Source organism: Canis lupus, chromosome 13 (assembly GCF_003254725.2).
Source record: "Canis lupus dingo isolate Sandy chromosome 13, ASM325472v2, whole genome shotgun sequence".
Taxonomy (NCBI): Eukaryota; Metazoa; Chordata; class Mammalia; order Carnivora; family Canidae; genus Canis; species Canis lupus.
Genome location: NC_064255.1, coordinates 20,911,654 through 21,055,832, shown reverse-complemented (window position 1 = coordinate 21,055,832; position 144,179 = coordinate 20,911,654). Strand labels below are relative to the sequence as shown.

Sequence of the window (144,179 nt, the reverse complement as noted above, 5' to 3'; positions counted from 1 at the left end):
TCTACATTTCTCTTTCTTTATCTATGGTTTAGTTATGTTCTATTGATGCGTCTTCTATGTCTAGTCTGCATATTAACGCATCAAATCAGCTTCCAATATTAGATATTGGAATTTCACTCTGACATTTCCATTTGATTATATGTAAAAAAAAAAAAAAGAATTTCAACAGAAAAATGGGAATCCTTGTGAAATAAAGTCCAACTTTTCCTCTATTTTCTTGCTATATTAATCAGTCATTTTATATAAGTTCCAATTATCTGTTAATATTCTCCCTAATTTTATATAGGCCATCATCTTTTCTTCTACTTTTGAACATAATAATCATAGTTATTTTAAGTTCAATAACTGGGGTGCCTGGGTGCTTAGCTGGTTAAGCATCTGCCTTCAGCTCAGGTCAGGATGCCAGGATGCCCCAGGGATGGAGTTCTGCAATGGGCTCCCATGCCCTGCAGCTTTGATGAGAACCTCTCCCTCTCCCCTGTCCCTCTCCCTCTCCTTTCCCCTCTCCTCCTACCCCTGCTTGTGTTCTCTCTCTCACATTCTTTCTCTCAAATTAATAAAGTTCAATAACTGGATATAATGCAGATTTGTTTCTATTGTCTTGTTTTAATGTGGGGTTTTTTTGTTATTACTGTTGATTTTTATTAGGTATCTTGTCCTAGCTTTTTGGCTTGTCTAGTAATTTTTTAATTAATACAAATTATTTATAAAAAGATGGAGGAGCTCTTTGTATTACTTTGTTCCAATCTTCTAAGCTAGTTGAACAGTGGTTGCCCACTTTAACACTTCAAGGACTGTGTGATTCAAGATTCAGTTGAATCGGTGGTAAGGCATAGAATTGTTTTTAGTCCTTTGGTTCTTCAGGGTTTTCATTTGGAAGCCTCTGTATTCTTTATGATTGTTCACTTCTGGAAGATTGAAAACTCAAGTATTTTTCTTTCTAGTTGAAAGCTCCCACAGCAACTTCTTGCAAGATACATCTATGAAAGCAGGGGAAACAAAAACAAAAATGAACTATTGGGACTTCATCAAGATAAGAAGCTTCTGCACAGCAAAAGAAACAGTCAACAAAACTAAAAGACAACCCACAGAATGGGAGAAGATATTTGCAAATGACATATCAGATAAAGGGCTAGCATCCAAGATCTGTAAAGAACTTATCAAATTCAACACCCAAGAAACAAACAGTCCTGTCATGATGTGGGCAGAAGACATGAACATACATTTCTCCAAAAAAGACCCATACACATGGCCAACAAGCACAGAAAAAAATGCTCCACATTACTTGCCATCAGGGAAATACAAATCAAAACCACAATGAGATGCCACCTCACACCAGTGAGAATGGCTAAAATTAATAAGACAAGAAACAACAAGTGTTGGAGAGGATGTGGAGAAAGGGGAACTCTCTTGCACTGTGGGAATGTGCTTTGGTTTTTAATTAGCCATCTTGGGCACTCAAAAATTCAGCAAATGCTGATGAAAAGGGCTATATGATTGAGTCACCCTCTACCAAATCTTCCTGAAAAGTTCTGCTAATTTCCTTGTCCTCTTTGAGTATAAAATCTTCACTCTATTCAGCTTGTGTCCAGATTTATTAAATGCCTACAGAAAACAGCTAGAGAAATTAGCTCAGCAATTAACATTTCTCTCTTTTGAAATCATATTCCTTCCCCTGTATCAACAGCTCTTTTTGCTGGCAATGAGGTGTATTATTTTATCTGTCTTTTCTAGTTGTTGGCAAGATATTGACCTGCTTCTAGTTATTTCATCCAAAACAGAAATAGAAAAACAGATTCCTTTTAACGTTGCATTTTCTGATAATTTGTTCCTGGCATATTGCTATCAGGTTGAGTTTTGTTGTTATTTGATATTATATTAACAGAGATTTTTCTGTGAAAAGATCTTGAGTTTTTTTTTCTATAGTCATCATTATCATATGGTTTTTCTTTTTAGTGTGATTTGTATTGACTGATTTTCTAAATAAAACAATCTTATAACCTTGGAAAAATCTTCATTGTTCAAAACACATAACACTTTTTTAAAAAAAGATTTTATCTACTTATTTAATTTATTTATTCATAAGAGTCACAGAGAGAGGCTGAGACATAGGCAGAGGGAGAAGCAGGCTCCCTGCAGGGAGCCTGATGCAGGACTGGATCCCAGGACCCCAGGATGGCTACTTGAGCCAAAGGCAGATGCTCAACCACTGAGCCACCGAGGTGTCCCAACACATAACACTCTTTAACACTAGGTTTGTTTCTTAACATTTGATTTTTTATATATTCTAATTCTTTAGTGATTTCCCACTTTTTCATTTTTGGTCTTCCTTTTAACTATTTATTATGTATCACATTTATTATAATAGTTTCCAAGTTCTGGTGAGCTAACTTCAAAGTCTGAATCAAACCTAATTTAGTTTATGATATTTGGATTTCTCTTCATTTTCAGTGATGTGGGCCTATGTTTTTCAACATGCTTAGTAGATTTTAAAAAGTAAGGGCATTGTGCATAAGAATTGAACAGGCTCTCTGGACTTTGTGCATAACAATTGAATAGGCTTTATATACTGCCATCTTGAGAGGGTTTACACTTCCCTCTGCTGGACAGGTAGAGTGGTGACTGTTTACTATTAATGCAGGCAGGACCTGAGATGAATACAGTCTGCACTGCAGTTTTTTTATTTTTTTAAGCTTTCATTTATTTATTCATGAGAGACAGAGACAGAGACAGAGACAGAGACAGGGACAGAGACACAGGCAGAGGAGAGGGAGCCCATGCAGGGAGCCCGACATGGGACTTGATCCCAGGTCTCCAGGATCACACCCTGGGCTGAAGGTAGCGCTAAACTGCTGAGCCACTGGGGCTGCCCATGCCCTGCAGCTTTGATGATTCTCAGTGTACCTCTGATACATGCTGATGATTTACTGTTTTTATCGAGAGCAGCATGTATTCTGCATCACATCTCTTCCTGTGTGTCCTAATTTCTAATTTGGTTTCCAGAGACAGGTATACTCTACAAGTGCTTTTTTGATTTGCTTTTAGCTTCCCCTGTCATGTGTCAGATGTCCTGGGGCTGAGGGGTGGGGTGGGGAATATGTATGATTAACATATTCCTGGTAAATATTAGGGCACTTTTCCTCTGGGTTCTTCCATATACCCAGAATTGGCAACTATCTGTAGATTTCCATCCAGAAGATGCAGAAGTTGACTCCCTTTCTGAAATCTTTTGTACTCTCAGGTCAAGGCTCTCTTTTCTCATCTTGTCAGTAGTTCTCTGCTTTCCCTAAGTACATTATGATCATATTTTTATACAACTTTTCTATTTCTTAGGTGTATTTGTTATTAGCTATGCCATACTTCTAGGAATTTACTTTGAGAAATGAATATACATCTTCACATTTTGAAACAGATTAATAAACACATCCATCCAATTTTAGTAGAAGAATTTATTTAAAATAGGGAGATAATGTCTTCAACTCTCGATTTTATGAAAAAAGTTTGATTTCACCTTGATTTCCTTCAGGAATGGTCACTGGGTTTAGAAAGGTTAGGATGACAGTGTTAAAAGGAACAACAACAAAAACAGCAATTAGGATGTTGGTTCATTGTCTTCCAACTTGCACAGTTCAGATGAGAAGTCTGTTTTCATACTGACCTTTGTCCTTATGTCAGTAATGAAGCTTTTTCTCTTGCTTCTTTTAAGATTTATTACTTAATAGTAGTATTCAACACTTGTTTTTGATGCATCTTTCTAGTTTTCTTGGAAGCCAAATGGAATAAATGCCATGAACTTCCTGGATATGGGGGTTTATAGATTTAGAAAACTTTTGTCATTGTTTTTTTCAATTCCCACCCCCACCCCCATCTTCCACTCTGTCTTTGGGCTCTAAATATCTATAGGTTAGAACCCTTGATTTTCCCACATGTCAGACTCTCTATTACAGGAAGAGTCTTATATTAGGTCATCTCAACACAAGGTTTTCCATATTCAAAAGTTACATTTGTACAATATACCTTTGTACATATACCTTTCAGTATACAGTGGTAAGTCCACGCATGCCTTATTATTGCTCTCTTAAGGCAGAGTTAGTCATATCTAACTACCCTTCCACAACACTCTGACATACAGATCTAGTACGTGTGTGGATATGAAGTTTGGTCTAATTCAGGACATTATCAGGTCATTGGGATAATCCTAATTGAAAAAGTTACCTCATGATATATAAAATAACTCTGGGCCAATTGTGGAAAGATAAATGAAAAAAATATTTCTTTTTATCAATTTCCGTTCAATCTCTTGAGTTTGTAAAATAATACCAAACTTCTTTCTGTTATTAAAGAGCAAATAGAGTACTTATCTAAATAAAATGGTTTTATTCAGGTCATGGTGTACCTTTTGTAGAATCTTATAAATACTAGTTGTGTGCTATGGGATGTATTAAAATATAGGTTTGTAGATGTCAGTTATCAATCCGTGGTTTACAACTACCATCATGTCCATTTCAATGGTAGTCAGTTGTCATTTAGTATTATGGCATGTTCAAATCAGAGCAAAATTTTCCAATAAGCATAAATGTGAGAAAATATATGGTGGAAAATCTGAGAGAAACTTCAACTAAATGTTACTAGGGAGACATAGTTAGGACATTGATATTCTTTTCTCAGAAGGGCAAGCTATTCTGATATATAAAACGTAGAGGAGATGTACTACCTATGAATGTCTATGTGTATGTATGCCCTGTGCTCTGAGTTATTCTTGTCACTTATTATGGTATACAAAGTAAAAGAGGTTTCAAATCCTTTCCTAGTAAGATAAATTAATGAGAACGGCAACTGTCATTGGCAATATTTGTTTTGTTTAATGATGATGTGACACCATTGTAATTTTTGCTTTTGTAATGTTTTCCAGGGAGGGAAACAAGTCTCATGATAGAGCTACTATTTTTTTTTTCTCCCACACTTCAATATGTAGGTTCTCTGCAGCATCTTTTCTGCCATTAAGTTGAGCAAACTTCTTGCTTTTTTTTTCAATTCTTTCTCTATTTTGCCAGCTATAATCAGCCAGTGTGCAGATTCTGAAAAACACTTATATGAAGAGTGACAGACATGTCATCAGAGGCCAGTCCCATTCCCATATTTGAACAACTATCCTGTTTATGGCATTATTTAACTCTTATAAATTTATCCATACTACTTTATTATTTGAAAGTGTTTTTTCACAAAGCAACCTCTGATAGTAAAGTACATAGAATAGAATAAGAAACAGGAAATAAAAACCCTGAAAATCTATAGGTTTTCAAAAAGGACATTTAAACATGATAAATGATAGTTGGAAGTGCAAAGTTGCCTCTTTCCAATTTTGTTCTCTTCCTTACTGCAAATTATCTTTCTAGCCTTTAGCATGGAGAATAATGTTCATTCACAAGCCAATGTAGACTTTAAAAGGGATTGCTTATTCGTCACTTTTTAATCACTTGTTTAGAATGGGAGATGTGCCTGTTAGCAAAGTAACCACTTTGGTAAAAAATATGAAAACATAAGCTTGATGCCAGTTTAATAAATTAAACTGGTGAGGGGGGCAGCCCCGGTGGCTCAGCGGTTTAGCGCCACCTTCAGCCAAGGGCGTGATCCTGGAGACCTGGGATCGAGTCCCACGTCGGCTCCCTGCATGGAGCCTGCTTCTCCCTCTGCCTGTGTCTCTGCCCCGCCCCGTGTCTCTTATGAGTAAATAAAAATAAAATATTAAAAAATAAATTAAACTGATGAGCATAATTACTTAAAATAGTAGATATAAGGATACATCTTCAAATTTCTCTGAATCCAAATCCTAGTACTTAAGTATTAGTTAAGTCTTTTCACTTCATCTATTCATTAAGAATAGAATTCAGTGGAGTAAGCTTATAAGTTTGACAGATCAAAAATGGCTGCAGATTTCTGGGCACACCTGTTGAGAAATGAAGACTGTATCTCCTTCCCCTGAATCTGCATAGAATCTGATGGATTTGTCTAACATAATATGGAGGATGTTAGCTGTGTCAGTTTCTGAACCCAGACCTTATTAGACTGTCATGTTTTGCTTCCTGTCTCAGAATGCTCACCTTGGGGGAAGCCAACTGCCACGTAAGAAGTCTGAATAACTTGAGACTGTAACGCTGTGAGGAAGCCCAAGCCAGCTATCTGGAGAAGCCTTGAGATACTCAATCAGCCCCCACCCATTCCAGCTATCCCACCCCAGGGAGATATATAAATGAAAGGGCCTACACATAATGGTAGGAAAAAAATTATTATACTCTCCCACTTCTGTAGTTTGACTCAGCTGGGGCAATTCTTGCTTGGGGCCTCTAACATGATGCGGTTAGATGATGGCTGGGCTGCTATTAGGTTTTGGAGAGTTTGTTGGAAAGTAATAGCCAGAACATATGGCAAATCTTTAGCTATTATGTCCCATAAATTAACAAAACCATAAAAATAAAATTTAATATGCCACAGAAATAAGAAGGCAATATAAGGCACAGAGATGACTAATAGTAGAATGTGTCATTCTTGAAAGATACAAGCCAATGTAGACTTTAAAATCTGCCACTGCTCATAGACAAGAAAAGAACTGTCATGATTGTGGGCTGGGCTTTTGCTGGAATCCATTCTACACCTGAGAGGAGGAAAAAGAGTTTTAATAGGCAATAAAATGAAGAACATTTAAAATATTTCCTAAACTAGAGGTAGAGAACTAAAATTAATGAAGTATAATGTTATTGCCAAGTATTGTGCCCAGTGATATTGCCATAATGAATCTTAATATACAGTAAACTTGGCAAGTTGGAGCAAGTAATGAGCAAGTTCCCAGCAATCCAATAATCAGGGAAGAACATAGCTATATTGGTTTATGGCCAAATCTAGAGAATAACAAATTGATTTAATAAACATTAAGAAATATCATACACCAGTAGACAAATACAGAAATCTTATCTAGACCTCTTATATATGACCCTACAGTATCTGGCTCTTGCCTCAATTGTTGCATTAATTGTTGGAATTTGATGGGATTGATGGACTTGTTCTAAGAATAGCTCATATTTCTCATGAAAACTTAAAATACTTGCCATCAGAAATTATATTGGAAAAACAACATTCAGTACAATTCCTGGAAAATTTTAAGCACTGAATAATCATCTTTTGGCCTGAAATACTTAGAAAACAGACTTCAACTTAGATTTTCAAAATGGGATTATGGTTTTACTATAATTTTTCATGTTTCTTGACTTTTCTTATAAAGGGGGTTTAGTTAACTCAATTCTCTGTATTTGAATATTTTGTCAACTATTACAATTTTGCAATGCTGGAGGCATCTGGGTGAGACTTTCCTCTTTTATTTCTGTCCTGTTTGAAAGTATTCCAAGATGATGGAAATCAAGGCACATGAAATATATGCCATGATATATGAGTATCAGTAAATCATAAGGAAATAAGGAATACTTTGTTTTATATTACTATTCATACTAGAGTTCATGTGTATTTCCTATTTTTCTGTTAGACATCATGTTTGTGCATTTATAGGTGAGCATAAGCTCTCAAGTAAGGACAGAGCAAGTTTGTGCCAAATCAAGGACTTTCATCTGTTTGAAAATATATGATCCCATAGGCTATAGGCTAAATCACTGTTTTCTATGTTAGAAAAAGGAACATACTTTATGGGTGATAGATGCTCAGAGTTCCATTTTCTTATGTTACTTATTATTTGGGAATGATGTCTTATTATTGAGTGCATTGAGCAGATTTACTATAGAACTATGCCCTTAGAAAAGTTTTGTTATTACTTGTTTCCATGGTATTTGTATCACACCTTAGTCACAGTGGTGGAGGTGAAAATTCTTTGAACCTAAATCCAACCATTGAGGCACGATTGTCTCCAGCTCACTAGTATTTGTGGCTAATACATTGCAGTCTAAGAGTTGCCACTATGTCTGGTGGAATGGATGGCATTACTCTGGTTTGTAGTTTGGCCCATGGAAATGGAGAACCCTCAGGAGACCTTCAGTTGTTAAATTCATAGAATTGTTGGTGACAAACGTGGCATTGTGAAGGAGATGAGTGTAGCAATGGTGGCAGGGATGGCTGCTGAAAAATTCTCCACAAAGTTGTGGGTATTCATCAGAGTATTTATCAACAAGATCAAAATGCCTAAAAGAATCTTAAGTCTTTCAGTATCTCCCATGTGTTTTAAAAGTTCAGCAAAGATCATGATGCTTGAATCATGAGAACAGATGAAAGATAACTTTACCTGAAAGAGATCTCTGCTTTATAAACACATAGCTCTAATGTCAGTTTTTTCTTTCAATTAACCAGAGTTTGAAATATTTACTTCTCACATTAGAAGAAGAAACTTACAAAAGTTAAATATATCAACTTTGTCTAAAATGATACTAAAAAACACTATTGGAACAATGGATGTAGATTATTCCATTTCACATAGAAACTTTGAAACTCAAGACATCTAGGAATGGAAAAAATGAATTCTAACAAGTGGCAATTGTAATGTCAATACCCAAATTCTTTTTGAAGATTATATGTATCATTAAGTCACTTTTTTCATGTATTTATTCAATAATTCTGGTAAATAATCACTAAAGATGACTGCCATTTATTTCTTCCATCTCTGTACTTCCATCAGAAGATAGAGTTAAATTTTCCTTCCCTTGAATGAGGCTCAACTTTAATGACTTGCCTGGCTAATAGAATGTGACACAAATTATTTTATGGTACTTTCAAAGCTAGATAACTAAAAGTCTTGCAGTTTTCACCTGAGTCTCCTGGAAAACTTGTCTGTGGGTAGCTGGAAAACCACATACAAAACAAAGTTCTACTACCCTGTAACCTCCGAACTCTAAGTATATGTAAGCAGGTCATTGTAGAGAGATGCCTGGCCAACTCAAAGCTGTTTTAGTCATATGTATGTAAAGAAGTTATTCCTATGATTCCTACCCCACTTCCATATAAATGCAACCACATGAAAAATCTCAAATGAAAATTATCTTCTAGGGATGCCTGAGTGGCTCAGTGGTTGAGTGTCTGCCTTTAGTTCAGGGCATGATACACATAAACTTCTCTTTCTAAGCCAGAGATAATTTAAGAGATTCTTCTTGACTGTTATCTATGTTTTTGGATCAGTAGATTCAGTGTCATGTGCCCACACTAATACCTCATTTGCCATCAGGTGGGTTCTTTTGGCCTAAGCAGGATCCCATGTATAAACCAGACACTCTTACCTTCAGATCTATAACTAGAGCACTTGGACAGAAGAGATATATCTGTACTCTTGTGTTGCTTTTTGTGGAAGGGGTTCAATGTAATCCATCTATCGGAACTATTGGACAGAAGGCTTCAGTCTCTCACTGGCTGTTGGTTGGAAGCTATACCCAGATTTTGCCATGTGACCTTCCCAACATGGCACCTTGCTTTATCAAAGCCAGTCAAGTGTAAAAAAACAAAAACACAAAATAGTCTGTTAGCAAGTCAGAAGTCAATCCTTTAAGGAAGTGGCATTTCATCACTACGGCAGTAAACTATTGGTTAAAAGTATGTTTCTCATGACAGTTGATAGGATATCTGGCCTTATAAATTTATTTTAAAAAAGAAAATAAATTTATTCTACTGTGACTTCATTTTTTTTCTTTTAAAGATTTTATGTATTTGAGAGAGGGAGAGGGAGATAGAGAATATGCACACATGCACTTGAGCAGGGAGAGGGGCAGAGGGAGAAGGAGAGGCAGAGAATCTCAAGCAGACTTTGCGCTGAGCATGGAACCCATCATGGGGCTCCATCTCATGACACCGAGATTACGACTTGAGCCAAAACCAAGAGTCTGACACTCAACGGACTGAGCCACCCAGGTGTTCCAGTGACTAATTCTTTGATGCTTTTGATCCTTATTTCACATTCCAACTAAGCATATTTGGAAACTGTTTCATTACTTAATGTGAGCTTTTTTTTTTCCCTGAACTTCCAAAAATAATCTTAGTAATTATTCCTGAATCATGGAAGAGTAGTAGCTGCATGTTAACCAATTTTTCCTTAACTAGATTGATATTTTTGTATTGCGATATTATTGACATATAACATTATATTAGTTATATACATACACATATTGCAAAATGGTCACCACAATAAGTCTAATCAACATCCATCACCACACACAGTTAAAAAATTTCCTTCTTGTGATGTGAACCTTCCAGATCCACTTTTTTTTTAGCAATTTCAAATATACCATAGTATCATTAACTATAGTCATCATGCTGTACATTACATCCCCAGGACTGACTGACTGACTGATTTATTTATTTATTTATTTATTTATTTATTTATTTATTTATTTATTAAAAAGAGAGAGAGAGAGAAAGGCACAGACACAGGCAGAGGGAGAAGCAGGCTCCCTACAGGGAGCCCGACATGGGACTCGATCCCGGGTCTCCAGGATCACGCACTGGGCTAAAGGCGGTGCTAAACTGCTGAGCCACCCGGGCTGCCCGACTTATTTATTTTATAACTGGAAGTTTCATCTTTTGACCACCTTCACCCATTTCATCCAGCCCTGCATCTAGAAACTGCCAATTCGAGTTTTAAAATTTATTTTTAAATTTTAGATTTTAAGTTTTTAGGTTCCATATATAAATGAGATCATATAGTAGTTTTATTTCTCTTCTTGGCTTATTTCATTTAGCACAGTGGGTTCAAGGTCTACCATGGTATTGCAACCATATTAGTGTTCTAGTCCTCTTGATTCATGATCTCAAAACTTTTTGTCCAGGCAGGCCCACCTGTTCCTTCAGATCTGTTTCATCCAAGGTTTGCAATTCTTTTAGTGAAAGTTGTGCTTTCCTTTTTCAGTAGGTTCAACACTTTGGCATTTCAGTATGATAAGGCTGAGTGCTATTGGTTTGATGGAATGGAGTTGAACAGATATTAAGCATTGTTTTTCTTGACAACTTCTTTTGCATAGTATTCAAGTAATGGTGGGGATGGTGTTGCTATAATCTAATAAAGGTGAATGGGTATATAGTGTGACTCTAGTTTTTTATGTTTGCTGACAGGTTTGAATTCCACACTCTTTCTTTCTGGTACATATCTTGGCCAGCTGATAAGAATGGCCAAGTTCTCCTCGATGGTGCTGGTGGAAAGTTCAAACCATTCTCAGGAAGCTTCATCCTAGCCCCACACTATAACTGTTGTGAATCCCCAAACCAGTCTCTTTTCTCTTCTTTCCAAAGCCATTTTTGGACTTCCTTTGGAACTGCCCTGCTTTTGCCAGAAAAATCTCAGTAGATGAATAGTCAACCTTCTGATATCTTCTTGATATGTAAGTGATGTCATGAGTCTTTCTATCCAAACTAAATTTTGGTTGAAGGTCCATATAACTCTGCATTATGGTTGTCACAGTGGGCTATATTTGCAGACTCAGAAGCTGTCATTCTGGGTATTCAAGCAAATTCACACATCTAATCACGTTCCAAGTCTCGTGATCCCACTTCTCCATTAGGACACTAATTTTGTTATAAGAGACTTGACCAAGTTTGCAAATCAGCTTTCTTTAAATGTTTGCAAATTTCATCACTCTTAAGTTAAATTCTGTACCTAGTCTTAGCTGTGTATGCCCTCAGGGTATGAAATGATAAAAGTCCCTTATTTACTTTTTTTGATAAAGTTCTTTTAAATACTAGATGGCAATTGTCTGATGTTTCACACTTTACCCTTAAGTATCTGACCAACATTCATTAATCATTTTCTCTACTCAAAACATCAAAATCTTTTGATAATCATATATTCCATAGACTTTATAGTCAAATCAGCATATTTTCCATTGGTATCACCACAGTTGAGAATTTTAACAATTTTAAGGCTAGAGTATGCTAAGGGCTGTTGATATTCCCCCTCCTACCAGTGATTGGCTCCTCATTTCCATCTCACCAGTGAGTGATCCAAACACACAGAATCTCATCATTAGGGTCTGCTGCTTGGGATCATTCTTGGTCTCAATCATTTTAGATGGCCTCTCCTAAAAGCATATTCTGAGCCATGAACTCAGATAGAAATGATTATTTAGAAAACTTCTCTCAGAAAAAAATAGCAAGGCATTGAGAAGCATGATGGCGAAAGAAGCCAAGCAAGGGTTTAATTTCAGGTGAAATCTCAGATTCTATTCCAAATGGAGCTACAGATTGTAAAGACTTTATTTTTTTCAATTTTACAAAGGATTTGAGAGACAGTGCTCAAAAGGGCAGGGGCAAGTTGAGGAGGGGCAGAGGAAAAGGGAGAAGCACTTTGGGATCACAACCTGTGCCATAGGCAGACACTTAACCCACTGAGCCAACCAGCTGCCACCCCCTTTATATTTTTTTTAAAGATTTTATTTATTTGTTCATAAGAGACACAGAGAGACAGGCAGAGACATAGGCAGAAGGAGAAGCAGGCTCCCCACAGGGAGCCCAACGCAGAACTCAGTCCCCAGACCAGGGATCACGCCCTGAGCTGAAGGCACTAAGCCACTCCGGCATCCCATCATCTATCATAATGTAGGCATACAGTAAATGTTATTTATATTTTCTAGAAAAGAATTATAATAAAAATAAAATGTAGTTTTGAAAACTAACAAAATCCAGCCAAGTAAAACTACCAAAAGTCTTTTGGAATAAAAATGTAGCTATCAAAGAAGTTCAGCAAAGTGAAAGTTTGTTGCTCCACAACCTCAAGTACAGGTTGTACAGCCACTCTGGAAATCAGTGTGGAGATTCCTCCAAAAGTTAAGAATAGAGCTACCCGTGCAGCCTGGGTGGCTCAGCTGTTTAGTGCCGTCTTCAGCCCAGGGCCTGATCCTGGAGTCCAGGGATCGAGTCCCACATGGAGCTTGCTTCTCCCTCTGCCTGTGTCTCTGCCTCTCTCTCTCCCTCTCTTTCTTTCTCTCTCTCTCTCTCTCTCAATCTGTGTGTCCCTCATGAATAGATAAATAAAATCTTAAGAAAAATAATAGAGCTACCCTGTGACCCAGCAATTGCCCTACTAGGTATTTACCCAAAGGACACAAATGTTGTGATCCAAAGGGGCACCTGTACTACAATGTTTATAGTAGCAATGTCTACAATAGTCAGACTATGGAAAGAGCCCAGATGTTCATTAACCAATGATTGGATAAAGAAAATGTGGTATATATACACAATGGAATATTATTCAGCCATCAAAAAGAATGAAGTCTTACTGTTTACAATGATGTGGATGGCACTAGAGGGTATTATGCTAAGCAAAATAAGTCAGTCAGAGGAAGAAAATTATATGGTTTCACTCACATGTGGAATATAAGAAATGGCGCAGAGAATCATAGTGGATGGGAGGGAAAAATAAAATAAGACAAAGTCAGAGGGAGACAAACCATAAGAGACTCTTAACTATAGGAAACAAACTGAGGATTCCTGGGGGGAAGATGGGTGGGGGGATGGGGTAACTTGGTGATAGACATTAAGAAGGACATGTGATGTAATGAGTACTGGGTGTTCTATGCAACTGATGAATAACTGAACTCTACATCTGAAACTAATGATATATGTTAATTAATTGAATTTAAATAAAGTAAGAAAAAAAATCCAGACCAAATTTTTATGGTTTTTCGCATGCAAGATAAGAAAGTCTCAATTCTTTTTAGATGCTCTATCACCTTGCATGAAAGCTTTAGAGAAAAATGTCAAGTAAAAGATGTAGGAGTTAGCAATCATTAGCAGATCAAATCCAGAATTTATAGATGGCTGCCAATGAAAGCCTCTCCATTTTAATATAAGTTATCCATGCAAGGATGAGGAGTGTCACTACTGGAGTCAGTTTTCTACTAATATCTATCAATTGAAATCATTCAACAGAACACTATTTCACAAACATTTCTTCTTACAAGGTGATTGCTAATTAGTAAAGTGAAGATTATTGATAGAGATATTACAACTAAAATACCTGTGGTAGTCTTACTTGTATGTGACCCTTTTAACGGCTTTCTCTTTGAATACCCTTCAAATGGTATTTATTATTTATTTATTAGAAAATTACATCTTCACTGTGCTTTTTTAGCACATTTATAGGTATGGCCTTAAACTGACTAGCATAGTCATAAGTAACACATTAATTATACTAAATAATATAGTTATATTTTAAGTAGGCTACATTTATATCTATTCTCTCTATATGTATTTTTGAATATATTTTTTTCACATTTAAAATCACATGCACATAGAAAAATCTGAGTCATATAAAATGTTATAAAGTAAAACAGTCTCCCTCTTATGCTGTCTCTAAATTGTCTTCTGCATTTTGGTTATATGTTGGTAGTTTGCATAAATTATCAGAGAAATTTGAATGTATACTTAATACATAATATATATATTATTTTGTATGTAGTGAAAAAACAAATATTAGCACAATTTAATGCTTCTGCACTGTGCCTATCATATTTGATATGAAATAGAAATTTAAAATTTAGTGTTTTTTAATGTGTATGTATCTTTTATAATTTTGTAAGTAAACTGTTGGAAATGTAGTCTGAATTTGTAGCTTCCTATGCTCTATTTTTCTTTTCAGTTAATACCTATTCACTTCCTACTTTGAGTGATACAAGCATGAAAACACTTCCAACTCCTCCTTGTACTTGAACTTCATCAAAGATTTCTGATTCCTTACATAGTATTGTTTTCTATGGATTATAATGGGCGTATCACAGAAGGGAAATGGGCATACTGAAAATTCTGTCTACTCAGAATTGTTTCTGACTAAAGCCTAAATCCCATCTCTATGTATAGAAGTAAATAAAAGCTCAGCTCAGTTAACATTAAATATAATATTTGGCATTATGAGTTAATGCCCTAAACTTCATGCTTTAGCGGGTGTGTATTATTATCATAGATATGGAAGATAGTACTTTCCAAAGTTATCTAACTAGTAAATGGCAGAGCCCGGATTCAAAGGCTGGCAGGCTCTGGGAAAAAGCATTAACCAGATATAGATGTTGGTATCTGTCCCCATTCACTCAAGTCTCTGCTCAAATATTATTTTGTATAAGAGACATTCTAGATCTGATTCCCATTGTCCCTTAATGCTCTCTAACTTCTTAAGACTTATATTTATCACAAACTGTATTACTATCAAACACACCAAATTTATGTATTTATCCACTACATCTTTTAGAATTTGAGTTGTTCAAAAGCTAGGACCTCAACTGTGTTATTGTCAACCATTTCCAGAAAGCCTAGAATAGGATCTGGCTAATTGTATGACTTATTTATAAGCATTGAATTAACTTCATAGAATGGCATACATACTGCTTGGCTGTTACCAAAATTAATGAGTGTTGACATGATTGTGGGCCGGAATTTATTTGGTTGTTGAACCTCTTTCTTTTTATTTAAGTACTAGAATGGACTATACTTCAATAGAAGGATGGAAACATTTATTGCATCTAGTTGTACAATTAGGTTGTACATAAGTAAGACTAAATTTACAGATTATAACAATTCTTGAAAACTGGTTTCGGAGATATTGGTGTAAGAAATCTTAAACTGGGAAGGTTGGGGCATCATAGATGCTCAACATTTCAAGGAGCAAATATAGAGCATCTGAGGCTCTAGCCAAATCTAGGGGAAAACAAGTGAGTACTAGTATATTCCAAAGAGACGACTGTAATAATTTCTATCATTGTTCAGTTTGGGAGTCTTCTCAGAGCTTCTGGGTTGCTGAGGTCTCTTTGCCACGTGCTTCTGAGTAACTTGTCTTTGTCTGTTGGAGTAGCTATAACAAAACACCATAGACTATTATAATACCATGAACTAATGTATTTATTTTATGCACTTCTGGAGGGTGAAAGCCCAAGAACAAGGTGCCAGCATGGTGAGTTGAGGACCCTTTTCTGGATTGAGACTATTTGTTGCAGGCTCATAAGGCAGAAGAGACTAGGCTTTCTGGAACTTCTTTTATAAGGACACTAATTCCATATGTAAGCTTTCTGCCCTCATGACTTAATCACCTCTCAAAGACTTTGCCTCCTAATATTACCTTGGGTGTTAGGTTTCAACATATGAATTTTGGAGGACACAATCATTCAGACCATAGCATTTGTCCACAGAGAAATGTAATGAAATGCATTATTTTATATAGAAATATTCTAATAAATGTGTATTTATTTCACATTTGTGAATCTATATATAGCCATGAACTTTATTATTCATCTTCCTATTTTCAGCATCTAATATCCCAATATCATGTATATCAAGAATATTGAAAAATATTTGCTGTACTAATTTACTGAAGAAAAATTCTTTAGTCTTACGTTGTTGGAGATACAATTCTCAGCTTCATTCTATTCTGTTTTGATTCATCTTATATGTACCTGCACAATGCCTTCCCACTTTACATACATTTTTTTGTATAATCCTGTATACATTACACTCCGAATGCACTTACAACCTTCTCCTCCCCTAGGCTCAAAACTTCTCCCTCCTCTGTTCATTGTTATTTCCTGTATCCTCCCTCTAGTAATCCCAAAGCTCAGTGTAGTATATGGAGATTTCTAAGTCTCTCCTTTGTACAATTTGCACGTTCAATCTGAGCTCTGTTATTTCATACACTGCCTATCTTTGTGCTTGCCTGAGCACATCACCATTCAAACACAGCTTACTTCATGCCGCACAGAAATGAGTAATTTTCTATTGTACATTTTCACCACTGAATTAAATTCAATCCCCTTAGCCTAACATTCAAAATTTGTCAATACCTTGGCTTTTCAAAGTGAGCTTCTATCAAAAACTCATGCACTTCTGGTTCTAATTAAATCATTCTTTTTTTTTCTACCTTGAGTGTACCAGCTTCTTTACTTTTATCAAAATTTGTCCTGCTGCTTAAGATTAAGTATACCCTTGACTTCTCTTATCTCTCATGTCCTTTGGAAAACTTTCCACATGAGTCTACTGCTTCTTCCTATGAAAAATATATTTGTCTCCGCTTCCACTACTGACTTGATACAATCTACATTCTCACCTATTGGCAGATATGGAAACATTCTATTTTATTAATGTTTTTGTGCTTCCTTATTTTCCAATGGCACCTAACACAGTTAGGTATTTAGAAAATACCTCTTTTGTGTATTTTCTTTTCTGAACGTGAGTCTCACCTGCCAGAAAAGTAGCCCAATATGAGTAACCAAACATCACCATTGATGTGAAAATGACTTTAGAACATAATTTGAGCAACTGAGAATCACATACTAAGTCATGCTATAAAGAAATAATAGTAAACAACGGTTACAGAACAGTTAACATATTAAAAATAGATCTTAAAAACTCAGCAATTAGGGAAGGGAGGGAAATATATTTGAATAAGAGTGGTTTTATTTAAATATTTTATTTATTTATTCACAAGAGACACACACAGAGAGGCAGAGACATAGGCAAAGGGAGAAGAAGCCTTCCCTCAGGGAACCTGATCCGGGGTTCGGTCCTAGGACCCAGGGATCACTACCTGAGCCAAAAGCAGATGCCCAACCACTGAGCCACCCAGGTACCCCTGGTTTTATTGTTTTAAAAATTATTCATAACATTTCCAAATTTTTATTATCTTCGATATTGCCAAATTTTGCATTCCTCAGAAAGAATCTGGCATAGAAGGTAGATACCATTTCTGCCCTCAGGTTGCTTAGCATTTGGCAGGGATGATGTGATACACAAGCACTGGGAAGCAGGTCCCAGGAGTGATTATGCTGTATTCTTGGCACATAGTACCAGGGAAAATAAACAGGATTTAAATTTTTTCCCTTTTTGGTAGACCCTGTTGTTTAGTCTGAGAAGAGAGAGATGATTGGTGAGGAAATTGGGAAAAGTATTGATTATTGGCTGGGGGAAAGGATTATTGCCAGAGAGAGCAGCTTTTACATAGATGGAGAGGCAGGGAGGATAATGAAATTTTCAAGCAACGGGGAAAGAAAAAAGAATGTTGCAGCATGTAAAGAATAAGCTTGGAATATAAAAGCCAGATCATTCTGGGAATTTTAGAACTAGTTCCAGACTTTGGACTTTATTCAAATTGGTGTGAAAAACTCTGAAGAGTTCAAGTTCACATTTCCTATATGGAATTATCAGATACAACACAGTGAAATAAACTGGACTGCTAACAATGGATGATGGAGAACAGTTAGAAGACATTATTTAAGGTGAGGGAGTTGGAATATTTGACTATATGTAATACAATGGAGAACAAACATTTGTGGTTATCCATTTATTACAGTGCTAAATTACAGAATAATTTGAACCATATTGAGTTTTTAAAAAAGGAAAGCAACATTTATTATATTTTAAAAATACAAACTGCCTGCCAAGTTTTTGATGAATAGAGAATATAAAGTACCCAGCACTGAGCAGGAGATAACTTGAGAACCAAGATAAAAGAAAAAGATCGCATAAAAAAAACATTTTGAAGACATTCAAGTCCTAAATTGTGATGTGGAATAGGTATTTTAATATGCTTTTCTCCTTTATTTTTTTATTTTGGTTCTCTAATATTTAATATTATTGTCATGTATAACGTGTATGGGTGTAAATATGTGGCTATATGAATAGATGAATGCATGAACAGATAAATGAATTAATAATAAATGGACTGAAAATTAAATACAGTGTTATAGGTGCTCAATTCAAACAAGATGTTCTAAAAGGATATTTAAATAAGAGCTTCCTGGTTCTGGTTTAGTTAAACCTGTTTGTATGAAATGCAAACCTATTGTATTAAACTTAAAATAACACATTTTAACTGGAATATTAAATAGCTAGTATGTATCCAGATGAAGGAAATAATGGTGATCCAAAAAACTTCTAATTTGGATGACTAGAAGTGTTTTACTTTTTTTTTTAAAGCATTACTCGTATTTATTCTTTCACTTTTCTTCAAATATAACATTTTATGGGAAGGTTTCTCCACTTCCCCTTAAAATATAAAAAGCATTACTTCTGACTTAACAATACACACTGGATAATCTGCTAAGTCACAACTTTTCTTGAATTCATCAGAGAGTGGAGGTCAGAGTGAAAACAATGGACCTCAAATCAAAGCAAAGATAGGCACTGTTAAAGAGGATTGGACAGGAGGATTTGCTTATCTGGAGTGGTCATTGGTTTCTGGGGAGGGGGGGAATTCTAAAAAGTAGGAAGAATTGAGCTGCATTTTTAAACAAAACACTATAGTGGCTGATTGTGGACCACTGTGGCAGTTTAGACACCCTGAGCCTTAAAGGATTTTTCATAGACCTCACTAACTTCCCACAAGAAAAATTGAGGAAAGTTCAGAGAAAAGAAAGCCTCCCTTTGAGGTAGGCCTGGTGGAAGGTCTGGAACCCTTGTGTCTCCTATATCATCCTGAAGCAGCTCATCCTCTCACTCTCTGGAAAGGATGAAGAACCATTGCAACTGACAGAAGGGAAGCTGATAGAAGGAAAACCTTCTATGCCTAGATCAAGGGAAGGAATATATCCAGGGCCCAGATCATTTATGGAGAGGATCCCTGGGAAGACCTTGCATGGAGATCCAGTGTTTGAACCACTGATTCATTGCTTCTAAACTCCAAATCTGTCCTACCTTGTCCTAAGTGATACTCAAACATTTTGTTTCCTTGAAAGAACACTGGAGGAAGATGAGTCCTCTCTTCCTGATTCTGAATTTTTTGCTGCTTTTTGTACCAGTCAGGGGCTGGTATATTGGTATGATAGTGCCTTCTAGAGCTCACCGGGTGAGTTTCAGTGGCATTTTGAAATGTCTTCACTAAGAGGTTCCCCCATGGCCATCTTTTTCGATCCTTCTTGGGAGCCCCAGACAGCTCCCCAGAGAGTTTCATAGTACCCTCCCCTTAGCTGGCATCTTCCCAGTGACTTCCTGGTGAGTCCAGCTGGTACCCAGGCAGGTTCCCTGTAAGTTCAACAACATACCTGACAGCTTGACAGCTTCCTGGTGAATTTTCCGCCTGCCCACCTCAGTCTGTTGATAAGCTTTTTGGGAAAAAAAAATCACTGCCTTCCAGTTCTGGTCCACGGTTCTCTGTTCACCATCCTCCTATCACCAGTGTTCCAGAGGGAGGTTTCTGTCCTGCCAGCTGGTAGTCTTTAACCCACCTACTCAGTTCACAGGCTGTGGACCATAAGCAATTCAGCAGATATAGTGCTGGAGCCCTGTATCCTCCAACGAAATCTGAATCCCAGGCTTAAGGATTATCTCCTTCAAAATCTGTCTTCCTGGGGTACTTTCTCTCAGCTGTAGATGGTTCTTTAGGATTTTCTTTTATTCCCTTTTAGTAGTCATTGCCTTGGAAATAGTTCATTATTCTTCAATATTTTTGTGTGGTTTCCATCTCTGATGAAACTTACAGAATTTGTACCATAAGTGGTCTCAAGAGCTAGATTCACAAAGATGATGTTTGGGTTGATTTTATCCTCCTTTTAGGATTAGGCTCAAGGGATAGACTGGACCATTTATTAATTTCTTACCTCTCAGCTCCAAATTCAGCCAATTATGATAATGGAACTTTAAAAAAAAAGTTTAAACAGCAGAGGGCATTGGAGGGACACTCGGGGAAAGCAGAGCTTTTCATCTTGGTTCTAAAGTGCTTTGTTTCTTTCTGCTGCTGGGAAGCTGGACTAGTGTTCTGACACCCAGGAGAGTGAATTCTCAGTGAATTTCAGTGGCAGCTCTCATAGTTGATTGTCCAAGGTGTTCAGCAGCATCACTTACAGAGATACCCAGTAAGATCTGAAGCCCCAACTGGCGAGTTCAGAATTTCCTACTCCACACAATGGAGAGTGCTACATGTCTCACCTGACTTCCCTGAGGCAAATCCAATGGTTCTCCCCAAGAACAATATCTGGGCAAGTTCCAGGGGTTATCCATCTAATTTCTTCACAAGTTTAGAAGCCACCCATATGGGCAGATTCTCATTGAATTCCATGGGTGGCCCAGCTGGCTTCCCCATGTTCAGTGGTGTCTCACATGGTCAGTTACTCAGTTCTTCAGGTTCCATAGCCAGCTTTCCAGACAGTTGCATATACTTCCCTTTCTTCTCAGCTGTTTCTCAGTGGCTTTCTTTTGAATCTGGTTTGTACCCTGGCTAGCTTTCCAGCAAGTTCAAAAGCATCCCCATGACAGATTCACAGCATATTTTTTCAACACCTTAGAAAGTGATTTCCTGCCCACAATGTGGCCTTCTGGAACTCCAAGGGGGAATTTCTTACATGCTATTCTAAACTCATACTGCTTTGCACATCAATCTAATCCCACAAGCACCTATGCCAACTGTGGAAAATCTCTTGACCAGGAGGAATTCAGGAGCCTTCTCCACTATCCAATGGGCTGCAATTATAGCCTTTTCAACAATGACTGAAGTCCAGCCTCGGGAAGAGCCCAGGCTTCCATATTTGTTTCACACTTGGTTACTCCCCAACAACTCAATGATATTCTTTGAGGTCTCTTTCATTTCCTAGCAATATGTAACTCCTTGCTCATAGTTAATCACTCCTTATATTAAAAATCCCCATTTCAAATACTCTAAGCTCTCTTTCTACTGACTGGACTTGACTAACACATTTAAAAGGAGAGTGCCTACGGACACCTGGATAGCTCAGTTAGTTGAGCTTCTATCTCTTGACCCAAACTCAGGTCTTGATCTCGGGGTCATGAGTTCAAGTCCCATGTTGGGTTCCATGCTGGGTGTGGAGTCTACCTAAAAGAAAAATACCTGGCTAAGATTGATGTTGAATCAAGAAACCTAGCATGCTCCTTCCCATCCCACTACTTCAGTTAGCATGTATCCAATAACAAAAAACAGCAGATGTACACAAATTAATAATGTTGGAATAAGGAATACAAAATAATCTTTTCTCCATTTAATTGCTCTTAATTATGACTCAAAAAATTGGAAAATCCGTCTGTTTATAGTATATGTCAAAGTAAAATGTAATACAAAATTCATATGATGGATAGGAGGAATGCATTTGGAATATGTTTAAAGTCCTTAGATTACAGCTACAGTGCCCTATATTATTTGAATATAGACCACAGCTAATTAAATACATATATTGTAGATTCAACATCTATTGAAGGGGACATGTTATTATAAAACAGTTCTAACTAGCAAGCTGATTATAGACATAAAATGAGACAATGGAAGGATATTCAATCCAAAATAAGAAAAAAGTAAATGAAACAAAGAACAGATTAAATGAATAGAAAACAGCTGAGAAGATTTTAACTCAATCATATCAATAATTATATTAAATCTCAATGATCTAAATCAGGGGTCAGCAAACTGCAGACTGAGGCCAAATCCAACCATGCCCATTTGTTCACATATTAATTATAGCTGATTTTATACAGAACTGACAGAAGTGATTTGTTATAACAGAGACCTAATGGCCTGAGAACATGAAAATAGGTATGATCTGGCATTTTCTTTGAGAGAGAGTTCATGAGGGAGAGGGGCGAGGGGGAGAGAGAGAGAGAATCTTAAGCAGGCTCCACATCTAGAGCCTGATGTGGCCTTGATCTCATGACCCTGAGATCATGACCTGAACCAAGATTAAGAGTCCAGTGCTTAAGCAACTGAGCCACGCAGCTACCCTTATGATCTGGCCTTTTACAAAAAAGTTTATCAACCTCTGATCTAAGCATATCAATAAAAAAAAGATAGTAAATTTGATAAAAAACAAATCCCAAGAACCAACTGCATGCTACATACAGAAAAAACACTTTAAATTTGAAAATATATATGTTAAAAGTAAAAGAATTGAAAAGATTCTAGAAAAACACAATAAAAATTTTAAAAAGAAGTATTAGTGGTGGTGTTTCCATCAGAAAAAGTATTCCAGAATAAGGATATTATCAGGGATAAAGAAGGCTAAATAACGTCATAATATAATAATAAAACAGTTGACAGCTATGTAGCTAATAAAATAACTTCAAAATGTATGAATACTATTAGAACTTAAATAAAGAAAAGAATTAAATAAATCCATAGTTACAGGTGAATATTTCAATGTTTCAAGGTTAGCAGATATAGAAAATAAGTAAATATATAGAAAGCACAAACATCACTATCAGCCAGTTTGACTAAATATATGTATAATATATGCATACATATACACATATGTTATTTTTGACTGTTCATGGCAGAACAAAGAATATCTGAGGCCATAAAAATTGTCTCAATGAGTTAAAAGAACTGAAACAATACAAAGTATATTCTCTGACCAGAGTGAAAGTAAACTAGAAATCATGAGCTCAGAGATATGTGGAAAATGGCCAAATACCTGGGATTTTTTACTCTACACTTAAAAATAAACTGTGGATCAAATAGCTAATCACAGAAAGATACAAAGATCTTTTAAATTGAAGCAAAAGTGAAATGCAACATATCGAATTTATGGAATAATGCTAAAGTGGTGTTTTGAAAATTTTATAGCTTCAAAGTTATCAAATTAGTGATTTAAGCTTGCATTTTAAGAAACTAAGAGAAGAACAAAAATACATCCAAAAGAAGCAGAAAAAAATAGAATTAAGATCAATGCCCCCAAATAAATTGATTTTCAATATACTATCAATGAATAGTTGAAAATTACAGTATTAAGAACATAAGAATCATTTGTTTTAGAGAGAGTGCATGTGTGCAAGTGAGGGGAAGCGTAAAGGGAGAGAATCTCAAGTACTCACTCTCCCCACTGAATGTGGATCCTGACTGGGGCCTGATCTCATGACCCATGGGACCATGCCCTGAGCCAAAACCAAGAGTCAGATGTTTAATTGACTGAGCCACCTATGGACCCCATGAATGTTTAAATTTCATTAAATGAGTGCATTACCTGAACTGTGAAAAACTGAAATATTAGATAAATATAAGAAGCCCCCACTAAATGGAGAAATGTACCACACTCATGGATCAGAGGAGTCAATTTATGTTTACTGTCCAAAATTCTTGCAGGTATTGAAAACTTCATGGATATGACAATCTAAATGAAGGGAAACAGGCCAAAAGATAAATAACTGATAGATGATAGATAATATACACATATATACTTTCAGATAATAAGTGTTTTGGGGAAAATACATAATGTTTTTCTGAAGAAATACCATATATATATCATTAAATACTTTTAAGAAATATTTTTATTTCTTTATTCAAGAGAGGGAGGGAGCAGAGGAAGAGAGACAAGCAGACTCCATGTTGAACTCAGAGCCCTACACAGGGTCCATCTCACCACCCTGAGATCAGGACTGAAGCCAATACTGAGAGTCAGATGCTTAAAAGCCTGAGCTACCCAGGTGCCTCTCGTTTTGCAATTTTTGTGACTTATGTAAGAATTGTGACCAGCTTGAAATGCCACTAAGGTAGGATGCTCTATAATCCTTTGTGAAACCCCTTATTCATGGGTGTACTAATTCTTATCAAAGGAGTTACAGAATAAATATATTTCCTGGAATAGAATTGGTCAATGTACTCTTCAATTTGATGTATACTTCCACAAATTTCTAAAGGAGTAAACAGAAATTCCTTATAGTTGTAAGGATGTGTCAACTTGTCAAAACCTATCTTAATATTTCACCTTTATTTTGCAATGACTTAAGGGAAAAAAGTTAAATATCTTTTAATCTGTGCTTATGGGAGTTTCTTAGAGATTCTTTTATAAGGAATGGAGCAAAACACAAATATATAAGATTTAATCATTTCTATGAAATGATATACATGAAAGATAGTTTATCTAGAGGTATACAGTGTGTGTGTGTGTGTGTGTGTGTGTGTGTGTGTGTGTTTACAGGGTCTTGGTACACAGATCAGAGAGATGGAAAAAGGAAGTGTGATGTGCCATTTATCCTGTCCTTGTCTTCTGGACAGGTTTTGAGTTTTTCATGAAAGAAAAGTTTGAGATTCAAAGCACAAGCAAAAGTGAATCATGGGCTTGGTGCAAGGCCACTCTTCTCCATTCTACCACAATCTCCCATGCAATTATTGGGGCCCAGAAGATGAGGGTGGGGCCAGGGTGGGTAACAGCTAAGAACTTTTGGTTCCAATTAGCAAGCAGCATAAATACCTATGGCTCCCAGGTGAACTGTGCTTTAATGAATGACAGTGACAGGCTACCAGCCTAGAGTGAGCTTTAATCAACAGATATAAACTGCTCTAACCAGGATTACTTAAGGATTGAGTAATTGTGTGATTAGTCATTTAATATTATTCTTCTTTCAGTGTTCCATAAAGTAGACACCATGCTTGTCTTTTCATTTATTCTCAGAAATCAGCATAGAGCCTAGCCCATTGGTTAAGTGAGTGAACAGATGCTCTTCCTGAGTTTAGAGTTGGAGTTCCCAAGAAAGTAGTAGATATGTTCTCTATATAAAGATATTGACCCAGTGGTGGTGGAAAGATTGAGTTTGTAGAGATAATCTCAGAGTTACATGTAAAAAGGGAGAAAATCTGAGTATAAGCACAGATGAGCTTCAAACTTCTCATGTCAAATTTGCAAGTTTGGAGATGACATTGTTTGGCTGCAACTTCCAAGCATGGGGTCTGCCTTCCAGAGACTGCTGTTCAGTTCATCTGCCAAAGGGGATTCCTAAAGTGGTTTCTTCCACTTCTGTTATTACACAGGATTTCCCCTTCTTCTTTATGTACCTCCTTTGACTACTTCAGTTCCGGAAGCTTTATAGGAGCACTGTGGCTGTCTTTCAGCAACTCCAGTGATAACATTAGATTTTACCCTTCATTTCTAAGTTTCTTGACATTTATCTTCCCTCTGTTGGTCCTTTCAACCCCTGCTATCTTCCTTAGATGCCTGCTAATCTCTTCTGATAGTTACCATCCTGACAGACACCACAGCTCTACACACAGACTCTTATCTGCCCCAGTTCCTCCACCCCCATCTTTCACTACTGCATGTCTTAAAAAACCGTATGTTCCAGAATGTCAGAAGTTCTGTCAAATGTTATGAAATCTCATGAATAACATAATTGAATCCTTGTTGCCCATGTCCCTTTCCTCTTTAGATTTCCTTACATCCTTATCCCAGGTGTTCCTGTGGTTCATGGCCTCTTTTTATAGGAATAATTTACAGAATTTAAGCAATACTTTATACAAATGATCATGACTTGTTAATATCTATTATAAGAGACATTAACCTGGGCACTTTGAGTGCATTTCTGTAATTGTGAACAGTAGTCTGGCAAGGTAGGAATTACTATCCCATTTTCTAGATAAGGAACAACCAGACACTCTGAATTCCTTTTGACAGAGTTCACATCCTACACATCTCAGAAGACGAAATGTCCTTTCTGAGAGCACTTGGAAAGAAATGGTGATATTTCCTCATTCTCTGTGCCTCTCAGAAATATGGGAGTAACTAAACTCTCTACCCTTTTCACAAGGAGAGAATCAATAATTCCACAACACTACATTTAGGTAACCTGGAAGATACAGAAAGGGACTTATCAAACTAACTAGTAGATAAGGCAAAAATATACAATGGGAAAAAGACAATCTCTTCAGGAAATGGTGTTGGGAAAACTAGATAGCTACATGCAAAAGGATGAAACTGGGACACTTTTTTACATCATACACAAAAATAGACTCAAAATGGGTTAACAACCTAAACATTTGTGACACACGAAATCACAAAATTCCTAGAAGAAAAGATAGAAAGTAATTTCTTTGACATCAGTCACAGAAACACTTTTCTGGATCTGTTTTCTTTGGCAAGGGAAACAAAGCAAAATTAAACTATTGGGACTATGCCAAAAAAAAAAAAATCTGCACATCAAAGGAAACCAAATCAGCAAAATAAAAAGGCAAACTTTAAATAGAGAAAATATTTGCAATTGATATATATGACAAAGGGTTAATATACAAAATATATAAATAAATTCTACAACACAACACCAGAAAAAAAAATCCAGTTTTAAAAAATGAGCAGAGGACCTGAATTTTTTTTTAAGATTTTATTTATTTATTCATGAGAGACACACAGAGAGAGGCAGAGAAACAGGCAGAGGGAGAAGCAGGCTTCATGCAGGGAGCCTGATGTGGGGCTCGATCCCAGGTCTCCAGGATCACACCGTGGGTCGAAGGTGGTGCTAAACCGCTGAGCCACCTAGGCTGCCTTTTTCCAAAGAAATCATATAGATGGGCAAAAAACACATGAAAAGATACTCAACATCACTAAATATCCCAGGGAAACAAACCAAAACAACAATGAGATATTACCTTATGCCTGTCAGAATAGCTAAAATCAAAACCACATGAAATAACAATTGTTGGTGAGAACATGGAGAAAAGGAACTCTTGAGCACTGTTAGTGGGAATGCAAATTAGTGAAGCCATAATGGGAAACAGTATGGAGTTTCCTAAAAAATTAAAAATAAGAATTAGCATATGATCCAGTAATACCACTACTGGGTATTTACAAAAACACTAAGTTGAAAGGATATATACACTCCTATGTTTTTTGCAGCATTATTTATAGTAGCCAAGATATGGAAGCAACTTAATAGATGAATGGATAAAGATTTGTGTGTGTGTGTGTGTGTGTTTGTGTGTATGTGTGTGTATATATATTTGGAATATTACTCGGTCATAAAAAGAATGGAATCTTGCCATTTACAATAATATGGTTGGATCTAGAGGATATAATGCTAAGTTAAATAAGTCAGAGAACAGTAAGTATTATATGGTTTTACTGATATGTGGTATTTAAGAAACAGAACAAATGAACAAAGAAAAAAAGGGACACATGGGTGACTCAGCAATTGGGCGTCTGTCTTTGGGTTGGGGCATGGTCCCAGAGTCCTGGTATCGAGTCCTGCATTGGGCTCCCGGCATGGAGCCTGCCTCTCCCTCTGTCTAGGTCTCTGCCTCTCTCTCTGTGTCTCTCATGAATAAATAAGTAAAATCTTAAAAAAGAGAGAGAGAGAGAGAGAGAAGAGAGACCAAAAACACTGGCTTGTAAGTACAGAGAACAGACTGATGGTCACCAGAGGGGAGGTGGCTGGCAGCTGGGGGAGATAGGTGATGGGGATTAACGGTACACTTATCCTGATGAACACTGAAGAATGAATACAATTGTTGAATCATATTGCATACCTGAAAACTAATATAACACTGTATGTTAATTATACTTGAAGAGAAAACACCTGGTAGATAAGTCCCTAAATTTCCCTAGTTAACTGCAAAGTTGACTTTGGTCATGACTGAGAATACAATTGAGCTTGATGTCAGTGCTGTTGTCATCAGGAAGTAAAAGCAGCATTGAGTTTATATTAGTGCCATGCCTTTGAAACTATCCTGCAGCTTTGTCCATGTTCTAGCTGTAGCTGCCCTTCTTAAAAATGTTCTTTCTAATGCCACCTGATAGAAATTTCTAAATGGAAATGTATTATCTTTATGTAAAACTTTTTCTGTGGCTCTTACTTATCTTGGTTAAGCTCAAACTTTTTACCGTGACATATAAAATGCTTCAGAATTTGTATCCCACTAGGTCTCCACACAATTAATACTCCTTTCTTCATATCCTACCTTCTGCATTCCAACCATACGAGTCAGATTTAGTTGTCTCTATACCTTGTATGTTTGTGTGCAATGTTCTTTTTATGGCTTCTCTCCTATTTTTGAGTGCAGGAGCAACTGTAACTAATGGAATTGTATCTTATCCTTCATGTGTTGGGGGGAGATAGGAGTTGAGAACCTCTGCATGTGATTTTCTACATAATTATGGTGCTACGAAATTCTACAGCAATTAAGTGTTTACCTGACTATCTCTCTTTGCTAGGTTAAAGCTTTCTTTATTATACATGCTTGTATCTCAGTGCCTGGCACATGGTTGATTATAAGTTAGTAATTGAAAGTGTGAGTGTTGGAATGCTTTCCAGAAAGATGCCTTGCACAATATACTTCTTTCTTTTTTAAGATATTCATCTTCAAGATTAATGAAAGCCCCAGTGTTTGAGTTTTTGTTTCCTTAAAGAAAGAACACTGTAGAAATACAAAATGGTCTTTATTAATACAGTGCTGCCAACTCAGTCTTGCTTCTATTAACTTGATTAATTTAACACTATTTTAAATGTCCCAACACAAACAGAGATATGAAAGAATAGAAGAACCAACCTGGTATGATTATATTCAGAAATAGCAAACCCAGGACATTTTTGAGAAATTAATGAATTTAATGGCATTTAGAACTTGATTTGTGAACAGTTGGGAAGAAAAATCTCTTGGGATCACTACAAGTATTACTTAGGGTTCTGTTTTTAGCAATTCATAAAATGCAGCTCCAAAAGAAAATCTCAAAGGGCACATTCTCAACCAAAGTTTGCAAATTGCACTGTCGTCTTTAAGGACTCCTCTTACTTGAGTAGGGAAGACTTTACCATGGGGATTTCTAGTTTCCAGTCATGCGCTCACCACCTCAGCCCTTCCATCTATATTAATGCCAAATCTGCTTGATGGTGACTGACATATTCTCTCTTTGAAATAGGTCATAGAAAAAAAGGCATTTCTTTTTTTTTTTTAAAGATTTAATGTATTTATTCATGAGAGACACACAGAGAGAGAGAGAGAGGCAGAGACACAGGCAGAGGGAGAAGCAGGCTCTATGCAGGGAGCCTGACATGGGACTCGATCCCGGGTCTCCAGGATCACACCCTGGGCTGAAGGTGGCATTAAACTGCCCAAAAAAGGCATTTCTTAAAACAAGAGTTGTTCTAAAGCCACAGATGGGTCTATGGCACCCACAATCCTACCTCTGTTTTACAAACAGTACTTGGCAGCCTGTGTTAGTTGAGGATTGGGTAGTGTCAAGAAATCTTGAAGGGTCTCTATGGGCCTTCATGAAGACAGCCAGCATTGTCATCTGGTTGTTTCTATGAGGGGGAGGATAAACCAAAAATTTTGAATTCAATATTTGAATGAATTAAGAAATGAATAGCAAATGTTACAGTGAGACCAATTCCATCCCCAATTAGCCCATCAGGACTTTGTGTTTCCTAGTAGCAGAATTTATTGTGTCCTTAAATTTGAGCTTTACTTAAAATAGTTATTACAGCTTAATGGAGTAGAGTGTGGATTCTTTTTATTTTTTTAAGGTTTAATCTATTTATTCATGAGACACAGAGAGAGAGAGAGAGAGAGAGGCAGAGACACAGGCAGAGGGAGAAGCCGGTTCCATGCAGGGAGCCTGACATGGGACTAGATCCCGGGTCTCCAGGATCAGGCCCTGGGCTGAAGGCGGCGCTAAACCACTGAGCCACCTGGGCTGTCCTGGATTCTTTTTATTTTTTATTTTTTATTTTTATTTTTTTCCTGGATTCTTTTTAAAAAGGTAATAGGCTATTCAGTTATTTATAAGATTTTGAAAGATAATACCTTTTAGGGCCTCAATAATATAGGCAATATTTACTAAAAACCTACATATCAGGTAAAGTAAGAAAAACAGTAAATAGAAGTACGAATATCTTTTTTGACTGTACTTAAGGACCTCAAAGTTAAGCAAAGAGTGACATGGAGAGGCCCATTTGTAAACCAACAATTATATTTGAAAAGTACATAGTGTGTATGTAAGAAATACCAACCCCTATGTATACTAGACTATGTGTAAAGGCTATCACATAGTATGTACCTCTTTTTGTCTGGCATCTTTCATTCAGGATAATTTTTTTGTGACTTATCCATTAGTACTATGTGCCATTAGTTCTATTTGTTATTGCAAGTATATTCCATTTTATTTTATTTTATTTTATTTTTTTTTTATGTTTAATTTTTTTTTTTATTGGTGTTCAATTTACTAACATACAGAATAACACCCAGTGCCCGTCACCCATTCACTCCCACCCCCCGCCCTCCTCCCCTTCTACCACCCCTATATATTCCATTTTATAATTTTTTTCACAGTTCACTTATTCATTCACCTATTGAAGGTTGTTTCTAGTTTTGAGATAATACAAATAAAGCTATAATAAATGTTCACATGTAGGTCTTTGGACATTCTTTTTCTCTCTTTTTAAAAATACTTTATTGGGCAGCCCAGGTGGCTCAGTGGTTTAGTGCTGCCTTCAGCCCAGGGCCTGATCCTGGAGACCCGGGATCAAGTACCACGTCGGGTTCTCTGCATGGAGCCTGCTTCTCTCTCTGCCTCTCTTTCTCTCTCTCTCTCTCCCCTTCTCTCTCTCTCTGTGTGTGTCTTATGAATAAATGAAATCTTAAAAAAACTTTATTTATATGAGAGAGATTGATGGAGCCTGAATGAGGTAGAGGGATAGAGGGAGAGGGAGAAGCAGACTCTCCGCTGAACAGGGAGCCTAATGCAGGACTCCATCCCAAGACCCCAACACCATGACCTGATCTGAAGGCAGACACTTAACTGATTGAGCCACCCAGGTGCCCCTCTCCTTTGTCTTCAGTAAATATCAGGAGCGGAATAGCTGGATTATATGGTAGGTGTATATTTGACATTTAAGAAACTACCAAGTTGTAAAACAAACAAACAAACAAAAAGTGAAAAAGAAACTACCAAATTGTTTTACAACAATGTTTGTACTCATATATATATGTTATACATATGAGTGTGTGTGTGTGTCTCTCTCTCTCTCTCTCTATATATATATACATATACATATACATAATGTATATACCTCTATCTATATATAAGTTTATGTACTCATGAGTATGTATACTTTTGTATACAGGCAATAAAAGAGAGCTTTTAAGAAATTGGCTCATGCTGTTATGGGCCCTGGCAAATCTGAAATCTGTAGGGTAGGTCAGCAGGCTGAAAACACACACACTACTGTTACCCTTCATTAAGGAGACAGTCTATAATCATATTCAGTATTTGCTTCCAGTTTAAAGTAAAGGATTTTGAAGTGATCTTCATGCCTTTGTTAGATCAAATGTGGCTCTGTTATTCTGTACCCTACAATTAAACATACAGCCACTGAAAAACCTTTCAAATTATAGAGGTCCAGGTAGAACCCCATTAAATCTCCAAGAACAGGAGCACCTGGGTGGCTCAGTGGTTGAGCATCTGCCTTTGGCTCAGGTTGTGATCTGGGGTCTTGCAGTGAGTCCCACATCAGGCTCCCCACAAGGAGCCTGCTTCTCCCTCTGCCTATGTCTCTGCCTCTCCCTGTGTGTCTCTCATGAATAAATAAATAAAATCTTAAAAAATAAATCTCCAAGAACAGATGTGTACACATGTACAATATGCACACACCTACAAACAATAAATAATAGGTAGTAAGTAAATAAGTAAACTGGTGTGTAGAAGATTTCACTTGCTTCTTGCTTAGGGTAAGGAATAATCTCTCTGATAATAGAATGAGTTCCTTGATTTGACAATCTGGCAGCATAGGGAAATGCTTCCTAGGATAACAGTATTTTTTCTCTGGCCACCAATGGCAAAACTCAGGGTATTTAAAAATTTTTTTTTAATTTTTATTTATGATAGGCACACAGTGAGAGAGAGAGGCAGAGACACAGGCAGAGGGAGAAGCAGGCTCCATGCACCGGGAGCCCGACGTGGGATTCGATCCCGGATCTCCAGGACCGCGCCCTGGGCCAAAGGCAGGCGCCAAACTGCTGCGCCACCCAGGGATCCCAACTCAGGGTATTTTAAGTGAACATAATAAGGGACAGGATGCCATTCATTTTAATTGGCTAGATTATGCAGTAAAAAAAAAAAAACCTCAGGTTTTTGTATAACATTGTTTGGAGTTTCTCAGGTAGAAATGTAGCACTGTATCAGGCAGCTAGTCAATTTTGTTATAATAAACAGCATGGAATAGAAATGAATGATAGAAATGTTGTAAATCCATAATTGTTGAATCTGGATCATGCACTTGTTTCTTTTTCTATGTGATAGTCTTCTATCATTATCCTTTCTTGAAGCCCTCAGAGAAATGACATCCTTGCATCCTTGTCTTTTCTATCTAGAGACTATGTAAAGTAATAGGCATGTGTGATGAAGCTTGGCTCCGTGTACCCCATCATATGGTGCTTCCATAAAATGGAAGCAATTATTACCTCTGCCATTGGAGTCAAGATCAGGAGATTATGGAGGAGTGGAGTAAGAAGAAACAACATCATACATTTTTATAAACACTCCTGGGTCCAAAAATCAGTCCATGCTCTACTTGTTGACTAATTGCTCATTGCAAAATGTTTTGTTTTCTTTGTTTTACTCTGCTAATAGAGGTATAAAATCTTACCTCTTTCTGTCTTAGTGGTGCCTTATAAAAACATTTAGAAGATAATGGACCTTTATCTGATTAACATGAGGGATGCTTCATCAATAAACAAGGACTGAAGTTTTGAGGTGGGCTTCTTCCCTTACCCAGTGAAAACTCCTTATTCTGGGTAAGTGGTGGAAATTAAATTGCCAGCAAAACTTGGAGGAAAGAACTCAATCATAATTTCTGTGAATTTGGGCCTATAGAGCAGTAGACACCTGTAGGGAAAAGGCTGAAGAAGCAAAAGTTGTAATGTAACCCATTGGATGGATGTTTTAAAAATCATTCACTTCCTTATTTTTAATTATTTGACTGCTTTGCATTGTTCACCACCATAATGAATGCTTTCATGCATATGTTTAAATACATATTTCAGACCACAGCTTTAAGTACTCCTTTGGAATAGATTCCTAAGCATGGATTTATAGTGCCGAAGTATATAAACATTTTTATGTTGAAATAGTAAAATTGATAAAGACCATAAATAGCATACACATACACAATTATATATGCATATATATTTGATACAGTATCATATATGTTATGTATTATATATATATATAGTATTGGTTTTATTTGCATTTTATTGATAGATGATGATTGGATATCCATACCATCTTATGAATTTTGTGTGTTTGTGCATGTGTGTGCATGTGATCTATTTATATTCTTTACCAGTTTTACTTTTTTGGCGTTAAAATGTTCTCAATACTTTCTCAATATTCTCAAGCACTTTGCCAGTGTGGATCAAGAGCTCAAAATGTTATTTTTCATTCCAATTTGTAAGCTTTATTAAAAGGTAAAAGATATCTGCCTTTCATTGAACTTTTAATTATGTCGTAGGGAAATAAAAGATTGTTAAGTATGTGATTCCTACCCATATTTCCAAACTCCCGTCACGCTAACCTGAACTGCATGTACTTCTTGTAATGTATCACATATTTTCTCTCATTTCAAGTAGAAGAGAGAGGAAAAAGAAAAATACACTAAAATTTTTATAACAGTTATTTTTGGGTAGTGGATTTTAGATACATTAATTTTCCTCTTTATACTTTTTTCTCCTTTTCACAATGTTAATTTAATAATCAATAAAAGTCAAACTGACAAAAAAGTACTAAGGGTTCATAGAGGTGAAACTGGTGACTGGGCCTAGTCCAGCTGGGGAAGAAAGGCACAACAGGCTCCTCTGTATTGATGGGCTTCCAGGGGGTTGAGAAATGGTAGAAAAGATTGTGTATTTCTCTGCACCATTTGTTGAAGTCCTTGTAAGGGCCTCTTTCAGGAAAAAATCACATGTTGCAAAGGACCTACCTAGAATCCCAAGAATAACAGTCCAGCTGACTGCACATGAAGCCAACCGCACCTCATGGCTGAGAGGTGGAAGCCAAACATTATAAAGATGCTAGATGCTTACTGAAGCAGTTGCAAATCTAAAATGATAACATTTTAGTGGCTTTGGACAGTATAACAATTCTGACTAGAAGAGTCTATTTTGTGGTCAATATCCTTCCCTTTTAGGTTGGCTTTATCTTTATCCATTAAGAAAAACATAACAGAGCTCTGCTTTCTCCATGACACTCAAGTTTTTATAGGCAGTGATCTGGAAAAGCAGAGTCTGGGTTGGGTCCCAATAGCTCCCATGTGCTACTGCCTGATATTTACCAAGAAGTCCCTTGGGGTAGAGTAAATGGCGTGTTGTACCTCAGTCACTAATGTCTGAAACAGAGGACTGGTGAGCAAGCCTATAAAAAACTGAGTCACTGGGATGGGGTTCAATAAAGCAGGGCTAGGATTTCTGCTCTGGAAAAAGGAGAAAATAATCTTTCACTGTATTTAAAAGTAAAGATTTAATTTGACCATGCAGAGAACATTTTCTTTTTTTTTTTTTTTTCACTATTTTGATGAGAGTGATAATACTGTGTGTGTTTAACTTGGATGCTGCAGTGGGCATCATGCAGAGCTTCTCAGCCTGAGCACTGTCTAGATATTATCTGATAACAAGGAGAGATTTAGAGACTTAGAGATAGGTCATGTCTGATTAAAATGTGTAATAAATTATGAGAGAGAAAAATTAATAAGGAAAAAAAGTGACCAAGAGATATGCTAAATGGAGCATAGTCTCCTAGCATTTTATTCAATTAGTTCCCTTAGAAACTCATGGCTGACTCAGGACACAAAAATTTAAATAGGGTAAGGAGGACTTGAAAAGAACTCAAAGAAAAATGACAAAATTATTAAAAATATGTCAAGCACCAAAAAAAAAAAAAGGGCTAAAGACTCTATTTCAGATTTCAGATTGCCTGCTAGTTGCTGTGCCTCTCTGGGTGTCCACTTTCTCACCTGTGAAGGAAAGAGTTAAGATGAATGATAAGATTTCCTTGTGTGTGGAAATCCACCTCATTCCAGAGAAAGACCTTTCCCTTCTCTTTTTTCAACTGTCAAAACTTTCATCTATCCTTTTTAGCTCAACACTAAGAATTTCCATTAAATATTGATTCTTTTTTGATTCTCTCTCTCCTCTCCCCTCCTTCCTCTCACATTTTATGTCTCTCAGATTTTCAATCTCTACTAGCTTTCTTCCTAGGGAATAAACATGCTCTCAATCTAAAAATATAATAATTAAGGAAAAGAAACTCCATTGAAACTTATGTCTCTCTCCTCCTATTATATTATCTTTTTTTTTTTTTTTGACTTTCAAGCTAGACACCATGAAAGTTTGACTTGCATTAGCTATGTTAACTCACTTATCACAGGATAGCCATGATCTGGGAAGGCAGAATGGAGCACTTTCGAGGCAAAATTATTTCTAGCTCAATTTGGTATAAGGAGAGAACTAAGTTAATCAGAAGAGGCAGCCCGGGTGGCCCAGCAGTTTAGCGCTGCCTTCAGCCCAGGGTGTGGTTCCGAAGACCTGGGATTGAGTCCCATGTTGGGCTCCCTGCATGGAGCCTGCTTCTCCCTCTCCCTGTGTCTCTGCCTCTCTCTCTGTCTCTGTGTGTGTCTCTCATGCATAAATAAATTAAATCTTTAAAAAAAAAAAAGAAAATTTCTCCAAATCTTCTCTCCAATATAAAATTTGGATATTATAGTAGTATTAGCCAAATATTATTATGTAATAGTATTAGTATTATTACTATTAGTATAGTAGTATTATCCAAATATTATTATGTAAGTCTGTGTCAGAGTATAGTGTGTATCATATATGTATGCATTATATACATAATTTATTGTTAGATATCAAATACATTATAATTATGCATATATGTATTACATATACATATATGTATGATGTTATATGATATATGTATTATGTGTATATATGTGTATATATATGATATATGTATTACATACTTATATGATATGTGTATTATATAAGTCTGCCAGAATGCAGTACAAACTAGCAAGATAAATCTGTCACAGTTCTCTAAGCTACAAATCAAATGCCACCACATCTTTGTATATTTAACTCAGTTTTTTCACTTAAACTTCATTCAGTCTGCAGCTCTCCTTATATATGCTTGGTCTATGTAATAATCATCTTATCTTCATTCTTCAAAAAAAATAGCTTTTTGTTTTTATGGTTCCATGCCCTACTTGATATTGACCAAGATACCTAATAATCACTTAATTGGCTAAACTAGTAGGTCCCTTTCAGTTCTCATTTTGTTTGGTTTCCCCATAGCATCCAGAATTTCTCAAAATTTCTTTTCTTTCAATTTACATGACCACAATTTTTTCCTACTTTGAATCTTCTTACTCTTGCCTTAGTTTGCTCTTTAGAGAATTTAGTTCTTTTATTTAATGTGTTCTTGATAATCTTCTCTTTTCACTCAATAGATGAGCTCATTAGCTCTACAGTTTTACTTCCAGTTATAAACATATACAAACACACGTACATATCTGTATATACTTATGTATATACATATATATTATATACAAGGCATATTTCCATACATATGACATATTACACATTCCTAAAGTGTTGTGTATAACTTCTTGGTCTTCTTAAATAACTGTCCATGAGCTTCCTGTTAGCTGGCAGCTTCAATTTTTCAGACAAGGTCCAAACCCTAAGGAGTCATGGAGCAACACAGATAGAATTAATTTGGAACTCTGGATGACTAAGCAGTGTTGCTTGACCACCATGGGTCCATCGCAATTTTGGACAGTTAACATGAGTGATAAATAGAACCTCCATCTTTCCTGAGGAATTATTTAATATCTTTTTGTTGATAGCATCATATGCACATTGTATACTCTGCTCTCACTAGTTTAATGTCTCCCTGTAGAATATCACTAGACTACTAACTAAATTAGTACAACTCTAAAACAGTGAAATGGCTGGTTTTGGTAATGTAGGAGTGTGTGTGTGGAATTAAAGGTTTTTGGAATGGGATAAACCAAGACCCATCTAGACATACCTGGTAGTCACTGAAAAAACCACAACTACAGTTTGCTTGAGAGAAAGATCAACCCTGCTCAATTCACTGGATTTATCTGTTGAGAGCCTTTGGAATATCTTGGGATCTGCTGCAGAAGGAAAGAGTCTTTTTCAATTAGACATAATACATCCTGTTAACTTAGAGGGTTCACAGACCACTGACTTGCACTCCTAATCTTCTTCCCCTCTATTGGCATAACATAAGAAACCTTTTTGCAATTTCCAATATTGGAAGGATCTACTGGCTAGGATCTGCCTTTTCCTTATCAAGAGTAGGTGAGAAGCAAGAATAAAAATAAGTAATACAAGTAAGTGTGTGATATACACACTTACCTAAAAATCTATCTCTTCAAAGAGTATGATCACGTTTAGTACTCAGAGCTAACGTGCTAATAGTCTGAGACTATTCTTGTGGCCAGACTACTAACCAATACACCAAAGTATATCCGAGAACTTTGTAATCAACATAGCCAAGTTGGAATTCCTTTCCTTGTGATATCAAACCATATTATAAGCCATCTTTGACCTCCTGAATTTCTTATCAGTCGGCATATGGCAGCATGAAAGCTATTGCATTAGCTCATCCCCGATGACTATTGCAATAGTGCATTAGGATCTGCCTAAAATCTTGCCTCAGCCCACTCCAGTCATCTACCATTGTTCCAAAAAGATTTCTTTTCCATCATTAAAGTGGTCTATTAGTTATCTCCCCCCCCCAACCCCTTGCACATTTACTTATGATTCTTCCTAATTGGGTTACTGCCTTCCCTGTAGTCTGTGGTCTCACAGCATCATCCCTCGCACTCAGCCTTTCATCATACCGACTGTGTCTTATGTACTTCCTTTAACCTTGATGCACTTTCCTCTTGAGTTCACTTTTCCAACTTCATTGCAAAAATCATGTCAAAAGCTGCCTCTTTTTTAACACCATCCCACCCCTTTTAATTCTCATGTCACCAGCAAGAGTGGAATTAACCAATACCATTCTTTTTGTTCTTTCTGTATTCTATATACATATAACCTACAATATTGAATTTGCGCAGTCTTAACAAAATGCATCTCATCACCCAAAATAATACTTGGCACATGATAGTTAGCAAATATTTGCTGAATGCGTAAGTGAGTTAATGAGGAAAGCGATGAAATTACTACTTTAGCAAATATGTCCTTAGAGGGATACTGATTTGAGTTGTAAAATTTTAAAGTCATGGCCTTTTATTTTATGATTAAAATGAATATTCTGACACTGATTTATTGAGATGTACATTGCCCATAGGATTATTTAGCCAAACAACTAGTTCACTTAATTCACCGAGTTTATCCAAACTTATATTTTAATCTACTTTTAAAGTCTACAGCAATTCAGCTGGGGTAAATTGGCAAGGCTAAAGTAAAAGTTCTGGAGCTTTGATTTGGGGATATAGGCATCTTTATACCCCCTCCTGCTGCTAGCCTCCCTTCCTTTTGCCCTGCTCTGCCCCAAAGCTTCTCTGGGGTTGGTGGGGTGGTGTTTTGCATTGAATCTCCTGCCTGTCTTTCTGCCAGCAGAGGGGCCTCTTGCTCTGCACCAGTTTTTAAGATTCAGTATCAGGGAGCTGGCAAAGATCAGTGAATGTTTCCTGATTAGCTGTCATGATATTAAAATAAAAACTAAGGCTTAATGACTCTTTGGGAAAATCTTCAAATGCAGTTAAAAACAACTAGATTAATATTAAGCATTACAAACTGTCTAAATAAAGTGAACAAGTTTTTATTTGTACATAAATATGAAAATATGGAAAATTTTCAATCAAAAAAATTTGTAAAGAATCCCTAAAAAGAACTGAAGTGTTAGAAAAATTGGAAACAACTTTGAAAAGATTGAAGGAATCCATAAAGAATGGAATCACATATCAAATGAGGTTTAAGTTATCATTACAAAAAATGGAATTTAAGAGAAAAACTAAGTCATCCAATAATCTTCAGGTTTGAAAAGTTGAATCAAACATCCCTTTAAAAATGTTTCTTACAAGTTGATACTGACTGAATAGATTCAAGAACACTCTTTTCAGAATAAGATTTTATATCTATGAGGATGTTAATCATCATCAAAGAAGATTTTGGTAGATTGATTAATTTGTCAAGTTAAATTTTCAAAAAAAATGATGCTTTGATGAATTAATTTGTGGAGGGTTGACCTTTTCCCAGTATGAGACAACTAGAGCCCACCTGCGACAGGATGAGCATACTGATGGCCAAGCTGGTGAATAATGTCTCCCTTACAAATCTTCCTCTTTTTCTACTACAATGCATTTTCTGTGTTGCTCCTCATAGCCACAAAATATAAAAAAAGATAACTTTTATTTATTTATTTAGATTTTATTTATTTGAGAGAGAGAGAGATATCACAAGCAGGGGGAAGGAGTAGAGGGAGAAGCAGACTCCGTGCTCTGCAGGGAGCCCAACACAGGGGCTGGATCCCAGGATCCCAAGATCAGGTCCTAAGCTGAAGGCAGACTCTTAACCAACTAAGCCACCTACATGCCCCAAAAGAAAATAATTTTCAGGTAAAAGGAATAATTTCTAAGTCATTGACACAGAAGAGACCTAAAATAAGGTGAAGTTGAGCAAAACAACAAAACAAACAACTCACAGATCATCTGTCAAATTTACTTTATAGACTAAAAATAAATTGATAAATTTTAATTCGTATTTCAAAAGGGTGACTTTCCCAAGGCTAGGCAAACACTAAATTTCTATTATTAATTTTCTCTCACTTCATCTCTTTCATTTTCTGCCTCTACTTTATCTAGGATATCAGTGTTTTCTTAGACTTGATTTGAGTGGTAGACCTTCAGTACTTAGCCTAAAGTCCATAGCGATTCTACTAATGACAAATTGGTTCTGGGTTCTTCATTTACTCTATTCCAATGAAGTTTTGGATCTTACCACACAAAACTGCTCCTCTCCCATCCTATTCTGTATTCACATTAAGTTTTCCTCACCTTGATATCAGGCCTAGGTATGCAGCAATGATACTTACATTCATTTGATCATTATGTACCAACTATTTGGTGAGGGCATGAAGTGTCCTACCAGGCAATGAGTCATATAGACTTCCCAAAAGAATCAGCAGGCAAAGGGCATCCTGAAGCCACATGAAAGCCTTGGTTTTCAAACCACAGGAATTTTCACCATATCTTAGAGCTGAATGATCTCTCTAGTTTCCAGTATTGGGCAACTATTCTTTGTGGAATCTCTAAAGGGCAGACTGATCTCTGAATCATGGCTGACAAAGGTTGATGCTTAAAATTAATTTTCAGCATAAGAAAAATTAGTCCAGGAAACACTCCAATCAAAGGGAGCTGAGTTCTGATAGCAAGTAATTCTGTGTGTTTTCGAATGTTGTTGAAATAATGATGGAGAAATGGAAATCCATGAAAAGTGCTGTATGCTGATTCTGCCCTGACTTCTTCCTTACCTAGATATTTAAAGAAACCAAAGCTTTGTCTAGTTTTTAGTATCAGTTTCTGCAGTACTTCCTGCCACTTACAGACACTGATAAAGTGCATGGGAACTTGATTTGTTCTGTGTCTCTCGTGATATTGGTGTGCTAAAGGAAGTAGCACATATGCCAGCAGTGTAGGCCAGGTACAAGAGCCCAAATTAGCTGTGGAGTTGACTAGCTGAAGGATTCTGAACTTCTTTGGATAGAGGAGTTAGTATAACATCTTCCTTTACATTTTCTGAAATTTAAACTGAGAAAATAGAAGTGACTGTTTCAAAGAGGAAAGGAAATGTTTTGTTTTTGCCTCACTATTGTGTATTAAACACTGAGCTGATCCCTTTTGACATTTGTCTAATATTAACATCATACTAGAAAGATAGGGTTTTCTTCATTTAAAAGAAAAAATAGAAAATTAGGAAGTTTAAATGACTTGTCAGAGGTCACATGGCTTACAAGAGGCAGAGCTGGGATTCAGATTTGGAATTTCCATCTATCCGAGCTTTCATATCACACAAAAGGCTAAACAAAATGAACATGCCTTTTTATCAGTCTATCATGTGCTTTAGAGAATTTGCTAACCTTTTATTCAAAGGGTATCACTTTTAACAGTTAATAAAACTATAACATTTTCCATAATTCTTTATTTCAAATATTTATATTAATGAAGTCAATGTTGTAAGATGATGGTTTTTAGTACATGCAAAATAGGGTTATACTAATAAAATGCCACTTTTACCTTGATTTTGGGCTTTTGTATATTATATTTAAAGGCTACTACCATAGGCTGAAAAAAAGAAGAAAAAAATGAAGGAAGGGGAGAAAAGGAAAGAAGAAAGAAAAAGTAATAAAGTCTTCCAAACTTTTTAGAATTTCTAGACAGACTTTGCTACTGTGTGACTGTATAATTAAGAATTAGGATTTGATTTCCTGATTCTCTGTCCTCTGATCATTCCTTTGTGATATATTGCTTCCTTCAATTATCAAATTCCACAATTCTGAATTGATAATCTTTTAAAAATTTGTTCTTTCTGTAATTTAATATGGTTGACAATTTTTTCTTTAAAATTAATGTATTAAAAATTATGAAATATAGCAGTTATTACTGTGCCATTGTTGTCATATCAAAAAAATGGGGGCACCTGGCGGGATGAGCACTGGATGTTATTCTGTATGTTGGCAAATTGAACACCAATAAAAAATAAATTTATTATTTAAAAAATGTAAAGGTTAAAAAACGTTAGCAACAATATCAAGAGAAAACTAGGTTTTCAACAGGTGGAGAAAATCAAGTTCTATTTCTAAGGGGCAATTTTATATTTTGATAATGTAAGATTCAAATTGCAGAAACAAAGGACAACAATTTGAGGCTATTCAGGCATAAAATAGTAGTGGAAGACTTTGAGAAGATGTAAAATCCTTAAAATTAGAGTTATTCTCTTGGAATCTGAGAATCCAAGGAGTTTGTAGAAGGGTTTCAGGAAATTTGTCAGTGAAGTAGTTGTATCAAATGGGTATGTGTGTGTACATGTGTGTATGCATATGAGCGGTATGTGTGGTGTATGATGTGTGGTGTGTGTATGTGTGGTATGTGTGTAAAGTGTGTATGTGTGTGTAGTGTGTGTGTGATATATGTATGTGTATATATGTGTGTGATGTGTGTATGGAGTGTGTGTGTTCGTGTGTATCTACACACATCCACACCCAGACACGTGTGATTATTCAGAAAAGGGGGAGTCCATAGTTTTCTTCAGACTTTCAAAGCAATTCATGTTGACTTTTTTTTATGCACTTCAGATGCAGTACAAATGGCACTTAGGTCTATTCCTTATTGTAGATTCTGTGATTCTCAGATGACCACTTTCTATCAGAGAAAAACATGAACATTGATATTACTGAGGGTGAAGTGTATGTTATTGAAGAGCATAAGGGTTAGATATGCGTGCTAGAAACTTACAAAGAACATGAAAGCGGTGGATTAGATGGAAAAAACATATATCCTGAATATATTCTGAGTTAAACAGGTCTAAAATTCTTGAGGATGGAGTCTGACTAGGCTTAATCTCGTATTTGCCTGAAAGCAGCTCATTTAGCTCATAATTATATATCATCTTTTGCTCATCATTCATTCTTTCAAATATAAATCTGATCCTCATTTCAATGGATCTTATTAAATTCATGAATATATTCTTCAGACCCTAAAATTATCAGTATAATACATCTTTGCAAATCCCTTCTTTAAATATGTAAGTGATAAAAAAGAATTCTTCCTCTAAAATAGAAGCACTTTCACTCTACAAGTCTGACAGAAGGCTTATCTTCCTATTCTAAATGATTATACTGAAAGCAGATTTTTCAGTAGACATCTCTTCCTAGGCTTCTAGATTCTCAGGCTGAAATAAAATCCCGAGACCCCATTCTTCCCCACTGTTATTGTTAATACTCAATTTCCCAAAGTATATACAGAGAAAGATTTTATTTTAGGAAAGGAATATCATTATATCCCAATTTTAGATTTTTTCCCTTAGTGGATGCCCGAGCAAAGACCTTCTATTTCCAATATAAGAAATATAGCTATAGGTATGTTTTCAACTGATTTTCTTAATTTATTCGGTGGGATTAAGAATTCTTAGAATATCTCTAATTTTTTCCATTCCACCAATTAGATTTGTTTCTTCTTCTTTTTTTTTTTTAATCTTTTTTTTTTTCATTTATTTATGATAGTCACACACAGAGAGAGAGAGAGAGGCAGAGACACAGGCAAAGGGAGAAGCAGGCTCCATGCACCGGGAGCCCGACGTGGGATTCGATCCCGGGTGTCCAGGATCGCGCCCTGGGCCAAAGGCAGGCGCTAAACCGCTGCGCCACCCAGGGATCCCAGATTTGTTTCTTCTATCAATAAGAGATTGTATGTTATTTCTGGTGAAGGTTAAAAATAACAAACCCATATTTATTTGAATTTGAACAGTTGAGTATGCATTGTAAAAGCCATGGAATATGTATCAATAGTGGTGACATTTCAGTCACAGTGACAAAATGGGAAAGTACAAAGGGAATTTTAGGCAAGGGTTCCATTTTAGAGGTGTCCTTCATATCAAATCACAAAATCCATTACCTACATTATCTAAAGGTCAATTAGCCACTCCTGAAAAAAAATAAAATTGTAAAGAATCTCTAATGATTCCTATCTCTAAACTTTCCTAATATATATTTTTTTGTCCCTTGAATGATAAACCAGATAAAGATTAAAATTCTCATACTATTGGAAAAAGAATCAGAACAGACATTAAAGTAGGTAAGTAACAATGTCTCCCGTCAAATAGGGGCCAAAACTGGATGTCAGATACTGAAGAATGAATGAGAAGTGGGGGAGTGGAGAGAGTCCATATTGAGCAACCAATAGACTAAATATCCCATGAGGTTAGAGACTATCTCTCACACTGGTTCTGACTATTTGTATTACCCTCCTTTCTATAGATTCCTCTCAGTGCTTTGCTCAAAAATGTTCAAAATATATTGTCTTTGCATTTTTTTTCTTAGAGTAGCAATTTACTTAATGATGGATGAATGTATACCCATCAGTGATTTCAAAGTATAGATATTTTTCTGATGACTTTTCTGTTGACTCTGCATAAACTCCAGTGGGAAAGTATGTTTCAAATGTATTGTCAGTCTTTGTCTATTTTTTCCAGAGGGACATTCAATACTTGGAGTTCATGCTGTGTATGGCTATATTGGGGTCCATGGAAGGCTGTACTGTGCCAAACTTCCTAGGGCAGGTGCTATTAATTATGTTATATAAACGTCAAATTGTATGCGGTCATTTTGTAATGAAGAATAAATAGTAGGAACTTAACTAAAACCATAAATTATTCAATACATTTTATTTCTGAATCTTATCAGAGATTTTATTTTCTCAGCAATCTTTGGCTTCCAACTAAAAGGATCAGGGCAAATGCACAATTTTGGCAAAAAGCAAAATTGCCATTAGCATCATAGCAAGTCATATTGGACACAGATATTGGTAAGCAGATCCAAGTTGTCCCTTGATGACATTTTCATAATCACTAAGTGTGTATTCTAGCCATAAAATTAAACAGTTACTTCCCTAACATCTAGAAGAAATGAATGTTCTAAATTGAAAACATTTAAATACATCTTTCTAATACTTGCTTGAATAATTTTTTTCACAGGCTGTATATATTTTTTTAAGTTTATTTATTTTTTATTTATTTTTTTGACAGAGTGAGCAAAAGAGAGAGAGTACAAGCAGGGGCAGAGGAAGAGGGAGAAGCAGACTCCCTGCTGAGCTGGGAGCCTGATGCAGTGTTCAATCCCAGGACCCTGGGATCGTGACCTGAGCTAAAGTCAGATGCTTAATTGACTGAGCCACCCAGGTGCCACACATAGGCTGTATATATATCTTTTGAAGATTTATTTATTTATTTATTTATTTTTTGAATTTTTTTTAATTTATTTATTTATGATAGTCACAAAGAGAGAGAGAGGCAGAGACACAGGCAGAGGGAGAAGCAGGCTCCATGCACCGGGAGCCCGATGTGGGATTCGATCCCGGGTCTCCAGGATCGCGCCCTGGGCCAAAGGCAGGCGCTAAACCGCTGCGCCACCCAGGGATCCCGATTTATTTATTTATTTGAGAGAGAGTGTGTGTGTGTCAGGGGAGGGACAGAAGGAGAGAGAGAATCTCAAGCAGAATCTCTACTGAGTGCAGAGCTTGATGCCATGGAATTCAGTTTCACCACCCTGAGATTATGATCTGAGCTGAAATCAAGAGTTGGACCCAACCTACTGGGCCATCCAATTGGCTCCCCCCACCTCTACATGTTATTTGTTTGAGTCTGAAAATTCCTGAGTAAAAAACAGCCATGTAGCCCAAATACTGAATGGGTCAGGAAGTGATAATGCGTTAATATTTGGAATTATAAAAGACATAATCCTGCTCTAGTGGACTCTACAGTAAAGAAAGACATATAAATAAACATATGATAAATGTATAAGATGATGAGATCCATAAGCATAAATTCAGTGGTATCTTAGATGAAGGGTAAAAGAGACAAATCATAACATCCTTGAGATTAGATATGGAAAGGAAATGGGGGTAGAGAAGGCTTGGAAGATTATAGCATAACTGGGTAGGGATTATGATAACATGTTAAGAAATTGTGGCACTACCCTACAATCTAAGGATTCTTTTATTTGGACTGTAGAGTGGTTTAGAGGTAGGGGCTGAACACAGAGTTCATAGATTCACCAAGCATTATCCATGAACTATATTGTATATACATGTCTATTTTACTATTTCTCAAATGTATATAAGTGCTTCCAAGATTAATGCAAATTCATTACAGGATTTCATTTTTATTTTCTCAATACTCATTTTCTTGATGAATAGAAATGACCATAATCAGTGTAATATAGAGGGGGTCTGGAAATTATTTGACGTAAGAAAAGGGTTGATATTTGTTGATATTTGTGCTAGTCATTGCACTAAGCTAGCACTTGTCATTTATCAACCTAAAATTTAAAAGTTTGCAAAAAACAATTCTAGGTAATGGTAACCTATCAAATTGTATGAAGAAACAGAATGAAGTAATGAGATGTGCACTTTAGAAAGATGGTTCATGAAAAACTTAGCAGTAGGGAATGTATAAGGATAACATCTAAACCCAAACAGAAGAATCTTAACCCATGAGATCAACAGCAGAATAGGATAAGGAAGGGCTGTCATGAGAATGTTATAGTGACTTGGTAAGTTGTTAGTTATGGTAAATACGTAAGAGGAAGCCATGGGTAGATGTAAACAAGTTTCAGTTTACATACTACAAGATGACAGTGACATGAAAGGGAGGTAGAAGTGGCTGAGAATTAGTGGTGTAAGACTAACCCTTGTGTCACGGGGAATACAAAATTGGCGCATCTGTGTGCAGGCTAAAGTCTCTTCCTACAGAGTTTATACTCTTTCAGCCTCTTCAGTTAATTAGCACCACTGAGTCTCAGAAAGAGATTAGAATTTACAGGGCTTCAGTTTTATTTTTAATGTTAATTTCTTGGCTTCATGAAGCAAATGGTGTAAGATCACACCTCCTTTATTTTCAAATTTAATTTATTTAAATGCGATTAATTCACATATAGTATATCATTAGTTTCAGAGGTAGAGTTCAGTTACTCATCAGTTACATATAATACCCAGTGCTCATTATATCATATTTCCTCCTTAATGTCCATCACCTAATTACCCTATCCCCCACCCACCTCACCTCCAGCAACCTTCAGTTGGCTTCCTATGGTTAACACACCTTTAAAGGAGAGGCTTCAAGAGTTTGGAGACCCATCCTGTTCAATCTTCTCTTCTTTATCTTAAGACTTCTCCTAACCCATCTCTCCTTTGAACTCATTTGATATCTAAAACACTACCTTAAAAGAAGTGGCTGATTATGTCTGGATATTGAGTTGTGCATTACTAAAGTTGATTATTGGAATGTGTTTGGTCTGAGGATAGGAATACTGAAGGCATCTTTCCCCCACTATACTATAAAGTCAATTTGCTTTTTCACTTTTAATTATTTTGGGGGATCCCTGGGTGGTGCAGCGTTTTAGCGCCTGCCTTTGGCCCAGGGCGCGATCCTGGAGACTCAGGATCGAATCCCACGTCGGGCTCCCGGTGCATGGAGCCTGCTTCTCCCTCTGCCTATGTCTCTGCCTCTCTCTCTCTCTCTCTCTCTCTCTCTCTCTCTCTCTCTCTCCTCTCTGTGTGTGTGACTATCATAAATAAAAAAAAATTAATTATTTTGGGACCTAAAATAAAATGCTCAGAAATCAAGCTCAGAAATCTTGTACATAAAAAATATAAATTATCTGTAATTACTCGCATTAAGAGATACTTTGTTATGTTTCCCTTAGAATCTTTTAACTGCATTTATGCCTATGTATAATTTCTTTCACAGTGGCTTCTGTGTACCTGAAATTCAGACACTGGATTTCTTTTTTATTTTAGCTTTACTGAGATGTTATTGACAAATAACATATGTAAGCTTGAGACTTACCATGAGATAATATGATACATATATATATATTGCAAAATGATCACCACAATAAGAATAGTTAACTTTACATTTCCTCACATAACTACCATTTGTTTGCGTGTGTGTGATAACATTTAAGATCTATTTTCTTAATGACTTTTTTATATTCTTTATTTGTAGTTTTATTTGGTGATTGCATGGTTCCCAATCTTTCACCTTTCCATCTTAGTAGAATATAAATGACCTGAATAGAGTTGTCCATTTGGGTTTTTGCTATATTCCCAGAGCCCAGAAGAGAGTGGAGCATATACACACTCTTTCCAAGATTAGGATAAATTATAATTTTCTATGTCATATTTATTTATATTAAGTGGAGAGAAATAATCAGTTGGTTAAGTATTATTAAAAACATATTTTTTACAAGTTAACTATCTTTAAAATAAATGAACCATAATTTATATAGGTGTTTTTGATGATGAATATTTAGATGTTTTCAATAGCTTTCTAATAAAGTACCAATTAGAATGAACATCTTTCCAATTACAATGTTGATAGCCTCTGACTATTTCTTTAATGCCAACTTTTAAAAATGATCTTACTAGTATAAAAGGTATAGATGGTTATAAGTCTTGTAACATATATTACTAAGTTCATTTCTAGAAGTAAAATACCAGTTTATAGTCAATTCTGTTAGCCTATTGTAGAATCTCCTACAACCACCACATAACTACTTCTTGAATCTCTTAAGAGAGATATGTAAGATGTCTATATATTGGAGGTCTTCCTGTAGATTCCTCCTTCCAGGAGACAGAAACACCAGTCTCTCAATTTTAATGGAAAAACACAGTGGAAGCTGCATCCAGGTAAGAATAAGCTGGACTCTTAAGCAATTCGAATTTAGGAAGGCAGAGAAAATATGGAAAATATGGATAAAAATTATATATTTGGAAACCTAGTAGATATTCACTTGATTAGAGTAAACATTGGGGAATTAATATTAGACACTGTTGCCTTGATTGTGAAAAAAGGGAAATTAATTTCTTCTGAACACTTGTATGATTTATTTTCTACCTGTCAAAAATGATTATAGATATAAAGGTATTCCACAAATTCTAAGCAAATTGCAATCAAATTGGATTTGATCTTTCCATTGTAATGATTGTATGCCTTCCTGGAGTAGTATTTTCCCATTTTCAATATAGCTATTTCTGCAATAGTCTTGCAATGTTAGAAATTCCTTACTATCCACATAGATGTACAGGAGCTACGGATAAGAGAACAGGTACTCAAAGACCAAGTCCTAATATGAATTTTAAAAGCCACAGGAAAATGAGAATTGTGTATCAGTAAAGCTTGTTAATCTCTATTTTGGCAGGATAGGAGGAGTTCTGGGTGGCAGGAGTCTGAAAGTCTAGAAAAGATTAGAGGATGGTGTTTTCTTCCCCTAATCTCCCTACTCAGCACCAGCTACTTTATGTAAGGGAACTGGGAGGCATCACTTCTCAGTATGAATCACACTACAGTGGTTTACTTAAAACCCTGCTCAGAAGTGTTGCCCTGTACTCAATAGTTCTTCTAACTCCCATGTGAACACAATAGGCAAATAAAAGAAAGATGTATCATAAACAGAACTGTGGCTTTTAAAGTCTGTTCTGGGATCACCTGATTCAGACCTTGAATAATGGTCTCCAAATTTTGGTTTGAATAAGAAACAAGAGGCGGTTGTAACATAGACATCTTTCTAGACCTTGTTTCCAGACAATGAATCTGCATTTTTTACTATTCTACAACACTAATAGAGGTGTAATTTATAGTATCACATCTTAAGAAATACCCCCTAAAATTTTTTCGTATGTTTTGAGGAAAGAGAACAGTTCTCAACTACACTTTGGTTTTATAGGTTATATTTGTCTCCAAATTCTAACCACTCAGGAAATACACCCCTGACCTATCTTAACACACCTCTTGCATGAAGAATAAGTACTACTTTTTGATAAGGAACCCGTGTATTTTCACCTTAAACTTAGTATATGAGATACTGCATCAATTTCCATAAATTATAATCATGTTTATAATTACATTTATATTTAATTATATAATTAAAATTACCTTTATAATCATAATATTTAGAAGAAATACCATCTTCAAAGGCAGGGTAAAAGTTTATGTATAGACTTGACATTGATATCAATGTTTTATTTTATTTTATTTATTTATTTATTTATTTTTTTTGATATCAATGTTTTAATGTAGCTCTGTGACTCTTAGTAATTTAAATGATCTGATCCCTGGTTTACTAGGACAAAATGAGATGTTTGGATATGATTTGTGAAAAACTCGTGTTTTTATTGTTTTCTGTTTATTTTTTGTTTTTCAAGCATATTTCTCAAAGTGAATGCTTACAATTCACTCTATTAATTTATTGTTTTTCATTATGCATATTAAAATAATTTGACCAGTGACTCAAGACTAGCTGGTCATTAGAATCACACAAAGAATTTTTAAATACCTAAGCTTGGCCCCACATCTGACCAAGAGAATCAGAATCTCTAGAGATGGGATTAATGTATCACATTTCTTTTAAAGCTATCTAGGTAATTCCAGTCGACAGCATGAGTTGGGAATTAGTGGCATGGATTATTGGCAAGGCAAGTTTTGATTCTGAGGTTAAAATTCATCTTCTCATTCACATGTTGCCTATGTTTCTATCTCAGTGGATGTGTGAATTTCAGCTTACATTTCTTCAGCTGCACAAATGCTTCTCTAGTTGTTGGATATTGACACAAATAAGAAGGAGATATCTAAATCATTATTTCATAAATGACAAGATCTATGACCACATTTCCTATGGGAATAGAAAAAACTAGAATAAAATCCTCTATTTTTTCTGAAAGTCATTTTTTTCAGGTTAAAGATTTTTTTGTTTTTTCCTAGATAGGTATTGTTTTACTATTTTGGTGTTGAAATATTTTCTTGAAGAAACTGATGGTGAAATTACATTATTGATGTCTTAATGGCTTAATTCAGTGAAATAAATTTTGGTAAGTCTATGTCGGTATTTAGTTTTATGAAATTTTCTGATCAGTGGAAGTTTGGGAAGCATTGAATTAAATAACTGAGTCATACCCAATTGCTTTGACCTGTAGAGTTTAGGAAAGTAGCTATTTACCAATCATTATGGTTGTATTTCAATTCTAAAAAAATTAACCATACCACTGAGAATGACTAAATATAAACTGTGCTTATTTACATGTTGTTCTTGTATGTTGCATATACTGTACCTATGTATTATTCTATGACCTGATTTTCTATTTCATAATATATTAGGAAAATATTATTTTCATAATATGTAGCATGATTATATTATTATATTCTATAATTGATGGATTTAGGATATTCTCAAAATTTTGCAAACATAATGAAATTTTCAATCAACATGCTGTTACTATATATTATACACATGCAAATATTTCTATAAAGTACATTTTAAAAATATCTCTTTGGAGAGATACTATTTTTAAAAAGCCAGAATTATTTTTCATTCTCCATGAGAATTTATTAGAGTTCTTGTTCTCTTGTATCCCCACACAAGATATTACCAGTATCTATCATTTCTAACAACCTAAGAAAAAAAATGCATCTCTAAAAGAATGAATCTATTTCTAATTTATGTGTTGGAGAATTGGTAGTTTTTCTTCTGTGAACTGCATGTCTATAACTGTTTTCCGCTTTCTGCTTGTTTTTCTGGTTCAGATTATTTTTCTCTATTGTTCTTATGAGAAAATGGATTTTACAGAGATTCGGTGTTTGCCCAAATGTTAAACACAACACAACTATAATGTTGCAAAAGTCGGAACTCAACCCAAGCAGTTTGGCTCTATCTCTAGAACTCTCCACCACTTTACTGATACCATGAACAGAATGGGCTGGAAAGACCAAAGTTGAATAGTAGGGCTAAAACAACAAGGTAAACAGTCAAGGAAATAAAGATTAGATTTCAGAACCTGTTCTTGGAGAAGCCAGTTGGTCAGAAATCTACATAGGAAATAGCAAAAACAAAGATAATTTAGTGCAAAAATTCTTGGATGATTATATTAAATTAAAAGCCAGCAAGAACAAGAAAATAAACAAACTTGGGAAACTAGGCTTGAGTTTTAGCAGGTTTCTATGGAGTTTGTTTCTTTTTCTTCTTGCTTATGGAAGACACAAAAGTCGATGCAACCCAGCAGGGTACTTTATTCTGCTGTAAAGACATGGCTCATCATCACATTCAGGCAGTTGGTCCTTGCCAAATGGTCCCACCTGAAGATTTACTCTTTTCAGGGTGGTGCTACTGTCACCTCTTTGATATATTACTCACCTAATAAATCCAAGTGTCATTTCCCCATGGGCAATTTTATTAAAGTTTTTACAGTAAGACTCTCATGCTGTGGTTGGATCTTTATATTTCAAAAAAACATAGGTAAAAAGTTTCTACATTTCTAGGTTTCTCTGTATCCTGTACTTGGTGACACTCATGCCAAGTGATTTAAACATTAGTGATTTAAGCTTCATCTGAGAGCTGAACAGAGAATTGGAAGGAAACTCAAACTCATAAGAAAACTGGCTCCGAGGGTGGGGTCTGGCAGCCTCACCTTGTAGGCCACAATTTAGACTGAAAAGGCAAAGGAAATAGAGCAAAGCAAGAGACAGTTTGTCTGCCAGGGATGGAGCCCCACTGAAACACTGGAGAAAGACATGTATCTTTGTCCTATAATTAATGTTCATTTTCCTTAGATACAATATTTTTCTTTTCAATTTCATTATTTATTTCTCTTCATTAGCTTGAAGTTTATATCCTCTTTCCATACTGGTACTACCTATCCTTAAAATTTGGCTTAACAAAATTTATATATAGTTGAACAAAACAGGTTTTTGGTCTTCTAAACAATACAAGGATATTAGAATACTTTAAGTGTGGGCTGTATTTTCTTCTGAATGAAATGCTATTGCAACTGAGTGACTAAGTTCCATCTTGTAAACTGTAAGTCCAAAAATTAGATACTTATTGTATTTATGCTTGTTTTGTTTAATAATTTTTCTTATCATAGCCATATATATTTTTCTATTATTCTTCCATTTTTCATCTCCTCTATTCTGGTATTTTTCTTGAATATATTTTAATAATTCTTTAGTAAATCTTTCCAATTTTTAAGTCTGAATTCTTAATTTGCTCTTGAAATGTGTCCTGAGAATTATTTTCTTGTCTTACATTATAGATATTATTCTACTTTGCAAAGGTTTATCTTTTAATTGTTGCGAAATCATCTGTCTCATTCTTGGTAAGTAAACTATTTGTTTTTAAATGTTGGCTGCTTTTTTGGTTCATCTCTTTAATGTCATGTTATTTGATTTTACTCTAATATTTTAAATTTCCAATGTTAAGAGTATTAGAGATTCCTGAAAATGCTATTCCTATCTTTGTGCTAGAGTGGAAAATATTCAATTATATTTCAGGTATGTCCTTGATCTCATTATTCTAGTTCCTCTGGAATCCTAAGTAGACAGATGTTTTAAAAAACACTTATTATTTTATTATGTAGTTCAGTATTTCTTCCAGGGTTTATATCACTTAGTCCTTCTTGGCTTTTAACTTGCACCTATCTTCAAATTGCTTCACTCTCCTTTTGACTTTGTGTAACTCCATGTTTAAACTGCTATTAAATTTCTAAATTTAATTCTTTTGGGCTCTTAAACTTTCTTGAAATGTTTAATTTTTTTCAAAAGACTATTATTAATAGCCTCTGGATTAGTTATACTTTATAAACATTTAAAAATATTAAAATCAATTATTTGTGCTTTGTCTCATAGTTCAATATCAGCAGTGCTTCTGTCTCTGATTCTGTTATTTAATATTAATGATTAATCTTGGTCCTTTCTGCTTGTTTCTTATGTATTCATTGTGAGTTAATAATCCTTGAAACTTGACCTTTAAATTCTGGGTTTAGTTTTATTTAGTTAGTTAGTTAGTTCATTTCCCCAGGGACAGTTTGTGTTTGTGTCTCTAGAGTCATAGAGGCATTCCTATCTGGGGTCTTTTTAATCTAAATTATCTCCTTGCCATATTTTTAGGTTGTGAAGGAAGAGTGAGTTCTCTCTCTACATAAGCATGAGATCAGACTTTCGGTTGGGAAACCCCAGGGGGATATTTTTCCCTTCTATTCCTTCTACTCTCCACATGCCTAGATACATTCACATCTTCTGAGAGTAAGCATTTGCTTTGTTTTTGTTTTTCCTTGTTCATTCACTGTGAGTTATCTTTCTCAGGGTTCAGGTTTTATGTAAGGGTCTCCTATCAGATAGACTTGTCATTTTGCATGGACTTTAAAAGACTTTATCTCTTAGCTCTGGAGTGGTAAACCAACTGTGCTAAACTACCAAGAACAATCCAACATCCCCAGGACAAAGGCAAGCTTTAACAATTGTTTGTCTGTCTGAACTTGTGCATTCTCACATTTTTTTCAGAAAATATTCTTTTTCTTTACTAAGCTAACTATATATTTTTAAACTGTCCATTGAACAGTTTTAGCTATTTTATACCTAGAAAATTTCTCTGAACATCTAATCATCTGTATTGCTAGATAATAAAACCCCTGTTGTATTTGTTTTTGATTAGAAAAATGCAAGTTTGAAAAGATGTCAATTTAGACCATATTTATCCATTAATAAAAAGTAAAGTCACTGCAGCATGGAATTTTGAGATTTATTTGATAACCTTATTATTCTAAAGGATGTATATAAGAACAAATATGGAATTTTTAAAAATTAAGACTTGAAAATTGAGTAATGAAAGCAAAAGAATGCTGCCAGGTATCAAGATCTATTTCAGAATTTACTTAAATGTAAGGGGCAGGCACAAGGAGAATCATGTAAGATTAATAAGACAAAGTAGACTTAGCATGAGACCCAAATAGATATGAAAATTGAAAGCAGAATTCCAAATAATGTAGCAAAAATGAGTTATACGATACTAATGTTATAAAGGATTGGCTGGTCATTTGGAAACAATACATCTAAATTCCAGATATATATTCCAATATAACCATTGTTAATTACAATGATTTACATAAGATGATAATACTTGATAATCAGATTTTATCATAGAGTAGATTTTTCTAAGAATAACTTAAAACCCAGAATTCATATAGAAAAATATTGATAAATTTCATTTATCTATAGAACACAAGTGAGTGAAAGGTCAATAGGGAAAGATAATGGTAGCTAATGGAAATAAAAGAGGAAAGAGTTGGAGAAGGTTAGAGAGAATAAATGAAATAAGAGATGGAAGGAAGGGTTGAGGAAGAAGAGGAAAGAAATGACAGGAAAGAAGGAGGAGCAGGGGAGGAGTAAGGAGAGAGGGAGGATGAGAAGACAAGGGCAAGATATAAAATACACAAAAGACAACTTGAGAAAATTATTTACAACAAGCATATGATTGATACTGCTAATTTCCCAAATGTAGAAGTGTTATCACTGTTAGACTAAAAGCTCCATAAAATAATGAATCACATTTGTATGATACATCACTGTATCATTATTTATCATGTATGATGCCACAGTATGTAGACAAAAAGAAAAAAAAAACAGTTTGCCACAGTTTGTAGACAAAAAGAAAAAAAAAACAAAAACAAAAACTAAGTAGATTTAAAATAAATTAAATAATTCTAAAGAAAAAGAATTGACCCAAGAGAAAAACAGGCAACTCTTAAAAGATAATAAAAGGAATTGATAAACACTGGAAATTTATTCAAAATTGTTAATAATTGAAGAAATAAAATAACACATGAAAAATATAGTTCATTTTTCATATGTAACATAGTTAAAGGTTAAAAGTTCTAAATATAGAGATTTGAAAAATAGAAGCATTTTAATTAGGAAAAAGATCAAATGCTTATTATCACCACATTAATTTTTCATTGCTTTAAAGTTCTGACATCTCAAACAGAAAAAAGATATAGATACATAAAATAAAGCAAAATAAAAGAAAGGGATTAGAAATGAAAAAATCAGACAGCTATTATTTATAAAGAGATGACTTTTTACTTATAAAAATTAAATAAATAAAGATAATTAGAACTTGTGAAAAATGATTACTTGTTATTAGTGCAATGTAAAAAGAAATCAAATTCCTATGAACCAAGAAAAAAATTAATAAATGTAAGTTTTTAAATGATGGCATTTCAAAGAAGAATAAAATATGTTTCAAAAATACCCTAAGACAACAACTGCTAAATCTATATAAATCTTCATAGAAAATTATATATAAAAGACTAAAGGAAGCTTATATCAAATGGAGGTACCCTATTTATTCAAGGAAAATACTACATTTGGACTTCATATAAATTGCATTATGTATTATTATTATAGATCTTTTGGGTCTTATATTTTGCTCACTATTTATATTTATACTTGTATTTATATTTTGAGATTAATCAGTGTTGTTACCTATAGTTCATTTATTTTCATTGCTAGGTATACACAATGACTTACTGATAGATTTTTTTTTTGATGGATATTTGGGCTTATTCCAGTTTTATGTATAATAAACAGTGCTGCTATGAACACTCCTATTCATGTAAGTACTGCAAATGAGAAGATGTTTTTGTAAGGAGTGGAATGTAATGGAAATGTAGATCAGAGAATATGTATATTAAATTTATTAGATAAAGCTGAACTTCAAAATGGTCTTATCAAATTACAAACCCATCAGGACTTCAAGTGTCTTTTTCTTGCTCTACATCTTTGTCAATATTTGTCTTGTTTTCAACTGGCCACCCATTTACTAGGTAGATAGTCCTATCTTATTGTGGCCTAAATTTACTTCCTCTTCTTAATAATAAAGAGATTAAACACTTTACATATATTTAATAACCACTCAAATTTAATCTTTGTAAATGCTGTTTTTTGTTCTGTTGTCAATCTTTTTCTAATTTGTTTTGCAGAAATTATTATTTTTTAAATATTTTATTTATTTATTCATGAGAGACACAGAAGAGAGAGAGAGAGAGGCAGAGACACAGGCAGAGGGAGAAGTAGGCTCCATGCAGGGAGCCCAATGTGGGACTCGATCCCGGGACTCCAGGATCACGTCCTGGGCCAAAGGCTAAACCACTGAGCTACCCAGGGATCCCTGAAATTCTTTTTTATATTTTGAATATTAGTACTTGTTGGTTACAAATATTGTGTTGGGGAGGAAAAAATTTATTTTATCCTTCAAGATTCTTCTGGCTCTAAGAATTAAATTGACATGAGACAGATTGACAGAAAATTGGATTTAATTACATACGCATGGGGAATCCACATAAACATGAGAGATTCCAAAGACAGGTAAAACGAAGTTATTATATATTATATAATATATATTATATATTATATTATTATATAACATATTATATATGTTATTGTAGATTGAGAAGAAGTGGGTAGGGATCTGGGGCTGCAAAGAGATGGAAGGCAATTCATAGAAAGAATGGAAAGAGTAAATGATAAACGAATATTTGCTGGGCCATTCAGAAAAAATGGGGCACAGAGGACGTTGATCAAACAGGCCTTGCTAAGTTCCCTTCTACCATACCTAGTTCATATTATATTATGGTTAATTATGGTTATAGCTTCCTTCCTGGGACAGGTTCTTCTCTAACTAAATCCTTTTAGACAGTTAGCATGAAGGCAAAAAAAAACTTTCTGAGTCTTCTGTTCTACAGAAGTCTACAGTTGCAACTATTTTCTCTCACTTTATGATATATCTTTTTTTTAAATGCTAGTTTAAAGGTGTCTCTAAGCATTCTTAAATTTAATATGATTTAGCAATAGGCTAAATGACTAGTGCTTTTAGTGTCATTCCAGAAGATATTGCCATTCTATAAGGTCATAAAAATATCCTTCTATATTGTTAAAAATAGGTGTATTCTTTTGTGTAAGGTATGAGTTAGCCTAATGTTATTTTTTTGCTAATTGTGTTACCAATCATTTCAGCTTCATTAATTGCAAACACCATCCTTGAACTTTCCTTTGAAGTGGCATGTGTAAAGTCCATATATGTGTGGGAGTGTCCTGGGGATTTAAGAATTATATGAGCATTTTCTACTTTCATTTTTCCCATATGTAATTTGAATGAAGGAGTCAAGAATGGAAGGAAATTTGGTTTCCTAAATCAACACATGAAGAATAGCATTGGCTGAATAGGAATACTTACATTAATGTAAGTATTCCTATGGTAGCATGGTATAGATATCTTTTTTTTTTTTTCCACATGTAACAGCTTATTTCAAAATAACCTATTTCAGATTTGTTGTATCTTTGTGGACAAAGAAAGGGTCGTGTTTTATCCTTCTGCATAGCCTTAACATTTAGGCCTGGGGTCATAAAGCATTTTCCGGTTTTGCAAAGCACTCTCAACTCTGCGGTTGTAACAAGGAAACAACCATAACACATAAACAAATGAGTGTGGTTGCATTCCAATAAAACACTATTTAGAAAAATGGGCTATGGGCCAAATTTGATCTGTGAGTCATACTTTGCAGACCCTTTATTTTGGCAAATGTCTAGCAAAAAGTAGGTGGATGTGAGGGCAGGTAATACCTAACCTTTCGTAACACACTGCCAAGATATTACTTTGTCCATGCTCTTGTAGCTTCTTCCTTTAGTAGAAATCAGATTCAAACTGGTTCAAGATGGTGAGGAAATGATCTGCCCTTGGGTTCCTCCCACATCTTTTCTCTCTAACACCATAACACATCTAGGCTCTCATTCTAGCAAGGGCTGGTGACAAAGGAACATTACCATGGCCTGTCAGAAGCTGGTTTTCTCTTGAACCAGGGCCGATTTCCTTTCTCCACCTTTGTACTTTCTTGTCTGTATATATCCAGGTTGCTTCTACATACAACTCAGGGCCCATAGAGTTGTGATTTTTTGGACCCACTCTAAGTGAACATGTGTGCAAAGACCTCAGAATGTACATTCAGAGGCTATCCCTGAGCAAAGCACATTGCAGAACTCTGCTAAGAAGCAGAGAGCATGGGGGCTCTGGGTTAATTTGGCACGTTTCTCAAATGTGATGCTCACAGAAAGAATTTCCCACATTCTGATGTCCTTTTATTTCAAGTTCTTCCTGACTTGGCCCTTCATCCTTTCTCTCTCCAAGCACGCATTTTGTCCTTCTCATTGCATTATGAAATGCAGTCGCGTTATGGCACTGAAATGCAGTGGCATTTCAGAAGTCTTGGAACATTTCAGACCCCATCATAATAATACCCCTGGGAAAGGGGCACTGATGGACTCAGGTGTCTCTTTTAAACACAATAATCTATTTCAATTAAAACAGTAGAGTTTGCCATCTTAGAAGCCTGTCTCCATGGCAGTTGCCAAGATGAATGAATCAAAATTTGGCAGCTCCTAGGTTTAAAGTCCCTCAAAGCCAAATTTCTGCAAGGGAGACGGTGGGAAGTGGGAACTTTGGTAATTTATCTCTACTGCTTTACTGAACAACCCTGAGAAAAAGTTGCTTTTTGTTTGTTTTTGTTCTTGCTTTGCTTTTGCTGTTTAAGAGAATGGGAGAAGAAACATTTTCTCAGCTTCCCTGAGTGGTTCTCATATCTTCCTTTCTAATTCATAGTCTTTGCTTTTCACTTGTTTTTTTTTTTTTAATGGTACTGTATATTTGACCAATTTCATAAAACAGTGTGATCAAGTGTTCAATTAATATTAACCTTTTGCAGTTAAGGATCATTCAGTAATTTTAACTGAATATGTGAATTTTCACCAATTTTAGATGTCCTTCAAAGTGCCTAAAGACAGGCAGTTTATTTTATTCAACAGGTTAAATGGAAGCAAATTTCCATTTTTTATTAGGAGAAGCCTCAGCCCTGCATTTAAGACTTCCAATTGATTAAGTCAGACCCAGCCAGATTATCTAGGAAAATCTCCCTATGAAATTAATAAAGGGAAGCCTCACTGAAAATGGAATCAGGAATCCCTGAGGGGGAGCTCTCATGCATATACCACCTGTCCTGCTTATTATATATTCCTTGGCAGGAAGAGGCTTACTTTCCCCCTAGCAGGAGGAAGAAAGTTTTCCCTGCCTTAGCAATAGCCCAGGCAATGAGATGCTTTCATCTACTAACCAATGAGAAACTATACACTTCAGACCCCCAGTTTCCTCCAATGGATTGGACTTCTGTTCAAAACAACTCCTCCCAACACCACTTCCTCCACCCCCATACTTTTCTCTATAAAAGAACTCTTCTCTCTTTTGTTCTTGGAACCTGCCTGTGGTTTGCCATCGTTTGTAGGTCCCAAATTGCAATTCCTCTGCTATTTCTGAATAAACTATGCTGGTAAAATAACTGGCTATTTTTATTTTTAGGTCCATAGCCCTTGCTTAAAGTCAAGTGATTCAGGACTTTAATTACATTTAAAAAATCTCTTCTCGAGGTGCCTGGGTGGCTCAGTGGTTGAGCGCCTCCCTTCTGCTCAGGGCATGATCTTGGAGTCATCGGGCTCACTGCATGGAGCCTGCTTCTCCCTCTGCTTGTGTCTCTGGCTCTCTTTGTGTCTCTCATGAATAAATAAATAAAATATTAAAAATAAAATCTCTTCTCAGCAACACCTATATTAGTGTTTCATTGAATAATTGGAGACTATCTCAACCAAGTTGACCAGGTCCAAAGAGCTGACACAACTGTAATCCTTAGTTACTATGTTACTATTTTCACTTACATAGCTCTTTGCTTTGTTTTTCTTTCTTCTCTCTCTTCTTTTCTCTCTTCTTTCATTCTTCCTTTGGAGTCATTACCTGTATTCACAAATGTGTCTGCTTCTCCTCTCTGGACAGATAGTGGGTTTCCATTTCCTGGTCCTTTCATTGGATCCTGCATCTAGTTTTGTCAGTGATCTGTGAAGAATGTCACTCGTGAGAAATCACCTAACACAATGATGGACACAACCTATGGCTTGTGTAGGTACAATTAGGATGGGAAGATAAGCTATCAACCCATGAGCTATTGATCAACAAGTCTCATCAATTCATTGTAAGTTCTAGGGCACAGAGTTCAAAGAAAGAAGATATTCCAATGAGCCTAAATATAGGTGTAGATTAGCTGGGCAATGGAGTGTAACAAATAAAACAGTGAAGGCAGGGTGAGCCTGGGCATTGTGAAACACACCTGGTTTCAATTCCTTTTATTAATTTTTTCCATTTTTAAATGTGTTCATTTCTTCACATTTTTGTGTGCATATAGTTTGTTCTAAATATTATTCTAAGGTCCTTGCCCTCACAGATTGTAAAATAAAAAGAAAAATTATGTAATTGTATAATGTGATACTTATTAAGGAACAGGTTGCTGAGACCTCTTTTAGATGAGAAGTTCAGAGGAGGGCATGAACAACAACTGAGTAAGGAGAAATGTGCTGTATCAAGAGGCGAGGCAAGAGAACAGACACAAGGCCATAAGGCAGAGAAATCTCTGATATGTGGAAAGCCAATGCAATTAAAATATAGAAAGAAAGTAAAGACTGGTATGAGAGAGGTGGGAGACCTAAGCTACTACCAGATTTATTTAGAATCACATAGGCTCCAAAGCCAAGGTAGCGACATTTGCTTTTAGATACTAAAGGAATCTATGTCACTTATGGTAAGGTGGTTCTGTCCCTGAGCCTCAGTTTCCACATTGTAAAATAAAAATACTTCCCTCAAATCAATATAATAAATAAAGCAAGACATGTAAAAATGTAAAAATCTTAGCCTAGTTCTGGGCCATTCAAACAAAACTAAACACCAAGATCTCCTCACTTTCCTTAGTGAACATAATTTACACACACACACACACACACACACACGCACACATTTCTTTTTTTAATTTTTAAAATTCTTTAATTAAATTTAATTTAGTTAACATATACTGTATTATTAGTTTCACTGGTAGAATTTAGTGATTTATCAGTTGTATGTAACGCGCCATGTCCACAATAGCCAGAATAGGGAAAGGGCCCAGATGTCCATTGACAGAAGAATGGATAAAGAAGATATGGTATATATACACAATGGAATATTGCTCAACATATATATATTTCTAGGATAAAAGAGAAAGCTGGGGATCCCTGGGTGGCGCAGTGGTTTGGCGCCTGCCTTTGGCCCAGGGCGCGATCCTGGAGACCCGGGATCGAATCCCACAGTTGGGCTCCTGGTGCATGGAGCCTGCTTCTCCCTCTGCCTGTATCTCTGCCTCTCTCTGGCACCACATACAAGAACTCAAACAACCTGAGTTTTCCATATCCTTTCTCTCAACTGACATTCAGTGATTTATAAGATCCAATAGGCTCCACATTATTGTTTGTAGAGCAAGTTATTCTAAATTTTATGGGTGACTGAGGTTCACTGGTCAGAGATGGGAAAGATATGAAAGGATGTAGCATTAAAGCTGTATTCCAAATTACTTTGGACAACAAATAGAAAAAAAAGAACAAGAAGTGAATACATGACCATTTAGAACTGGTAAAGATGTTGTGGTTCACAGAAAAATATCAGATAATAGAAGCAGATATACTTGCAAATTTTGTTTCTCAGAGTTCATTTCTTATTGTATTTTACCACTACATCTCCATAGGATACGTTTATTATTTTTCAATAAGACTTTGCTGCAAATCCACTGTGGAATTTGGCAGCTGACATTAAACCCTCTCAGCACTAGTTTCATTATATGTAAAATGAGAAAGTTGGATGAAATGATCTCTAATGTCATAAAAAATTAGGTCTCTCATTTCTTTAGTTCCCAGAGAGATATGTTATGCTGCAGTTTAATTTGTGAAGTAATTTGACAGCCAATTTTCTTTGATGATATCTTATTGTTGGGGGAGTTAAAATAAAGATGGTAATTTTCAGTCATGGCTACAAAAGCCAAAATTCTCCACGATGAAATGCAATGATTTCTTCTTGTTGTCTTGTTATTCCTCCTCCTCATTTTTCTTCTTTTTCCTCTTTTTTTTTTCCTGCATTGTCTTCATTACAAAGGTCTCATAAAAAAATGTTCCACTATACAAACAAATCTCCAGCATTAAACCATAACCTTTGAAAATGTATCATCTAAAACCACTAGCAGGATACACTTTACTGTCTTTAATTTATGGAGGCAGATGGAGATCGGGCCTTACTGAGGGTCCAGAAATATCTGACTGATCTACCAAGAAGTGAGTTCCATCCATTTCACTTTACTCACTATAGCTCAGCTCAGATATAACTTCCTACTAAAAGCCTGAGTTTTCTAAAGATTATGATGGTTTTATATCACAGCAAAACAAAAACACAAGTAACTGTCACTTGTACCTGATGCCTTAAAGGGACCTTCAACCAGGCTATCAGAGTAACATTTTCACAGATGGTTTCCAGAGTCTTCTTTTTCCTCCTCCTTTTTTCATCTTTTTTTTTTTTTTATCATTTTTCTTTATAACATACCAATATACCCATAACACCATCACCAAAATCAAGGGGATAGACAAATCAAATACCTCTCAAAATTTTCTTGTAATCCTGACTTACTGATTATTTTTGTGGTAAGAACACTTAACATAAGATCTACTCCGTTAATACATTTTGAAGTACATGATACAGTATTGTTAACTGCAGGTGCTATGCTATATAGCAGGCTTCTAGAACTTATTCATCTTGCACGATTGAAACTATACCCATTGTACAACAACTGCCCATTCCCTCCCAGACACTGGCAACCACTTTTGCGTTCTCCTTCTTATATCCAAATCCAAGGTGTATACTAAAACAAAATGGCTTTTCTATTACCAGGATCCACCTCCGTTAGAAAGTAATGGCATTTGTCAATTATTTGTTTCAGTTGTACTAAGTTCCAATTAACTCTCCTCTAAAATGAGGATGAGTACTTACTGCTTGTGCTTAGCATATATGCAATTGTGTTTGTATAAAACACTGAGGAGAGGAGCTAGATGTAAGCAACCCGGAAGTGCTTAAAGGATCCTGACTGTGGCTGAACCATCTTGGAGACTTTTCTCTTCAAATAGATTTCAGAACACTAAATTATAGTCCTCAGGCCTTAAATATAATTTCCAGGAGCTTTTGTTCCCCACATCAAACATGAGTAGTTATTTATAAGCCTTTCTCCATGATATTTCCTCTCCGGCTGCAAAGGATAGAGGGGACTTCTGTTGTCCAGGAATTTTCTGCATTTTTACTGATGGGTAGCTAGTGTTCACAGCTTCCTGTAGTTTGAGCTATTGGTTCCCAAAGTCTTCTGGGTGCTATACAAATAGAGGATCCAAATCTACATTCTTCTCCTCAGTCCTGTTAAAGTCTACAGTCTGTGGTCGCATCAGGTTACCTGCCCTCCAGTGAGGGTAAATAACAATCCGGATGTGCCCATATTCATGCAGACCGTGTATTTTCTAGTCAGCTAATTCATGCTCAGTGTAGCTGAAAGGATCCCAGCTCTAGACAGCTTCCTTCTCTCTGAGGCCCTCAGGCTGAGAAGCCAGCCTAACATTTTGTTTTCTTTGTCTACGCAAAATGAAAGCTTGCTAACTTAGATCAGACTGTGACAACTCTATTTCTGAAAGAATCTATTCATTACTCACTGAGCCAATGTTAATGTGGGAATTTCCCAGGAGGTAGAGCAAAAAGAAGCACTGATTCTCTTCTTTTCCTATACAGGCTGGGATCTGGCACTTCCTAGATATGTGATTGTGGTGGAGTCACTGAACTTTCGGGGGCCTCAATGTCCTCCTCCTCCTCATTTTTATTTATTTATTTTTTTTTTATTTTTTTTTATTTATTTATGATAGTCACATCAGAGAGAGAGAGAGAGAGAGAGGGGCAGAGACACAGGCAGAGGGAGAAGCAGGCAGGCTCCATGCACCGGGAGCCCGACGTGGGACCCGATCCCAGGTCTCCAGGATCGCGCCCTGGGCCAAAGGCAGGTGCTAAACCGCTGCACCACCCAGGGATCCCTCCTCCTCATTTTTAAATAAGAGCAAAATCATCCATTGAACAAAGCTAACACAGCTGAAAACATGCTTTGTAACATATTAAAAGTATAGAAATGTAAAGAGTTTTGCCTACTAGAATTTCTAAAGTAACATATTAAAAGTATAGAAATGTAAAGAGTTTTGCCTGCTAGAATTTCTAAAATAGCAAAAATAAAATGTTTCCTATAGATTAAAACAGCAGATTTGAGAAAAACAGATATTTGAGAAAGAAGCTCTGGAATCTGAATAAAAAAAATCAATATTTAAATTCATGCTTCTACTCATATTAGTCACACAGTACGTACTACATTCATTACTTGATTCTTATTTTAATTCTCTTTTCCCCAAACTCCTTCTCATTATTTATAAACGCATGATTTATAATAACAATTAGATGATATATTTGCTTACCAAGTGGATAAAGATTTTAACAAGCCAAGATATTTAATGTTTTCCAAAAACTTAGAAACATGGCTGTTAGAATGAAAACTGATATAATCTGTCAGCAAGCAAATTTGGCCATATGGATTAATATTCTTATAAATTTCATACTCTGATGGAGAATTCAACTTCTAGCTACTGTTCAAAGGCCAAAACGAGATAATTTTAAAGATTTAGCTACTAGGAGAGTGATGATAGCATTGTTTAGAATAGGAGCAAGAGCAATACTCTCAAAATGTTGAGAACTTTACCATTGGTTAAATAATGCAGTGGCAACCAAATGATGATGACAAATATTTATGAAGGAGAAAATAACAAGTGAACTATAAATTTCTCAGATCATCAAAAAGAAACCTAGGAATTATGAAAAGTGATTCTAGTTAAATGAGGAAGTTTTATGAATTCACTATAAGTAGTATGTGTGGTAGGGTGAGGGTGGGGGAGGAATGGTGAAAATGTTTCCTTGGGTCAGAGTCATTACTTTGCCCTGCCCCCTCAAAAAAAAAAAAAAGGATTAGATTGCATTAAGTATATGTGATGAATATCATGTTAGTTAGGAAGATTTCACAAAGCAATGATTCCTAATGGTTGTAAGGTATAGAATTTCAGAAACCTTAGGAAAATGTGAAACACTTGCCAGAGTGGAAACTCCCTACTGACTCTCCCCAAGTAGGTAAAGACACTGGACATAGCATCACTTCACTCTATCCTAAAACCACACAGCAGAAACTGGGCAGAAGAAGAAGTCACTGACTTTCAGAGAATTCCAAATGTTCTTGAGATTCAAAACCTGAAAAACGGACAGTAAGTAGGAAATTATTTTTCTGGGAGAAGACGTGGCACATCCAGAAGAGGATATAGTGCAAAAATCTCAAATGGGAAAGAAAATATTAGTAGAAGACCGTGGGGCATGAGAAGTGAAGGGAGAGAGTTAGAGACCAAGAGAATACCCCAGGGGCCTTCTCTAAAGATTTAGGCAATAAACCTTTTTACTTTTTGAGGTATAAGATAATAAGATCAATGGATGAGAGGTTTAATTTCTAATTTTCTTCCTCTAACCTCCTGTAATTAATTGTACCCTCAATAAAAGATTACTTAAACCATCATCAGAATCTTATGTGTATTTGATTCAAAAGAGAAGGAAACAATATTCCTTGATAGGTGGTAACCAGAACCTTTTCCATAATCCCACGATGGAAACCAGTAACAGTCCTGTTTGTCAACCAAAGTATACGTGGTATCTCTTGTTGATAATATGGGTGATTTTATTATGGCTTGTTTTGATTTCCTTTCCTTATTATTTTTTTTACCTAATTTTCTCTAATTACCATGTATAATCTCATAATAAGGAAAATTTAAAAATCTACACTGATGACCAATTTTACTTTAGGCTAATGTTCCCAGTCAAGGCCATGAGATAGAATGACAGTGTAGACAAGAAGTCACTTTACTGAGTGATAAAATGAAGAGTGAGGCAGGGAACATGGAAAAAGAACAGTGGGACCCTCTGGGATACTGATGATATTGGTGGTGACAGGATTTTTAAAATAGTTATATCAGTAAGATGTATGAGTGAGGGATCCCTGGGTGGCGCAGCGGTTTAGCGCCTGCCTTTGGCCTGGGGTGTGATCCTGGAGACCCACGTCGAATCGAATCCCACGTCGGGCTCCCGGTGCATGGAGCCTGCTTCTCCCCCTGCCTGTGTCTCTGCCTCTCTCTCTCTCTCTCTCCCCGTGTGACTATCATAAATAAATAAAAATTAAAAAAAATTAAAAGAAAAAAAGATGTATGAGTGAGCTAGAGTTTTAGAATGGAACCCATATTCCTCAAGTTCAAAAAGTTTGTTTTTTTAATAAAATCTGTAATTTATCTGAGGAACTGGCTGATTCACCCAGATGACTTCCCAGGGTAAGGTTCTAGCTTTATTTACCCCAAACACCTGGCTTCCATTTGGACAAAAGCTACCTTTTCCACTCCACCATGGGGTGAGCAGGGGCAGAGTGGTAGAGGGGAGGGTGGGTTACTTGGGAGTGTTCAATTCCAGGCCTGTCACAATCTTTTCTTCTTTTTTATCCCCACATAAGAAGCCTGCCCTGATGAAGACACTAACATTTAGGTAGACTCTGCTTTTTTCCCCAGGGTTTGTGTTGTAAGAGATGGGGTGAGGTGGGCTGCTGGCATGAGGAAAAGAGAAAATTCTTAGGAAGGTAGTAACAAGACTATGGCTGTGTGTTTAATGTAAGAAGGAAATTACCCATCCTACTGGAATACTCATATATAAGGCAATATAGCACAGACCAATATACTGGATTTTCTAATATTATTTTTGGAAGGGCACTTTCATGTTTGAGTTTTGGATATTTGATTTTGAAAATAATTTTCAGATTCACCATATGTGTTTTTACCTTTCTAAGCCTCTTAATTTATTTTCTACTATGTGGATATATTAAAAAAAAAACTGACAAGATTATTTTAAGGAAGGAATAAAAGAATCTTTATGAGGTGTTATAAAGAAGTTGATGATTGTAGCTTCATTACAGTTCTTATTATTTGTTTCTGGGGAACTTTCTCCTGATTCCCAGATGGGGTCTTTTCTAGAAAGGACCATGATTCTTAACGTTCTATCAAAAATGCATGATATGCGCCATGTTGTGTCTCTTTTTTCCTGGTAGTTTAGAGGTTCTTTGAGAACAGTGATATTTTTCTGTTTTCATCCTGACACATAGTAGACACACAATTAATATACGTTTAATGAATGAATAAAAAATACATTTGGATGCAGTGTGATAAATACAATATAACAGATGTGAGTAGAAAGTGCTCTAGGAACCCAAGGGAAGAATAATTAACCCAGCATATGACAATCGGAGAGTGCATGCATCTCTTTTTGGGGTGTGTTTTGGACTAGGACTCAATCAACTTGTGATTACAAAGAAAGCACCCTCCTTTCCCAGAGGACTTGTAGGAAGAAATGTGGCAGGTGGCTAAGTTGGCAGAGCATTTAGAGTAGACGTGATCGCATGTCATACTGGGCTGTTTTCAGTATCCAGGAAACAGCATGAGCTCACCTACTTGGAAAAAGCAGCCTCACTGATAAGAGAGGTGCTGTGATTCCAGATAAATGTGAGGGGAAAGTCCATGAAAAAGGAAGGAAACACAGAAACTAAAATGCAATGGAAAGTAGAAAAGAAGACAGTAGTAAGGGGCATATATTTTGTTGTTAGAATGAAAATTTTGAATTACACACACACACACACACACACACACACACACACCAACAAGGTCAACAAGAAGAAAATTCTCTAGAACATGTCAGTCTAATAGGTCTATGAAGTACAATTTTCCTAGTGGAGATGTGTCAGGGAATCTTTAGGAATTCTTGGCTAGAAAAGATTCCCCTGGATAGGGCATGATACTTAGAAGAAAAGTTCCTATTTTGCTAGTGATTGGCTTTGAAAGCTTAGACAATTTGCTTAGACTAAACCCCAGACCAAGGATTGTGGGAGAATAAAATGAGATAGCAGATATTAATGTTATATTTTTAAAAACACTAAAAACCACACTATTATTGCTTTCCAAACTGAGTGCCATATAAAGGAAGCATAATATAGGGTAGATATAAATGGGCACATTATTTTTAATATTGCACTTATAGGAAACTGCCTCCAAAAAATAAATCCAAATATTAGGGACTCATGCCAGAATTAGAGTACAGAGAACACATGGATCCAGCAGAATTAGTGAATAACAGGAGATTGTTGCTTTGGAAACCATTAACAGATGGAAATATAAGATACAGGTTGAATTCCCATGACATTATAAGCAGGGATGGTACAAATGCCTGCATATTCTTTTGTTATTTCCTGTTTTGTTGTTTTGGTTGCAATATATTTAGCCAAGAAGCCTTATCATATTGCAGTCGTATTTGCTGAAATAACCAAACTCCTGAATCAGTAGATTTTTTTTTTTTTTTGACAGACTTCATTTTAGGAGGAAAAGAAATGTGTAAATGTATTATCAAATGAGCTGTCAGGAAATTATTTAATGAGGATGAAATTTGCCTAATAAATCCATATAACCTTCATCTGAAGCCAGAGTCTTGTATATTAAGGTTTACTGATTAGAAAAGAGCCATGACCACCTCAAGATCCTAAACTGAGGAATGACTGGAATGATTCAGTTTTCTCTAGAGCTAAAAAAAAAAAAAAAAAAAAAAAAAAAGAAAGAAAGAAAAAGAAAAAAAAAAGAAAGAAAAAGAAAACGGCTGAAACAGAAACTAGATTCTGACAAACACTGAATTCAAAATTTACATTTTGAATTAAACTCTTTATTATTTCAAATGTTTTATTTGTTATGCATATAAATTTATTTTTAAAAATTTTAATTCCAGTGTAATTAACATACAATGTTTTTTTTATTTTTTTTATTTATTTATGATAGGCACACAGTGAGAGAGAGAGAGGCAGAGACACAGGCAGAGGGAGAAGCAGGCTCCATGCACCGAGAGCCCGATGTGGGATTCGATCCCGGGTCTCCAGGGTCGCGCCCTGGGCCAAAGGCAGGTGCCAAACCGCTGCGCCACCCAGGGATCCCCCATATAGTGTTATATTACTTTCAGGTGTACAATATAGTGATTCAAGAATTCTATACTCAGTGCTCATCATGATAAGTACTCCTTCCTTTTACCTATTTTGCCCACCTCCCCCAGTCACCACCAGCTTGTTCTCTATATTTAAGACAGTATTTGTATAAATTGATTTTTAAATTCTTTTCATATAAAAGAATTTTTCCTAGCTATACTTGTATTTCTTAAGCTTTGGAAATGTGATAAAGAAGATCTTAGTGAAGGGAGATTTATTATTTGTTATAAAAGGCCTACCTAAGCAGGTGACTTTGCTGAGAATAGTACTAAATTTGAAAATAAACATTACCAATCATGAAATGGGCAAAAGACATGAAGAGAAATCTCACAGAGGAAGACATAGACATGGCCAACATGCACATGAGAAAATGCTCTGCATCACTTGCCATCAGGGAAATACAAATCAAAACCACAATGAGATACCACCTCACACCAGTGAGAATGGGGAAAATTAACAAGGCAGGAAACCACAAATGTTGGAGAGGATGCAGAGAAAAGGGAACCCTCTTACACTGTTGGTGGGAATGTGAACTGGTGCAGCCACTCTGGAAAACTGTGTGGAGGTTCCTCAAAGAGTGAAAAATAGACCTGCCCTATGACCCAGCAATTGCACTGTTGGGGATTTACCCCAAAGATACAGATGCAGTGAAACGCCGGGACACCTGCACCCTGATGTTTCTAGCAGCAATGGCCACAATAGCCAAACTGTGGAAGGAGCCTCGGTGTCCATCGAAAGATGAATGGATAAAGAAGATGTGGTTTATGTATACAATGGAATATTCCTCAGCCATTAGAAATGACAAATACCCACCATTTGCTTCAACGTGGATGGAACTGGAGGGTATTATGCTGAGTGAAGTAAGTCAATCGGAGAAGGACAAACATTATATGTTCTCATTCATTTGGGGAATATAAATAATAGTGAAAGGGAATATAAGGGAAGGGAGAAGAAATGTGTGGGAAATATCAGAAAGGGAGACAGAACGTAAAGACTGCTAACTCTGGGAAACGAACTAGGGGTAGTGGAAGGGGAGGAGGGGGGTGGGTGGGTGGGTGGGGGTGAATGGATGACGGGCACTGAGGGGGGCACTTGACGGGATGAGCACTGGGTGTTATTCTGTATGTTGGCAAATTGAACACCAATAAAAAATAAATTATTAAAAAAAAGAAAATAAATATTACTGAAATAGGACTCTATAATGCATTTTAATTTAGGAGCTAAGGATAACATAATATTCTAAGCTTACTTCTTAAGGCCAAAAAAAAAATCATACAATTTTAGATGAAAATCTCCTAAGAAATGATCTAGACCAAAAATGAGAAAAACTGAAAAATATATGTGGCAGAGAAATTCATTCATGTAGAAGACAAGTCAAAAACCAGGAAGTTAGTCAGAGGCTTTATTGCCCAAATATAATATTGTTTTAAGATAACTGACACCCTGATGCATTTAGAATATCAGCAATCCAAGAGAATCTGCCTAAATCCATGACTGAGTCAGTCATTGAAATCTGTACTGGACTGTATGTCTAAGATGCTTCCTTCAGGTCTGGCATCTCAGTTGGAATGATCTGGAGCCTAGTCATTCATCTTTCTCTTAAGATGGCCTCTGCATGTGGCCAAGTTGGGTTTCTTCAGAATATGGTAGTCTCCGAGTAGTCAGACTTCTTACATGGTTATAATTTTCCCTACAGCATGTGTTCCAAGACATCCATTTTAAGTTGCAGGGCATCATAGAACCTGGCCCCAGATATCTCATGCCTTATCCATTCCAGTTATCAACAGAGAATCAAAGGGCCAGTCTAAATTCTAGGGGAGGAGATTACAGAGGGATGGAAATACAGCAGGACACACTGGGGACCACCACACTGCCCTTTATACTTCATTAAACTGCTTTCTATGGATCACTGAAACACCTTTCCTTTCATTTCACTTATAATATTGTTTTCAGTTTAATTCAGAGACTTTTCAAAAGTCTATGGCTATAATGCCTCATGTTAGAGGTATTTAACTGTTCTTGGTTTCCTTTTTATTTTGGCAATCACCCTCCTATTCATGAATTAATACATTTATTAATACAACAAACACTTTATGGGTATACCTGTTCTGGGTTGGGGTTACAGAGATAAATATGTGAAGATCTCCGCTACCAGAGTGTGCCCAGTATAACACAGAGAATCAATATGCTAATAAGTAATTATAGCTATTGTAAGATAAAAAAAAACAATTTTTGTTGACCATATTGTCAGTACTATGTGAGAAGCAATTTGAAGAAAGAGATGAAATTTGAATAGAGTAAAAGGGATAAGTTTTGAAAAGGATGCTTCAATGAACAATGTGAAAACTAGGTTTCAGGAGCTTGGGTTTTGAAAAAGGGTAAATTGAGGCCCAGCAAAATGTTGAGGAACTGTTCATATGATCTTACCCTGGTAATCCTGAAATACCCAGTAATGTTGCTGAACTAGTAAAAGCCAGTCTGTTTTCTAATGGCTGGAAATAAGGGGGTCATGTCTGCCTACCACTGACTTAGGACTCAACGAAGACAGAGAAAGTAGGGGTGCAAGAACACAGAAGATGAAAGAAGCACAAAGAATTGTGGGAATTCATGAAAAGACATTTTAACTGCCTCAGGATCTGAATTGTGGGCCACTTTTACCAGGTCTTCAAGCATTGGTGGGGTTCTCAGCCCATTATTGCAGTACAGTATGGTGGAGGATATTCAAAGTATGAGGGCACAAAGGAGAGTGCCTGAGGCTATTTTGTCACGTCACACCAGGCACACATCTTAATAGTCCACAAAACAATTCCAGTTTACATTTGTTTGTCAATAAAAACTTCTCTGTCTTGTTATGAAACCAAATAAACCAAGTTGCTTCCAAGTAAGTATGCCTATCCAAGTGCTCCTGGGACCATGAGTAATTGATGTATCTAAGATCAGGTGGTGCAAGAACACAACCACCTGAGGAATGTTTGAAGAGAATAGGAAGAAAAAGAAGAAAGGAGAGCAGGAGAAATGCTGAAGAGAACTTTGAAAGAAACAGTATCTCTGACTCCACAAAAAAATTACAAATGCAGGACACACTGATACACTCGATTCTCCTGGTTTTGGATTCTTGATTAACACATTTCAGGAAGATGCCAGGCAAAATGTGTAAGCATTAAATGGACAGTGTGACATTATTCTTCCAACCCCCTAGAGTCAATGAATTTACTTTGCTAGAATGAGAACTCCAGGAAAGTCAAAATTATGCCATTTTTCTCACTTGAAAAAAATGTCTTTGGTGTGTGAGTGGGGAAAGGGGAGGATACACAGGTGCACAAGGTCCACCATGCTTCTGGAAGTTTTGGTCTATACAAGGACACCTTTTTGTTTTAATTTGATCTGCTTTAGTTTGATTTTCCTACTTTATTACTAATCCTTAGCACCATTTCTTCCTAAGAGATAACTACTCAAATGTTTTACATATTTACATGCATGTATGTATTATGTACATATAACATGTGTGCAGGTATATGTATGTATACATGTACATGTATAATAATTTTTGGTATTTTATATTTGTATAACCTTTAATATGCATGGATATTATTGTGGTATACATTTCTCACTTGTTTTTTACTCAGCACTATAATTTTTAGATTTATCACTGTATATACAGCTGGTATCTCCAGCCACTGCCCATTTGCCTACTAATACAATTCTAGTTTACCTATAAGACCACACTACACAACTAATGCCATGGTGAACTTGTGTCTTTGAGGCAAGAGTATTATCATGGGGCTTCAGGGCTTGTGAATATCAAATGATGCTAACTTGGCCACATTGTTTACCAATTTTGTTGACAAAATTTATACTGTACCAGCAGTGCAAGAGATTGCTTATGATCCCAAGGGAAAAATTTAGCATCTAAATTTTTGTCCTTTGGATGTGGAAAAATGATATTTTACTCTCATTTTTTTTTCACTGCTGCACCCCCTCCTCCCAGCACAGTACCTATAATTTAGTGGAGGCCCATAAATGTATTTGAAAGGGCTCTGTGATTCAAAGGTAAAACACTTAAACCTAAAATATATATAGATGATAGATAGATATAGATAGATAGATAGATAGATAGATATTTTTTTTTAGTTAGAATTTAGTATAGTTGAAGGATGTCAATACTCTGGGAAAGTTATGTCTTTTTGAGCCAACACTTTGGAGTACTCTGGCAAAAAAGGTCAAATTGAACAGAATTCTATTGCCATTTGGACCCAATATTTTATATGATGTTGATTTCTTAGCATCTCAACATTTCTGCTAGGGATTTATTTTCAATACATGAAAGAGCAATGATTTAGTAACAAATTTGTGTTTGTAGTAGACACACCTTTTTTGTTTGTTTTCCTCATTCATGCCTCAGTTTTCTGAGAAGTGACTTCTGTACTCACAGAAGCCCAGCCATCCAGAAGTGTTGTTGTGCGCAGTAATTGATGTTGTCCCTCTGGCAATTACTAATCAGGTGAGGTATGGATGCATAATCTAAGCAAAATATCTCAATGATTACCAAAAGTCTATACTCAGACTTTATACTTTGGACATTAAGGAGTACTCACTAGCAAGAGGCAAGCCCCAGAAATGCCACTTGTCTTAATAGCTGACACTGATGAACAGAAGGGAAAGAATGTAATATACTTCAGCAGTATATGGGTCTCTTGAGGAACTCTTTTCATCTTCTTCCAGGTAGGAAAGAGAAACACTTCTGAGCATGTGCAGCAGTATCAATATAGGAAAAGCAAGTGTTTCTGCTGCAGAGTTGTCCCAGAGAGTAAAGAGTGCTTTTTTCTTATAAGGCTACCTTAGTGTAGCTGTATTCCTAACAACTGCTACTTATAGAGCGTAAATTTCACATTTCTATTCATGGTAAATATTAAAAATTCATACCTATGACATTGTTAAAAGGGTATGCTGATCAGCTTCTAATATAGCCAGTAGTCAGAGGATTATCTACGAGAAGAGCCATTGATGGTTGTATGTAAGCTTGGGAGAGTTGGTTTGAAAGGATTTTAGTTCACAGTTTCCTCAGGATGAATTAAATTAATTAGATTCTGCCCTAGGAGTATACAATCAAGACATACTAGTTTTAATTAGTTTTTATCAACAGTGTGACTTTGGAGGAAAACCTGTAAGTTAGGGAGATGTAGGATGTCAAGTTCGGCAAAGAACGTGCAAAAGAGAAAACTGGATTTGTAGAAAGGGAGCCAAATACAAAGAGAAGTTATAACAGAGAGCACATGAGATGGGGAGGAAACAAAAGAAAGACATAGCCAATGACTGAGAGTGTGCATCTTTTCTTAATACAGAGGCAGACATACAAACATACACATATACACACTTTTTCAAACTAACCTAGTTTGAGTGAATATTATCATTGCAAAAATTTATAATTAAGAGCTCTTTCTGACAATCATGTGGATAAATTAATTGTTTAGTTGGTTTAATTTAAAACCTGAAGAATAGATAGAACAGTAATAAGAGTTATGGCCATTCCTCCTAAGATGTGTTGATTCACACCATGTGTAAACATACATGATGTGTACAAATAAGTTCAGGATTATTATACAATCCTTTTGAGAAATATGGATTGATATATTTTTGGAAGTTTTTTTAAAAAAGACAATTTTGTTTCTAATAAATGTACCTTCTTTGACTTTTTTTTGAGGTTTTCTTAAATATGGTTCTTTGTAATCTCATATGTAATTTACATAAATTAAGGATAATGATATCTTTTTTATATGCCATATTCATTCCAAAAGATGTTTAAAAACTAGGAAGGAAGAGTTAATTAATGGTGAATTTCTTGAGAAAGCAAACAGTGAGCGGAAACAAACATTTAAAAAGGAGAATAAACTTTAGGAAAAGTAAAGCAAATGGCAGAGTACTCAGTAACATAAAGGAGAGATTAGGGAAAGCAAATAACAGATCTATATAAGAGGATTATGTTGGAAATTAGAAAGCTGTAAGAATATTAGCTGATTTTAATATAGGTAAGAATAACTAATAGCAGAATGTATAAGTGTGCAAAAGAGATGAAACAATATACGCTAACCCAAAAATATATGCAAAGAAAATTCAACTCTGTTGGAACAAAATGGTTAAGAATTTTTTCACAAAAAAAATTTTTTTTTCACAAAAAAATTTCTCTAGAGCACCTCCCCATTTGGGGCTGTAGAATTCATTAACAGAGATTCTTCCTGGAATACCAAATTTCTATCTTACAAGAAAGGACTCATTATCTCTTAGCCCGAGGCTTTCCCTGGAAAGTGTAAATTTCAGAGCAAAATAAGACTCAAAAACCAAGAGAAAGACCCGAGTCTCACTATAACCAACTGTCAGAATTGTAACTGAAGCCCAGCTGATCTTATTTGCAAATTTGATGCCAGAAGCAAATAGGGAAGATAGGCAGGCATAGACACCTGTGCTTTCAGGAACATACAAAGAAATAACATGCTATGTGTGAGAAATGACAGATTTTACATTTATATTCACCAGATTAAAAGTTTTAGTTGAGATCTAAATGAGATATGTATCCTCCCAAACAAAACAAAAACCTAAAACTTTTGATTGGCAAATCCTAAAGTTTGTTCTTTCCTATATCTAAATAGTGCTTTAGCTATGAGATATTGATCAATAGATAGATAGTTGGATAGACAAATAGATGATAGATAGATATAGATAGATGATGATGATAGATAGATAATACACTTTTTCAATTAAAGTGAAAGACTCAGTATCATGAAGGAAAATAGAATCTAGATATCTGCCTATCCTGCCCCAGACACAGTGAACAAATAGAAGGAAACACATTCAACAGTATCAGATGGAAGACTCAACCAATCAAGGAATTTAGTTTCGGTTCCCTTCTTGTCTGTTTCTGAAAGCCACAACTGCAGTATAGCCAGAGAAAACTGATAAATCTGAAAATACACTAATAGAATGATCCTGAAAGTCTGAAAACTGCTTAGATATGCAGGTGGTAGGTGACATATCAGAATTTAAGTACCGCAAAGAGCATTCCATGACATTGTTAAATACCAACTTTCTGCTGATTTTTGCTCTTTCAATACACCATAGATATTTTTCTGAAGGTATGTTTCTAGAAAGAAGTAATGTATCTTATGCAACAATTAAATAAGAAAGATATATGGCCATGTACCTTGAGTTATACACTCTTAAACAGGTAACATGTGTAATATTCCCAGCACTCCATTAAAAAAAGCTAAGATTTGAACTAGAGTCTTCCAACTCAACATCTGTCTCTTCTGAAGGTAGATTATTGACAATAATAGCTGATATCCTATTGTATTTAATACATCACACTGCATACTCCCTTCAATGAAAGAAACAGCTATTTCACATTTTTACAAGTAGCCGGTTCTATATTGCTAATTTCTTAATAGTTCTGTTTTAAATTCAGTGGCAAATCAAGAATGGCCAGATAATCTTTACTCATTAGAATAGCACAAAGCATAAAATTCTATAGGAAATCAACTAAAACATACAAAATAAAGGAAAGAGTACATGGGATGGCCATGGTGCATTTTTCTTTAGATTTGTGTGATTTTACTATTCTAACTCGCAAAATTATAAACATATTTAGGCTTTGAGGCACAATCTCCCTCAGCAGTGGCTTATTATGCTTACAAATTAATGGACCTGTGTGTGTCTATGTTTATGGGAGATATTGGGCTGTGGTTTTCATTTCTTGTGATGCCTTTGGCTTTATGCGATGAGTGAAAACCTTTGTTTTCTGAAAGACTTTTAGTAGGACTTGGTACTCTTCCTTTATTTCTTAAATACTGTCTGTGGGAAAACATGGTCTGCCCCTTCCTGTTAGAGAAAATCACTCCTGATTTTTGCATGAAGATGATGCAAGAACCACTTTTTTTGCAATATAATACGAGCCATCTCTCTAGGAGACCCCCCTCTCATTTCTGGCTACTAGACTAAGATAACCTGCCCAGAAAGTGCTGATACTACAAAGGATATAAAGAAGCATATTAAAGGATCCTTAGGAACTAGCCATACTGTACTTTGGGAACTTAGAGAGTACATACAGATCTGGATTTTGAGGATACGAGATGAAGAGGGGCAGAACATAAAACTTGACAAGATAAGAAGAATGTAATGATTGAGAGCAATACTATTTAATTCCTAGCAAAACTTTTTGAGATGGGGTTTGCACATTGTTAGGTTGGGCCTTAAAAGTTTGGAGAAAAGAATAACTTATGGTAAACTAAGTCAGAATTGCCATGAGAAATGATGGAATAAATGACTAAATGGTCCTGAGTAGACATGCTGGAGTGCATATCCTATGTAAGGATTATTAAACTTCCAGATTACTAAAATCTGCAGGAGCACCTATGGAATATCCTGTTTACCAAGCAACCAAGTAATTTACTTGTAAGAGGGGCACTTCCCTCACTGAAAAATTCAGTGTTGGCTCTGCTCTGCAGGAGAAGGGTGATAGTAATTGATACCAATACAGAACCGGCCTCACTCATAACAATGAGAAGGATGGGATCCTCAGAATAAAGAAAGTATTTGTTAGTACTTTAACATTAGAAAGAAGATACAATTATTGTAATGAACAGCCAGGTCAACATTTCAGTCATAAATTCTTGATCCACAGAATGATGGGATCTTTAGGGACAAGATGAATTTGCACTTAACATGGCCGATGCTTGATCTAAATAACTAAAAGATATCATGGATGGATGAATAAGAAATTGAAATCTGCCTCCAGCAAAATGTGATGATCCCTTTTTATTTTTCTGACATGAACGAATTTTCAGATTTGAAATCCACTGTTGAATAGGCTGGCTCCCCAGGAGGCAGGACCCTGAAACACCTTGAAAGTGTATATGGTTAATTACTTTCAAAGATTAAATGGGATCCAGAGAAGAAAAAGGGGTCAGTATTATGTGCAAGATAGAGTGCCATCATTCTAGCATATACAATAGTATCAAATATGTCTGTACTGGCAAAAACAAACAAACAAACAAACAAACAAAAACACCCTAATAATAGAATCACAATGTAGATCCCTATTTTTCTGGAGCAAAGCTTTCTGTGTTCCAGGATTATACAAGTTCTATAAAATATCCCTTAGGGTGTATTATCCCTGATATTAACCTTAATGCCTGAATAAGTGCCAGAATGGCCCATCAAGAGCTGAGTCTGTCAAAACCACCAAATTATACATTCAAACCAGTCCAGAATCAATAAAAATTAAAGTTGAAGTGGTAAATCAGGGATTGGACACAAACAAGTCTGGAAGGTAGAGGTTGTATGAACTGATGGCCCAGATCCCCCATGGCATCCAACACTATTATACCAGTACCTATACCTCAACTGTTATCTGTGGATAGATGGGGATGATCCTTATGACCAGGTGACAGAGGAGAAAAACAGCCATATTGATTTATTAATACATTGGCTTTGTATGTGTGGGCAAACTAAAAGTAAATTGCACATACTGCAGCCCCCAGTAACCAATGATCTTTAAAAAATTAACCTAGTGAGCCTAAATCAGGTGCAGAGCTTTGAGAGGTATACTTGGTTATCCATTTTCTGTGGATAGAGAAATGACCATGATTAGTATATATGTGTGCTTCTGGGTGATGGCAGATGACTTGGCTAGTTTGTCAACGCATTTAGGAAGAGAATAATTGGAAGATGAGGGAAAAGGAGGTTTGGGGTAGAGACATTTGGATGTTAATATGGGAGTACAGTGTGTGGAGGTCTTTGTATCACAAGAAAATGCCAGTAGAAAGCAAGTACTATTAAACAGAAACAACCAACTAGATAAATGACTGAACCTGCTGATAATTAAAACTGCTGTTTTCTGTCATTGACCGCCCTGGTGCTGGCACAATGGGTATATGAAAGGAGTAGCTATTTTGGCAGAAATGGAGGCTCTCATGTGCCCCAAAATCTGAGTTCCCATTCACAAAAAGTTGATCTAGCTGTTGCTCTTGGCAAATATCCAAACTGTCAGTAGCAGAGACCAGTGCAAAGTCTCCAATATTGTGTCATTTCTTCAAGATACAAATCTATTTGAAGACAAGTTGACTACAGTGGGTCTCTTCCACTATAGAAGGAAGAAGACTTTATTCCATTGTCTGGAATAGGTACATATTCCAGATATTGTGTTGCCTTTTCTACCCTTAGTTTACCTTTGCTACCCTCAGAGCTTCAATTAACATTAGAGCTTGCAAAGTATTTGAACCACTAATGTAGGATTCCAGCAAGCTATTGTAACAGACCATAGAATCCATTTTGTAATAAAAAGAAGAGGTAATGAGCATATAATGATGGGATCCAATGTTCCTCTCTATATCACTAAGTTTTTGGCCTGATAGAACGGTGGAATGGCCTGTTGAAGGCACAGATGAGGCACCATCTCAAAATAATGACTTGTGAGGATTAAGAGCCACCCTCGTGTATTCAATAAATACACTAAATTTTATATGGCACTATGCCCTCAACATGTACAGTGCAAAGACCCAGGAACCAAGGTGTGAAAGTAGGAATGCACTCACTTATCACCATTCTTATGACTTGCTTAAGGAATAATTTGTGTTTCCTATTTTCACAAATGTGGGCTTTCCAGGCTTTCTGGGTTTAGAGCTCTTAGTTCCTTGCTCTTGGTTCCTTGGCTGTACTGGGTTAAATAGCAAAAGTCTTGTTTATATTTAAGCTATAGCTACTTCCTGTGTGTTTTTTGGGTTCCTTACCATGTGTGACTTGCCCACAATAAGAGAAGCCAGCACCCTAGCAAGGAGACAGATGTTTGGCATAGAAATTCCCCATTTCAATGTCTCTTATTATACCCCTGGCCATTTTATATGACAAATGAAGGAGGGAAGTAGTGATAGCCTGACCATGGCATGAGGACTAGAGGCTGATACCTTTCAGGGATAAGGATCTATGTTATACCACCAGGTAAGCCACCTAGGCCTATACAAGTGCCTGTTGAGGGGAAAATGAATTTAGAATTGATAGAAGAAGGAGAGAATGAGCACCATGATGTCCGTATCAGTGGGACAAGGAAGTTTACTGGGAGAGGAGAGCACTACTAAATGTTGTTTTTTTGTACATTTCCTCCATCAGGAGATCAGCCAGGATCTTGGAGGAGCTACTCTAGAAAACATTTTTTGAAGAGGGGGAGCTGCATGGTACAAAAAGTAAACTATAGTGGACCATGAGCCATGTGTCCCAGATCAGCTTGCAAGATTGAAGGAACCATTCCCCTAGATGCTGAGAGAGTAACTGAATGACAACCCTAATCTAATAACTCTTCTCTGGAAGTTGTCCTGGCTTAAAAAGGGCCATCTCATCGAGGTCCCATCTGCTTCCAGAGGCAGCCTGTATATCATGATGGTTGATGTAGGTATATAAAACACTACTCTCTTTACTTAATTCAGTAGTATTAACAATAAAATTCCATCCTAAGAGCCCCTTATGGCCTTGACAGAGGTCGTCAATGTGACTGCATCATTACCAACCTCCTTCACTACCCAGTTCGCTACCTTTCCCTTCCTAGCCCGAATCCTGTGAGCTTTCCCTGATAAACTTTCTGCATGCCAATCTCCATCTTGGAATCTGCTTCTCTAGGAACCAGGTCTGCAATAGTAGTCATCAATCAATCAATCAATTAATCAATCAATGTTTAGGTGCTTTTTAAAAACACGTCAAGATCCCCAGCCTGCTGGAGAATGCCAACTTTGAAATAACCATAGTAAAATAGATGCTATTTCAAAACACCCATATGAAAATGTTACAGACTTTTCCTTTATAGAACTACCTCAAAAAGTACTGTTGTGTTGTTCTCTTTTTTTTTATTTTATATTGTTTTTTTTATTTTTTTAATTTTTAATTTTTATTTTTACTTGAATGTTTATTTATTTATTTATTTATTTATTTATTAAATTTATTTTTTATTGGTGTTCAATTTACCAACATACAGAATAACCCCCAGTGCCCGTCACCCATTCACTCCCACCCCCCGCCCTCCTCCCCTTCTACCACCCCTAGTTCGTTTCCCAGAGTTAGCAGTCTTTACGTTCTGTCTCCCTTTCTGATATTTCCCACACATTTCTTCTCCCTTCCCTTATATTCCCTTTCACTATTATTTATATTCCCCAAATGAATGAGAACATATAATGTTTGTCCTCCTCCGACTGACTTCCTTCACTCAGCATAATACCCTCCAGTTCCATCCACGTTGAAGCAAATGGTGGGTATTTGTCATTTCTAATAGCTGAGTAATATTCCATTGTATACATAAACCACATCTTCTTTATCCATTCATCTTCGATGGACACCGAGGCTCCTTCCACAGTTTGGCTATTGTGGCCATTGCTGCTAGAAACATCGGGGTGCAGGTGTCCCGGCGTTTCATTGCATCTGTATCTTTGGGGTAAATCCCCAACAGTGCAATTGCTGGGTCATAGGGCAGGTCTATTTTTCACTCTTTGAGGAACCTCCACACAGTTTTCCAGAGTGGCTGCACCAGTTCACATTCCCACCAACAGTGTAAGAGGGTTCCCTTTTCTCTGCATCCTCTCTTTTGAAATCAATTCTTGATAACTATGTAAAATAGAAATGAAAATTCATTGAAATGTGTACTAATTATACTGTAGGCGATATATTTTTACATACAATCTTTGTAAGAGTTATAGAGTAGATACTAAACTTATATATTGCTTCCTCCATTCAATAGATTATCTCAGAGGTAGATATTATAAAGGCAAAGAAGTCTGTAACTGCATGGGCTCTTTCCAAGGCTCTTGCAGGGGTCATAGCACTGTAGGCTTGGTTGTAAATTTCACAAAGTATGGTATTTAAAGTTAATTTTCTAAAGGAGGAACTCACAAAGTATATAAGTGTCAGGCCACACAAAATCTGGATGTGCTTCTGGTATTATTCATTGCTTTGGATATTTTCCTTCTTTTAAAAAACTTTATTTATTCATGTGAGACACACACACACAGAGGCAGAGACACAGGCAGAGGGAGAAGCAGGCTCCATGAAGGGAGCCCAGGTGGGACTCCGCGTGAGACTCCACGGGGGACTCGACGTGGGACTCGACGTGAGACTCGACGTGAGACTCGACGTGAGACTCGATCCCGGGTCTCCAGGATCACGCCCTGGGCTGAAGGCGGCGCTAAACCACTGAGCCACCCGGGCTGCCCACTCTGGATTTTTTCATCTTGGCTCTATACTCAGTGCAAATTGGGTATTTGCTCTAAGTGAGAGCTAGCACTACTTTTATTCCATTGATTTTTTCCCCCTGTGATTTGATCAAAGTTTTGGGTGGAAGCTTAGTTTCTTTCATTGGATTTGGATGGCTATTTCTCCAGGACTTTCATATTTTCCAAGACAGAAATACCGGGGTTCCTCATTATCAAGATTTCTAGGTTTTCAGCCTCAAGATTTTCTAACCTCATCACCATGCTAGAGCACGTTGATAGGATGTGAGGAAAATTGGCCTGTACACCAAAGAAATGCTTCCAATAACTTTCCTCTGACCTTAAGGGTGTGAGAGCAAGACTTGAAAATGGTTCTCTGAGCATTGGCTTATCCCATATAAGACATCATAGGTTTCAGCCAAATCGCTCTTTCAATGCTGCTTGCTCCTGGAAGCTCTATTTTCTGGCCCAACAATTTCCCCTGTCACTTATCACTAGGGCATGTCACATTTTCAAGTAAAAATGTAGTATTGATTGTAACAGTAGCATTGAAAGTTGATCTGAAATCTCTGCATAAAATAGATGGATTTTTTTAATGTTAACAAAATTAATAATTTATATCATATACTTTTAAAGTAGCTATATGTTGAGACCAACTTCTATTTGAGTAATATATGATGATGAATATAATGAAAAATATTGTTGAATTTACAGAATAAAATCTTGATTATTTTTAGTTAAAATTAGCATTGAACACATGATATAAAGTAGCTAGTTTGACAAAAATTCTTCTTATTTAATGTTTTATAAGTCATTTTCAAAGCATATAAATAAGACAATAGTTTGTTTAAAATTTTTTTCTTTCTTCATTTTGGAGGGTAGAGTTTGGGAGAATGCTCTCTTCTGAGTTCTTAAATATAGGTATTGTTCCTCTCTAGACCCTCTCTGGTTTTCAACAAATGCTGCGATCATCTACACTGAGATTGGTCTTATCTCTACCATATGTACCTGCAAGCTAATACTTTTAAAGGTAATCTTGAATAAGATAGATCATAGTTTCCTGACCTGCATCTATTGACCCTTGGTCCAAGAACATACATTTACCTCAAACTGAATCCAAAACCACATATATCTCTTTTTCTTAATTTGTCTATGAACAGTTAATAATCTCCTGTAAGAATATATATGTTAATTCAATACTTAAGCAATAGGGAGATGACCCATTAACTTTTTTTCTAGAGACCATACTGCTTTGGTGGTGTTGTCTAAATTCAGACATAGTTTATTGGTTCCAAAAATATGATCTCTTAAGCAATGTGAGTTGAAATTTAAAAATTGATTATAATCATGATTTTCCACAGAAATTGCTAGTCTCAAAGGTTATGCCCCTGTGAGATGGGTAGAAACATGTTCTCTCAGTAGGGAATACATTTCCCAACATGAATTCATCTCTTTAATCCACTCTAAATCAAGGAGTCTTAGCTTTTTGTTTTCACACTTTAGAAGGCATAGTGTATATAGAAAGATGAGTGTGGCAAAGGTTAAGAAAACACACAACAAGACTGAATCTCACTGGAAAATACATTTTCTGTCTTGAGGCTACATAGTCTTTATTACACTCACCCCAGAGGCAGACATTATTTTTGGACAGGGTCATTCTATGATCTTATCCCACACTCCAAGCCCAATAATATTTTAATGACAAGAAATCCAAATACTTACCAAGACAAAACAAACTGCATGATGGAACAATGGAAATGGATATTACATGAAGAAAAAACAGTCCAACACACTCCTCTTGGTCAAATAGAGAAAAATGTGGTCAATTCAGTGAGATAAGCCTGTAGCCTAAGACTAAATATTTGTGAGATATCCATTCTCTCCAAGTTAATTTATAAATGTAACACAATCCCATTTAAAATTCCAATAGGGTGTTTTAGCTGAATGGATTCTAATTACTTTTAATTCAATAAAGGTAAAATAACATGACACACAATTGTTTTCCTTGAGATGGGAAAGCTTCAAACTGTTTTCCAATTTTTTTTAATACTCCATCTTTGTTTTACCATGTACTATTTATAGATTGCACATCTTCTATAAGCTTTAGGTAATTTCTCCCAAATGGAAATAATTGTCCTGCCACTCTTTGATCCCATGAGCAATTTATCTGTACCTTTCTTTTCACATGTACTACTTTCTACCAGGGTTGTATTTTTGTGATTTTACCTTCCTGCTTTACTGTAGACTCCATAATGGTGGTTGTCTGTGTTCCCACCATAGCCTTCATCATCTGTCTCAAGTGGGCTACCATCTCTTGAGAACCCTGGAATTTCTTTAAGAATGTCTTCTTGCAGTTTACTTCTTAAGCTCTAGCTCTGCGACAGAACTTCTGTTAGAACTTGTGCTTTCCTTGACGGGATGAGCACTGGGTGTTGTTCTGTATGTTGGTAAATTGAACACCAATAAAAAATAAATTTATTAAAAAAAAAAAAAGAACTTGTGCTTTCATCATGAACAAAAGTTTTCCAAAACCCAGTCCCCAAAGAATATTTTCAGTTGATTTAAATGCCAAAAGGTGTGGCTTTCAGTGCATTCCCTCAGCTCCCTTGCCTTGCAAAACTCTGCTCCCTCCCCGTTAAAGAGCTGTCTGTGCCAAGCAGGCAGAGCTTCCCCACCGACACCCCCTGTCACAGTGGAGAGAACATGTTTGACTCTTTTGGTTATTATGTTTTGGGCCTTGAAGGGAGACAAGCCCAATGATACCAGTTTTCAGCAAAGTCTCTTGCTGCCATGAGGAAGCAGAGACTGTGAACTTGTTGCTTCTCCTAGATGAAGCCAGAAATATGTCTACGGTGGGATGTCACAGGGTGTGCTCTGTGCACTGATGTGCTCAGCATGGTGAAGAACAACATGTGCTCATTCCTTGGTGACGACTTCCTCCTCTCTATGATGTTCTCATTTCTTCAACTCTGTTCTTTTGTGGCCTCTCAAGTTTGTTTGGCAACTGTATGCTGTGGGTACATCTAGGAGCTGAAAGAAAAATGGTTCTAAAATCTGTTTAGACAGGGAAAAAAATTGTCCACATTTCACAAAGTTTAGTTATTTGATATCTAATGTAAAAAAAATAAAGTTTTTTTTAAATTTTGGTATTGAAATTGGAAGAGGAAAGTGTAATGGAAAATTAAGTTAAAATTCATTAAGTAGTTAATTAATAAATGAATTCCTTCATGTATTGAAATATTTTTTTTTTATTAAGCCAGCTTCATGTATAGAGTTTCAGGGAACTCCTTATCTTATCAGTTGCAATATGTTTGTAAGACTGTTTCTGACCCAAAGTGCATAATTCCTGGTGATTTCTAATAAAATGTTATAGCAGGGTTTCAGTCTTATTTCAGCATACAATCAAAAAGCCACTATTGAAATGGAGAAATAGAAGCATAAGTGAGTATTTAATTTAGTATTGTAAGACTTTTCTTACATTGTTCAGCTTAATGTATTTGCAGTGTGTAGCAAAGTTAAAAAAAGAAAAAAAAAAAAAAAAAAAGCAACTCAGGACAGCCCGGGTGGCTCAGCGGTTTAGTGCTGCCTTAGGCCCAGGGCCTGATCGTGGGGAACCAGGATCAAGTCTCATGTCGGGCTCCCTGTGTGTAGCCTGCTTCTCCCTCTGCCTGTGTCTCTGCCTCTCTCTCTTTCTCTGTATCTCTCATGAATAAATAAATAAAATCTTTAAAAAAAAAAAAGCAACTCACATTTTATTAGGAAATATCAACATAGTATATCATTATGTGTAGTAGAAAAGAACAATTTTTACTAATGACTCAGGCTAATGGTTTTCAAATTTTGGTTAGCACCTAAATCTCCCCCACCACAAACAAAGGTAATCACTTTAAATACCAATATTTATAAATTGATTGTGAAGACTTGAACCAGCCCTACGTTTCGTATAATCTTCAATCTATGCAACATAGTGCATCTGCTACCTACATGAAACCCTAGGATTTGACACTAAATTATGCTCCAGGTCCCTGAGTGATTCTAATCAGTTTTATAGCTGTGAATCTACAAAGTTTAATAATGAATATCAAATTATACCAATTGCAGCATAACCCTAAAACATATTCAAAAGAAGGGAAGATGGCATCAATATCAGCAATGATAACATTAACTAAACTCAACACCCCAAAAATAAATAACCCAGTTAAGAAATGGGCAGAAGACACGAACAGGCACTTTTCCAAAGAAGACATACAAATGGCTTAGAGGCACATGAAAAGATGCTCAACATCATTCATCATCGGGGAAATACAAATCAAAACCATGATGAGATACCACCTCATACCTCTCAGAATGGCTACAATTAATAACACAAAAAACAGCAGATGTGGGCAAGGATGTGGAGAAAGGAGAACTGAACCCTCTTACACTGTGGCTGGGAATGCAAACTGGTGCAACCAATCTGGACAACGGTATGGAGGTTCCTCAAAAAGTTAAAAATAGAGCTACCCTACAATGCAGCAACCGCACTACTAGATATCTACCCTAAGGATACAAAAATACTGATTCAAAGGGGTGCATCCACCCCAATGTTTATAGCAGTATTATCAACAATAGTCAAGTATGGAAAGAGCCTAAATGTTCATCAACTGATGAATGATTAAAGAAGATGCGGTATATGTACACAATAGAATATTGGCCATCAAAAAGAGTGAAATCTTGCCATTGCAATGATGTGGATGGAGCTAGCATGTATTATGCAAAGCAAAATAAGTCAGAGAAGGACAAATATGTGGAATTTAAGAAACAAAATAGATCGACGTGGGGAAGGAGAAATAAAAAGAGGGAAGCAAAACATAAGAGGACATCCATAAGAGACTTTTGCAAATCATAAGAGGACAAACCATAAGAGACTTTTGACTATGGAGGACAAACTGAGGGTTGTTGGAGGGGTGGTGGGCGGGATACAGGCTACATAGATGATGGGCATTAAGGAGGGTACTTGTGATGAGTTCTGGGTGTTGTATGTGAGTGATGAATCACTAAATTCTATTCCTGAAACCAGTACTACCCTACATGTTGACTAAGTAGAATTTATTTATTTATTTTTAAAGATTTTATTTACTTATTCATGAGAGACAGAGAGAGAGAGAGGCAGACACAGGCAGAGGGAGAAGCAGGCTCCATGCAGGGAGCCTGAGGTGGGACAAGATCCCGGGTCTCCAGGGTCACACCCTGGGCTGAAAGCAGCGCTAAACCGCTGAGCCACCCGGGCTGCCCCTAAGTAGAATTTAAATAAAAACAACACATTGAAACAAACAAAAAAGTTAATCAAAATTTATTGTTTGTTTTGAGACTACTACTACTGCCATATTTAAGCATTTTATTTTTAATTTATTTTTTAATTTAAATTCAATTAGCCAACATATAGTACATAATTAATTCCAGATATAGAGTTCAATAATTCAGCAGTTGCATATAATACTCAGTGTTCATCACATCACATGCCCTATTTAATGCCCATCACCCAATTACCCCATCCTCCCACCCACCTCACCTCCAGCAACTCTCAGAGTTAAGAGTCTCTCATGATTTATCTCCCTCTCTAATTATTTCCCATTCACTTTTCCCTCCCTTCCCTATGATCCTCTGTGCTGTTTCTTATATTCCACGTATGAATGAAGCCATATAATTGTCTTTCTCTGATTGACTTATTTTGCTCACTTAATGCCCTCTAGTTCCATCCACGTCGATGTAAATGGTAGGTATTCATCCTTCTGACAGCATCACATCTTCTTTATCCTTTCATCTGTCGATGAACATCTGGGCCCTTTCTATAATGTGGCTATAGAAGACATTGCTACTATAAACATTGGGGTGCAGGTGCCCCTTCAGATCATTACATTTGCATCTTTGGGTAAATACCTAGTAGCACAATTGCTGGGTCATAGGGTAGTTCTATTTTTTACTTCTTAAGGAACCTCATACTGTTTTCCAGAGTGGCTATACCAGTTTGTACTCCCACTAACAGTGTAAGAGAGTTCCCTTTTCTCTGCATCCTCACCAATATTTGTTGTTTCCTGACTTGTTAATTTTAGCCACTCTGACAGATGTGAGGTGCTATCTCATCATGGTTTTGATTTGTATTTCCTTGATACTGAGTGATGTTGAGCATTTTTTTCATGGGTCTGTTGGCCATTTGTATGTCTCCTTTGGATAAAGTCTGTTCATGTCTTCCTGATTGGCTTATTTGTTTTTTGGGTATTGAGTTTGATAAGTTCTTTATAGATCTTGGATATTAGCCCTTCATTTGATATGTAATTTGCAAATATCTTCTCCCATTCTGTAGGCTGCCTTCAGTTTGTTGACTGTTTTCTTCACTGTGCAGAAGCTTTTTATCTTGATGAAGTCCCAATAGTTCATTTTTGCTTTTGTTTCCCTTGCCTTTGGAGACATATCTAGAAGTTGCTGCAGCCAAGGTTGAAGAGGTTGCTGCCTGTATTTTCTATAATTTTGATGGATTCCTGTCTCACATTTAGGTCTTTCATCCATTTTGAGTTTATCTTTGTGTATGGTATAAGACGATCCAGTTTCAGTTTCTACACATGGCTGTCCAATTTTCCCGGCACCATTTGCTGTAGAGACTATCCTTTTTCTGTTGGATATTCTTTCCTGCTTTGTTGAAGATTAGTTGACCATAGAGTTGAGCGCCCACTTCTGGGTTCTCTATTCTGTTCCAAAGATCTATGTGTCTGTTTTTGTGCCAGTGCCATACTATCTTGATGATTATAGCTTTGTAATATATAAGCACTTTATTGTAGCATTATCACATTTAATCTTTGTGATGACCTCTCTATGATGTGGGTACCAATTTTACCTTTAAGTAAACCTGGGATTAATTATATGAAGCAGCTTCCCTAAGGTCAAACATCTAGTAAGCGTCAAAAATAAAAATTTTTATCTGTCTGATTTTATCTAATTCCTAGTCAGTAATGTTATATCATATGCTGTAACAATTTCTGCATTGAGTAGGTCTCTTTGTTAGATTCCCCAGTTTTCATAGTGGGATGTCAACATTCCCAATTATATGTGGTTAAATATAAAAATCCACTGCAATTCAGAGCTAAAGAAATTCACTGTAATATCATGCTGCGATAATAAATGTAAATTCTGTTACTGACCATTTCTAAGAAAAGCCAAAATAAGAGATTTGATATGTATGAAGATCCTTTCATGGGAAACCAGTCTTTTTATTCTTTTAGAATTCCTATCATTTAACTAGGTATAAACAAGAGTAGGTGAAATATGAGGTATGATAAACAGATTTTGTACCTGAGCACTAGGGAGAAAAATGTATCACAAATTAAAATCATACAAAAAGTTGGATTGACAGAGAAGGACAAACATTATATGGTCTCATTCATTTGGGGAGTATAAAAAGTAGTGAAAGGGAATAAAGGGGAAAGGAGAAAAAATGAGTGGGAAATATCAGAAAGGGAGATAGAACATGAGAGACTCCTAACACTGGGAAATGAACTAGGGGTGGTGGAAGGGGAGGTGGGCGGGGGTGGAGGTGACTGGGTGACGGGCACTGAGCGGGGCACTTGATGGGATGAGCACTAGGTGTTATTCTATATGCTGGCAAATTGAACACCAATGAAAAATAAATTTATTAAAAAAATACAAATTTGTATTTGCTTTTGGTTTTGGTTTTATTATGCTACACATATACTGAGTTTGAGGCTATGGTATAATATACATGTGGAAATTTCCAATATTTCTTGGAGTTACAGATTCAAGATTAGAGAAAGGAGGTCAGAGCTGTGAGTAGAGGTTTGGTAGTTAGCTCTGCAGAAGTGACAGTGAAATTAGGAGAACAAAAGTTTCAGGACAAAATAAAAGAAAAAAAGAAGCTAAAAACTACATGCCCCAAACTCCTTTGCTTAAAATTTAAAGGAGATCTCTTTCCTGCTACAATTTCTGTTAACAAGCAATAGGGTGAAATGTGACATGTTAGAACAGTTTAGTCATAGGATTCGGATCCTAGTAGCTAGACCCCAGCTTCATGAGCAGAAGGGCATGTGCAGTGATAGAAGTGGTAGGGCAGAAGCAGCTTCCTGACCTCTGAGTCATATGAATGACAACGTGCTCTTGGATTCAGTAGTACAGTGGTGTCCTTTCTGACTTCTACTCCTCCAATCCATCAAATAATTTTGTAAGCAACTCATTCCCAGTATTCAATCCCATAGTGCTTGAAATATATACTTTGTTTCTACACTGGACTCTTATTGACACAAATGGTCAACAGGGCCACATTTTGTGAATGTAAATCAGGAAGAAAAAAGATTGATGAAAATCTACTGGTTTTAAAAGTTAAGAGTCACCTAAATGATTTTTAAAAATATTTTATTTATTTATTCACAAAAGACAGAGAGAGGGGCAGAGACATAGGGAGAGGGAGAAATAGGCTCCCTGAGAGAGGCCTGATGTGGGACTCGATTCCAGGACCCCAGGATCACGACCTGAGCCAAAGGCAGATGCTCAACCACTGAACCACTTAGGCACATCAAGAGTTACCTAAATGTTACTGACAATGTAACTTCAGTAGAATTGGGAGAATGGTTATAATAATAATAATGGTGATGATAATGATGAAGATATTAATAACTCTTGAGTGCCTATTGTGTGACAAGCACACTTCTAATTGTGTTATCTGCTTTAACTCAATTAATTCCATAACTACTTTTTGAGGTGTGTGCATTAAATCCCTGTTTTACAGATGCAAAAACTGAAACATTAAGATTTTATATCCGGTGCCCAATATCATTCAACTATAAAGAACTGAGGCTGTAATTGGAAACCCAGCAATCTGGCACCAGAATTGATGCTTCTAATCACTAGGCTATTTTGTCACGAAATTTGAGTAGAGAGTTTAAAGGGGCAAAATAAATGTTGAAAAAGCAAACGATGAGATTGACATAAGAGTTTGTGTAAAATGGTGGTGAAAGAAAGCAAAACCCAAGCCTTCCTTTAAAAAAATCAGGAGAGCAGTAAGTTTTTTTCTGATGGTTGTCATTGCTTCAGCACAAGAGGTATATGTGCATATTTCAAAGTGGAGTGGAATTAGCACAACGGGAGTCATAGAAGTGAGGGTAATACTGGGTGCAGAGGAGAAAAGAGGCAGTGTGTGGGAATCACAGTCAAGAAGAGGGAACAACTAGGAAGAGAAATCACGGTGAGGAGAAATACATATCAAATTGCTGAAGACCAGAGATAAACTAATTCACAGTTGGTGGACCCAATACTTGGAGGTAAGGAACTACCAAATACTCATTTTTTTTTTTTTTTTTACTTTATGAGAAATCTTCTAACATATACCAGCATTTTCTAGCCTTTGTAGGCAGAGTATGGTGGCTAGAAATGATCCTGTATTAAATGATTGTAGAGACATGACAGTGATTTGTGGGAGGATGGGTTACAATTTTGAACTCAGAGTTCTTCATACTGAAGAACTGCCACTGGGTTTGAAGTCACAGGAAAATGAATTAAAGGTGTATAGAAGTCATGGCAAAACATCACAGTTTCTTTTCAAATATATGTGTCTGCTTTTTATATTGCCATTCTCCTTTGGTGAGTTAAATGGATAACAGGACATTTCCAATTAGTCAGACTTCTGTTGGAAATTTTACAATAAGTAAAATCACAGACAACTGAAATGATTTCCTAAGCTCACCCAGCCAGATTGTGATCAGATATTAGTGTACAGCCCTCAAATCACACTCATTTCCAGATGCCTAAGCAACAGAGTATGAGTAGACAGCAGAAAAAACAAAACAAAACAAAACAAAACACCAACATTTTGGTGAACATGAACATTCTTCATTTTCTAGATTCCTTCATTGTGTGTTCAGTGTCTGCACATTTTGGTTCACTCAACATATGGAAATACCTACTATGTGCCAGATCTGCACTAAGCTGTTGGAATATCCTGGATGTTCTAAGTTCGAAACTCGGGTATGGCTTGCTCTAGGAAGTTACCAGTGCCCATGTGGTGGTGATGACAGTAGTTACACATAAAGGCAATGATTACGTAACACGATGACTCAAGAATTTCAGCATTGGATCCAGCCAACACAGTTTCTCAGGATCTGTAAATTTGCTTCCTTCTTTCAATCTAAATGTCTCAATCAGAAACCTGAAACTGATGTAATCATGTCTGGCAGATAAGACTGCTTTGAAATTCATATTTCATAAGAATTCCAGTAGCTGATTCTAGTGTCTTGCAAACAGTGCCTTTCCTAGAGTTTAAATAAAACATGGGAGAGCACCAAGAGGACAGGTTACTGATTAGAGTTGAGGGTGTCTTGAACCCAGAGCACCAACCTGAGGTAACAGCTAAATCAAGGCAAACCATGATGGTATACAGTGAAGATGTACGCGAGGAAGAGAAAAATCTGACAATACCATAAGTATTACAAAGCAATATGTTTTGCTGTGTACAGTTTGGCATGTAGGTGTGCACACAAATTTACATGGTGCGGCAAATGAATGACATCTTAAATTTATTGATCTCCTCTTTTTCTGATCAAGAATATCTGTTTCCAGTTTATTGAGGTATAATTGACATATAATACGGTGCAAGTTTAAAGTATACAATATAATATTCATCTTTGTATATGCTATGAAAGGATTAACCACAATAAGTTTAGTTAACCTCCATCGCCTCAAAATAAACAAACAAGAAAACATCCATCATCTCATACAGTTCTAATTCTTTTTCCTTGTGATGAGAATTTTTAAGATCTACTCTCTTGGCAACTTTCAAATATATAAACAGTATTATTAGCTACAGTCATCATGCTGTACATTTTATCCCCAGAAATTATCTAATAACCAGAATACTTTCAAAGACTGTGTCATCATTTGTGTTTCAGCTATCAGATGATTTTTCTAGTAACATTTCTCACAATGGTGTGAAAGTTATGAATACTGGGAACATGTACGTGTTTTAAAAAAGACAAAACAACAACCAGCAATTCCTGAAGTGTACTCTAGATCTCTTTAATCTAAGTTTCTGTGGTGGGGATTGTGCAAATGCATTTTAACCACAACATCTGAAAACTCATAAGAAATTTTAACTTGGGCTTACAAAATATACGGTGTCTTCAAGAAGAGTTTTATACAATTATTTATTTATTTATTTATTTACTTACTTACTTATTTTTAAAACTTTTATTTATTTATTCATGGGAGACAGAAAGAGAGAGGCAGAGACACAGGCAGAGGGAGAAGCAGGCTCCATGCAGGGAGCCTGATGTGGGACTCGATCCGGGGTCTCCAAGATCACACCCTGGGCCAAAGCCAGCCGCTAAACTGCTGAGCCACCCAGGGATCCCCATTATTTAAATTCAATTTGCCTACAGATAGTATAATAGTATTATGCAAATTTTCACCTCTTTGGCTATTTCTGCTTTTCTAGGAAGAAGGTCTATAGGTTTTTTTTTCCCCAAAAAACTGTTCCATGAGGCCAAAACCAATACATCGAATTTAAGCTCTGGACAGAGTTCTTCTAGCCATCTACTTCTAGTTTTGTTATTGTTGTCATGTTGTTATTTACTCTGATTCATTCTAGAGATAACCTGAGTTGATCTAGGTACTTGAGAAGAGTTTCCTTAGGGAGTGGTCCTAGACCAAAGCAAGCAATGATTGCAGTTAGTTATAAAAAAGCACGGGGATTCCGAGGGGAAAGCCTCCCAAGCAAAGGCAAGCAGTGTGTTCAGTTTTTATGTGGGCAGGGACTCCACTCATCTTCCCTGAGGAAATCAAAGGCCAGGGAGAATGAAGCCTGTAAAGGCAGGAGGACTGAGGTGTGAGCTGAGTCTGGAAACAAAGGCTTAGCCAGATTGTGTGGCTTCATAGACATGTCGAAGTTTCCTCTGGGAAGCCACTCAAATGTTTTCAGCAGAGATATTTCAGAGTTAAATTAGTTTAACTTTCAAAAAGAAAAAACAACCCATACACCTGTTGACACACTGAAACATTCTAGAGGAAGGCAAGTATGAATATAGGAGGGACAGCTGGAAGGAATTGCAGGATTCTGTGCAAGCTCTGGTTGTAACTTGAATTAGGAAGCATGAATGGAAGAAAGAAACTGAAGCACAGTAGCAAACCAGTCATACCTAAAGAATACCAGAGAGAAAACTATTAACTTCCACTCCTGGACTTTTGGCTTTTTCAACTAGAGTGGAGGTTCTCCTTCAACGCAAGGAACCCCTGGGAAACACGGAGTTTCATGATGTGGAAAGGAGAAAGAGTTGTTAACTCCCAAACATGTTGAGTTTCAGTTTCCTTTGAAAAAATGAAATATCTATGTCTTATAGGCAGCTGAATGCATAAGTCTAAAAATTGAAGACATTAAAACTAGCAGTGAACACTTGGGAAACATTTGGATTCTTAACTTAGTCTTAATCTTATCTTGTTAATGACACTGAGCCCAGAAGTGTCTCGTCGTTCCCACTCTGATATACTGCAAGAGTGCCTCACAATATTTTTTATCCAATTTGCTGAAGAAAAATCCATATACTTTCAAGACACAGCTGGCAAGGCATCACTTTTTTAAGTTTTCCAATTTAATATCATCCCAGAGCACCTTCAAATTTACTCTGAATCCCAATAATCTCCAGTTCCAAAATCCAGGCTATTAATTTGTGTGTGCATATACACAAATAATTTTCCCTTATGGGTTAGATATTTATGTTCTGCTTCTCCAATGAGATTTCCAAACGCTTGAAGGGGAAAATCAGCTTCTTTTCCTTTTAAAGCATCTTCCATAAAAATAATTTCAGAGCCAGTGATTCTACTTTCATAGCAGACGTCGGGGACATTTAATTTTTAAAAAATGTAGTCGGCATGTAAAATGTAATTAGAATCACAAGGAAAATAGGAACATTTGGGAAGACAGAGTATAAACAATAGGCCATAAATCTCTGCAGTGGGGATCACATGTAGCAAGTATGAAGGCACTTTGGAGAGTCTGAAACGAATTCAATATGATGGAGCAGAAAGAACAGATTTTTTTATATTCAAACTGTTCTAGATTTGAAGGGATCTTCTATTCCTTATCATCCATATGACCTTGGGCCTGTGAATGAATTCTCTGAGACTGTTGAGAGTGTACCATGTGTACTAGACATCTCCACCAGTCCTTCCTGAGTATTGCCAAACGAAAAGGCCTAACTGTCCTCTGACCTTGAAATGTGCCTTTCTTTTAGTTTGCTGTGTAGGCAATTCTAAGAGGTAGGGGAAAGCAATCACAGTATTGTACTAATACTTCCTCCTATCATCTGTGAAATGGGTACAAAAATTCTACCTCATGGTATGACAATAATGATACAATGACTGACATTTCGATAGGCTCTTAGGAAATGTTAGTTCTAACGTTCCCACATAATTGTGTCCTTCAATTAAGTTCAAACATGGTCTGCTGGAAAAGTTGAGGAATTGATTTTTGTTTCAAAGAAAAGATTAGTAGTAGAGTGTTGAGCCCTGGAGGCTACTGAGCAGAGGAAGGAAAGATGTTTTTGGAAAACACAGCTTTCAAAAAGAAATGCTTTTGCAAAGGTAGAGAGGATCCTAGTGACTCATATTATAATTGTTCACACATTACATCACTCTTGGATACTGTATACACACAGGGCTTTTTGTGATCTTAGCCTAAAGATGCCTTCCGAGAATAGATCCTTTAAATTTATCCTTGGTGAATGATATGTCAGTCTTAATTTACAGGGTATAATCAAACAAGGCTTTAGATTTTGTTGCCAGAGTCAAGGAAGGAAGTTTACATGGTTTTAGGAGGACATAATTTTCCTTTGCTTTTCCAGTGCAGTCTTGCAGTCTTCTGACTATATCGGGAAGGAAAGACAAATAATTTTAGGAAATGAGAGCATGGTATGAGGAATCACTGAGATTTTGTAAAGGACAAAGCATCCACACCAGGACAATGCTGTCATCAAACAAACACCACCTTGAAACCTGTACCTACCTGATTGCAAATCTTTTTCTCTTCTAACCACTGACCTCATTTAAGCTTTTAGATACTAAAGACTTCACCATTTTTGGTCTTATAAGAATATAATTTACTTCAACAAAATCACTTAAATCTATACTTTCCACAAACCATTTGACTCTCTCACTTCTGACTCCCAACCCTCTCATTTACTTTAGTTTCAAAGTTTAAAACACATATGCCTTCCAGGTGTCTTATATATTTACCTAAATTGGAAACTGCAACTTGAAACCATTTTTCCTTCCACTTAAAGGCTCGATGAGTCATGTTCTATATCTGACTATTATTAAATTTCCCTGAAATATCATATGCCATCCTTTATCCTCAAAGATGATTCCGCCTATGGCAATAAGTAAAAAAAGAAGTGTCATATAATTGCTTTTCAAAAAAAGGTGATAGATTTCTGTACATCTCTCCACACCTTCTCATCTTGAGATTTGCACTCAATACTACTTTCTAGGCAAGCCAGGGAAACTGTCCTATTTTTAAAAGAGGTTTTTTTTTTTTTTTTTTGTCTACTATCATTATAAAAATTTAACCTAGTTGTAAGTTGAGGTTACTTAGATAAAATTAATCTACATATCCACAATGATTTATACAATGCTTCCTATATTCCTAGCTCTATTCAATGTATTGATAATAAAATTAATTTCACAACCTTGTTCTTAAGAAATGTATCAGATAATAGAGGAGATACACATCAAAACAGATAATTTTATTCCTTTACATTAAGGATAATGATAGAGATAGAAGGTTATTGTAAATGTATTAAGAATAGAAGGGTATATAACCTGGAGTTAAGGTTAGATTTTTTTTTACCAAGGTTGACAATCCATAAATTGCATCATAAAAGATAAAAAGGAATTAGCTAATAGGAAAGGTCTCTTCCGGGATCCCTGGGTGGCGCAGCGGTTTGGCGCCTGCCTTTGGCCCAGGGCGCGATCCTGGAGACCTGGGATCGAATCCCACGTCGGGCTCCCGGTGCATGGAGCCTGCTTCTCCCTCTGCCTGTCTCTGCCTCTCTCTCTCTCTGTGACTATCATTAAAAAAAAAAAAAAAAAAAAAGGTCTCTTCCAAGCAAAGATTCATGTGCACTTAGGTCAGAAACACATGGAGGGTAGGAGTAGACACTGAAAAAGTTATGAACTATTGAATGCTGTTGGAGTGACTTAAAAATCTGGAGAGGGAGGCAAAAGCTGTATCTTAGAGAACCCCATATGCTACTTAAGGAGCTTACTTTGTATATGGTAAATAATAGAATGTTATTTAGCGAAGATGGCACATTTACATCTGCATTTTAGTTTGAAGGCAGTCAGTTGTGAGGAAGCAAACTGATACAACTTAGATGGATAAGGTTGAAGCTAATCCATAAAATAAAGGATGACAACAGTCTTTTTAAACATCTTTTTCAGTTTTAATCTTCTAATTTGAGTGTTGTTGACATACAATGTTATATTAGTTTCAGGTTTACAGCGTTTAATCTTTAATGTTGGTGTGCATACTGAATATAGCATAAGCCTAATATAGTAGCTCATTCTTATTCAAGATTCGAGTTAAGGGACGCCTGGGTGGCTCAGCGGTTGAGCATCAGCCTTTGACTCAGGGCGTGATCTGATCCCAGAGTCCGGGACCAAGTCCCACATCAGGCTCCTGCAGAGAGCCTGCTTCTCCCTCTGCCTATGTCTCTGCCTCTCTCTCTCTCTCTCTCATGAATAAATAAATAAAATCTTTAAAAAAAGAAGATTCGAGTTAAGAACGTATATTCAATGGGAAAAAAATAACAATTGAATTTGGGCAATCAGCCACTTCTCTGATTTTGGGATGATAATACATACCTTAGTTCATTTATGAGGATAAAGAAAGCAAGCTATAGACGGCACCTATTCAGGCAGTGGTCACTGACTGGATAGTTGGAAGCTAAGGCAGAGTCAAGGGGGTAAGTGTTCTAAGAATGTAAATAATCATCCTAAGATACAGAGCATTTAAAAAGCATGATTAATATAGTCAGTCTTAGGACCACACCAGTCAAAGAGAGCAACCCCTCTCTCAGACATTTACACCTTAGCCTTCAACATAAAATTTTACATGTTGGATTTGATGGAAAAGTAAATAGACATTTACTTTTATTTTATTTTATTTTATTTTAATTTATTTTATTTTTTGACATTACTTTTAATAGGTAGATATTGACTTTTGTGGTTTTGTTGGCATGGCCATAGGAAGAAATGAAAATGGGCCTTGGAGGGAAGAAGTTCCTTTTACTCACCTGTCCCAGGAGGGACCCACGTCATGCTGGGCCACCAGGGAAAGTGCCAGGTGTGGGTCAGGTGGCAGAAAACAGGAGTGAGGGTAAATTCCGAGTCACAGCCTTTACTGGGGATTCCATGGGAAAAGGCAAGCCAGGGCAGAGGATACAGTTTGGGATTTACTCATTTGAATAATCCCAGCAGGCTCTGGGCTATAGGGGTGATCTCTGGTTGCTGGATACGGATATGTAGAACAGAGGATAAAAGGGCACTGGCTTAGTGTGTGAAATTAACCAAGGAGGTGGTTGGGGCGAAGTACTCAGATTGGTTGGCTTGTCTATGAACTAAGTGTTCTCAGTCAAGCCCTTTACTTAGAAAAGGTTTAGCTGAGGGAGGATGTCAAAACATCATTTAAGATGTCAAAACATCATCAAATACAGAAAATAAAAATCATAATAAGTGCATTTTAAGGAGTGTAGCTCATCTGTTTGACTTCTACACTTGGACATTCATGTCCGGTTTTACACATTGGATTTCCATATAAAGTGCTTGTTGAATAAGGGTTTACCCATGAAAGCAAAGAAGGAAAAAAGGGAGGGAGACAGAAGAGAAGGAAGAAAGGAAGGAAAGGAGGGAGGGACAGAGACTGAATATAAAACAAGCTAAAACTCTAAAGCCTCTTCATCAATAATCATCATTATATAAAATCAGTTTTGTTAAATTTACACCCTTCATTATTATCCCCTTTCTCCTTTCCAGAACATTAGACAATGTCTGGAGACATTTTTTACTATTACAACTTGGGAGACACTACTAGCATCTCATGGGAAGAGGCCAGGGATGTTAAACATCCTGAGATACGCAGGACAGCCTCTCACAAACACACATTTCTGATGTGCAAAATGTCAGTAGGACCAAGATCGAGAAACCCTCATCTAGGTGACTATTACTTTAGAAAGGGGTGGCATTTTGTAAAATGCCTCTTATATTGCAACTGAGAAACTAAGGCCAAAGTAATACATTATAAAAGCATTTTTATATATTAGGAAAAGCTTTGCCTAAAAAATGTATTGAGTCAAACCCTTATTTTTTAGTTTAAATTATTTCACACAATTTTTTTTAAAACCAGTGCTACGTGATTTGCAGTGTTTTAATCAAATGAGCCATAGGGTTAGCTGCTTCTCTTGCCTTTATTAGAAGTATTTTTTTTAAAGAAGAGAAACACCCCAAGTCTGCTTTCTATGTGAAATTGTATAGTTCTGAGAACCCAGCCCACCAACAGTGCACCTAACAGCTTCGCCTTTTATAAATGAACCTCAGGCTCATAAAGAGAGGTGGACAGAGGAAGAATTAGGAAGTTGACAGCTTTATTGCTCTTTATAGATTGAAACAAGAAGATGGAAGGATTATAACGGCAACATTGCTTTGATTCTGCGATCATGGGAAACGATATGCTAAGGCTAAAAAAAAAAAAAAAGAAAAAGAAAAGTGGGAAAGTTGAAGACTTAAAAAAGATTCGGGCCATCATTCAACAAATACAGCCATTCTTGACATGTTGTAATGTGAAAAGTGGCCTGAAGGAAGCCAAGATGCTACTTTTAAATAACCTCTAAAGTAGTGCATTTAGATAAGGAATAAAATATTCTAAATGAATTTTGTAAAAATTGAAAAATGTGTAAAAATATTACTTGGGTCGCTTGGCTATGTAAATGTAATGACAAGGCACTAAATAATTTATGGTCATAGAAATGTATTCAAAATACAGTTAAATGAAGGGGTGCCTGGGTGGCACAGTTGGTTAGGTGTCTGACTCTTGGTTTCAGATCTCAGGGTCCTCAGATCAAGCCCTAACTCGGGCTCCGCACTCAGCACAGAATCCGTCTGGGATTCTCTCTGCCCTTCCCCCCCCCCCCCCCCCCCCCGCCTCCCCCGCTGCACACTCTCGGTCCTTCTCTCTCTCAAATAAGTAAAAACTCTTAAAAAATACAGTTAAATACAGTATATTTTGTATATTCATTCAATGAATATACTTTTTTTTTTGCTGAGTAATATAGAAGGTTGGGGTTGGTTTCCCTCTTTACTTTTTGACTCTATTACTTTGCTCAAATTCTACATTTATCCTGATAAATAGTGAGAACTAGGGGAAAATAAGTTAATTGAATTGAATGGCACTACTCCATTGTCCTCTGGTTATTTTTAACTTCCTTGAATAACCCATAGATTTCTCTTTTTTTTTTCTACTCCCATAGTTTCGACTATTATCTATATGCTAATGATTCTCAAAATTGCATTTCTTTCCTGCCCAAATCACTATTTCTAACTTCTTCCTATGGTCCCAACATCTCCTCCATTATTTCATTTTGGTGAATACCTTCCAAACTCCCAAGACAGTGATTTGTACATCATCTGTGATTATCTCTGGTTTATTGAAATAGTTGAAACTTCCCATATAAAGATGATAGAAGGATGACTGTAGGGTCTTGAGAATTGGGTCTATCCAGTCTATCTAGGTATGTATTAACATGTTCAAAATTGGCCAAGAGAACGAGTAAGATAGAGACTCTCCAGCCTACATACCATTTAAGTGCTTACCAATGATCTTGGCAGTGGCTACTTCAACGGTGTGTTGAAGAAGATAACCAGGCATGAGAGCAGTGAAAATAATGGGAGATAATGCCAGTAGGCTTTTTTTTTTTTTTTTTGTCCTACTACCTTACAAGGAATATGGTGTATAGTAAACACTTACTAAAAATTTGTTGAATACATGAGTAGGCTGGAACTTAGAAGCTCCAAACTCTAGATAACTTTTCCTAAAAAGGATCATGCAGTAAATATTTTAGGCTTTTGGGGTCATCGGGTCTCTGCCACAACTATTGAACTCTGCCTTTTGTAGGGCAAAAGTGGGCATAAAACACCATTGCCTTTCATAGAATCATTCAGAATAGAATTTCTATAAAGTCCTATAGATATGAAAATATCTATCCATTTTGCCATATTGCTATCTACATATTCTTTCGCCTATTTTAAAGTCAGTGAGCTGCCCATGCCCCTAGTTAAAGCTAACCCCTTCCTCTGAGTTAGGTTATATTCTCTTTTACATACTAAGAATGCTACTCTATCAATTGCCCTCTTTCCCTTGTATCATCATCTTTTCTTACCTTCTGAATTAATCTTATCAGCACCAACACTGATATTTCTCTCATTTTTTTTTTTTTTTTTTTACAAAATAACTTCTTTTGATTTTACTTCCCCTGGCTGGTTATCACCCCCAACTCCCTCATCTCCTTAAAGCAAAGTTCCTTGCTTAGAACTTTGAAAAGATTATCTGGACTAGCTGTCTCCAGTTCCTCATCTTCTATTGTCTCCTAAATCCACCACTCCAAATGGAATTTTGCCTTTATCACTCCATAAAAAAAAAAAAAAAAAAGATGCACATTATTGCTACCAAAGGCCTCCACATTGCTGAACTCAACGCTCAATTCTCACTCCTCAGTATATTTGACTTACCAAATCACTTAACATAGTTGACTACCTCTTTCTCCCTGAAACATTCTTTCCATGGTGTTCAGGACATCACACTCTCCTTTGTTTCCTTCCTATAATATCAGGCTCCTTTCTCAGTCTCTGTGCTTTTCTCTTCTCGTCTCCTAAAATGCTTAACAGCTGAGTGCTCCAAGACATTTCATTATACTTCTTAAATTCTTTATCTTTGCTCACTTTCTCTATGAACTCATCAAATGTTATATCTTTAATTATCTACTTATTGATACCTTCCAAATGTGTATTTCCATCCAGGACCTCTCTCTTACACTTAGGATTTATATACTCAATATATGTTTAATATCTCCACTTGTACGTCTCATAGAATCTTGTACTAAACTGAACTTCTGATTTCCTCTTAGTCCTACCCCACCATTAAGTACCTTCCCACTCTTTTCCTCATTGTAATTTGTAATAAATCCATCCTTCCACAAAGACTTGGAGTCATATTGTCATGTTTGCCAACATTTCACAATCAATCTATTATTATTATTACCTCTTCAGTCTGCATTCAAAAGAAATACATCATCTAGCCACTTTCTACCACTACAAACACTTCTACTCTGGTCACATCATCATTCTACCTCACCTAAATTACTGCAAACACTGCCTAAGATGCTTATTTGTTTTTGTCCCTTCCCCTTGACCCAGCCACAGTCTAATCTCAGGAGAGTAGCTTAAATGATCCCTCTAAAACTTAGCTAAATTTTCCAATGATTCTCCTTGTTGCTTAGGATAAAATTGAAAGCCCTTACAGCATATTGCAAACCTTATATGATCTGGCCCCTGTTAACAAGCATATTTCTTACTACTCTAGTACTTGTGCAATCCATTCTGACCACATTTGATCTTAGTACCCTTCCTCAAACCATACAATCGTACTTCACACTCAGAGTCTCTATACTTGCTGCTTTCCCTGCCTGCAGTGCTCCCCTGACTTCACCACACACACACACACACACACACACACACACACACACGTATCTGCATGACTCTCTTCTTTACTTCTAGATACTTTCTCAAATATCACTCTCTGATTGACACCTGCCCTTATCACTCTATTTGAAATCACATCCCAGGCCCTGGGACTCTGCTGGGAACATAGCAAGTGCTTGTTAATATTCACTTAAAAAGTGAAATAAAGCATCCATGAATCAAAGGAATTCCATGCATCAAATGGAACATTATAATGATCACAGATATGATTTGATGTGCTTTCTTCTGAAAGAGACTATTCCCCTTGATTTTTCTATAGTCTTAAATACTTTAAAAACTTTAGTTGTGTCCAAAAAAGTCTAAAAAGAAACCAAGAACAAAACATGTATGGCACTGTACTACTACTCTGGCTGTTCTATGGAGATCACTGCTAGTTACAGAGTTCATAATTAAATTTCTATGCATCTTATGTGTAATGTGTTTGCTAATTGTACAACTACAAAATCACAAAAAGGCAAAGTACATTTTTGTGTTCAATAACAGATTTAGTATAAACACTGGATTTTACAGGTTTCCAAATGTTAAAGAATCTTTTTAATCCAATAGTGCTTATCCCCTAGAACCTCAGGCCTCTCCCCTGTGCCAATTGGCGATGTTCCAGCAATCAAGAAAAATCTTCAGGCAGAAAAATGCAGGTGCTTGAGGTAAAAATCCACCTGAGTGTACAGGAACTGCCCATCAAATTTACAGATGACCTAGAACATTTACTGGCCTCTGGGATAAGGACTGGACTTGGACAACAAGGCCGATAATAGTTATGCCTATGTTATTTGAATAATTTGTATTTAATCATAGCACAATATGTATCACATTTTCCTGCAATGACTTCTTAGAATCCACATTCTCCCCAGTAGCTGAACCTCTGTGACATTAGACCACTTCTGTTTTATTCACTAGTCTATCACCAGTATCTTACATAGTTCATAGCAAATGGTAGTTGCTTAGTAAATATCTGTTGATTTAATGGGAAAAATAATTGACACTTCTTTTTTTTAAACACCCTTTTTATTGTATAATTGACATACAGTAAGTTGCACATATTTGAAGTGAATAATTTGTTATGTTGACATATATGTATATATATATATATATTTGTGTGAAACCATCATAATCAAAACAAAGAGTGTAACCATCACATATACCCCCAATTTATGCCTCTTTGTAATGTTTTCCGCTGGCCTCTCCTCACGGCTCTATCTCCACTTGCCATTCCTAGACAAACAGCAATCTGCTTTTGGTCCTTATATATTATTTCACATTATCTAGAATTTTTATAAATATAATCATACAGTATGAACTCTTTTTAACCCATCTGTCATCCTTGAGCATAACTGGAGATCTTGCAATGTGTTTATATGTATCAATAGTTCATTCCTTATTACTGCTGAGTAGTATTCCATTGTGTGGATACACCACTTTGTTTATCCATTCTACTGTTGATGAGTATTGGAGTTTCCAGTTTCTGGCTATTAAAAATAAATATTTATATACAAGTTGTATGGGCATTTGGTTTCATTTCTCTTGAATAGATATGTGAGATGAATGACTATACTATATGATAAGTACACATTTAAATTTTAAGAAACTACCAGACTGGAGCACTCAGGGAGCCCAGATGGTTAAGCATTTGCTTTCTGCTCAGGTCATGATTCTGGAGTTCTGGGATGAAGCTCTGCATTATGCTCTGCACTCAGCAGGGGTGGGGGGGGTGTCCTGCTTCTCTCTTTTCTTTCCCTCTCACTCACTCCTCCCCACCATTCATGCACTCTGTCTCTCAAATAAATGAATAAAATCTAAAAAAAACCCAACCCTACCAAGCTGATTTCAAAAATAGTTTACATTTCACATTTCCACCAGTATTTATGCAATTTCATTTCCTTCACATTCTTGCCCACACTTTGTATTTTCAGTCTTATTACATTTTTGTCATGCTAAAATGGGGGTGGTGGTAAGATTTTATTTATTTATTTGAGAGAGAAAGAGGAAGAGAGCTGAAACAGGGTTGGGGCAAGGAGAGAGCAAGAGGGAGAAGCAGGTTCCCACTGAGCAGAGAGCCAGATGTGGGGCTTTATTCCAGGATCCTGAGATCATGACCTAAGTTGAAGGCAGAGGCCTAACCAACTGATCCACCCAGGCACCCTCATGCTAATACATGTTTAAGGATAACCCAGTGTGGTTTTAATGTGCTTCTCTCTAATGATCCTACCCTTGACAATATCTTTTCACATGCTAAATTGCTATCTTTGGTGAATTGCTATCTGTTCATATCTTTTGCTCATTTTTTATTGGTTTGTTTCCTTATTGAGTTTTAGGAGTTCTTGATACAAGCTATATATCAGGTATTTGAATTGTACATATTTTTTTCCTTGTTTGTGGTTAGCCTCTTCATTCTTTTAACAGTGTCTTTTGAAGAGCAGGCATTTTTAATTTTAATGAATTTCCAATTTATCTTTTTTTAAATAGATAACCGTCTCTATAGTTATCTTTATTTAACCCCAGGTCATAGAGAATTTCTATGTTTTCTTCTAAAAGTTTTGTCATTTTGAATTTTAAAATTAGTATTGTAATTTATTTTGAGTTCATTATTGTATGTGTTGCAACATATGGATCAAAGTCACTGATTTGGCTTATGGTTACCTAGTCATTTGTGAAACATTTATTGAAAAGACTAATCTCTTAATGAAGCCTTTGTACTTTTCAAAATTAGTTGTTCAAATGTGTTAAGTCTATTTCTATGCTCCCTCTTCTGTTTCATTAGTCTATATCACCAATGCCATAGAATCTCCAGGGTTTTCTATGCAGCAATCACCCCTCTAGTACCCCGCTCCACAAATTCTAGAACATTGTTCTTCCTGGACTCAGAACCATCTCTTCAACTGAGGGAGTTTTCTGGATTCTGCCTGGGTTTCTCCTCCCTGCACTGAAGCCTGAAGATTCTCTCAAGGTAGTAGGCTGGGGCAGTCACTGGGCTCAGCTACTTTGGTTCTCATCTCTCAGGGATCACCATCCTTATGTTTTTGATTTCCAATGTGTTCCAAACTTTTATTTCCTCTATTTGTTGAGAATGTTTTCTTGTCTCACATAGCAGAGTAAATCCACTGCTTGCTATTCCATCTTAACCAGAAGCCTAATTTCATTTCTGAGCCACATTTTTCCAAACAATCATAGGCAATGAATAATACTAATTGAAAAAAAATTCCAAACTGTATAGATTATAGAAAGATAAAATATGAATTGCTTAATGGATGCACACATTTAAGAATGGCATATAAAGCTAGTAGAGAATCATAAGATTAATGGAATAAATTTAAAATATGTATACCTTGGCTTCGTATAGCATATAATAATTTAGGGCATTGTCTTTCTGCCATTTGGGCTATTGGAAGAGAACATATTATTTAGGCTGAATTAAGTTCAAGCTAATGGGTTTTGACTGCTTTAAGAATTAAATTATCTTAGCAGTTGATGGGTCTATTCATTGTGAAATGTATTATGCAACTGTCCCTAAATCCTAGCATGGTGGCATGCTGATACATCTTACTCTCACTTGAGAACTTGGATGGGCACCATGATATTTCTTTGGTTACAGGATTGTTTTGAGTTGTATTTCTCTCCGGTGGAGTAGGAACTATGCTATTAAGCTGGAGAAGGCATCCAAGGCAGAAGAAAGTTGACTTCTCAAATGGCCCATCTGCCAAGTGCCTAAAAGCCCCCCAAAAGAACTTCTGGAGCAGCTCAGAGACAGTTGTCTCTCATTCAGTTATATCATCTTACAGCAGTTACAGTACTATGGAGTCTTAACTGGTTAAATAACTATTTGTTAAGTTCAACAATTTTTGGTTGTCTGTATCCAAGCTATACATTCAAGAGTATATATTCAGCTCAGGTCATGATCTCAGGGTCCTGGGATGGAGCCCCATGTCAGGCTCCCTGCTCAGCGGAGAGACTGCTTCTCCCTCCACCTTTGCTGCTCCCTCTCTTGCTCTGTCAAATAAATTAATTAATTAAATCTTTAAAACAAATAATATGGTCCTAGCATTTTAAGAACTTATGAAAAGGTTTATAGCACCTAAAATCAATATATACACTTTGTTCAAATACTTTTCTTTCCAATACAGTCAAGAACAAATTAAAACAAATCACACAATAATAGTATGGTTTTAATTTTCTTACAGCTTTTATGAAAACCAATCTCAAATATTTTTAGGGATAGAAGGGGTTGCTTTCAGTATATACAATGAAATCTAGTTGAATTCCCCAGGATCCATTGAGAATGGCATGACATGAGGGGACAGTACCTAAATTGGGATCAGAAGGCATTGCTTTTGTCACAGATAAAGCCACTTATCAGTTAAGTGAGTTTAAGGAAGTCTCTCAGTCTGAGAGCCTCATTTCCTACAGCTAGACATTGAGGATGATAAAGACATGAATGACATACACCTCAACACTGGCAGGATAAAATAATGTATGTCAAAGGTTTTATAAAATGTGTGTTTTAAAAAAATACAAGAACTACATAGTATAGGTATACTATCATCTACTACTACTCCAAATCCTTCCATGGCATAAAGTTGTCCATGGGAAGTGGCTATTTATGCAGGGACTACATTTCCTTGTCCCCATTACCTGCAGTTGTGGGTCTTCATCAATGAGAAGTGAGCAAAAATGATATCACTTTCAGGTCCAGATAGTTAAGAAATATATATCCTCTTTGTGCTCACTTTTCCTGCCTACCAATGAATACAAAATACTCCTGGGACTTAGGTCATGCTAGAACCATTCTCTGGAAAGATCCTGGATCCATAAATTACCACATCAAGAAGTACCATCTACTTGGCAGACAAGAACTACGCTGGATTGTGTACAAAAGAAATAATTCTTAATTTTTAGAAAAGACATTGGGGTTTGTTGTAATTAATTACCTAACATAGTCAATAGACTTTCTGCTTCCAGATAAAAGGAAGCAACAGGAAACAGATTAACCCCTCCAGAAAACAACAAAATATTTATAAAATGTTCATGAGACATCTGAATCACTGAAGAGTGATCTCAGAGAGAAAAAAAAGTGGAGTGAACCCTAAGATTACCACAGCATAGCCTTGAGAGAATTTCCAAGTTGCAGTAGGCAAACCCAGGCAGAACATATTGGACTCCTTGGGATGAGTCTGGGAAGACTGAGGCAACCTGGAGTTCCTATGGCAGGGTTTCAGACAGGAGGGAGGTGTGTGGGAAGAGAACTCAGAAGAACTTAAGAGGACGTCCTTTCCTAAATAAAGCCACATTTCAGGTGAATACTATTCTGAACATGCACAAGGAAACAACCTGAACAGAGGGAGAGATCCACGTGAAAGAATTAGAGGTAAAGGTAACCAAAGGTCAGAAAAAGCCAAGAAGAGTGCTTCCATCAACTAGACTAGAAAAACATCATGATTCACAGGATATCAAAAAAGGTTGACAGAAGGATCATGCCTCAATAATGAGGAATAATTAGCCCTGTTCTGAACACTGCTTTTAAAAATCTTTTGCCCCAACAAATCTTAAAAGCAAGATTTGAAATCTGTGGTATTATTTCCAAGTAATTTAACTGCATCTCAGAACAAAGCTGAAAACTACAAAATACAACAAGGAGTGAAAAGAAAAATTCAACACCAAACAAGATAAAATTCATAATATCTGACATACATTTAAAAATAAAAAGAAACCTGCAAAAAAGTAGGAAAGTATACCAAAAAATGAGAATAAAAGCAATCAAATGAAATGACCCAGTACAGACACATATGTTAGAATTAACAGATAAGGACATTAAAATGTTAGTACAATCCTATTCCATATGTTCAAACAGTAAGTAGATGTGTGGAAGATGAAAAAAATTGAAATTCTGCTGGTGAAAATTAAAATTTATGTGATAAAAACTACACTAGCTGGGAATAAGGATGGACTAGACATTGCAGCAGTAGACGAGTGAACTTGAGGACACAATGGAAACTATCCATAATAAATAACAGACAGAAAAAATAATTATTAAAAAATGAATAAATCATCAGCAAGTAGTGGGACAATTTCAAATGGTTTAATATACATAAAACTGGATCCCTTGAAGGAGAGAGGAGAAAATGTATTTGAAGGAATAATGCCTGCAAATTTTCCAAATTTGATGGAAATTATTAACTCACAGATATAAGAAACTCAATGAACCTCAAGCACAAGAAACAAGAAAACTAAACGATAGCATACTGCCTTACTTATTGCTCAGAAATAAGTTAGATTGGAAGATTCAACATTATGTCACTTCTCCCCCAAATTGATCTAAATATTCAAAGAAACGACAACCAAAACTCCACCAGAATTCTCTTCCTCCTCCTCCTGTTGTTGAATTAACAAACAGATTTAAAACACTTAGGGAAAGATAATCTAGGATAGCCATACTCACTTTGAAAGAAAGGAATATGTTGGAGGACTGATACTACCGATTTCTAGACTTATTTTAAGGCTATAGTAATAAAAATGTGGTATTTGTGTAAAGATAGAGAAATAGGTCAATGAACAGAATAGAGTCCAGAAATAGATTCAACAGTCTACAAAGAGAAGGAAAAGATACGTCACAGACTGGGGAAAATATTTGAAAAGCATTTAACTGATAATAGACTTGTACTCAAAATAAGGAATTTTCAAAGTCCAATGATGTGAAGATAAAACAAACCAACAAAAAGGTAAAAATTTAAAGTCATTTCACCACAGAAGATTTACATAGTTGGCAAATAAGCACATCAAATAATGCTAAATATTATTAGTCATTAATGAAATGTAAATCAAACCATAGTGATATCCCTACATGCCTATTAGAATGGTTAAGACAAAAAAACACTGGCCATACCAAGTATTGGAGAAATATGGAGGAATTGGAACTCCAATGAACTGCTGGTGGTCAAGCAAAATGGTGTAACCACTTTGGAAAACAGTTCTTACAAAATTAAAAATATACTTGACATATAATTCAGCTATCTTGCTCCTGGATAGTTACCTGATAAATGAAAGCAAGTGTCTATAGAAAGAGTTGTATGCTTGTGTTCATAGAAGCTTTATTCATAAAAGTTAAACAATGGCATCATCCAAACATCCATCAACATGTAGAAGAACAAACTGATAGTCATACAATGGAATACTATTCAGCAATAAAAAGGAATTAACTTCATACATAGTATAACCTGGATCAACCTCAAAATAACTGTGCAGAGTGAAAGGAACCAGATTTGGGTGCCTGGGTAGCTCAGTTGGTTAAATGTCTGCCTTCAGCTCAGGTCATGGTCTCCAGGTCCTGGGATTGAGCCCTCCCATCAAGCTTCCTGCTCAGTGGGGAGTCTGCTTCTCCCTCTCCCTTGGCTCCTCTCTCCACTTGTGCACTCTCTTTCTCTCTCTCAAATAAATAAAATCTTTTTAAAAAGGAACCAGATTTTTTAAAGAATATATATCATATGATTCTATTTTCATAAAATGCTAAGAAATTCAAAGTACTACGGAATGATGGACGTAGGCCATGGAAGGGAAAATGGGAGGAACCAGAGGGATGACATTTGCAGTAGGCAGAGGGTTGAGGGTTTTGTTCATTTTCTTGACTGTGGTAATGGTTTCATGGGCATCTACATAGGCCCCAATTCATCACATTGTCCACTTAAATACAAGCAATTATTTATGTCAATTATACCTCAGTAATTTAAAAAATACATACTGGTTATAATTATCAGTGCAATATATCTTTAATGTCTGCTATTTACAAGGCTTACCCTGGACAATTGGAAAGAGACTCTTGTTCTTTTCTACCTCTCTCTAACATATTCTCTAGTTTCTAGGTTGGTTTTTTTTCCCCATTTACTCTTTTCAAGTCTTCTAGGACTCATGTTTTTATGTTTTGCTGCCCTAGTCAGAGCTGCTGAAAAGACACATGTAAAAGTTGCTCAGGTGCCAGGTATTTAACAGAAAGTCCTTGAGACCTATGCACTCTGAGCTGTGACTTTAATTATTACTCTTTAGGAGGTATTGCCATTTTAAAAGGAAATCTGAGAGGGCTTACTTAACATAAAGCAATGCAGTGCACATGGTGAAATGACAGGTAGTATTACATCTTAGTAGAGTGTTCCTTGACTAGGGGAAGGAGGTCTCCAGGGGTCATTTTCATTGATCAACAAATAACATATTCTTTCTAGAGTTGGCTTTGAATCATCGTAATAACAATGACTTTTATTTGTATAGGATGTTAGTGATTACAAAGTGCTTTCACATTTATTATCTCATTCGTGCATGCAAAGGCCTTTTGAGGTGAATTAGCTCCTATTTATGGATAATAAAGTTGGCAGTTAAGGCAGTTCAACAACTTGCTTTTTATTCAAAGGCAGAGTGGAATTTGAACCAAACTAATTTGACTCCCAGTTCAACAATCTATTCTGCAAACATTTTTGCATTCATTTTAAATAACAAATTCCTTGAAAGCAATGTATTTCTGCTCCTCTTAACTTCATAAAACCCTTCCCAAAGCAATCAACAATTTTGTTTGGCTTATACTTTGGAATTTGGGCAATTTTAAAGAAACGGTTAATTTTAGGTTATGAGAATGGAGACCCTGCAAAATAATGAAGCAATTTATAGTGAATAAAATGCTATTGATCTTTGGTCTAAATCAGTAGGATTTATGTTGAATTTCATGTCCTATTGAACAGAGAGAGGATAAAACAAAGCAGTATGTACATGATTAAGGAGCATAGAGATAGCCCAACATTCTTGATCTCCTCTGAACTTTGATTAATTTAATAATTTGCTTACACAGCCAGTGGTCATGGTCTTCATCATCTTCTTTGAGAATTCAAACCACCCTCAGTATCTTATCCTCCATAGGACACAATATCTACCCTGAAGATTGTGGCTGTAATTGTAGAATTAGAAAAAAACAAAACAAAACAAAACAGTCCCTGACTTAAGAGACTACTCATCTAACTAGAAAGGGAAGATTTGAAAATTGTTAAAAACAAGTAAACACAAATACCACTTTTGAGTACTGCCTGGACACTAAAAATTTAATATGTCTTGCTTATTTTACAGTTATTAAACCTCAAAAATTTTATATTTTAATTATTTTTTCAGATTAAGGAACTGATTCATAATAAATGGCCTTAGAAAACATAGAAAATGATAGAGACAGGATTTAAATGTTAGTATAACCCCAAAATCATGATCTTTTCACTAATCCATAATGAAAGGTATACATCCATACGTATATATTCTGTTGATTTACAAAAAACTTCCCAGGTAATTTGAAGGGAAAAGTAGTCTTTTCAGCAAAGAGTGCTGAAACAATGGCACATCTACATGCAAAATATGAGCCTCAGCCCTTACCTTACACCTTATAGAAGAAATTAAATGTATCACAGACTTAAAAATATAAAAATTAAAACTGTACAACTTCCAGGAGAAAAAACAGGAGGACTTTGTCAACTTTGTGACTTTTGATTAGACAAAGATATTTTAAATAGGACACAAAGGAAACCTAGAAAAAAATAACTGGACTTAATCAACATTAAAATCTGCTTCACAGGGGGATCCCTGGGTAGCTCAGCAGTTTAGCGCCTGCCTTCGGCCCAGGGCATGATCCCAGAGACCCGGGATTGAGGCCCACATCAGGCTCCTGGCATGAAGCCTGCTTCTCTCCCTCTGCCTGTCTCTGCCTCTCCCTCTGTGTGTCTCTCATGAAAATTTAAAAAAATAATAAATAAATAAATAAATAAATAAAATCTGCTTCACAAAGGGACTGTTAGAGAATGTAAAGACAAGCTACAGATGAAGAGAAAATATGGTCAAAATACCTGTTTGATAGAGGCATATTTAGAACATATGAATACTCATAGGAATCAAGAAGAAGAAAAAATAACCCAGTTTTTTCAATGGGCAAAAGATTTACACAGACACTCCACCAAAGGAGATACATAGCTGGCTGGAAGCAATGCTCAACATCATTAGTCATTAGTAAAATCCGAATTAAGACCACACCGACGTGTTACTATATAGCAAGTAGGTATCTAAAGTTAAAAAAATATTTACCCAGTTTAATTAGTTTGTGATTAAACAGAAACACAGTTTTTTATAACTCAAAACAGTACAAATATGTACAAAAAGAAGTTGGAATTTTCAAGTAATGTTAAACAATTATACCTCATAATCCAGCAGTTTCCCTCAGCATTATTAATGGGAAAAAATTGAAACATTTTCCACACAAAGATCTGTATATTAATATTTACATAAACTTATTCATAATAGTTAAATATTGAAATCAAGCCAGAGGCCCATCAACGTAGTAAATATATAAACAAATTGTGGTATATCCATGTAATGGAATACTACTTAGCCATTAGAAGGAATGACCTATTGATACATGAAACAATGAATGGACCTCAAAAGCATTATGCCAGAAAACACATATTGTATGACTCTGTTTAAATGAAATTCTGGGAAAGGCAAAACTGTGAAGACAGAAACTCCGCTAGTGGTCACCAGGTATGGGGGGTGGAGGAGGATGGGACTGACCACAAATAGTTATGAGGAAACTTTTCATGGTAGTTGAAATGTTCTACAACTTAATGGTAGTTTGGTTGAATGACAGTTTGCCATTTGGCAAACTCAAAAGGTGAATTTTACTGTATTTAAATTAATCTCCAAAATCCTGATTTATAAAAGAGTAATACATATTAATAAGTGCAAGACTTCGGAGGAGGTAAAGAAGTCTAAAAAACAAAGTAATCCTTGCATAAGGAAGCCTTATGTAAGTGGGAGAGAGGACATTTAAGATGTGATTTTATAGAGAGGAGGGACAGTTCACTTTCTGGAAGAAAATAGAGTAGAACATCATGAGACAAGGTAACGGGAGGAAGTTGATATGACACGCACAGGACTGAAAAGATTAACAATGCAGTTGAAGAGATGTAGATGAGGGAGTAAAAGAGGAGTCATAAATTCAAAATCAGTTATCAAGATTAAGACCAGATTACTTAATAATGAATGTGGTCACTATGGGATCTTATAGAGTTGCTAAAGCCATAAAGGTCATTTCATAGTTAATTTATGACTTACTCACACCTGCCTCCAAGCTAGATTCAGGCAACTTCAATTCAGCGAGCAGTGACCACATGATAAGCATTACACTAAGTACTTGGCATATATTAATATATTAAATCTATCATTAAAAAGTTAACATTTTCTCCAAGTATGCTTTTGAGAAAACCAACACTCATATAACTAGTCCTTATGGCTGCTCCATTCCCTCCCCCCCCCATTTTTTATTTTATTTATTTTAAGATTTTATTTATTTATTCATGAGAGACACAGAAGGAGAAGCAGAGACATAAGCAGAGGGAGAGGCAGGCTCCCTGCAGGGAGTCTGTTGTAGGACTCGATCCCAGGACCCCAGAATCACAACCTGAGCCACCCAGGTGCCCCAAGGCCTCATTTTCACTTGCATTGGAGTTCAACTTTTTCTGTCGAATCCTTTGTTTTTCACACTAGCACTGGTGCTATTGCCTAGTTTATTTCCCTATTAGCCGCCTGCATCCAAACCTCCATGTCAAAGTCAATTTCCCAAGCACCTGGGCACAGACCTATGCCATAGATCAAATCAAGAATTAATTGTACATAAGTACTATTTAAATTATTGAACATTTAGAAAATAATAATAATTACACAAGAATGGTGGAGCTGATCTGAATTTATCAACCTTTCTAGATATGCAACTAACAAAATATTTCACAAGGTAATAAGTCATAAGAAGCCAATATTAAGAATAATTGGTCAAAAACAGCTAAACATTTAAATATTCATTTGTATACCATTCTGTGGTTTACTTGTGTGCAAAGCACTCTGCAAGTACAGTGAGAGATACCAAGAATTATATAATATAGCTCCCCTAGAGCTCTCAAAAATAATCACAGTCATTAACAGAGTTAATATAACATATTTATACCTTAAAAGATTATTCAAATATGAGGCAGGAGGAGATAAGGGGAAAATGAGAGGCATATCAAGGTATGCTTGAGATGTTCAGTTACAAATTGGTTAGTATAGCTTCCTGAGTTGATGGCTGAGATAGTCTGGAACTGTCAGTAAGAACTGGACAAATGAAGTATGCAAACAAAGAGGTTTTAAATGGGGAAAGAGGGTGAGGAAAAGGACACAGATCACTGTTTACAGAAGGAGATGATTCTGTTTGAACATTCATTCCTCTTGGGGAAGCAAAAGGGTCCTGGGCCTTTGTTGGTTGAAGTTTGAGCTTCTAAAGGACCAGAGATGGGCACCACGATAAAAGTAGAGCTATGCTAATTCTCAAGCTGGAAATCAAGTCAGGCAAATCTTTAAGGCAATATCCAAGGTTGGCACAGAGTCAAGAACAGATAGTCTGCACAGTGCTTCAAAGGTTTCTGGTCTGAAGGACCGAAGTTAGAGGCCAAGAAACTGGGCAGAAATCAAAGAAATAAAATGGCAGTGAAGTTGACAAAGGTGAGTGGGAGGTTAGATCTGGGGTGATTCCCTCAGTTTCTGTGGGAACCTGAAAGTTAGGTATTTTTATAAGACCTTACAGTGCTCCCTTATTGGAAGAAAGCAACTATTGAGAACATTACACTGGTTTGGGTAATGGAGATGCATAGGAGACACAATCAGGGCTGTAATTTGACAAATCTACTTGTCTTTGTTCTACTGAATTCAAATAATGCTAACGTGGAGTTTTATGGTGGTAACTCATGCCTTGACATTGTCATCTTTTATTAATAATCAAAACAATTTTCCAAAAAGTTTCTGTCTTTTGTATCCTATAATAATAATTGATTTCACATATTCAGCAAAGTGAGAGATTTAGTGAGGCAATCAGTGGCCTGGGGAATGCAAAAGTAGTTGGCTTGAGCTATGCTTACTTGGCCCTTAATTTTATTTCTTAAGCTTCAAGGCTGATGTTAAGTTGATTGAATGGTGGGTGCCAAAGGGTGTTTCTCAGTTGCTTCCTGGAAGTACTGCTGGCTGCTTCATTCCCCTGCTTTTCAGGGCAATTGCATGAGTCAATTATTTTATTAAATTATTCATTTAGTAAACATTTATTATATATCAACTATATACCTATGACTCTTATAAATGTTCAGAGGGCCAGAGTAGCAGTGGTGCAATGTGATGGGACTTGAACCTTTAAAGCACAAAGATGAACAGGATGACATTTCTGCCTTCAAATACTCACAATAAACTATATATAGGAGGTATATAACTGTGGAGTGTACTGGGCCTCTACCTGTGCTCCAAGGAGGAATTAGATCATGAGCCATCTACTAATGACATGATAAAAGTCCAGCTGTAAAATTCATGACTCAAAGATAGGATCGACATAACACTTCCTAGGTAATGGTATAATATTTTCCATTCTTCCACCAGTGAAACTTGGTTTAGACTCCAAAGCAATCAAAGTAGGTGAGAATCAACGTGTGAAAGTTATCTCATTCATTCAATTTGTAAAAGCATACTGAGAAAATACTTGGTGCTAAGAGTTCAAAGGGATAAAAATATGAATAAAGTAGAAGTTATGAAAACAAATGAGACAGTCTCAGGGACTGGCAATTCATTTTTTCAACCAGCATTCACTTGTTGATCTCCTGCCATGCGTCAAGTTTTGCACTGGAAGATATTTCCATCATAATCTTATGGAATCTGGGTCATGCATTTTTCAAGCAAAATATTATGAAAGTATTTGTTACTTTCAGAACCCTAATAGCATTATCTACTGAAGATGGATTAAAAAAAAGAATAGGTAACAGTATTCCAAAATGAGAAGGAGTTACTTCTGATTTTAAACATTTTACATTTAAGTGTTTTTATATTTATTTCTATTTAACCAACAATTATTGCACATTTACTGTATGCAAATTTTATGCAAGGATTGTCAGACACTCAAGTGGGATTAAGGTATTCAAAAAGTTCATTATTTATCGGGAAAGAAAGAAGAAAAGATAAACATCCCTTAAAAGGCAGGATGTGTTACATGTTTCTATAACTAATATGTAGATATGCCAAAAGTGGTTAAATAAACACCAGGCAGAGACAATGATTTAATAATGCAAAAGGAAAAGTAGAAAAAATTGTTTTGCTGTATTTTTGTAGTGTGCGTGTGTATGACTCTGTGCAAGTGTGACGAATCAAGATTCATTGGAAGTACATCTTTTCTTTACAAAAGCCAAAAGCCAAGGAGGTTAATAAAGGCCACCCTTTTAGCAGAGATCTAAAAGCCACTCTTGAATTCTTGAGCATTTGCTGACAGCTGTAGCTAACAATTTTGTAGGGAATGCTATGGAAGTTAAGAGTTGTATTTTCCACATTAAATATATTTGAACTCAAAATAAAATTGACATCTACTATGGAAAAATGAATATACAAAGTCTGCATTTTAACCTTTTTTGTAAGACAGCCTGAAAAATCTTGGCAAATGTGTGCTAGAAATGGTATAAAAAAGTCATAACCCCAATAATGGAAGAGCATGGGATATGGCAACAAATGAACAAACAAATGAGTAATAAATGAGCAAAAGCAATCCTAATAAGTGAGGAAAACCTAAGAAAAGAGTCAAGAAGAGAGGAATATAAAGAATAACGAAAACCAAAGAGAGTGTCATGGAAAAGAAGTCAAGGCTGGATCATAGGGAAAATACTTATTTTTGGACTATCATTATCTTGTCTTTATTCAGTTCAAATTCAGCTGGAAGATCCTCAGCTAGAAGTAGATGAAAAAGTATACTAATCTGGGATTGATCAAGAAAACATGGTTCATACCAAGTAGTTCAATGGAGGACATTGCATACAGCAAAATAGGCATAAAAGTTTTGGTGGCTGAAAAGCCAATCAGACGACAAATGAAACAAACCAGAGATTAACAAAGCAGAGGGCTAGTAACACCCCTGGGCAGGAGAGTTAAAGGAGATAGAAAGAACAGGGGTCAGGAGTCAGCAGCACATCCAGTAAAATCTAGAATCCTGGGGGAGACACGGCCACCCCAGAGGCTGGCGCCCAAATCCAAGTGAAGGGAAAAAATACCCTAGATTGTCCCTTCCTCCTCGTACTGCTAACACTTCCCATTTGCTAATTAGCACCATCCAGAATTGCAGTGTGCGGCAATCGGACTTCCATGACAGAGCAAAGCAGGGAGAGTGGGGAATGGATCTCAGAGTAGAGAAGCAAAGGAGCAGCCTGGAGACTAAAGAAATGCATGAACCCCCAACCCCAGAAAGATCAGCAATGCAAAGTGTAATTCAGCCTAGCTGAAGTGAGGGCGAAATGCCAATTTATCAAATGTAACTAGGTAAGGGGAATCAGAACAAGACCTTTGAGTGTCCAACTGAACAAACCAGATGAAGAAATAGCATGAGAATATAGAACTTAAATTTTGAAAAGGCCATTCAAATAGAATTACCTTAAGAATGAAATGTGGATAGGAAATCACAGGAGTTCACCGAAGCTCTTTTGAAACCTTGTTCACTATTAGAGAATAAACTTTTCATATCCCACCAGGTCAGGCTGTTTCTGGATCAGGGTTCAGGGGCACTGGGAGCAGGTGGCTGGCTTTCCCTTCTATGTGCTTCTCAGAAAAGAGGGACTGAAATACACTGAGCTTAGCTGCCAATGAGTTGTAGATTCCTTTGGGCACCTGTGCATATATGTATTTATGTTTACATTTCACTGTGCCATTCATTATTTGGGGTTATGTAGTGTAACCTAATATAAACTAAAAAAGAGACTTCAGTACACAGCATCTAGTGTCATGCTAGACATAGAGTAATCATTAATAAATGTGAATTAATCATGCTGTTTCAAGAAATTGTATACATGATTTGGCTCCATTCTTGGACTTCTAGGTAAATGATGGTCCTTTATTTTATGTCTTTGAGGTAAAGTGGGGACTACTGTTGAGTTTCTAAGTGGATTACATGGCACAAAAAGCAAGTGATTTCGAACAGTGTCTTGTTCATCATAAGTACCTATGTATATTTAATTTTTAGGCTTTATACCACCTTTTTCATCGCTTTAGTAAAATTAAACTTACCCACTTTGGATAAAGAATCGTTTTATATATTTGACCCCAAATTGGTGCCCCAAGTAAAGAAGATAGATAAAATAAACAGCACCCTTTTTAACATCCTGCATATAACACACAACCATATGTGTAATCATTCAACAGCTGCTCCATTTATACAGATGACACCTAAGTGTATATCTTTCTTGACCCTCAGTCATGTACATTAAACTGTCCTGGAGACATCCCCATCTGGATGTACCCAATCATTCCAGGCTCATCATTTCCAAGTTAGAACCTAACTCTTGTTGTTCGCTATTGAGGAAAAATCACCATTAAAAACCAGTGCTTGGGATCCCTGGGTGGTGCAGCGGTTTGGCGCCTGCCTTTGGCCCGGGGCACGATCCTGGAGACCCGGGATCGAATCCCACATCAGGCTCCTGGCATGGAGCCTGCTTCTCCCTCTGCCTGTGTCTCTGCCTCTCTCTCTCTCTCTCTCTCTCTCTGTGACTATCATAAATAAATAAAAATATTAAAAAAAAACAGTGCTTAAGTTAGAGTTTATGAATTATTTTTGATTTTTTAATAGGTTACTTCTCATGTGTTTTAAGTCTATTTCCTCTATATTTTTAAAGCAACTTACCTTTACTCACCCCATTGCCAGCACTTTAGTACAGAATACCATAATCACTTGGCCTGATTACTGACAGGCTTCCAAATTAATTACCTCCCATCCCAAACTGTACAGTCTCCCAATGGACTAATTTATTTTCTTCATTTTACAGCATGAGTGTGGTTGATTTTGTAAGCATCCACATTTGATTATGCAATTTTCAGACCTAAAGCTCTTAAAATGTCCTTGCTTTCAGCATAAGCATTCCTTGAAATGGAATGTAAAAGCCGATATATAACCTGCTCCTCACTTTATCTTATGGTCTCATCTTACACAACCCTTTACATTTCTATGACAATCTCCAGGGAAGCTAAACATTTTGTAGTTCCTCAGGAACACTCCAGGCTGATGTTCCCTTTCTTTGGAACATTCTTGTGTTTTTTTTACTGAGCCAAACTTTTATAACTATATCAATTCTGAACACAACCTAAAAGGAGAAGAGAACATAGGTAGGGAGAAATCTAGAAAGTTATGGAAGTAATCTAGGCATGTGGGAAGAAATTGTGGTCTAGAATGTTAATGCCAGAAATGGAGGGGAAAGAATAAATCCTAGTAATAGCTCAATCGATTCTATTAAAAAGTAATGAACAGGTAAACTTCCAAGAGAATATTGGTGACATTAGGAGAAATAAGGAAATTAACAATGATTGCTGCATGTTCGTCTCCCCATCTATAAGCTGGGAATATTTTTCCACTTTACCCTTATGCTATAGCGCTAATGTGAAAATAATAATAAAATAAGGTGACTGTGGAAGTGCTTTGAAGTAATGAGTTTCCATATGGTTTGAAAAGCTTTAGTTCATGGCCAGACCACATGGTACTATTAGGATTTTGGAGCTACTCCCTTTTCCATGGGAATCTACATCCAGCACACAGCATCGCAGTACATTTGTTAAGGGTAACTGCTGCCAGAAAAATTCTGCATGGTTCTCAAATGATTCCAACTGTCACTTTTATCAGAAATGATAGTATTTAGGTGTGTTCCTTAATAAATGTAATTTTTCTGTGCAAAAGAGTTTTTCTTTTAGGCAACTAAGTAGCACATGGTGCTCAGGTACAGTTCTGCAGAGAGAGCTTGAAGTTAGAGTGAAGGAGAGATTTAAATGAGCTGGACTGCTAATACCAGGCTTCAGAAAAGGGACCAGAAGACTGACGCCAGATTATTCATCTGACTAATTTTCAGCCAGTTGGGAGAATACAAAAGAAAACAAATATGTCACAACTGGGCTCTACATTAAAAAACACACATAAACACACGCAAACTGTGTGGCAAAAGAGGACAGGGAATAAATTTTTTTTTCTGAGGTAAAGATTTTTCAATAGCTAACTGTGCTTCTGGTACCTCAGTCTTAGAGGCTTAAAAACAAATCTGTAATTTTCAAGCTATATGTCTATGGGTTGATTTGTTTAAATATTGATTTCAAAGAAGAAGACATGCAGTATATGTTTCTCTGTAGTGCTGTTTTCTTTCTTTCCAAATTTCAAAAATTTCTTTCAAAATTTCTTTCTCTTATTCATATGAAAGAAAATGAAGATCACAACTAATTATAATTAAATAAAGAGAAAAATTAAAACTTTGAAGAAAAATAATCAGGAATTGTTTTTATTTATGGCCATTAATGAAAGGTACCACAAAAATATCTAAACAAAGGCAAAATCTTTTTGAAATTTATTTTCTTCTTCTCTTCCCCCTCTTCCCCCCTCCTTTTTTTTTTGAGAAGCAGCCACAGCTTTTAATTATTGTATAGGAGAAAAATATTATAAATTTAATAGTTCAGTTAGTTTTAATAAAGTATGATCTTCGAGGATAATTTGAAGTAACTATTATTTCTCAATTTCCTAAGGAGGAATACATCATCTTGCAAAATACGTAAATTGTATAGCTGCCGTATGGATTTACATTTCACCCCCTTCCTGTAACATCTCTGCCAGGTCAGTATATCTGTATATGTAAGAATGTTTGGCTGCAATTCCAAATCCCTAATATTGGAAGTAATTTTGCCAAAGAACATACTTTTAGGGTGTTAGGATATGACCAGATGCAGGTAGTTCCAACTGAAACCGGTCCTCCACAGGTCATTAATGGATGTTTCTTTGGCTATAGTTTAAGTATTTCCCATTCTGAAGAAGCTTCTGGCTCAGAAAAGCAGATGAATATGGCTATCCTATCCATCTCCGTGAAGTGTCCTGAGTCTAAAGTAAGCCCACATATGAAAGTGCTTTGGGGGCAGGGGGGAGTCAAGAGAATTGCATAAATCCAATAAATGTTATGAAATGTGGACACTGAACAGAAATTACTCCCAGGAAACCTTCTTTGTGTGCTTCAGAATATGAAAGGATCAACCAAATTGGTTTGAACAGAAGTTTTGGGATTTTTTTTCACATCATTCACAAGTATTCTTTTAGTAGCTAGTCAGTTTGTGTGGCGGATCCACTGAGGTGCCTTTAAGTAGACACTGTAGGGCAGCCATCAGAGCAAGCAAGCACTCTGAACAGCATCTGTGGAGTGATTCGTTGGTTTCTTGATAGAGATGTCCCACAAGTCACGTGGTGTCCCTTTGCGACATGACAACTGCACATGAAATGTTGTGCACTAACTATTCAAACTGACGAAAGGCCTGGACCAACACGGAGACAATTCCTCTTCTAATGCCATTGACTTTATTACATGAGCAATTCACTGGAGACTCTTCTATCACAGTCACTGGAAAAATGCTTTCAACTTTGCTTTTCGTGTGTTTACATACACACTTCACACATTTTTTATTCTACTTTTGTGGGTTTCACTGTGGTTGACCACCTTTGTGTCCTCATCGTTAGTTCTATGCTACAGATTTCAGGAAGAGCCTGTCTGCAGTTGTGAATCTTTGCCCACATTTCTAGACTTGTGGACTCCTTTTCTTTTATTAATGGTTGATGGTTAGGACCATTTCAAGCACACAGTTCTTTTTCACTTTTGTGCCCTGCTACAGTGGTTTGAATGGTTTAATCTAAAAAATCTCTCCTGAGCTGCATAGTCATAAATGCATACCCTCTATTTTGTGCTTGCTTTTGGGAGTACTATACGCACATCAAAATTATATTGGCAAGAGCAGAGCTACTTTCCTCCCTATGCCCCCAAATGACTCTTCCTACAAGCTTTCACTAATCTCAGTAAATGACACTCTTTTTCACTCAGTTGTTTTGTCTGAAAATCTAGAAGTCAACTTGAATTCATCTACTTCCTTCATAGTGTACATCTAATAAATAGAAGATCCAGGAGGATATACCTTCAAAATATATCTTGAATCTAATTATTACCACTTCTACAATCTGAGCCATTTCTATTTCCCAGCTATATTGGTCTCCCTGCCTCTAATATTGCATTCTTTTATTCTATCTTCTACAGGGAAGCTATGGTTATCTTTTTAAAAAGCATTCCTTAGAGATCCCTGGGTGGCTCAGCAGTTTGGCGCCTGCCTTTGACCCAAGGCGTGATCCTGGAGACCCGGGATTGAGTCCCACATGGGGCTCCCTGAATGGAGCCTGCTTCTCCCTCTGCCTGTGTCTCGGCCTCTCTCTCTCTCTCCCTCTGTGTCTCTCATAAATAAATAAAAATCTTAAAAAGTAAAATAAAATAAACATTATCTCTAAAAAAAAAGCATTCCTTAAATCATAAACCCCACTGATTAAAATATTAACCAATGGTGTTCCACTATACCCAAATATAGGCCCCTAATTGTAGGCAGGGTTTGCCTGAGTTGGCTCAGATGACTACTCTTTACTCTATGAATTGATTTTTAGCCACACTCACTTAAATTTGTTTTTACACACAAAATCCAACCCCCTTTCCTGGATAAAACTTTTGTTTGAATGTCCTACTTCCTAATAATCTGGTCTTCCTCTGCCTCAGAAAGATCTTCCCTAACCATTGTTACCCACCACTCTCCCTGGCAACCATAAATCCCTTTCTTCAATTTAACCTACTTCTGTCTTCTTCCTGGATTTATCAATTCTTGAATCTATTGATTTACACTCAGTTTCCCTATTAGAAAGTGAGCTCTGTGAATAGAGACTCTGTACTATTCTAACTTGTCTCCAAAGCCAAGGCTACCTGATATCTGTAAGAGCTCAATAAATTTTTCTGAAATTGTTTTATTTAATTTTCATGGTGATACAATGAAAGATATTGCTACCATACAACTGAAAATCCTGAGTACAGTTTTTTGTTTTTTGGGGTTTTGTTGCTATTGTTGTTATTTTTGGTTTTATAACGCCTCTTTTGGCAGTCTTATTATCTATTAGGCAGTCTGTAGAGCACTTTATTTCCTTTAGGTATTTCATTTACAATGCCTAGGGATTTTTAGGATCTCCCCAGCCTCCCTTTTATCCAAGGATAGCTTTTTAACACAGCACTAGACAAATGAAACATAAGCAGAGGCTTTTTGAAGAGCGTTTGCTTTAGAGAGTACCCCGAAGCTACTGCTCTTTCCTTCTGCCTTAAAATCCATGGGTATGATGCCTAAGTTTGCAATTCACCTTGTATATATGTAAGTAAAAGCTGAGAAGATCTGACAGTCACCGTGATGCAGCTGAGCTGTTGAACCACTGCCAGTAGCTAGCTCTCTCCAGATGCCTTGTAATTTGAAGAGACAGGCACAAAAAAGCAATCCCTTATTTGTTTCAGCCACTGTTGGATGGATTTACTTGAAATTAAAAGCATTCTAACATCAAACCATTGTCAAGTTTTAAAAAAATTACTTGTAATGAATAGTCTTTATTTAAAGGAATAAGTTTGCATTATTCCAACTTTCAGGTAGCAAGGCATGATCTATTACACATATTTAATAAGCATCTATCTTTCGAAGTGATTTAACATACACTAATGTGTCCCATCCTTCAATTTTTGTTATTCCACAATAGAAATATCAATGCAGATTAATATCCTTTTGGGCAATGTTTCTCAATCTTAAGTGTTCCTCATAATTTCCTGTGGATTTTTTTCAAATGTAAACATTTAGAAATACTCATTGTATTAAGATTCAGGAAGACATATATCTAGTTATCTATATCTATATGTAACATTTCTTTATATGTCATATATTATATATAATATAGTTTATATATAATTTTTACTATATGGGCAATTTAGAAATCACTGCCTAAATCTTATACTATACGATTATGTATAAATAGTCCAGTTTCATAACATTACACCAAGAGTATTTTATTTATTTATTTTTAAAAGATTTTATTGGGATGCCTGGGTGGCTCAGCGGGTAAGCACCTGCCTTCAGCTCAGGGCATGATCCTGGAGTCCCAGGATCAAGTGCCACATCAGGCTCCCTGCATGGAGCCTGCTTCTCCCTCTGCCTATGTCTCTGCCCCTCTCTCTGTGTCTCTCATGAATAAATAAATAAAACCTTTAAAAAATATATTTTATTTATGAGAGACACAGAGAGAGGGGCAGAGACATAGGCAGAGGGAGAAACCTGCTCCTCACAGAGAGCCCAAACTGGGACTCGATCCCCAGACCTGATGATCATACCCTGAGCCAAAGGCAGATACTCAACTGCTGAGTCACCCAGGTATCCTGAGAGTATTTTATTTAATTAATCAGTTAGCTTCAACTTGAGTGGAGGACTATAAGGGAACTAAACAGGGTTAGGTAAAATTCAAATAAATATTGTAGAATGAGCATAGGGTTTGCAGATCATTCATGGAGATGGGAACCTTGCTTAACAGCACTGATCAGCAGGTACAGAGGGGCATTCGCTGAATGTAAGAAGAGATAGGGAGGATGGTTCACCACCCCAGGGACCCATTATTTCAAAGTTTCCCTTGCTTTTGCTACAAATTCCATATTTCTCAGCTTTTCAAACATATCCTGGGTAGGTCATTATTTAATAGTTTACTTAATCTTTCCTCAACTACTTTGTTTGGCTGAAAGATTTAGCATAGACAGCTGGTTTCTATCAGCTAGCTACAATTAGTTGTGCCATGTAACAAACTACACAAAAACTTAGTGACTTAAAACAACGTCTCTTTATGATTTCTCCTGTCTATGAATCAGCAGAGTGGTTCTGCCCATCTGAGCCAGGCGTGGCTGATCTCAGCTGAGCTTGCTCACGCATTTATGTCAGTTGAAGAAAGGTTAACTCTTCTAGGATATCTTTAACTGGGATGACAAGACTTTGTACCACATGGTCTCTCTTTTTCCAAGAGATCTTCCTGGGATTGTTCTCATGGTATGACAGGGATTCAAATGAGGAATAGACACACACAAGTATTTTTTATGCCTCTACTTATGGCAAGTCTGTAATTATCCTAATGGCCAAAGCAATTCACATGGTTCAACCTAGAATCACTGTGGGAAACAAAATAGAAGGCATGAATAAAGGAAGGCTGGAAAACTAGAAGCAATTGATAGAATGGCTATTTGTTTCAACACTTTAGATTTACAGTAATTGTTGAAAAGACTGCTAGTTTCCCGTCATGACATCTAAACTGTTCTTTCTCCTGAGTAATGGAAGTTTATTTTCGGTGGGAATATGCCCACCTAGGATTAAAAACTGTATTTCCTTCCTCCTTTGGAACTATGTGTAACCATGTGACCAAGCACGAAAGTAGTGTAAGTAATGGTGATCAGTGGTAATTCTAGAAAGATCTCTTCAAAAGGATTTTATCTTGGCTTTTTCATCTTGTGCTTTCTTTTTCTTCTGGGATCTAGCACTGATTTAGGCATCAGAGAACCATCAGTCAATTTTTACAATGCCACGACCGTAACGAGGAAAATCACATGTTATAATGGTGGAGTAGAAAAATAGGAGCTTATGTCCCCAACAGCCTTATGGAGCCATCATAATACCTATGTAATACCTACTTTTGGACTTGTTTTCTCATGAAAAAGAAATAAACCTCAGTCTTTTCCAAACACTATGATAGTCTTATCATATCTATCTAAGTCTAATTTGTTATAAATCTGCAGATCTCAAACATCTTATAAATGCTAATAAATTATCTATTTTTTTTAAAAGATGGGAGCCATACAAAGCAAAAGTAAAACCCTGGCTATGAAAACATTTTAATAGGTTTCTTTTAAGTAGGACTTCTCCGAATCTTAACTGCTAATGAATATATTGAATTTCTAAGAAGGACATATCATTCCGCGTTTGCTGTTAGATCGTACAGTCAGGATGAGTGTTTTCCAGAATAGAGTTTTGCAAAACCTATTTTATGGTTTATATAAGCTATACCAACATAGTACAATGGCTATAGTTTCAACCATTTTTTTTTCTAATTATCATGCTAAATGCTATTTATATCACCAACTACTAATCTGTAAGAAATTATGACCATGGGACACCAACTGATATTGTTGTGTAAGAAAGTTAGGGGGGAGAGAGGTGTTCTAGTTTTGATTGAGATTAAGAATGAAGAGAGAAAGATTTTCTGTAGCAAAGTGTTTGTAATAAATGATCTAACTACAGTGTCTGCAACATAAGGAAAATGGACATCTATAGAGAATGAGCTATATAATTTGTGCCTATTTTTCCTAACAAGAGACACCAAACTAGAGGAAAGGAAAAATATCAATGTTATAAAAATAAACTCACAAAGATAAAGAAAAAGGTATTTTCTGTTTGTTATTTCCTAGTTCGCTTTGGAATATTTCTGTTTTCATGGAATTTATTTTAGCTTGGCATCAGCCTGTGAAAAAGGTGATCTCTCAGACTAGAACATTTTCTCAAGGCTTCCCCAGCTGTAAAAATAATGAGTGATTCTTAGAAAAGAACTGAGTAGTTCCTAATTGTGACTTCTAAGGATGGATACTCTGGCTGTAGAATTTTCTCTGGTGGTTTTCTGATTACTTAATGGCTATTTCACAATTCCCAACTTCTTTTCAACTAAGCTCAATGTAATCAGCAAGAATACATTTTATTTTTATTTTTTAATTGAAGTAGAGCTGACATACAATGTTACATTAGATTCAGGTGTATGACATAGTGATTGGACAACTCTAAACCTTGTGCTCTGCCCACCAAGGAGTGTTTACATTTTAAATGCAGCTCAACATTAATTTATCTAACATCTAATATTCCCAGAGTTCTGTATAAGATGCTGTCAAGAGTGTACTATATAAGGTAATGAGTCCTTGTCTATATGGTATTTATATTATAATTGGATTGGCTAATACAATACAAAGTAGAATGTGTTTTGGGCTACCCAAGACCAAGAGTAAAAGCAAACATGCATAAATATGAGAGAGAGAGAGAGAGAGCAGGAGAGAATGATAATGAGCATCTGGAGAGAAATGAACTCAGGGCAGGATTTAGAGAGGAGGAATTATAAAGAAAAATTCAAGGATAGGAAGGATTCATAAATCAGAGATTCAGGAAAAACACATCAAACAAAGAGGATCACATAGACAAATACATAGAAACCAGACAACCAAAGATATATTTGGGTGATATAAACTAATGTATTTTATGAGATCACATATTTGGTGACTACTAACTACTCTTGTTCCTACAAGGGATTTTGTGGAAATAAAATAACCAAGAAAGAACTAGTAAAGATTTTCAAGCATGCTTAGCTCTATGGAACAGGATGACTGCACTTTTGGTTACTGATGGAGTGGAAACTTTTGGGGAAAACAGTAAGCAGAATCTGGAAGTGGATAGAGATTCTTGCAGTTGAAAAGTTAGAGAATTGCATATTGAACTGAGAAGTTAGCAAGGGGATATAAAAAACAGTTGAAGGCAAGAAACCATAAAGGCGTAGAGTTACAGTATTTGATTCCTAGCTTTGTGTGATGAATTGCTAGTTGTTGGGGTTGGGGAAGGTGTAGCAATACTGGCAGAAGAATTAAAGTTTTACTTGGTTATCTGAGAGATTTAGTCAAGGTAGTGTACAAAACAATATATTTTTGAAACAGCACAAAAACCTCCACAAAACTATACCCATGACACATCCTAAAATGATTATCTTTGGGAGGACAGAAAAATGCAGAAGGATATCATGATAAAAGGAAAAAATAAATGAATAAAATATGGAGAAAATTCTGTATCGTGATGAGACAGCAAAGGGAAATCCAAGAGATTAAAACACAAGGATCTTTCAAACCCCAAATACTTTTTGGAGGGCCATAAACCATACTAAATATGCTCTTGGCCATGAGTCCCCCTATGATGTGATTATATACTTCCATAGAATATCGAGTAAGAGTGTACTGTATAAGCCATGAGAGCTGTTCTGTGTCATCTGCAAAATGAACAGATTCAGTATTCATGCTCAGCAAATTCTAGACACAGAACTATTAAAGGTAAAGGAATAGAGTTGAAGGGAAACAACAGTGACAATTAAAAGAAGAAAATAAAGTAGAGAAAACAGGAAAGAAGGGAATTTGGTATGCACAGTGTTTGGCCACTGAGACCCTCCTTCAGGAAAGGGCTTGCCTCAGCTGTGGAGAGAGGCAATGTTTATTCAGAAACACATGAGTACAGAGGTAAAAGCCCACTTTTCCAGCCCACTGCAAGATGTACCTGAAGAATCCTTCCAGTTTTGGAGGGCTCCACTGGGTTGTCTGAGGCCATTTTGAGACCTGCTTCATTGCTCAACTTCTTCTGTTTCCTTTCCTTCTCTTCCTCAGAGATGCATTTCAACTCTTGAATGAATACCTACACATTAAACTCCATCTCAGAGCCTGCTTGCCCATGCTGTTGCAACAATATTGCTCATGTATTTTGTTGGCATTATGAGCTATCTAAAGAGAGTAAATCATTCAGTCTGCCTCTCCCTTTGAGTGACACTACTCATTCTCATAGGCCATACAGGGAATTAATCAGGAGAAATAATTCTTAACCATGGATCTATTCTGGAAAATAAGGATCAAGTAGGGCATTCAGTTGGCAGAACTAAGAAAAGAAGAAAAGACACAAATAGCATAGCAAGATGAACCCTGGAAACAGTTAGATGGGGGGTGGTAAAGAAGGTTCATTGGAGGATTGAGAGGCTGTATGCTTGTGGTAGGCAGAATAATGTCCTAGGGTGTCCAAATCCTGATCATTGGAACCTATCACTATGTCCCCTTCCATGGCAGAAAGAATTTTGCTGATATGATTCAGTGGAGGACCTTGAGATGGGGAGATTATCCCGGATTATTCAGGTGAGCCTAATGTAATCGTAATTATTCTTAGAAGTGGTTGCAGGAGGCAGGGAAGTAGAGGCAGAGGTAAATGTGATGAAAAACTAAAGGTCAGAGAGGTTCAATATTGCTGGCTTTGAAGATGGAGGAAGGTGGCCAAAAGCCAAGGAGTATGGGTGTCCAATACTCCTTGGCCACTGAAGATGAAAACAAAAAATAAAACACAAGGAAATTTTTTATTCCTTAGAGTCTCCATAAAGAAAAGACAACATGATCATCACTTTAATTTTAGGCCATAGAGACCCATATCAGACTTTAATGTAGAGAACGCAAAGACAGTGCATACATGCTATTTTAAACCACTAAGTTTATGATAATTTTTTTCAGCAGGTGTTTGAAACTAACACAGTGCTGATACCAGCTACATGGCAAATATGGAGAAGAAGAGTAAGACTTTTTTTTGTGTGTGTGTAAGACATTTTGGTTGTCATACTTGGAAGCTGGGGAGAGAATCTTCATCTGCCATTTAGCACTATGAACTTCATTAGAACACACAGTGTCTCTGCACTCGTGTTTTCTCATCTAGAACCCAAATAAATGTAACCACCACATAGAGTCTCTCCAAGTTTATTGATTGAACCCAAGTGCTTCTGTTAATTATGTATAGTTTCCTCCTTTATCTAACTTTCTTCCTTCCCTCTGGGGCTTTTAAGCCATGCTCCACTCCTGGTAAAGACCCCCAGGGAAGCAAAATCATAGGGATATTAGGCCTTCTTTACTACAGTGTTTAAATGTTTAAAGCTCTGGCAAGTTGGAGTCATTGTGAATGCTGATCCTGTCTATTTATATGTATTTTTTCCACAATAAAAATGAGGGACAGGGTAAGAAAATGCAGTTTCATAATCATCCTTTGTCACAATTGGCACCGGCCTTTCCAATGAAGAGCATCTCTTTCTTTATTAAATTAAGTTGGTATCTGTGCTCTTTAACCTCATCTGGCAGCCCAGTGCCTGCATTTATTATTCTCAAAGTGGAAACTTGCCATCCAACATCTGGTCTGCATTTGTTTTCCTTTAATTTCCTTTACCCATTCTATCATATATGCTTTTCTAAAAACAGTAATCTGAATGGATTGTTAATATCTCTTAGCATTTTATACTCAACTCTCTAGCCTACATTCTGTAAAGAGATCAGAGATACACCTGATTAACCCAAAAATGTGCCAGGAAAAAAAAAAAGAAGCCTCATTTACACGTAAAAAGTATTTATCATAAATACATTAGAATTATTCTTTCAGTCTGAGAAGGAAGACACTCTGTAAAACAAAATCTACAGTAAGTGAGTATCTAAGAGAATGCATTTTCCTCTAAGGGAAAAGAATGGTGCATAGGTCAGGAATAATGAAAATAAGAAAGTAGACTTGTTTTCAAAAATGTGTCTCAATTGGTACTTCGTTAGCTACAGGAGAGTATCTAGTATTTGCAAGGATGTCCCCTTGAGTCCCTGGGTTCTCCATGGACAAAGAACAAGGCAGATATGTGACTCTTTTTCTCAGAGACCAGGTCAACCTTTGGCCATAGTTGGAATTAGTCACAGCAGGAAAAGAAAACAATGGGTAAATCTGCAACATTCAGTTTTTAAAAATCACAACTGGAACAACATCTGCGTTGAAGAAAAGGGAGCTCTTGGGAAATGTGGCCACTCTGTCAGCACTGCATAATGCAAGAGAAGGAATGAGCAACCGGATGGGATTAGAATTGTTCTACACGTATGTGTCAGAATTCTATTGAAGTCCAACGGTCTCAGCATTTTAAAAGCTGGATTTCATATGGGGCATTTGCAAATCTTGGCTTCTGCATGCCAAGATCCAAAAGGAAAGTAACTCTTTTCCATCACACTATTCCTCCATTTGGTCAAATGGAATTAACTTCAAATCCTAAGAGTTTATATCCATTAACTCTTTGAATTTATATTTAACTGAGAAATAGACAAACCTGATATAACTGTCACATAAGCATGCATCAGTTTCTTGCCACTTAAAATGTTCTTCTGCTTTTGTAGTATGTCCTCCTCAGTACATGGTCCGTTTCACCCTCAGTCCTGTTCTTTCATCCATGGCTACTCTCCTAAGCTGGAGAACTCCATGCCAACCTGGCTTGTTTGGCCTCAGAGATTTCCATGGGGGAGAGTACCCAGGTTGACCCTTCCAGCTTGGCTTTGGGTTAAGAAGGACAGCAGTATGTTCCTCTCTTCCATTTACACCTTATACTTTAATGAAGACATCCAAGCAATCTCTCCTGGGCCTCTTCCTCTACCAACTTACGAACTTTAATTCTCTGTAACTACACCCATTTTTTGTCTTTCTTTTTTGACTCAGAGAAATATGTATCTCTACTCCTTTTGAAACTTCATTCCTCAATTAGCCTCAAAATTCACTTCCTTCCTATCCCTTTAGAGACTTTCAATGATCTCATCTTGGTCAATTAGCTCATCTTTCGTTTGTATCCTCCCTCATCTCCACCCCTTCTCCAAAGGCTTGTCTAGACTTTGCTTTGTCTCAAAACAACAACAACAACAACAAACAAGGGGTGCCCGGTGGCTCAGTCAGAGTCTGCCTCTCCCTCTGCCCCGCTCCCCTGTTCTATGGTGGTTGCTCACTCTCAAAAAAATAAATAAAATTTTAAAAGTAATATAAAAGCAAAACCATAAGATTTTCATGCTTTGACACTCCTGCAATCTGCTGTCTAATATTTTCTATTTACAGTCATTGGTGAAAAGCTCTATATTTACTACTTCTGTTTCCCTACATTTTCTTCAATGATGTTTTCAGATCTTTAGTAAACTTGCACTTCTATCAGTCTTCTTCCAATTATTCAATTTATCAGCTTTAATTTTTCTTGAAACTTTTGCCTCCATGAGACTCAAATATCACCACATTATCGTAATCCCATTTCTGCTGTCCAGTAACTCCTTCTACAATTTGTCTTTGGTTTTCCTTTATCTTACTCTCGGATTCTTCCACAAGGATGATTATCTGGCTTATTACATTCTCTTTCCCACAATATCCTCAGAAATATTTCATATTCTATCACATTGTTGACAATTACAGATTGTGCTATATTCTAAAAGAGAAAGACATAGTAATTTAATTATAAAAAGGAACAGAAGAACATTATGTGTGAGCCCCACCACACTCATTGTACTTTAGCTCTCCTATTTGTATTAATTTTCCAAGAATCTCTAGTCCAAATTCTTGCATCAAACTTTGGCTTTTCTTACTCTCTTGGAAATGTATCAATTCTTCCTTCTCATTATATTATTTTAACCTATTCCACAGATGTACTGTTATGGCCACTTTATTTAAGCTCTAAACATAGATAACTTGATGCAGAGTCCACTCTTAAGAATACCCAATTTACTGGAAGAGACAGGAATGCAAACACTTAAGAATATTACAAAGCAAAAGAGAAATTATATCAAATAACAATATAACCAACTAACTCTGGGAATGCGTGTGGTTGGCTTGGCACATTTTAGCTATGCCTAAGTTGTTGAATTTCATTTCATTATACTCAGTTACTTCTTATTCAGCTACTATAAAGAGCTAAGAAGTAGCCCATTCTCTGAAGGAAGTATAAAGAGAAGAAGCTGTGTGTCTGTGATTTGATTATACCAGCTGGTTGCATTAATAAGGTAGATGATAAGGAATTTCTTCAAGTAATAAATCGGGCATTCTCAGCTGGGTAGAATTTAGAAATTTCACTTGGCTCTAACTGAAACTTCATGTTTCTTTGCATTATGAATGTAGAAAACACACACATACACACACACACAGTGGTTTTAGCAACACTTATGACTTGTCACTGGATTTCTAGTTTTTCATATCACACCTCAGTGCTGCATATATTTCAAAATATTATTTAAGTTACCACACTATTGAAATTATAGTAACTGCTAGTACTTATTTTTAAATGCATTAATAATTATACATCACAAATCTGTTTAGTATTTTGATAACTGTACTTCCATACATTGGTTTCTATCGTAATCCTATGTATGTTATTTTATGAACTTAAAAAACATATTACATTCTTTCTAGAATTTCATAAATTATACGCTGGAATGTGACGTGTCTATAGCACAAAAAGGCAAATAGCTTCTATATGAAATCTTGTGTTTTAGAAGTTCAGGAGAGTGACAGATGACAAAACTAGAGTAGATGTAGCTTTCCAAGGAAAACAACACTCCAGGAACAGATGAGCTTTTGCAAAATCATGAAATATGGAATACCAGGAAGCATAATCAAGATGGACAGGGTGAAGTATCATAAATGCACAAATGAGAATGACTCTTTTAATTGAGAGTTAGATGAGTTATTTGTAGGTCACAAGCCACATCTGATGGCATAAAAGAATTGGCAGTGCATGTCACAGTAAACAAAATACCTTCTCCAAAAAGCAGCATCTACTCTGGAAGAATCTGATTCAGTGAGTTTTAGGGTTGAATCCTTGTCTTAGTGCTATTTTTTTGGACTCATGTCACATATGATTTTTTTTACAAAGGAGTTTCACATCATCCCTAGTTGGTTTCTTTGTGGTCTCAATTATGTAGTACGAAATGTGAGCAGAATGGTTTAAGAGCATAAAAGAGCAGAATAGCGCTTGGAGGGAAGGGGACCTGAGAATGGATAACCCACAGAAAAAGATCAAATCAAGACATGATGCAAAGTGACAGGCCCACAGGCCATTTGTTAAATTTCCTGCTCTTTCACACTCCTGTTCTAATCCCCAGTGGTTTCTAACCACTAAGATCAGCCTTTAACTTTTCTTTGGTAAACCTATGCCCCGATGCATTCTTTAACTCCATTTAAGTAACATAAAGTCACTGATAGAGCAGAGTATATGGTAGGCAAGTAGAGGAACTTGGCTCCAGGCTAAATGACAATTGCCTTTGAATACCCACCAGACTAGTGTTTTTTCTAACCTAATCCTTGACGTCATAAATTTGCTTAAGAGAGAATCTCTAAAGTTTTCTCTCCTGCAATTCTGGTTTTTGTTTGATTCTTGACATATGTTCATTTGTTATTTTTGAGCAGGTTGTATATACTTTTGCCTAAAATCTACACTAAAGTTGATTAACCACATGTCAACCTTGTTACAGAGCAGACCTGAATTTTTATTTTGTGTGTTTGTTACTTTACATGGAGTAATCTGTGAGTAGGGGTAGCAGAGACCCCCTTCTGTCTTGGCCTGGAGTCTAGATGAAAAACAGCAGATATGGAAGTAATGAAAGCTTCTGGAGCAGCATGTTCACCATGGATTAGTTTGCTCTACAGTTTCATAGATTTTAATTGTTTGTTCAACTCTGAATCCATTTATTTTTGCCCCACTCACTTCTGTAGCTTATTCCAGCCCAAACTTCCCCCAATAGAAAAAAAGCTCGTAAAATAAATGTTAATTGCTACCAAAGGGAATTTTGACGGGCACGCTGGATGCACTGGTATTGCAGTTATGAAATTCAGACCTTTACCACTGGAGCTGAGAGAGAGAAAGTAAACATTTGAGACAACACTGCTTAAAAAAAAATGAAAAATAAAAAAAAAACTTTTGGGAACTGATTCTAGAGATGATATGTGTACTTAGCTCATTGTGACTCCTAGCTCTTTGCTCTTCATCTCTGGCCTGCCTATCCTTCATGTTAGGTGGATATGGGAAAAGATACAGACTCTCCAAAAATACTGTTTTTCTTTTCTATTGCCTCTCATGTAAATTTGTGTCACATTGTTTTAGGTGGCATTTGATCACATCAAAGTACACTCTTCACTTGGATATGCCTCCGTCAACTCACAGAGTTGTGGCAATCCACTTTTGTGCCTATAGTTGCCCCCATGGAGACTTGCACGCACAGATGATGAAGTTTTAGTGGGTATAAACCATCAGGCTGCTATTTGATAAAGGAACCCAGGATCCAGCATTCTTACAATTACATTCTGGGAATCCACCACTTGTTAACTCCATACTGAGTGTTGAAAGTGGGTTTGGCACTGAGCTTGGTGCTATAGTATGGAGGAAGGAAGGCTATATTTCCAGAGGTAAGCCTACCAAATGAACCTGTTAGTAGAACATATATAAACAATACATTAAATTAAGCACAGTATAGTTCAGAAGATTTAAGATAATGTGAAAACCTATATGGATGAGACATTAGAGCAGTCTCCTTAGCAGTAGATGGCAAAAGAGAGGCAGAGAGATGTCCTGACTCTTCTTGTCAGGGAAACAAGAATGAAACTAGGGAGAGAGGAATGATAACGGTACATTTCAGAAGTGGAATGGTTTGCCTCTGGATGCATCGGGATGCTAGTTTAGTGCGAAAAACTGGAGTCAGCCTTTGGGGCTTGAGGGAGATCAAGTTCTACCACTTGCTAAGCTGGGTAACTATAGCTGGACATATTTCTCTAAAACTCAGTTTCCCCACCCATAAAATGAGGATAACGACATTACCTAGCTCACAAGAACGCTGTGAGCAATAAGTGAGATAGTGAAAGTAAATCTCTTAAAACAGTGCAGCAATCAATAAACATTAGCTGTTAGGTTGTTATGTTAACACGGTTGCGTGCAGTAGAATCTAACTGTGCAGATGACGGAAAAACTGTACGAGTTTAAGTCTGTGGTTAGAGGACATGGTGGGGGGAGGAGCTTTGAGACGTTTACGAGGGCTTTGCAGCAAAAGATGAAAATGCAGTCTGTATATGACATCAACCAACTGGTGATTTCCCATTCTAGAGCTTTGCCACTGCGGGTTGCTCAGCATGTATTTGCTGAACACCTGCTTTAGGCTCACAACGGGGCCAGGTATTGTGAACATAGAGAAGCAGAGGAGAGAATTTGCCCATGAGGAATTTTGACATTGTTTGGAAACAAACAAATGGGTAACATCTGATTAAGGGTGTCAGACCATATATGAGGAGGTGCCAAAAGTAGTGGTCACAATTAGCATGTCCAAATGTTTGGCCCTAAACCTTTGGTTGCTCCAGGCTTGGCTGCAGTCTGAGAGGTACAAAGGTGAAGGACATGGATAATAAAACCTCAATCACTTACTGTCAAGCACTGGGAATTGCCCATGCCACCGGCAAGATGTGACATTCTTTTTTTTTTTTTTTAAGATTTATTTATGTATTCATGAGAGACACAGAGAAAGAGGCAGAGACACAGGCAGAAGGAGAAGCAGGCTCCTTGTAGGGGGGCTAATGTGGGACTCAATCCCAGGACCCCAGGATCACAACCTGAGCCAAAGGCAGACGCTCTACCACTGAGACACCCAGACATCCCAAGATCTGACATTCTTAAGTCAGTTAGGATGCATTTATCTGGACGTTTCCTTCCTCTCAAGAGAGTTTGTTTGAAAGAGAGATATTAGGGAGAAGCAAAAGAACGATAACTACTTTAAGAGAGGTTGAAACGGAGGCAGAAAAAAAAAAGCATTTTTAAATTCCCCTTATAATAATAACAAAAATTTAGGTAATACGGAGTATGTGCCAGGCTGTGTTCTGAACACTTCACACATATTAACTCATTTATCTTCCCAACAACCCTATAAAGAACATGCTTTTCTTATTCCCACCATATACACAAGGAGCTGAGGCACAGGGATATTGAGGACGTTGTTCAGATCACAGGAAAAGAGCAGCAAGCCAGGAGCTTAACCCAGACCCCATGGCTCCAGGTTCCCCGATCTTTGCTGTGACACCACACTGCCCCTTGATGGCACACCTGGACCTTTTTTTTTTATGAGAAGAATTGTGCTAAGTGAATAATGCACATGAGACATTGGAGCTCTTTCGTTTTGTTTTTAGTGTTATTTTGAGGGCCTGAAAGAGAAGATACTGAGAAAATGTGACAGGTTATTTGGCACTCTATAAACTTTTTTTTTTTAATTAAAGATTTTTATTTAGTTAGTTGAAAGAAAGAGAGCATGAGCTGGGTGAGGAGCAGGGGGAGAAGTGGACCCCTCCCACTGAGCAGGAGCCTGATGTGGGGATTGATCCGGAACTCCAGGATTACGACCTGAGCCTAAGGCAGACGCTTAGCCCACTGAGCCACCCAGGTGTCCCTACATAAACTTTTCAATACATAAACTTCCTTTGATATATATCATTAAACTAGGAGCTGAGATTTCCATTTGCAGCCAAGAGAGTCACATACTGTAAAGTCCTATCTTCCTGTGGCTTTATGCAAAGACACAGACTTTTCCAAATATCTTCTGCCCTGAATTCCCTTTTAAAGAGTCCTCACACTGCAAATCTCCCCCTGCCTCTCTCTTTGTCTCTTCCTGGCGTCCAGTGGCCTAAAAAAGTTTCAACCAGAATGCCTTGGTAAAATACGGAAACCCTTCAATCCCTCCAAATTTTGCTCAAAGTAATTTTCCTTGTCTTGTTCTTTTACCTGCTTCCTTCCCCAACCTGCTCTCAAAGCAAACCTATTTTGTTTTTGCTACTGAATTGTTTTTTACCATTATTCATTTACGATGTTTCATGATCCTCTGGCTTTGCACATACTGTATCCTTTGCTGAAATTTCCTTTCCCAATCTCCATCTGGCCAAAGCTACTTATTATTGAAAACCCAAATGAAACAGCACCTCCTATATTGAGATATTTTTGGCCCCTATGGGGAGAGATGCCCCCAAAGCACTTTGCTTTTTTCTCAGTCACTGTACCTGGCATGTTAGACTCTTCCATGTGTCACTGCTTCCCATACCTCTTATCACTGACACCTGTTACTCCATGATTTTTTGAAGAAAAGAATAATATTTACTGTTTTATCACTGGGCTTTTGCACATAAAAGGCTTCTATAGATGCTGCTTGTTTTGGGATCTGTCCATTTTGAGGATTATATGTGGCAACTGTTAAGCCTAGACAAGGTGATTTTTACAAAGCTAGGTTCTCTATTTAATACCACTTCTCCTCCCTGGCACTGGATGCATTTGAGGAACTCAGCATGGTTGTAGTGTTAGTTTAATACAAATATAATCTTGAATAGAAGTCTGGTGCCAAAATGTAATTACTTAATCCACTTTGTCACACACATACACATGCACACACACGCACCCTGATGTTGCTTTCTCAGTTTGAAGTACCCATATGCCCCAAATCTACTAAATTTCTTTGAAGCCATGCTCAAATTCTGCCTCTTTTCTGAATTTACCTCTTTTCTGAATTTTTATCATTTACTAGTCATACTTTTTTGTGTGTCAAACTTCCAAATTGTGTTACTTATTTTTGTTCATTAATTTACTTCTCAAGTCGACTCAAACTGCTTATTGCAGGCAGCATGCCAGGGATATAAAGGTAAGGAAGATGAAATCTTGTCCCCATAATGCTCAAAACCTTTTGCAGGAGACTTACGACAACAACACAATTGTATAATATAATATGATACAATCAAAGTAGAAGTTTGCATGGAGCACCAACGAAGCAAAGAAAAGGGACAACAAAATCTGCTTTTGTTGGTCTTCTTTTTTATAATGCAGTTAGCTGCTTATCATTCTATCTCCTTCACCTCATTAAGTAAGCAGAGGGCACAGTAAGTATCCATCAGTTGTAGTCCAAACCAAGCATCACCATTCAGTACCAAGAGGAGTAGTTTTCTCAAATCAGATTCCTTGGGAAACAACTCTGAGATGGAGATTAATAAGCAGAATATTATTAGGCAGTATTCTTGGCAACAAGACCTCTAAAGGTGTAGAAAAACAAGACTATACAAGAGGGGAAAAATGAGCTATGACAAACAATTGTCATGGAGACCTCACTCATACCGCAGGGAGATCTGGAAACGAGCAGACTCTTCAGCATTTTTCCACTTGCAAACAAATGGAACATGCCATTGTACCCTTGGACCATCCATTGGATATGGGCTGGCATGTTGGAAGGCTACACACTTGAGCAAGAAAGCTTCTTTTAATTGAGGCAATTCCCAGAGAAGTCAGCTGAGGATTATTAGTTGCCAATGTTCATGGAAGCTAGGCAATGAGTACTCCATGCTAAGGGTGGGTCTGGGTGTCATGTCACAGCATCTACCACAGCACCCTGCAAATGATAACCACTCAGTAACTATTGGTAAAAGTTCAGTTTTATATGTTAGGTTTCACTATTCTAAAATTTTTTTTTCAGTGCCATTGTGCATATCTTACCTGAGCACTGAATTCTTTATTATTTGAAATTTATTTTAATTTATTATTTAATTCTTCATTATCTGAACTTTGTTTTTTTGTATATTTTTTATTGGAGTTCGATTTGCCAACATATAGTATATCACCCAGTGCTCATCCCATCAAGTGCCTCCCTCAGTGCCCATCACCCAGTCACCCCATTCCCCCCACCCACCTTCCCCTTCCACTACCCGTTGTTCGTTTCTCAGAGTTAGGAGTCTCTCATGTTCTGTTACCCTATCTGATATTTCCCACTCATTTTATTTTCTGAACTTTGGTTCTGAGTTCATTTGATATTTATAATCATTCTGTTGAGAACTAAGCTTCCCAGGTTTAGGAAAGATTCATAACCACATCATGCATCTTGCTAGTCAATGGACAAGTCCTCCCTTCCTGTATCACTCATCAATTAGAATTTCAATCAACTCATGGCCCCAAAGAAATCCATCATGATCAAGACATCCATAGTAAACTGACAACAAAGATATCGGTTAAGGGGAAGTGGCATCATATGCTAATGAGTTGGGAGTTCCTTGGAGTTAGATCCAAGTTAGAGAGAATAAAAACTCATGCCAAAAATCTAAATCAGAGAGATTTTTCTCTTGTAAGAAAAGCAGCCAATAAATTGACTAAGAAAAAATATAATATTTGATAATGTATGTCAAATGAGCCAGCTTAATTCATTTTATTGAAATAGTCTAGACCCTCTTCTGTTGGAAGAGGATCCCAAAACTCTGACTAAAAGTTGACCTTGATCAGCATAAGCAGGTAGATGTTACACATTTTGGCAAAAGAGTAGTAAAGTGAGCGCTGATTCTCAGTTGTTCAAATGGTTGGCTTATTGAATATAACCTCAACCCTATTTGAGAAACTTTGCTGACAGTTCACTTGGTTTCTAAACTCTGAAACTTCCAGAGAACTCTACCAGGAGAACACTCTTTTACATGACGATGGGGCAATCTGGCCCTGAGAGGTTAGAAGTCTTTGTGCTGATTTTCATTGAATTACATGTGGCAATACGGAGAGGGGGATTTGTAGAGAAGCTAATTATGACCCATTTGAGGGAGGGATCCCAGGAGGCTTGGTCATTTCCATCATTGCCTCAACCTTTTCTGTAGATTAGGAATATATCCCCTGCTACCTCCCTTTAAGGTAGGATGACCTTACCAAACAAGTTTTGAGCAGATCTATAAGAAGTTAGGCTATTAAATACCAGCTACTAGAAATAATTGAACATTAGGTTCTATAATTCTCAATTCTTTCTTCCTGCCCTCCCTACCCCACTGCCTCTTTCCCTTCCTCTCTTGGCCCCCCTTTCCTTCCCTTCCCTCTAATTTTTTTCCTAAAATATCTAGATTATTATTCAATCATAAACAATTAGATCACAGACTTGGAAAGCAGAAGTCACTTAATCTAATCTTATGAAACAAGGCCTACCTCCTCAATACCTGCCTAAAGATTTTGTACAGCTTCAATTGAAAGAATTGAGAGTGATTCATCTCAGTGTGTCTGGAGGCAACCTGCCCCCATGTCATTAATCTTTTATTGAGTACCTACAATGCATGATGCTACAAAAAGAACCTAGTCTGGATAGTTCTAGTCTTTGGAAATATCTTTCTTTCTTTTAAGTGGAAGCCTTTCTTCTTTGGTTTTCAGGCACTCACCCTACTTCTACATTAGCACCACACAGAACAAGCTTTAGCTCTCCTGTCACCAAACTTAAGGGTAGGCAGTATGGCATAGTACTTAGGAGCTTTCATTATAATGTTAGAAAATTGAAAGTGTTCCAATTCCGACCTGCTTTTTGCTATGCAATGGGAAAGCTACTTAAATACTCAAAGCTTCTATTTTGTTTGTATTTAAAATAGGGATTATAATAGTACTTATCTCATAAGTTTGAGATGAGAATTACAGGAAGTTGTCCATGTAAGTGCTGAGTGTTTCAGCAGGCATCATGTAATTACTTGATATATAACAGCCTTTTTACTTTGAAATGAAGGATCTTTCTCATGACAGATGAGATAAGCCAAACAGAAACTGGGAAAAAAATTCAGACACTGGCAATGTTTTCCCTGCCTTGCTCTTTGCTTGCTCCATGTACTTCTCATGCTGCTGAGCCTAGCTGACATTTAAACAAAGCATATTTTAATATTGAAACACTTCAGAGATGAGTTTAGGTAGGGACACTTGATTGTAGGATGGACAATATAGATTCATGATAACACCTATTTTGTATGACACACCAATGAACAAGACTATTACTGTCTTTTGTTACTATGCCTGCCTATTATTTAGAGTTTTGATATAATCCGTAAATCAAGAGGTTAATCCCTGTGTAAGAATCTTGGTTTTATCCTATTGAATCATTCTGCTCCTTCACTCAGCAAGCATTATATGGACATATACAATGCTGGGAACACAAAGTAAAATTAGACATGGTCCCTGCCCTCCAGAAAATCATAATTTGGGGTGGAAACAACAGACATAACACAGATAGTGGGAATAAAACATAGCTTATCACCACAAATCTAATCTCTCGTTGGGTGAGTAGAACAGAATATTGAATTAAGACTTCATTTGTTTAGAAAGAAATAAGGTTACTTTTATTCAATACTATCAAAAGAAATCAACAATTGAAC

At 36.4% G+C, this 144,179-nt stretch overlaps 1 long non-coding RNA gene across 1 annotated transcript; it reads left to right on the top strand.

Annotated features, from left to right (window-relative positions):
• Positions 1-53,164: 53,164 nt before the first annotated feature.
• On the top strand, positions 53,165-123,142 carry LOC112662413 (uncharacterized). Its single transcript, XR_004814886.1, has 3 exons — positions 53,165-53,303; positions 53,539-53,601; positions 123,054-123,142. It is a non-coding gene; the product is annotated as an uncharacterized LOC112662413 (long non-coding RNA).
• Positions 123,143-144,179: the final 21,037 nt, after the last annotated feature.